Below are 144,179 nucleotides of genomic sequence, written 5' to 3' on the forward strand. Positions count from 1 at the left end.
TATGCTCACAACACCACTGCCTTTGTATGTATACATGATTCCCATCTCTCTTCTACTCCCCCCCACAACACAACAGCACTGCCTCTGTAAGTCTGTTTCACAGTATCAGCACCTCTCTATTTCTTTATCTATCACAACAACGCAACTGCCTCTGTTTAAACACTATCAGTATTTATCGGTCTGTCATTCCGTACTCTTGTGACACATCCGAGTACCTAGCTATTCCCTAGCCTTGCCCTAGATCAGTTTCTGCTGTCTTGCCAATGCATGACAATGAGAAAGGAGTCAAGACAGCACAAACTGATCTGGGATCAGGCTAGCTATTCCCCCACCTCTAACCACTGTTTACACACACTAGTGTAACCTACCTACCCATCTCCTTTCCCCACAACACCACCGACTCTGCTGTTAAGTAGGAGTGGATCTGTCCTTCACAATGGATCGAACGCTGCTCGTGGCCAACCTCACTGCAGCCAATATCACAACGCACAACTGTTTTTTCCCCGGCACTCTCACTTGTAATGGAATCAGATGCACAACCAGGATTTGGGGATAAAATAAATAACTGTTTTGATTATGTCAGATCATTGGACAAAGAGAATAACATTTAATAAAGAACCCTGTCTGTGTGTTTTTAAATGTTTCTTAACTGGGGGTGGGTCCACCATTAGGCTGAAAAGAAGATTGTGGTGGGACTTTAATAGCAGTATTTCATTGGGCCTGGGACTATAGCAGGTCACGTTACAAGAACAAATACAAAGTTCAGAAACCCTTTAAGGGTTATACTACAATTTATGTTTGGGGGGCGACGACTTATTTTTAGGTTCCACCTTGTAGGCTCCATGCCCTGAAGAATTGAGGCTGTTCTGAGGGCAAAACACAATATTAGGAAGGTGTTCTTATTGCTTTGTAAGCTCAGTGTGTACAATATATACAGTGTACATATATTATTGCAATATTTACCCCATAGTTTACTGTTTTTAAGTTACAATACGATGGATGAGTAAAACAAAAATTCGGATTAACCAAAATCGAGAGTTAAATTACCATGCTCTGGCAATGCTACCCCCATGGACAAGAGTTCAATGTGTGATCTTCTTGACACTTTCCAGCATTAGCATTACCATGACAGAGAAGAGCGGTACACTGTCACAAAACAGGAAATCCCAGCCCACTAACCACTAATGTGGTTAGTCTCTAGTCTGGTTGCTGATTCCAGTAAGCTGATTCCACCACAAACCCCATTTGTTGTATTTTTTTTACCAAGAATATAAGACTCATAAAACACGACGATTGAGCTATATATATGCCCTAACTAGACTTTTGACTGGTACTGTATATATAGCTCAATCGTCGTGTTTTATGCATCTTATATTCTTGGTTTAAAAAATAAAACAAATGGGGTTTGTGGTGTTGAGTTCAGTGTTGTGTGCACACGCAGTTTAGTGGAATCAGCGACCAGACCAGAGACTAGTGGGCTGGGATTTCCTGTTTTGTGACAGTGTACCGCTCTTCTCTGTCATGGTAATGATAATACCGGAAAGTGTCTGGAAGGTCACACATTGACCTTTTGTACATGGAGGTAGCATTGCCAGAGCATGGTAATTTAACTCTCAATTTTGGTTCCTCTGAATTTTTGTTTTGCTCATCCATCGTTTTGTAACTTAAAAGCAGTTAAATCTGGGGTAAATATTGCAATCATTTACTGCCAAGTGTTGGTGAGAATACTAGCTGATATTGGAATACATTACAAGGATAAAGATGGTGACAATTCTACTCTTTATGGCATTAGGTGAGTCTTTGTGTATTACAGTGATTAAGTTGTCATAAAGGAAGGTCTTTCAAGTGCCTTACATGAACAACAATCGATTATATATATATATAGACAGGTATCTGTTGTCTCTGTGCCTTCTGCTTTTTACAAATACAGGATGATATTGTCTCTGTCTAGCCTAGCCTTGTTTCAATAGGCTATTATTTATATATTGGATACATTAATGTCTGCAATGCAATTTTAACTGGCTAATTTGTGCATTTTGGTCTCCATGAACATCGCTCACGAGCGACTTGTTAGACAGTCACATAATCAAACTGACCTATAACAAAGGACTCATTTCCAGTTCTCATGTCTACTTTCTAGTCTCACACAACTGTGACTTCAAGGTTAAAAGTTGATGTGCTTTATGTACATATCTCGGAAAAGTTGAGCAATTTTGCAATTATTAACTTTGATAGAAAATGTAGCAAAACAGGATCTTGAAACTGCGGAGAGGATAACACCTGATTAATTCTCTAGTGATATTGCCGTTTACATATTTATTCATGGTCTAGAATCCTCTTTCAAGTCACGCGAGAAAAAAATGTCATTTTATTTGGAATGGCAAACCAGATAAAGTTAAAACGGGCATATTTATCTAACTAACATGATTCTGGAGGGTTTAAACCAGCGTTGGGGTCATATTCAATTATTGAATTCACTCATGAAGTGGAGGATTTACATTGTTTAAATTTTGAATTGAATTGGATCTTCAAATGTTGGAATTGAAATTGAACTGTTTGGAATGTTTTGAATTGCAATTAAATTAGAATTCAATATTTGTACATCTCCCTGTTAATGGAATGCATTTGGAAAGTATTCAGACCCCTTCCATTTTTCCACATTTTGTTACATTACAGCCTTATTCTAAAATTGATTAAATAGAAATCCTCATTAATCAACACAAATCTATTAAAACAAAAAAATAGATACCTTATTTACATAAGTATTCAGACCCTTTGCTATGAGACTCGAAATTGAGATCAGGTGCATCCTGTTTCCATTGATCATCTTTGAGATGTTTCTACAACTTGATTGGAGTCCACCTGTGGTAAATTCAATTGATTTGACATGATTTGGAAAGGCACATGCCTGTCTATATAAGGTTCCACAGTTGACAGTGCATGTCAGAGCAAAAACCAAGCCGTGAGGTCGAAGGAATTGTCTGTAGAGCTCCTAGACAGGATTGTATCGAGGCACAGATCTGGGGAAGGGTATCAAAATATTTATTCAGCATTGAAGGTCCCCAAGAACACAGTGACCTCCATCATTCTTAAATGGAAGAAGTTTGGAACCACCAAGACTCTTCCTAGAGCTGGCAGCCCGGCCAAACTGAGCAACTGGGGAGAAGGGCCTTGGTCAGGGAGGTGACCAAGAACCCGATGGTCACTCGGACAGAGCTCCAGAGTTTGTCTGTGGAGATGGGAGAACCTTCCAGAAGGACAACCATCTCTGTAGCACTCCACCAATCAGGCCTTTATGGTTGAGTGGCCAGACGGTAGCTAATCTTCAGTAAAAGGCACATGACAGCCCGCTTGCAGTTTGCCAAAAAGGCACCTAAAGGGCTCCCAGACCATGAGAAACAAGATTCTCTGGTCTGATGAAACCAAGATTTAACTCTTTGGCCTGAATGCCAATCGTCACGTCTGGAAGAAACTTGGCACCCTCCCTACGGTGAAGCATGGTGGTGGCAGCATCATGCTGTGTGGATGTTTTTCAGCTGCAGGGACTGGGGAGACTAGTCAGGATCGAGGGAGAGATCCTTGATGAAAACCTGCTCCAGAGCGCTCGACCTCAGAATGGGGTGAAGATTTACCTTCCAACACGACAAGGACCCTAAGTACACAGCCAAGACAACACAGGAGTTGCTTTGGGACAAGTCTCTGAATGTCCTTGAGTGGCCCAAACAGAGCCCGGACTTTAACCATATCGAACATCTCTGGAGAGACCTCAAAATAGCTGTGCAGCGATGCTGTCCAACCAACCTGACAGAGCTTGAGAGGATCTGCAGAGAAGAATGGGAGAAACTCCCCAAATACAGGTGTACCAAGCTTGTTGCGTCATACCCAAGAAGACTTGAGGCTGTAATCGCTGCCAAAGGTGCTGAGTAAAGGGTCTGAATTCTAACGTAAATGTGATATTTCCATTTGCAAACATTTCTAAAAACTTGTTTTTGCTTTGTCATTATGGGGTATTGTGTGTAGATTGATGAGGGGAAATACTATTCAATCCATTTTAGAATAAGGCTGTAATGTAACAAAATGTGAAAAAAGTCAAGAGGTCTGAAAACTTTCCGAATGCACTGTAGGGCTCTATTTAACAAACCTAACCCAATAGTAAATCTAAGTGCAGGTGGTAGCGCTATATGTTCAGGGCTGTGTCAGACATATTTGTGCTATTTTCACTATCACAATTATCGCACACTTGCTGGCTTTGGGGCGAAAGGGCTGGGTTCTGATACATAAACAAGTTGTGTGTGATGGAAGGAGTCAGGCGCAGGAGGGTAATCACTGAATACAGAGTTTATTCCTTCGTTACACAAAATACGCTGGAATAGCGACAAACGAAACAGGGACAGGGGAAACTATCTACCCTGGCAATACACTGTAACGGTATCTCCATACAATACATACGCACAGGGGAAATATCTACCCTGGCAACAAAATGGTATGAGTAGCTCCACCGAGCTACACTACTCTCACATTCAAACAATCACCCACAAGGACAAGGGGGCAGAGGGAACACTTATACACGGACTAATGAGGGGATTAGAACCATGTGTGTGTGATTGACAAGACAAGACAAATGTGATGATGATAATTGGGGCGGCAATGGTTAGCAAGCCGGTGACGACGAACTCCGAAGTTTGCCCGAACAAGGAGGGGAGGCAGCCTCGGCGGAAGCCGTGACAGTACCCCCCCCCCCCCTTGACGCGCAGCTCCAGCAGCTGGGGACGGCCAGGAGTACGCGGAGCAGGATGAGCCGGATGGCGACGGTGGAAATCCCGCAACAGGGAGGGATCGAGGATATCCCTCACCGGGACCCAGCACCGTTCCTCCGGACCATACCCCTCCGACTCCACGAGGTACTGAAGGCCCCCCACCCGACGCCTCGAATCCAGGATGGAATGGACAGAGTACGCCGGGGCCCCCTCGATGTCCAGAGGTGGAGGAACCTCCCGCACCTCAGACTCCTGGAGCGGACCAACCACCACTGGCCTGAGGAGAGACACATGAAACGAGGGGTTAATACGGTAATCAGGGGGAAGTAATAACCTATACGTGACCTCGTTGATTCTCCTCAGGACTTTGAACGGCCCCACAAACCGCGGGCTCAGCTTCCTGCAGGGCAAGCGGAGAGACAGATTCCGAGTCGAGAGCCAGACCCGATCCCACGGTACGAAGACCGGGGCCTCACTGCGGTGACGGTCAGCTTTGGCCTTCTGACAACGCACAGCGTGCTGGAGGTGAACGTGGGCAGCGTCCCACATCTCCTCCGCAAGCCGAAACCAGTCATCCACCGCAGGAGCCTCGGTCTGGCTTTGGTGCCACGGTGCCAGAACCGGTTGGTAACCTAAAACACATTGGAATGGTGTTAGGTTAGTAGAGGAGTGGCAGAGAGAGTTATGGGCATATTCTGCCCATGGCAAGAATACCGACCACTCCCCTGGCCGGTCCTGGTAGTGGGACCGCAGGAACCTACCCACATCCTGATTTACCCGTTCCACCTGCCCATTTGACTCGGGGTGGAACCCAGAGGTCAGGCTGACCGAGACCCCCAGACGTTCCATGAACGCCTTCCAGACCTTGGACGTGAACTGGGGATCTTGGTCGGACAGTATATCCTCAGGCACCCCGTAGTGCCGGAAGACGTGAGTAAACAGGGCCTCCGCAGTCTGCAGGGCCGTGGGGAGACCGGGCAGAGGAAGGAGGTGGCAGGACTTGGAAAAGCGGTCCATAATGACCAGGATGGTGGTGTTACCTTGGGAGAGGGGAAGATCAGTCAAAAAATCAATACTAAGGTGAGACCATGGTCGTTGTGGAGCTGGTAAAGATTGTAACTTACCTGCTGGGAGGTGCTTAGGTGCCTTACTCTGGGCGCACACCGAGCAGGAGGAGACGTACACCCTCACGTCCTTAGCCAAGGTAGGCCACCAGTACTTTCCGATCAAGCAGCGCACTGTATGACCGAAACCTGGGTGACCAGAGGAGGGTGACATGTGTGCCCAGAAGATCAGACAATCACGGATAAGAGCAGGCACGTACCGCAGCCCAGCTGGACACTGAGGTGGAGATGGATCTGTGCGTAATGCCTGCTCTATATCCGCGTCCATCGCCCATACTACCGGCGCCACAATGCAGGAGGCCGGGAGTATGGGGGTGTTGTCTCTGGGCCTCTCCTCTGTGTTATACAGCCGGGACAGTGCCTCTGCCTTCAAGTTCTTCGTACCCGGAATGTATGACAGTGTAAAATCAAACCGGGTGAAGAATAGGGCCCACCTGGCCTGGCGAGGTTTCAGCCTCCTCGCTGCCCGGATGTACTCCAGGTTACGGTGGTCCGTCCAGACGAGGAAAGGGTGTTTCGCCTCTTCGAGCCAATGCCTCCACACGGTCAAAGCTCGGACAACAGCCAACAGCTCCCGATCACCAACGTCGTAGTTCTGCTCCGCCGGGCTGAGCTTCTTAGAGAAGAAGGCACAGGGGCGGAGCTTGGATGGCGTGCCCGAGCATTGGGACAGGACAGCGCCTATCCCACCTCGGACGCATCCACCTCCACTACGAATGGTAGTGATGGATCGGGGTGGGCCAGTACCGGGGCTGAGGTGAACAGACCCCGCAGTCTCCTGATTGCCAGGTCAACCTCAGCAGACCAGCGGAGCCGGGACGGCCCACCCTTCAACAGGGATGTAATGGGAGCTGCGACCTTGCCAAAGCCCCGGATAAACCTCCGATAGTAGTTGGCAAAGCCAAGGAAGTGCTGCACCTCCTTAACCATGGTTGGAGTCGGCCAATTACCCACGGCTGAAATGTGATCTCCCTCCATCTCCACACCTGAGGTTGTAATGTGGTATCCGAGGAAGGAGACGGACTGTTGGAAAAGCATACACTTCTCTACCTTGGCATAAAGGTAATTTTCCAACAGTCGGGCCAGCACTTTGTGAACCAGGGACACATGCTCGGCACGCGTAGTGGAATACACCAGGATGTCATCGATGTAGACCACCACACCGCGACCAAGCATGTCCCGAAACACCTCATTCACAAAGGACTGGAAGACGGATGGAGCATTCATCAAACCGTAGGGCATCACCATGTATTCATAATGCCCCGTGGTTGTGCTGAATGCTGTCTTCCACTCATCCCCCTCCCAAACACGCACCAGGTTGTATGCACTCCTGAGATCTAGCTTAGTGAAGAAGCGTGCCCCATGCATTGACTCAATCACTCAAGGAATGAGGGGGAGAGGATAACTAAATCTAATCGTCTCCTTGTTCAGTGATCGATAATCAATGCACAGGCGCAGACCGCCGTCTTTCTTCTTCACAAAGAAGAAACTCGAGGAGGCTGGTGAAGTGGAGGGATGTATATACCCCTGGCCCAGGGACTCGGTGACGTATGTTTCCATAGCCTCCGTTTCAACCTGCGACAGGGGAAACACATGACTCCTGGGAGGTACAGCGTCTACCCGAAGGTTTATCGTGCAATCCCCCGCCCGATGAGGTGGCAATTTAGTCGTACGCGTCTTGGAAAACGCATGCGCCAAATCAAGGTATTCGGGGGGAATGCGCACGGTGGAGGTACCGTCTGGACTTTCTACCGTGGTTGCACCAACGGAAACACCTAGACACCTACCCTGACACTCTCCCGACCACCCCGTGAGAGCCCTCTGCGGCCATAAGAAGGTGGAGTTGTGGAGTGCTAGGCAAGGGATACCTAACACCACAGGGAAAGCAGGAGACTCAATAATCGAAAAAATTACCTTCTCACAATGTGTCTCCTGGGTGATCATGGTGACTGGTATAGTGACTTCCGTAACAAACAGGGACCCTAACGGTCGACTATCAAGTGCTCGGATGGGGAGTGGAATGGATAGGGGAATCAATGGAATGCCTTGACGGCGTGCAAATGCTCTGTCCATAAAGTTCCCAGCTGCGCCTGAATCGACTAGCGCCTTACACTGGGGAACTACCATGTGATCGGGAAAGTGGATAGGTAGGGTACAGTGTGCAGCAGAGGGCTCTGAACAAGTGTGGGTTACTGTCCCTTCGTGCCACCAGAGTAGCACTGTCGCGGACTTCCTCCGCTCTCTCGGACGGCGGTTCCACCCAGCTCCATCAGCTCGGGATCCGAGTCATCCGGGGTGGAAATGGGCAGACCCCTACCAGAAAGTCCTCTGGCTGCCAGCAGGTTGTCCAAACGAATGGCCATGCCCACCAGTTTCGTAAAGGACAACATGGTGTCCCGGTAGGCTAGCTCCCGTCGGACGTCCTCCCGCAGATGGCACCGGAAATGGTAGATCAGGGCCCGTTCGTTCCACCCGGACCCCGCTGCCAGAGTCCGAAAATCCAATGCGAAGTCCTGCGCGGTCCTCGTCCTCTGCCTCAGGTGGACCAGCCTCTCGCCCGCCTCTCGACCCTCGATCACCTGATCGAAGAGCGCCCGAAAAAGGCGAGCGAACTCCCCGTAGTCCTCCAATGCGGCTCCTCCCTCGTTCCACACTGCATTGGCCCACTCCAGGGCTTTCCCACAGAGGCAGGAAACAAGGACTGACACCTTCTCCCGCTCCGATGGCGCAAGCCTGATGCTGGAGAAGTAAAGCTCCAGTTGGAGGAGGAATCCTTGGCAGAGCGCCGCTGTCCCATCAAAAGCCCGTGGTCGGGATATCTGGATCCCTCCGGGTGCTGGGGTGTAGGTGGCTGGATCCGGTTGGCCAGCTGGTCTCGACAGATCGGGTCCTCTCCTCTCCAAGCATTGGACGACCTGAACAACCCGATCCATCGCTTCCCCCAAGCTGGCCAGCATCGTGGAATGCTCCTGGACTCGTGCCATGACTCCAGGCATGCGCTCTTCTCCAGCTGACTCCATAGCGGGTGGGTGATTCTGTGATAAGTGTGATGGAAGGAGTCAGGAGCAGGAGGGTAATCACCGAATACAGAGTTTATTCCTTAGTTACACAAAATACGCTGGAATAGCGACAAACGAAACAGGCACAGGGGAAACTATCTACCCTGGTAATACACTGTAACGGTATCTCCATACAATACATAGGCACAGGGGAAATATCTACCCTGGCAACAAAATGGTATGTGTAGCTCCACCGAGCTACACTACTCTCACATTCAAACGATCACCCACAAGGACAAGGGGGCAGAGGGAACACTTATACACAGACTAATGAGGGGATTAGAACCAGGTGTGTGTGATTGACAAGACAAGACAAATGTGATGATGATAATTGGGGCGGCAGTGGTTAGTAAGCCAGTGACGACGAACGCCGAAGCCTGCCCGAATAAGGAGGGGAGGCAGCCTCGGCGGAAGTCCTGACATTGTGGGTGTGTCGAGGCTAGGAGCCTCACTGGCCAATCAGAACGTGCTCCATGGCAAAATATGTGGTTGCTTGAAAGTTCAGTATTTACAGTCTTTTATGAATTGCCTTGGAGTCAACTCCAATTCCAATGTTAGTCCGTTATAGTTTGTTAAATGGCTTACAGAAACAAAATAACAAAATGTAGGTAACAACACATCTGCCACGCTGATCCTCAACACGGGGGCCCCTCAGGGGTGCGTGCTCTGTCCCCTCCTGTATTCCCTGTTCACCCATGACTGCAAGGCCAGGCACGACTCCAACTTAAAATCATTAAGTTTGCCGACGACACAACAGTGGAAGGCCTGATTACCGACAACGATGAGACAGCCTATAGGGAGGAGGTCAGAGACCTGGTCGTGTGGTGCCAGGATAACAACCTCTCCCTCAACGTGATCAAGACATCAAGACAAAGTATGTTGTGGCTTCTTGATTGTTCAGGCCGCATGGATGAGAACAAAGGAAGAAGGTGTGTCCTTTCTGGTTGAGTTGGGTGATTCCTCCTTTGTCAGGAGTTGGTGTCCTTATGCTTGTTGCTCTTCTCTGTTGGCTCCTTGCTTGAGTTGCAGAGGCTGTGCTCTAATAGTCATCTCCTTCTTTACTTGAAGAAGGAAACCTTAAATGTACCATTGAGGCTACAATAGCTCTTTAATGACTAAGTCTCCTTCTGAGACTGCTCTTCCGTCTCAATGTATGTACTGGATTACAGATGCTATTCCCTAAAAGGTACTTTCCCTAACTTATCAGTTCACCAGTTCTTGCCATTAAAGGCGAAGGTCCAGGACCTGTGGTCGGCCTACTGAGGATGGAGGTTCTTCTCCCTCCTCGAGAAAGGTCCAGTTTGAGAGGTCCAGCTTGAGAGGTCCAGCAGGATAAGCGGCTAACAGCTAAGAGAGTGAGGGGGAGACAGCAGAGTCCTTTTGTAGTCCTGTGAGGTCACATGGTATCAGACCTAGGAGTGAAGGGCCACTTTTATAAATCTTTGTCTTGGAGAGAGAGAAAAGGTCAACCAGTGAAAAACAAACACCATTGTAAATACAACCCATATTTATGTTGATTTATTTTCCCTTTTGTACACTAACTATTTGCACATCGTTACAACACTGTATATAGACATAATATGACCTTTGGAAATGTCTTTATTCTTTTGGAACTTTTGTGAGTGTAATATTTACTGTTAATTTTTTCTTGTTTATTTCACTTTTGTTTATTATCTATTTCACTGGCTTTGGCAATGTAAACATATGTTTCCCATGTCAATAAAGCCACTTAAATTGAAATTGAATTGAATGGAAATTGAAGGAGCTTGGAGGAACTCAGTGGTCCATAACAGTTCAGCATTATGGACAGACAGTAATAGGATGTTCAACAAATCAAATCAAATGTTATTTGTCACATGCGCCGAATACAACAGGTGTAGATCTTACCGTGAAATGCTTACTTACAAGCCCTTAACCAACAATGCAGTTTTAAGAAAATAGAGTTAAGAAATGATTTACAAAATTAACTAAAGTAAAGGGGGGTACCATTAAAGTGACACGTCGCTACATATATAGAGAATTTGTATGTTTTCCACCAAGTCCTCCAACTAGGGGAAAGGGGAAAAAAATTAAGCTTCCCCAACACTGCTGACATTTGATATATCGGAAATAACATAAGTCAACATTAAGTGGAAAAACAATTTCACAAAATAAAGTGTTGAGAGTCATTAATAACATTTTGCAGAAAGCAGGACTAGCCAATTTTAAACAACGGAAGGGTGCTATAATGTGTGAAACTGATAAAAAAATAAGTATGTTTCATCTGTATACTAAACAGTTGGTCTGTGATAATCTGGCTAATGTTAACCACAACAAGTGACAGACTGTGCATCTCTCACAGGGCAGTTTCACAAAGGAAATCCTTGAGCTCGAGATAGACCTAACTATCCAGCTTTACAAATGGTGTAAATAGCACAACAGCATATGCAAATACTGGTTGCTTGCTTGGTTTACATTTAAAGTTGTTTATAAATGTGTCAATAACTATCTACAGTGGGGAAAACAGTTTTTAGTCAGCCACCAATTTTGCAAGTTCTCCCACTTAAAAAGATGAGAGAGGCCTGTAATTTTTATCATAGGTACACGTCAACTATGACAGACAAATTGAGAACTTTTTTCTCCAGAAAATCACATTGTAGGATTTTTAATGAATTTATTTGCAAATCATGGTGGAAAATAAGTATTTGGTCACCTACAAACAAGCAAGATTTCTGGCTCTCACAGACCTGTAACTTCTTCTTTAAGAGGCTCCTCTGTCCTCCACTCGTTACCTGTATTAATGGCACCTGTTTGAACTTGTTATCAGTATAAAAGACAACTGTCCACAACCTCAAACAGTCACACACCAAACTCCACTATGGCCAAGACCAAAGAGCTGTCAAAGGACACCAGAAACAAAATTGTAGACCTGCACCAGGCTGGGAAGACTGAATCTGCAATAGGTAAGCAGCTTGGTTTGAAGAAATCAACTGTGGGAGCAATTATTAGGAAATGGAAGACATACAAGACCACTGATAATCTCCCTCGATCTGGGGCTCCACGCAAGAACTCACCCCGTGGGGTCAAAATGATCACAAGAACGGTGAGCAAAAATCCCAGAACCACACGGGGGGACCTAGTGAATGACCTGCAGAGAGCTGGGACCAAAGTAACAAAGCCTACCATCAGTAACACACTACGCCGCCAGGGACTCAAATCCTGCAGTGCCAGACGTGTCCCCCTGCTTAAGCCAGTACATGTCCAGGCCCGTCTGAAGTTTGCTAGAGTGCATTTGGATGATCCAGAAGAGGATTGGGAGAATGTCATATGGTCAGATGAAACCAAAATAGAACTTTTTGGTAAAAACTCAACTCGTCGCGTTTGGAGGACAAAGAATGCTGAGTAGCATCCAAAGACCACCATACCTACTGTGAAGCATGGGGGTGGAAACATCATTCTTTGGGGCTGTTTTTCTGCAAAGGGACCAGGACGACTGATCCGTGTAAAGGAAATAATGAATGGGGCCATGTATCGTGAGATTTTGAGTGAAAACCTCCTTCCATCAGCAAGGGCATTGAAAATGAAACGTGGCTGGGTCTTTCAGCATGACAATGATCCCAAACACACCGCCCGGGCAACGAAGGAGTGGCTTCGTAAGAAGCATTTCAAGGTCCTGGAGTGGCCTAGCCAGTCTCCAGATCTCAACCCCATAGAAAATCTTTGGAGGGGAGTTGAAAGTCTGTGTTGCCCAGCGACAGCCCCAAAACATCACTGCTCTAGAGGAGATCTGCATGGAGGAATGGGCCAAAATACCAGCAACAGTGTGTGAAAACCTTGTGAAGACTTACAGAAAACGTTTGACCTGTGTCATTGCCAACAAAGGGTATATAACAAAGTATTGAGAAACTTTTGTTATTGACCAAATACTTATTTTCCACCATAATTTGCAAATAAATTCATTAAAAATCCTACAATGTGATTTTCTCGATTTTTTTCCTGATTTTGTCTGTCATAGTTGACGTGTACCTATGATGAAAATTACAGGCCTCTCTCATCTTTTTAAGTGGGAGAACTTGCACAATTGGTGGCTGACTAAATACTTTTTTCCCCCACTGTATATATAGCTTACTAACATTTACAAATGTAACAATAACAATTCATAAATGGTGAGCAAACATATATTTAAAAAAAAATCTGATTTTTTTACTGGACATTATTATAAGGCGTTATCCATTTAGAAATGGCAACCTCAGCAAATGTGTGTTTAATTGTATTGTTTTGGTTGTCTGTGTTTCTCCCAAACAGCTCATCAAATGGTGTTATCTACATTGGCAGGTAAGTGTTCATTTACATGTGAACACAAGTCTCAAAAAATTTTTAAAATACTTTTAAAATGCTGTTAAAGGCCTCCTGAGTGGCGCAGCGGTCTAAGGCACTGCATCATAGTGCTAGAGGCGTCAGTACAGACCCCTGTTCTATCCCGGGCTGTATCGCAACCGGCCGTGATCGGGAGTCCCATAGGGCGGCGCACAATTGTCCCATCGACGTCCGGGTTAGGGTAGGGTTTGGCTGGGGGGGCTTTACTCCAGAGCGACTTACAGTTAGTGAGTGCATACATTTTTCAATGGTATTTCCTCCAACACATTGGTGCGGCTGGCTTCCGGGTTAAGCGAGCGTGTGTTAAGAAGCGCGGCTTGGCGGGTCATCTTTCGGAGGATGCATGACTCGGCCTTCGCCTCCCGAGCCGGTCGGGAGTTGCAGCGATGAGACAAGATTGAAATTGGGGAGAAAAAGGGGAACAAAAAAAAATGCTGTTAAAGTCCAAAAAGGTTAAGTAACACGTTTGTAACAACTTTTAATAGAACAGCTTTGACAATACTGGCTGTTTTTAATTGCTCATTAATCATTATTAATCATTTTTCCAATCATCTCATTTCCTCTTTGTGAGCTGGTGAAGAGATCAGGCTGGTCAATGGCACTAGTCTCTGCTCGGGGACAGTAGAGATTCTTTACAAGGGCCAGTGGGGAAGAGTGTGTGGTCAGAAGTGGGACGTAAACGATGCCAATGTGGTGTGTCGCCAGCTGGGCTGTGGAAGGACTGTGAGTGTCCAAGGTACTGCCCACGTAGGTCAGGGTAGTGGTGGCAGACCTACTTGGCTGGATGATGTTGGGTGTAACGGCAGTGAGAGCTCCCTCACAGAATGCTCACATGGAGGATTGAAACACCATGACTGTTTACAGTCTCAAGACGCCAGAGTTGTCTGCTCAGGTAAAAGTCCCTGGGTTGCTATTGTGGTTGATAAAAGTCAAATTACAGTTCATTATGCTTGTGTCAACTTGCCATTGATTTAGTTGAATGTGCTACTGAAATGCATTTATTTTCTCCTTAATTTTCTCCTTTTCTAATTTTCTTTCATTCTTAGTTAAACCTAACGTCAGACTGGTCAATGGGAGTGACCACTGCTCTGGGAGGGTGGAGGTCTATCAAATTGGTCACTGGCGAACCGTGTGTGATGACGTGTGGGACTTGAATGACACTGCTGTGGTGTGTAGACAGCTGGGCTGTGGGAGAGCTGATAGTGCCACAGAGAGGGCCTACTTTGGTCAGGGCAGTGGGTCCATTTGGCAGGATGATGTTGGCTGCTCTGGCAGTGAGTGCTCCATCACACAGTGCCCACACACAGGAGGAGGAACACATGACTGTAATCATGGTAACGACGCAGGTGTTATTTGTTCAGGTAAGGGAGTCTCTTTGCCTTGTCTAGACTAGAGTTTTATCAGGGTTTGGTTTGAATGGTTTGAATTGTGCAAAAAGGTCTCATCATAGAGAAAATCCTAAAAAGCATATTACTGCAGTATTATTGCCTGCTCTGCCACCTAGTGGAGAGTTGACCGTTGCAGAAAAAACCTTAACCCAAGCCAGACTTGGTGATATGTGACCAGATGGGGGCAGCCTAGAACAGAGCATGTGGCTAATACAGTATGAAGTCCAGCAGATAGGTTGTGATTACTGTTGCCTCACTAAACTACCTGTATTTGACCAACAGGTGTTGTCTTGCAGAAGCCTTCACTCTCCACAGACCCGGCCTATTCTGCCTTCTTGCATGGAGAGGAGGTCCATCTCACCTGCACTCTTCCATCCTGTATCCTCTGTAATGCTGTGGAATTCCTCTTCTATCTGAATAGAGACTCCATCATGTCCGTGACCGTTGGATCCTCACAGCCCAGGGCTACTTTAACAAAGTTTAAGATGGATGCTTCACACCAGGGCAGTTACCGCTGTCTCTACAGAACCCTCTCCAACGGCCAAGTCATCAGCTCCCCTTACAGCAACGTTACTAAAGGTGAGGTGGTAGTTGGGAAACAAGTGTTGCATAATCTACAGTGAGCTCCAAAAGTATTGGGAGAGTGACAAATGTTTTGTTTTGGCTCTGTACTACAGCACTTTAGATTTGAAAAGATACAATGACTGAGGTCAAAGTGCAGACTGTCAGCTTTAATTTGAGGGTATGTTCCTATATAGTGGGCAAACCGTTTAGAAATTAAATACCAAAAGTATTGGGACAAATTCACTTCTACAGTATGTTTATTAAAGTAGTCAAAAGTTTAGTAATTGGTCCCATATTCATAGCACGCAATGACTACATCAAACTTGTGACTCTACACATTTGTTGGATGCATTTGCTGTTTGCTTTGGTTGTGTTTCAGATTATTTTGTGGGGTATGATATTTTTGCGTCTAACTTTCTCACTCATCATTATTCACGATTTATTCAGGACTATCCGTAATCATGGTAGCACATTAATATAGAAATGTTTAGAAACATACTATATTCTTATTTACAATAAAAGTACATCCAAAATGACACAATACATTATTTACCATTCATTTCTATTGGGCACAAAATCATCTGAAACACAACCAAAGCAAATGCATCCAACAAATGTCTAGAGTCACAAGTTTGATGTAGTCATTGCGTGCTATGAATATAATAATAATAATATGCCATTTAGCAGACGCTTTTATCCAAAGCGACTTACAGTCATGCGTGCATACATTTTTTGTGTATGGGTGGTCCCGGGGATCGAACCCACTACCTTGGCGTTACAAGCGCCGTGCTCTACCAGCTGAGCTACAGAGGACCAAATACTAAACTCACTGTATTTCTTTATGATTCAGAGCCTTGATAGAGACAAGAGACTGACTACCTTGTCCATCGCACACACATTTCTCAGTTAGAAGGTATGAATATGGAATTACATTACTGTCAAATTGCTGTTTACTTTCTTTCCAGTGGTCCTGCTACAGCCCAACATCTCTCTCAGTCCTCCAAATGGAGGGATGTTTTGGGAACCTCAGGGGCCAGAGGTGATCAGGGGCCACAGCTTCTCCATCACCTGCTCCATTCAGCCACAGTATCCTGGAGGCCTCTTCTATCTGAACTTCTCTGGATCCAACAGAACTGAGACTACGCCAGCAGTCAACCACTCTGCCTCTTTCCACTTCCCTGTTGCAGAGTATAAAGACCAGGGGAAATACAGCTGCAGCTATGGAGTCAACGTCTCCACCCGGTTATTCAGGTCGGCTAATAGTGAACTAGCTGTCACCATTAGAGGTAAAATAACACATGCTTAAAAAAAAAAGCATTTAAAATAGCTTTTACGTGAGAGAAAAGTCATAGTATTGTAACATGACTTATCATCCTTCATATCACATTTTTGTTTGTTTTTATATTCTATTAATTTGCCATTTACAAGTCTTGATCTGTAGGTCTAAACCTTGAAATACCTACATTTTCTTCAGCATTCATGGTCCCCATCATTGTTTCTGGAGGGACTGGTGGGGTAGCACTGCTGTTTCTGCTTCTGCTTGTCATCTGTCTAGTCATCTTGAGGACAAGGAGGAGCAGAAAGCCATCTACAGAGACTGGCCAGAGAGAATGTAAGTGATATCACAATTATGTAAACTCAAAGGCTGAATCTGAACTTGATTTAGGCCTTGAGCTTGAAAAGTTAAGTTAAGCAGCATCTCAAAATACTTTTGTTGTAAATCTTTTCTATTCCCAGGAGTTTGCTGTTGGAAATATTAATGAGCTAATTGTTATACAACAGGTATTGACAACAGAGGGGAGGACCACGAAGAGGAAGAGGAAGAGGAAGAGGACTATGTGAATTTAGAAAACAACTGTTACGAGGGAGGTCTGGAAAGAGTGACGGGTGAAAAGAAGAATGGGAAGGAAAAAGGGCACAGCTATGGGAAATCAGAGGATGTCTATGACAACGAGCATGGAAACATTCAAAGAAAGAGTGTTTGTGGGGGGTCTCATGAGAAAATGAACAGTGAACACGATGAAGAAGATTACGTTAATATCTCCGCTCAGGACAATTCTGTAACACAGGCAGGGGCGTCAGTTGGGTATAGCTCAAGACCAGAAATGTAAAAGAAGGCTACAAAAAAAGTAGACTAAAATCATTCCAATCCCGAGTAAAATGCAACGGCTATTTAGAGAATTGATTTGCTGGCTTTAGGACCATGTAGAAATTTGCTCGTAGAGAAGCTGCCAGCCTGTGTTAATTTCTCTCAGCACTGAGCAGAGACATTGCAAGACAGTTTGCTTGAGGTCATATATTTAGGCAGTGCGCCGATTGCTTTGAATTTGATGTGGCATTTGAACTTGGCCCCCTTGTAAGCCTTGCAGCCAGCTGTTTAATGCACCGGCAACTTATACATTGATGTCAGCATAGGCAGCGCATCCAAAAGGCTAGGGGAAGATTAGCTTCCCCTAAAGTCAATTGAATGAAATTTGCCAAAATAAGCTATATAATTACTTCTGCCTCATACAGAAATATATAACATCATTACAAATACTACACCCCAGAGTATGATTTGACCACAGCGGTCATTAGCTTATTTGAAAAATGAGCTGTTGATTGTTTTAAGTGCTCAATTTGGGCAGCGCGCGTTAAATAGCCTACCAAATAGCTGATTGTTGAGTTGCATCAGTCACTGAAAAGCAATTTATAACATTTTTGACATGCGTTTTTCTGGATTTTTTTGTTGTTGTTCTGTCTCTCACTGTTCAAATAAACCTACCATTAAAATTATAGACTGATCATGTCTTTGTCAGTGGGCAAACATACAAAATCAGCAGGGGATCAAATACTTTTTTCCCTCACTGTAGCTACGTTCACATTGTTGAAGGATTATCTTCTCCGGCTAGCATGTGCTAACTAGCTAGGCTATTAGCCCAAGTGGCGAATGCTACCTACGTTTCACTTTGTTCTCGGATTAGCTGTTTTGTGGAGTCATGGAGCCTGCTACCCCTGCCCAAGGGGAACCGAGGACAAGGCTAGCTTTACAAACCGTAGCCCACGTGCTGGTTGCTAGCTACCTAACGCCTTCAATAGACTACCACGGCTATAGCATTTATACACAGTGCGTACTCCAGCTAGCCATTAGCCGTGAGTCACTTAATAAAATAGCTTACGCCTGTCAAGGCTAATTCCAGCAGGCACCCCTGGGTTAGCAGGCTTTTTCCACAAATTAGGGACGTAGGAAGAGTAACAGTGGCTTGACCACGGCCCAACCTTGACTCGAATTATGGCCAATGCTAAGGCAGGCACTCGAACCCCCTCGTTCTTTCTCTGGTTTTCCCACCTACCTGTTTAGTGTATCTAATGTTCACTTGTTTCGTTGGCTAAACTGACCTTTTACACCTCAATGCTACTCGCACGGATTTCTTCAGCTAACGCCTTGCTAACTATAGCTAGGTTATTAGCCCACTGGGTGAACACTAGCTGGCTAACACAAATCCTCACGACTAAGCTTCAACTAGCACACGCATAACCCGGTTAGCAATATTTTTCTCCCGGAGTTATAATGGGCCCCCATACCCCATGGGACACAAACATAGCTCTCGCCCGAGTCCAGCGAGTTTTGTATGGTTTTTACCAAGTACCGGCCCATGCTAGCTTAAGCTATGCTACTAACCATCACGGCAAACACTAGCTAGCTAATCACCATCTAGCTATTGCTAGCTTGACTCTCATTTTGTAGTTCGCATAGCATTAAGTTGGTTTGTGATACTAACCGAACCGGTCCCACCATACGGAGATCCGGTCCACAAGACAGCCTGTAACAGAATAGCTAACGCAGCAAGGATGGCTGTACCACTGCTAACCTATGCTGGGCGAAACCATCACAGGGCCTACCTCTGTCGTTTTTGTACTCATCAACTTTACCGGCCCCACCTACTAGGTTCTCCGGTCCAAGAGACTCAAAACCAGGTTAGCTACTGCATCAAGACTAGCCTTGCTAACACCTGCCAGGCAGACCCGGATATCATGGCAACCTCAAGGCTCTGCATGAGGGAGAGGGTCAGTTCGCTAGCGCCAGTGCTAACTGAGAGACCAGTGACACAGCAGGCTGCAAACCCACAGTTATAGTCTCATAAACTACCTTGAATTGCTGACAGTGTTTCTTGCTCTGAGACACTTTCAACCCTCCCTTCGGAATTGTCACGTCTTGATCAGAATGGACAATACAACTATGGTGGCTTACATCAAAGCCAGGGTGGTACTCGTACCCTGCGCTTACTTATTCTGTGGAGCAGAGCACACCTACTGTCACTACGTGCGACTAATTTCCAGGGTGTACTGAACATAGGAGTGGAATTATTTTCCAGATACTCCATCCCCAAGTGGTGAAACAGATCTGGGAGCGATGCGGTCAAGCATCCATAGATTTCTTTGCATCACACGAAAGCGTGCACTGGCCGCTTTTCTTCGCGCAAGTACGAGACTCACCCCTAGGGTGTACAAGCTGGCTGAGGGTGTTGACCGAGGGTGTTGCTTTATGCTTTTGTTCCCCTCATCCTCATACTCCCCACTCTAGCCAGTGAAGAAGGCGGCTCATCCCTCACCTTGGTATCCCCCCGATGGCCAGGCAAACTCTGGATAGTTTCTACAGAAGAAGTGCGGCTCCACCGTTTGTGTCCAGTACGAACATTGGGCATATACAGTACTTGGATAGCACGAGAGCTTTGTGCAAGAGCAACCAACTCTTTGTGTCCTGGGCACCTCCCTGCAAGGGGACGCTGCTCTCTCATCAACGGTTATCACATTGGATTGTCAAACCTATTATATTGGCCTATAATAGCAAGGGGCTATAGCCTCCAGAAGGCCTGAGGGCTCACTCCACCAGAGGTATGGCTACTTATTGGGCGCTGCTTAAGGGCATCTCCTTGAAGGAGATTTGCATTGCGGCTTGTTGGGCATCCCCTCATACGTTTATGAGGTTCTACCTACTAGACGTTACTGTGCATTCTTTGGCGCATACTGTTCTCAGTGTCGGGGCCTCTGAGGGTTAATACATTGAGACTACCTGGCTTCGGAGAGCATGTGAGAGACAGGAGTTGGCCATATCCCATTGTGAGAAATTAAAACGAATAATTGAAAGATAATTTAAGGTTCCTTGGGTAACCCTGGTTCTCTGATATTATGAGTGAGCTATCTCACCACATTCCCCTACTCGCAAGAATGTGATGAAGTTTGACATGCTTGAGAATGACCAGAAGGCGGGCGAGTGGCTCTTTAGTATGAAGGGAGGGGCTCACCTCATTCACCACTCAACCTGTCGATCTCCGACAGGCGTGTGTGATTGGTTCTTCGAGCTTCAAGAGATTTTGTGAATCCCTACTGTGAGATATCTCACTCATAATATCAGAGAACCGGGGTTACACAAGCAACCTTAAAATTCCATACTGTATATTAAATTATTGTATTGCTTAATGTTTTGCTTTTTGTAGCCAATAAAAAAGGTTAGGTTTTGATGCACTGGATCAAAGTCCAAACTGTCTCTTTCTGTGTCTTTGATCAGTTCCAGTGTTGTTGAGGAGCCAGCATTATGTGTCAAACTGTTGGGTGATTGCACTGAACTGAACTGCATCCTCATTGCATGTTTTGGAGTTCCAATTTTATGTCTCCACTTCTTCTTAGGAGAGGAGTAGGTGTTCACCCAACGTGAGACGAGGTGCAACCCAAAAATTATAATAACACTATTTTGAGCCTTTTCCTTCCTAATCCACTTACATATACCCCACTGGGAACACACTGGTTGAATCAACGTTGTTTCCACATAATTTCAATTAAATTACCAACATGTGGTCATCACACTTTTCACCAGAATGCTTGTCCCAGTTCTACTAGAGAAATTTCAGAGATGAAGAACAGAATATGAAGAAGTATCCTTCTCTATCTGACATTTGGTTACTTTAATTTTCAAAATATCCAAGCTACTTTAATTTCAGTCAGAAAATATAGAAAACAGTGAACAGTGCTTTGCTTGAAATTAATGTTTGTAAGTGATTTTGTATACAAGTACTCAGGGATAAATCCTATTTTAAGTTGAACAATGTGTATCAAATCATAATTAATTGATTTCAATGGTAGAGTAAAGATTTGTAAAGATTTGTCTCCCTGTTAGTAATGGGGAATAATTAATTGAGTGATTACTCCAAACAATACAGCACATCACCAGCCAATAGTCAAATGACCAATCAATGTTTGATAAAGGGGTTGATTTTCTCAATAGTATAATTGACTGAGAAGGAAATACTGACTTCTGCCAGATAATTGATATAGGCAATTGATAGTTGCATAGAATATTTATGAATACATTGAAATACAGTTTTAATTCTGAATCCAATATTCATTCAATTTAATTTCAAATAATGAAATACAAATACCTGTACATGTAACAAAAAATGCAATAATAATTAAATGTGTAATTCAATTTGTGCAATACAAATTCAAATTTTAAATGCATAAGTAAACAAATCTAAATGATTTAATTGAAATTCAATTTCTGTTAGCACTAATATCACTCCATACAGGGGTGTTAAAAAAACATGTTCTTAGAGAAGAGTGGTTGACAGGGTAAACGTGAAAGATGAACATTAGATTTGTGAAATAGTTACAACATTTAAAAAACAGACATTGCATCTCACATACTGAACTGTACATATTTCTAGAATCTGAAAATGTATAGAGAAGTAAAGGTCACATCTCTGACTGAGTTCAGAACAAGATGACCTCTCAAATAACATGCTTCTTGAATTGATGCATGTGATAGATTCATTTGGCTGCTGGCTCTTCTTCAGTTTTGTCTTGCTGTGGGCATCAAGTTGTTTCAGCTGTACATTTATGGGCAGCTATAATATTTTGAGTCATCAGCCCGTTTATACCTGCCAACATGGGTCCTTTGTCTGTGAGCACTAAAGGGCAAATCCACCACTTTCAACTTCATATTCATCATCTCCAGCATCTATCGCTAAAAAGATAAGAAGAAAGGTCCCAAAATAATGTGTCTCTGTGACATCACAGGATAGGATAAAAAAAGAAAAAAGGTATTTTCAAAACCTGCAACAAGTTTCTAGCCCATGGGAGTGTATTTTCTTGCTGATGATGTCATCAGGTAAAATATTTTTACAAAACTTAGAAATGTGCTTTTTTCACATATGTTGACCATGGTATTGTGCTGGAGATAATGACAATGAGGTTGAACAGTGGTGAAGTTGCCATTTATGTGGCTTTAGCTGTACCTTTAATATATGGGCATTTTCTTTTCTGACATTGATTACCACAAAAATCATTATTTTGTTTTTCGTCATTAGTTTATCTACTGAATGTGCCTTTATCTACTGGTAAGCAAATCTCCTATGCTTATGGTCATGGCAATTCCTTTTTTTCCCATTGAGTGAAAAACGTATACAGCATAATTTTGACATAAAAGTATGGTGAACTCACCAGATACATTCCTCGAGTCGTTAAAGGGCAACTCTGCCACCTTTCAACTCCATATTCATTATCTCCAGCGTCAAACCAGTGTCTACAGTGCATTCAGAAAGTATTCAGACCACTTACGTTTTTCCACATTTTGTTACGTTAAATTAAATTAAAAAAATTCCTCTGCAATCTACACACAATACCCCATAATGACAAAGTGAAATTGTAGGAAATGTATTAAAAATAAAACATAAATACCTTATTTACAAAAGTATTCAGACCCTTTGCTATGAGACTAGAAATTGAGTTCAGGTGCATCCTGTTTCCATTGATCATCCTTGTGATGTTTCTACAACTTGACTGGAGTCCACCTGTGGTAAATTAAATTGATTGGACATGATTTGGAAAGGCACACACCTGTCTATATAAGGTTCCACAGTTGACAGTGCATGTCAGTGCAAAAACCAAGCCATGAGGTCGAAGGAATTGCTGTAGAGCTCAGAGACAGGATTGTTGTGAAGGCTGATCTGGGGAAGGATACCAAAAAATGACTGCAGTATGGAAGGTCCCCAAGAACACAGTGGCCTCCGTCATTCTTAAATGGAAGAAGTTTGGAACCACCAAGACTCTTCCTAGACCTGGCGGCCCGGCCAAACTGAGCAATCAGGGGAGAAGGGCCTTGGTCAGGGAGGTGACCAAGAACCTGATGGTTACTCTGACAGAGCTCTAGACTTCCTCTGTGGAGATGGGAGAACCTTCCAGAAGGACAACCATCTCTGCAGCATCCCACCAATCAGGTCTTTATGGTAGAGTGGCCAGAGGTCACTCCTCATTAAAGGCACATGACAGCACGCTTGGATTTTGCCAAAAGGCACCTAAAGGACTCTCAGATCATGAGAAACAAGGTTCTCTGGTCTGGTGAAACCAAGATTGAACACTTTGGTCTGAATGCCAAGCGTTACTTCTGGAGGAAACCTGGCACCATCCCTACGGTGAAGTATGGTGGTTGCAGCATCATGCTGTGGGGATGTTTTTCAGCGGCAGGAACTGGGAGACTAGTCAGGATCGAGGGAAAGATGAACGGAGCAATGTACAGAGAGATCCTTGATGAAAACCTGCTCCAGAGCGCTCAGGACCTCAGACTGGGGCGAAGGTTCACCTTCCAACAGGACAATGACCCTAAGCACACAGCCAAGACAATGCAGGCGTGGCTTCGGGACAAGTCTCTGAATGTCCTTGATTGGCCCAGCCAGAGCCCGGACTTGAACCCGATTGAACATCTCTGGAGAGATTTGAAAATAGCTGTGCAGCAACACTCCCCATCCAACCTGACAGAGCTTGAGAGGATCTGCAGAGAAGAATGGGAGAAACTCCCCAAATACAGGTGTGCCAAGCTTGTAGCGTCATACCCAAGAAGACTCGAGGCTGTAATCACTGCCAAAGTTGCTTCAACAAAGTACTGAGTAAAGGGTCTGAATACTTATGTAAATGTCATATTTCTAAAAACCTGTGTTTGCTTTGTCATTATGGGGTATTGTGTGTAGATTGATGAGGGAAAAAATACAATTTAATCAATATCAGAATAAGGCTGTAGTGTATCAAAATGTGGAAAAGGTCAAGGGGTCTGAATACTTTCCGAATGCACTGTATGTCTATATCGTATGTCATGTATTTGAAGATAAATATTTAGGGTTTTACATACAACATTTTGCTGTAGTGGCAGAACCTTGTGGAACATAACACCCGTCTTGACCCTCTCTCTCTTCTTCTCCCTGCCTCCCTCTACTCCTCCAGGAGTGGAGTGAGTGATCACTCTCTGAAGATGGAGATCGCAGGCTCCATGCCCCCTCTCATCCAGGAGATGCGTAAGAACTCAGAGGGTCTGGAGGGCCAGGGGGCCGCTCCAGCAAAGGAGGGGCTCCACCAGGCAGCTGCTCAGCCTGTCCCCCAGCTCAGCCCGCAGCAGTCCGCCTGCACCCTCCCCTTAGACGGGGGTCCACTGCCACCCCCCAGGCAGAGACAGCCAGAAGGCATGACTACAGACGGAGCCAGCTAACTGACAGACTCCCAAACTGTGACAAACCAGGCCATAGTAGAGTGGGGTTAGGAAGAGGGCCAAGCCTGGGCCCAACCAGGACGGACTTTGACACTTTTAGGGCACATGCAGGCCTTAATGGACAGACAGCCGTCCCCCGTCCTCCCACTCCCCTTTTCTCAGCACCCGGACCGGGTGCCAAAAAGGGCCTAACCCCCCCCACAACACAACAGCACTGCCTCTGTAAGTCTGTTTCACAGTATCAGCACCTCTCTATTTCTTTATCTATCACAACAACGCAACTGCCTCTGTTTAAACACTATCAGTATTTATCGGTCTGTCATTCCGTACTCTTGTGACACATCCGAGTACCTAGCTATTCCCTAGCCTTGCCCTAGATCAGTTTCTGCTGTCTTGCCAATTCATGACAATGAAATAGGAGTTGTCAAGACAGCACAAACTGATCTGGGATCAGGCTAGCTATTCCACCACCTCTAACCAGACTAGTGTAACCTTCCTACCACAGGAGGTTGGTGGCACCTTAATTGGGGAGAATGGGCTCGTGGTATTGACTGGAGCGGAATCAGTGGTATGGTATCAAATACATCAAACAGATGGTTTCCAGGTGTTTGATGCCATTGCATTTGCACCGTTCCAGACATTATTATTAGCCGTTCTCTCCACAGCAGCCTCCTGTGCTACCTACCCATCTCCTTTCCAATGCGTCTACTGTTCAGTAGGAGTGGATCTGTCCTTCACAATGGATCGAACGCTGCTCGTGGCCAACCTCACTGCAGCCAGTATCACAACGCACAACTGTTTTTTTCCTGCACTCTCACTTGTAATGAAATCAGATGCACAACCACCATTTGAGGATAAAGTACATAAATAACTGTTTTGATTATGTCAGATCATTGGACGAAGAGAATAACATTTATTAAAGAACCCTGTTTGTGTGTGTTTTTAAATGTTTCTTAACTGGGGGTGGGTCCACCATTAGGCTGAAAAGAAGATTGTGGTGGGACTTTAAGAGCAGTATTTCATTGGGCCTGGGACTATAGCAGGTCACGTTACAAGAACAAATACAAAGTTCAGAGACCCTTTAAGGGTTATACTACAATTTATGTTTGGGGGGGGTTATTTTTTTAGGGTCTGTGCATTTATTATTGGCCCCTCAGTCTAGTTTAGAGCATATATGTAGCTCAATCGTCGTGTTTTATGGGTCTCATATTCTTGTTTAAAAAAAAAAATGTTAATGGTGTTTGTGGCATTGAGCTCAGTGTTGTGTGCAGGCGCAGTTTAGTGGAATTGGTGGCCAGACCAGAGACTAACCACATTAGTGGGCCAGGATTTCCTGTTTTGTGACAGTGTACCGCTCTTCTCTGTCATTGTAACTCTGGTACTGGAAAGTGTGTAGAAGATCACACATTGGTTTCTTGTACATGGAGGTAGCATTGCCAGAACATGGTAATTTAACTCTCAATTTTGCTTAATCAGAATTTTAGTTTTGCTCATCCATTGTATTGTAACTTTACCCCAGTTTAATCTGGGGTAAATATTACAATAATTTACTGGCAAGTGTTGGCGATAATCATATCTGATATTGGAGGGCATTACAAGGATCATGATGGGGACAATTCTACTCTCTATGGCATTAGGTGTTTCTTTGTGTATTACAGTAACTAAGTTTTCATAAAGGAAGGTCTTTCAAGTGCCTTACATGAACAACAATAGACTCCATATATAGATTGGTATCGGTTGTCTCTGTGACTCCTGCTTTATCCAAGTACAGTATGATATTGTCTCTGTCTAGTGTAGCCTTGTTTCAATTGGCTATGATTTATATATTGGATATACTAATGTCTGCAATGCAATTTTTACAGGCTAATTTGTGGATTCTGGTATCCATGAACGTTGCTAACAAATGACTTGTTACAGAGAGTCACAAAATCGAACTAACCTAGAACAAAGGACTCATTCCCATTCCCAGTTCTCATTACCACTTTCCAGTCTCACACAGTGGTGGAGAAAGTACCCAATTGTCATACTTGAGTATAAGTAAAGATACCTTAACAGAAAATGACTCAAGTAAAATTGGAAGTCACCCAGTAAAATACTACTTGAGTAAAAATATAAAAGCATTTTATTTTAAATATACTTAAGTATCAAAAGTAAACGTAATTTCAAAAAAATATTTTCAAATTCCTTATACAGTGCCTTCGGAAAGTATTCAGACACGTTGACTTTTTCCACATTTTGTTACATTACAACCTTATTCTAAAATTGATTAAATTGTTTTTTCCCCCTCATCAATCTACACACAATACCCCATAATGACAAAGCAAAAACAGGTTTTTAGAAATGTTTGAAAATGTATTAAAACTAAAAAACAGATATCACATTTACATAAGTATTCGGACCCTTTACTTAGTACTTTGTTGAAGAACCTTTGGCAGCGATTACAGTCTCTAGTCTTCTTGCGTATGTAGCTACAAGCTTGGCACACCTGTATTTGGGGAGTTTGTCCCATTCTTCTCTGCAGATCCTCTCAAGCTCTGTCAGGTTGGATGGGGAGCGTCGCTGCACAGCTATTTCCAGGTCTTCCCAGAGATGCTTGATCGGGTTCAAGTCCGGGCTCTGGCTGGGCCACTCAAGAACATTCTGAGACTTGTCCCGAAGCCACGCCTGCATTGTCTTGGCTGTGTGCTTAGGGTCAATGTCTTGTTGGAAGGTGAACCTTCACCCCAGTCTGAGGTCCTGAGCGCTCTGGAGCAGGTTTTCATCAATGATCTCTCTGTACTTTGCTCTGTATATCTTTCCCTCGATCCTGACTAGTCTCCCAGTCCCTGTCGCTGAAAAACATCCCCACAGCATGATGCTGCCACCACCATGCATCACCGTAGCGATGGTATTGGCCAGGTGACGATCGGTTCCTGGTTTCCTCCAGACGTGACGCTTGGCATTCAGGCGAAAGAGTTCGATCTTGGTTTCATCAGCCAGAGAATCTTGTTTCTCATGGTCTGAGAGTCCTTTAGGTGGCTTTTGGCAAACTCCTAGCGGGCTATAATGTGCCTTTTACTGAGGAGTGCCTTCCGACTGGCCACTCTACCATAAAGGCCTGATTGGTGGAGTGCTGCAGAGATGGTTGTCCTTCTGGAAGGTTCTCCCATCTCCACAGAGGAACTCTGGAGCTCTGTCAGAGTGACAATAAGGTTCTTGGTCCCCTCCCTGACCAAGGCCCTTCTCCCCCGATTGGTCAGTTTGGCCCGGCGACCATTTCTAGGAAGAGTCTTGGTGGTCCCAAACTTTTTGCATTTAAGAATGATGGAGGCTACTGTGTTCTTGGGGACCTTCAATGCTGCAGACATTTTTTGATACCCTTCCTAAGATCTGTTCCTCGACACAATCCTGTCTCGGAGCTCTATGGACAATTCCTTCGACCTCATGGCTTGGTTTTTGCTCTGACATGCACTGTCAACTGTGGGACCTTATATAGACAGGTGTGTGCCTTTCCAAATCATGTCCAATCAATTTAATTTACCACAGGTGGACTCCAGTCAAGTGGTAGAAACATCTCAAGGATGATCAATGGGAACAGGATGCACCTGAGCTTAATTTCAAGTCTCGTGGCAAAGGGTCTGAATATTTATATTTATTTAAAATAAATTAGCAAAAAATTCTAAAAACCTGTTTTCACTTTGTCATAATGGGATATTGTGTGTAGATTGATGAGGAAGACAATTTATTTAATCAATTTTAGAATAAGGCTGTAACGTAACAAAATGTGGAAAAAGTGAAGGTGTGTGAATATTTTCCGAATGCACTGTATTGTATACATAACCATCCAGCTTTACAAATAGTGTAAATACCACAACAGCATATGGAAATACTGGTTGCTTGCTTGGTTTACATTTAAAGTTGTTTATAAATGTGTCAATAACTATCTATATATAGCTTACTAACATTTACAAATGTAGCAATAACAATTCATAGATGGTGAGCAAACTTATATTTTAAAAAATGTCAGATTTGTTACTGGACATTATTATAAGGCGTTATCCATTTAGAAATGGCAACTTCAGTAAATATGTGTTTAATTGTAACTTTTTGGTTGTCTGTGTTTCTCTTCAACAGCTCATCAAATGGTGTTGTATTCATTGGCAGGTAAGTGTTCATTTACACTGAATGAAAATATAAATGCAACATTCAACAATTTCAAAGATTGTATTGAGTTACAGTTCATGTAAGGAAATCAGTTAATTGAAATACATTCATTAGGCCCTAATCTATGAATTTCACATGACTGGGAATACAAATATGCATCTGTTGGTCACAGATACCCTAAAAATAAAAGGTAGGGGCGTGGATCAGAAAACCAGTCAGTATCTGGTGTGACCACCACTTGCCTCATGCAGCGCGACACATCTCCTTCGCATAGAGTTGATCAGGCTGTTGATTGTGGCCTGTGGAATGTTGTCCCACGTTGACATGAGGAAACCGCTCGCCCACCCGACACCATATATGCTGTCTGTCATCTTCCTTGTACAGTTGAAACCGGGATTCATCTGTGCCAGTGGCCATGGAAGGTGAGCATTTGCCCACTGAAGTCGGTTACGACGCCGATCTGCAGTCAGGTCAAGACACAGATGAGCTTCCCTGTGACGGTTTCTGACAGTTTGTGCAGAAATTCTTTGGTTGTGCAAACCCAGTTTCATCAGCTGTCTGGATGGCTGGTCTCAGACGATCCTGCTGGTGAAGAAGCCGGATGTGGAGGTTCTGGGCTGGCATGGTTACACGTGGTCTACGGTTGTGAGGCCGGTTGGCCGTACTACCATATTCTCTAAAACGAAGTATGGTGAACATTCCTGCAGTCAGCATACCAATTGCACACTCCCTCGAAACTTGAGGCATCTGTGGTGTTGTGTTGTGTGACAAAACTGCACATTTTAGAGTGGCCTTTTATTGTCTCCAGCACAAGGTACACATGTGTAATGATCATGCTGTGAAATCAGCTTCTTGATATGCCACACCTGTCATGTGGATGGATTCTCTTGGTAAAGGAGAAATGCTCACTAACAAGGATGTAAACAAATGTGTGCAAAGCATTTGAGAGAAATAAGCTTTTTGTGCATATGGACAATTTCTGGGATCTTTTATTTCAGCTCATGAAACATGGGACCAACACATTAAATGTTGCTTTTATATTTTTGTTCAGTGTACATGTGAACACAAGTCCCAAAAAGGTTTTAAGTAGCATGTTTGAATATCATTTAAATACATTTAAAAGTACACAGAAAATAAGTCCAAAAAGGTTAAGTAACACGTTCGTAACAAAACTTTGAATTGAACAGCTTTGACCATAATTACAGTGTTAAATTGCTTATTTCATTATTGATTATTATTAATATTTTTTCTTATCATCTCTTTTCCTCTTTGTGAGCTGGTGAAGAGATCAGGCTGGTCAATGGCACTAGTCTCTGCTCGGGGACAGTAGAGATTCTTTACAAGGGCCAGTGGGGAAGAGTGTGTGGTCAGAAGTGGGACGTAAACAATGCCAATGTGGTGTGTGGCCAGCTGATTTGGCAGCTCATATTAGAGTGAGGAGATATAGATATTCCATGTGTGTCACGATTCAGACAGACGACCAGAGGACCACAATTGCGTCACACCAGAAAGTTTATTAAACTTAAGGGAAAAGGGAAGTAGGGGAGTGAATGAAGGCTCCAGGGATCCCGTCCCAAAGCGCTGGGTCTGTGCCCCCCCAGTGGCAGCGATGCGTCCTATGAAGCCGGTGGTGGGTGGTCCAGAAGTCCTGGGGGGAGACACAGACACAACAGGGCGGAATGAAACCAGGCAGCAGTACAGTTCAAGGGAATCCAAAATACGTAGTAGCAAGGCAGAAGGCTGGTCAGAGTTACCGGGATTGAAGAGTAGTCAGGAGTCGTAATGGCAGAAGCAGGTCTGGATCTCCTAAGGCAGAAGAGTATCCAATAAACAGGCAGGTCCGGGGGTCACAAAACCAGGGTGAGCCAGAAGCGCGAGCAAACAGGTTCGGGTGTGAGCTTTGCAGACGATCTGACACCGGAGAGCTGAAAGACAGGGCCTTAAATACTGGGAGAGGTTAGTGGGTAATGCAGCGCAGCTGGCAGAGTAATTAGAGCCGAGCAGAGCAGGGACAGGTGGAGCTAGTTAGGCTGAGTAGAGAGAGGGAGGTGAGCAGAGTGGAAGATAGTGGAAACCAATTAAGGTGGTAACCCGGTGGAGTGAGAGGGCTCATGACAGAACCCCCCCCAAGGGGACGGCCCCAGAAGTCCCAAGAGCAACACCACGCCGGGCGGGAGGAGGGGAGCCGGAGGAGGGCTAGAACTCCTCCGAACGGTCCGAGTGAACGTCCTCATCCTCGGAGGAAGCCGGAGGGCCGTGGTCGGGAGATGGGACAGGTCCCGAGACAGGATCAGGCACAGGACAGGAAGCCGAGCGGGCCGGACGGTTAGGGACCCCTCTGGGGCGGCCCCTACGGATTGCAGGTTGATCAGGATGCCGTTGGTGGAAAGCGGTGATGAGAGTCCTATCCACAATCCGACTAGCTGGCACCCAGGTCCTTTCCTCAGGTCCATAGCCCTCCCAGTCAATGAGGTACTGAGACCCCTACCCCTCCGTCTGGACCGAAGCAGGCGGCGGACGGTGTAAACCAGACCACCATCGACGAGCCGTGGAGGAGGAGGACCAGGCGCAGCAGGGACCAGCGGACTCTCATGGATGGGCTTAATCTTAGACACATGGAAAGTGGGGTGCACCCTCAGGGAATTAGGCAGTTGGAGCCGGACAGCAGTTGGGCTAATCACTCTTATGATAGGAAATGGGCCAATGAACCGAGGTGCCAGCTTCTGCGACTCCACCCTGAGTGGCAGGTTCTTCGATGACAACCACACCCTTTGACCAACATGGTAGGTGGGAGCAGGAATTCTCCGACGGTTGGCCCCGGTAGTGTAGCTGGCAACGGACCTGAGGAGTGTGGCTCGGGCTTGTGACCAGGTGCGGCGACATCGACGGGCAAAAGCAAGTGCAGATGGGCAAGTAACCTCCTCCTCCTGGCTGGCAAATAGAGGAGGCTGGTATCCATAAACACATTGGAAAGGGGACATACCGATGGCAGAGCAGGTCAGAGAATTGTGTGCGTACTCCACCCATGTCAATTGCTGCGACCAGGAGTGGGGGTTGCGTGAAGTCATGCATCGCAGTGCCTTCTCGAGCTCCTGATTAGCCCGCTCTGACTGCCCATTGGATTGGGGATGGAATCCGGAAGTCAGACTGACTGTGGCTCCCAGCAGGTGACAGAACTCCTTCCAAAAAGCGGAGGAGAATTGTGGACCACGGTCAGAAACAACATCCCTTGGCAGTCCGTGGATCCGGAAGACGTGTTCCAGGACCACCTGGGCGGTCTCCTTGGCGGTTGGGAGCTTGGGGAGGGGAATGAAGTGTGCCATCTTGCTGAAACGGTCAACGATGGTGAGAATGACGGTCATGCCACTTGAAGGGGGCAGCCCCGTGACAAAGTCAAGGGCGATGTGAGACCAGGGACGTCTGGGCACAGGCAGGGGCTGCAGCAATCCGGCTGGGGGGCTGGCAGGACGACTTGTGTTGGTTGCAGATGGGGCAGGCTTGGACGAATTCCCGTACATCCTTCCTCAGAGAGGGCCACCAGAACCTCTGGGCGAGCAGGTTGTAAGTGCGGGTGGAGCCAGGGTGACAAGCTAGGCGGGAGTCATGTCCCCACTGAATGACCTGGGACCTCAGGTCTTCGGGGACAAAAAGGCGGTCAGCTGGGCAAGTGCTGGGACCTGGCTGGTTACGGAGAGCCTCCAGCACCTGTTCCTCAACAGCCCAGGTCAGAGCTGCAACGATGCAGGGACTTGGCAGAATCGACACAGGGTCCTTGGAGGGTGTCATCCTTCTGGAATTGACGGGAGAGGGCGTCTGGCTTGGTGTTGCGTGATCCAGGCCGGTATGACAGAGTGAAATTAAACCTGGTGAAGAACAGGGCCCAGCGGGACTGCCTGGAGTTCAACCGTTTGGCCGTGCGGATGTACTCCAAGTTCTTATGATCGGTCCAAACGAGAAATGGAATGGTGGACCCCTCCAGCCAGTGACGCCACTCCTCCAAGGCAAGCTTCACAGCCAGCAGCTCACGGTTCCCTATGTCGTAATTGCACTCCAGAGGGGGACAAACCGACGTGAGAAAAAGGCACAGGGATGGAGCTTCCTATCCTCCGCAGCCCACTGAGAAATCACAGCACCAACTCCCACATCCGAGGCGTCCACCTCCACAATGAATTGCCGGTCCACATCAGGCATCTGGAGGATGGGAGCGGAGGTGAACCTCACCTTGAGGGTACTGAAGGCTTTGTCGGCTGCTGGGGTCCAGGTGAAGGGTTGCTTGGTGCTGGTTAGAGCAGTGAGAGGGGCAGCAACGGTACTGTAGTTCCGGATAAACTTCCTATAGAAGTTAGCAAACCCCAGAAACTGTTGCAGCTTCTTTCTGTTCTCCGGAACTGGCCACGAAGTGACTGCTGATACTTTGGCAGGATCCATTTGGATACTTCCTTCTGCCACTATGTACCCCAGGAAGGCCACTGTCTTGACGTGAAACTCACATTTCTCTGCCTTGGCGTAGAGGGAATTCTCCAGAAGACGATGAAGGACTTGCTGGACATGGCGGGTGTGTTCAGACAGGTTTCTGGAGTAAATTAAGATGTCATCCAGGTAAACGAAGACAAACTTGTTTAACATGTCCCGCAGTACATCATTCACTAGAGCCTGGAACACAGCAGGAGCATTGGTGAGGCCAAAAGGCATAACCAGATACTCGTAGTGGCCTGTTGGTGTATTGAATGCGGTTTTCCATTCATCTCCCTCCCGGATCCGCACTAGGTGGTAAGCGTTTCTGAGATCCAACTTGGTAAAAACAGTGGCTCCCTGGAGCAACTCAAAAGCAGAGGTGAGCAGAGGCAGAGGGTAACGGTTTTTCACTGTGATGTCGTTGAGTCCCCTGTAGTCGATGCAGGGGCGAAGAGATCCGTCCTTCTTCCCCACAAAGAAGAAGCCAGCACCAGCAGGAGATGAAGATGAACGGATTAATCCTGCGGACAGAGAGCCATTGATGTAGTCCTCCATGGACTTTCTTTCAGGAGCAGACAACGAATAAAGACGACCCCTAGGAGGAGCTGTTCCAGGGAGGAGGTCGATGGCACAGTCGTACGGTCGGTGAGGGGGCAGAGATGTGGCTCTTGCTTTGTTAAACACCTCTCTGAGACCATGGTAGCATTCTGGGACATTGGAGAGGTCCGGAGCGGAGTTAGTAGGTACTGGCCGAGGGGTAGTGCGGCAGCAAGCAGGCAGGTTCGGTGGCAGTCCTCTCCCCACTCCCTGATCACCCCGGTCACCCAGTCGAGCTGAGGGTTGTGCCGGGCGGAGCCATGGGTAACCCAGGATGAGGGGTTGGCCTGGAGAGGGGGAGCAGGTGAAACTGGATAGTTTCTTGATGGTTTCCGGACAGACCCATCGAGACCGGGGGCCGTGACATGAGTGACCGATCCGAGTAAGTGTCCGTCCAGTGCCCGGGCAGGAATAGGAGGTGTCAAACGGAGGTTCTCCAGTCCCAGTTGGCGTGCCAGCTTGACGTCCATTATGTTGGCTTCGGCGCCAGAATCCACCAGAGCAGCCAGGGTGTGAGTTGAGTCAGAGAGGCGGAGGTGAACTTGCAGCAGGGGTTTGCGGTCGGAGGACTGGATGGTCATTGAACTCGACCGGACTCCCCCTACGCCCGGTGAGCTTCGGCCCTTTAAAGGGCAGGTTACCACACGATGTCCATCACCTCCACAATAGAGGCAGAGGTTTGAGGTGAAGCGGCGCTGGCGCTCTGCAGGAGTGAGGGAGGCTCGCCCAATCTCCATAGGCTCAGACTGATCAAGCTGACCTGGGTGAGTGGCAGTAGATGACAGGAGCCCAGTCGGATCTCTCCGAATGCCGGTAGTAGGTGGACCTTGGCGCCCCCTCTCACGACGACGGGTCTGTATCCTTCTGTCGATCCTGACAGTCAGTGCGATGGCTTCATCAAGAGTGGAAGGCAGTTCATGGGAGACCAACTCGTCCTTGATATAGTCAGCCAAACTATGGAAGAACGCGTCCACCAACGGTGGTGTGTTCCAAGAACTTCGTCTAGCCAGGGTTCGGAAGTCGATGGAATGGTCTGCGACTGTACGTCTGCCTTGTCGAATACTGAACAGTTCACGAGACGCCTCTGCGGTGGGTGAATCCAGGTCAAACACCTTCAGCATCTCCTCAGCAAACAGGTCGAAGGTTGCACATGCGGGGGTTTGACGTTCGAACTCTGCTGTTCCCCAGAGTCGAGCTCGGCCCGTCAGGTGAGTGATGGCATACCCAACTTTAGTCCCCTCCGTGGCGAAGGTCCTTGGCTGCAAGGAGAACTGAAGTCGGCAGCTAGTCAGGAATGGCCGGACCTGGGTTGAATCGCCGTTGAACCGCTCGGGGTTTCCAATCTTGGGTTCGGAGCAGCGGCTGCAATGACCGGGGCAGGTAACTCGGGGGCTGGGCTGGTGGGCAGACTGGCTGGGGTAAGGTTGGTGAGGAGTTGAATGAGCATGGCGAGTTGTTGTTGCTGCTGCTGGAACTGCTGCTCATGCTCATCGGTTTCCATGTCGGGAAAGTGTGCGCTGAGTCCATAATGGTCAGATCGTACTGTCACGATTCAGACAGACGACCAGAGGACCACAATTGCGTCACACCAGAAAGTTTATTAAACTTAAGGGAAAAGGGGAAGTAGGGAGTGAATGAAGGCTCCAGGGGTAACAGGGATCCCGGCCCAAAGCGCTGGGTCTGTGCCCCCCAGTGGCAGCGATGCGTCCTATGAAGCCGGTGGTGGGTGGTCCAGAAGTCCTGGGGGGAGACACAGACACAACAGGGGCGGAATGAAACCAGGCAGCAGTACAGTTCAAGGGAATCCAAAATACGTAGTAGCAAGGCAGAAGGCTGGTCAGAGTTACCGGGATTGAAGAGTAGTCAGGAGTCGTAATGGCAGAAGCAGGTCTGGATCTCCTAAGGCAGAAGAGTATCCAATAAACAGGCAGGTCCGGGGTCACAAAACCAGGGTGAGCCAGAAGCGCGAGCAAACAGGTTCCGGGTGTGAGCTTTGCAGACGATCTGACACCGGAGAGCTGAAAGACAGGGCCTTAAATACTGGGAGAGGTTAGTGGGTAATGCAGCGCAGCTGGCAGAGTAATTAGAGCCGAGCAGAGCAGGGACAGGTGGAGCTAGTTAGGCTGAGTAGAGAGAGGGAGGTGAGCAGAGTGGAAGATAGTGGAAACCAATTAAGGTGGTAACCCGGTGGAGTGAGAGGGCTCATGACAATGTGGAGATATAGTGAGCTGCCAGAGGAGGATGGACAGAATGTAGAGAGATGGGGAAGGAAGGTAGAAGCGAAACAGAGGAAAGAGAGGGAGAGAGAGTGTGTGTGTGCCTGCTGGTGTGTGTTTGGGGTGTGTTCACACAAATGTGTGTCACATCCACTTGTTTGTGTGCTTGTGTTGATGCTGTTTGGAGGCAGAGAGTTACTCCCATCTCTCCAATGTCTACCTGTCTGTATTGTGCCAGATCAGCGGCACACAGATTCTCCTTCTTAAGCTCTTTTTACACTGTCATGTCAAAGCACTTCAGCTCTCTCCCCCTCTCTCTCTCCCACATACATTTCACTCACACTCTCTCCTCTCCTCTGCCATATTTCTCACATAACCTCTTTGAGGTTCCTGTCTATTGTTCCTCAGAACAGATTCTGACCTCTCTGTGCATCTCTCTCTCTCTATCTCTCTCTATCTCTCTCTGGTCTCTGTCTCTGTGCCAGGGTGAGGATGGAAAATGTAGTATATGGTTCCATCTAGTGGTGGACGTAGATATTCCCCCACCACACAATGTCCCAGTTCATCAGCATTTGGGTTTCCAGTAGTGTCTGGTCTCAGGGATAGCGCTCATCTTTCTGACTGTCTCTTTGTTGTCTCTTTGGTTGGAGATGGCATGCAATGTGAGGATTGTGAGGTTGACCTGGAGGCGTTAATGTTCACGCATCCCCAAAAATTGCCATTTGAGTCCAAAGGATAACTCTCTCTCTCTCTCTCTCTCTCTCTCTCTCTCTCTCTCTCTCTCTCTCTCTCTCTCTCTCTCTCTCTCTCTCTCTCTCTCCCTCTCTCTCTCTCCCTCCCTCCATTTCTTCATCTCCTTCTATCCATCTCTCAGCGGTGAGGAACGACAGGAACAAGAAGAAGAAGGAGGAGAAGAAGCCAGAGTGTTCGGAGATCTACGTGCTGAGTACCGAGACAGAGCAGATGATCGAATGCGTCCGCAAGGCCCATAAGGAGACGTTTCCCTCGCTCTGTCAGCTGGGCAAATACACCACGGTGAATTATACACACACCCGCATGCACACACACACACACACACTGACAAGTTACACAAACACGCACACAAACATTACCCTCACTCTGCCAACATGTTTGGGTATACCAAACACTGACAAACATACGCACTCCTTGCGCTCTCAACATATCAACCGATGTATTTGTAGAATCACAGACTAACCTATATGTATCTCCCTCTCTCTTCCTATAGAATAACAGTGCAGAGCACCGCGTGGCTCTAGATGTGAACCTGTGGGATAAGTTCAGTGAGCTGTCCACTAAGTGTATCATCAAGACGGTGGAGTTTGCCAAGCATCTGCCAGGCTTCACCACCCTCACTATCGCTGACCAGATCACCCTGCTCAAGGCTGCCTGTCTGGACATACTGGTGAGAACACACACACACACTAGGACATAGACACACACACACACTAGGACATACATACATGTATTATAAACAGTAAAACATCTACAGAAAGTGAACAACAGTATAAAATATATTTGTGCTCCCCCTCCCTTTCCAATCAACTCAGTGGCCTTGTGGTTAGTGTCCGTCCTGAGATTGGAAGGTTGGGAGTTCGATCCCCGGTCCGAGTCCTAAACAAAAAAATGGGACCCAATGCGTCTCTGCTTGGCACTCAGCATTAAGGAGATAGATTGGGGGTAAGGCCCTGTGATAGACTAGCATCCTGTCTTGGGGGTTTACTTGTCCATCAAGCTGCCTCACGCTACAGAAACAGGAGATCAGCTTCGATGAGCCATTTCGGCTCGCCCCACCCAAAGCTCATGCAAGACTTACTTACTTCCTTCCTCCTTTTCCCCCTCTCCCTCCTTCCCTCCTTCCCTCTCTCTACCTCTCAATCCCTCCATCTCAGATTCTGAGGATATGCACACGGTACACTCCAGACCAGGACACCATGACCTTCTCAGACGGGCTGACCCTGAACAGGACCCAGATGCACAACGCAGGCTTCGGCCCGCTCACAGACCTGGTGTTCGCCGCCCAAACACTCCTCCCCTCTGGAGATGGACGACGCAGAGACCGGCCTTCTCAGCGGCATCTGTCTGCTTTGTGGAGGTACTGCACCACTGCTCAGATTCAAATCCAGCATTGCACTCCTATCAGAGCCAGGAGTTGAGATCCCAAGAGGCCAATTGTCATTGTTTTAGAGTACAAGCAAGTCTCAGCTGTGGCATAGGAACTAGTGTGTTTGTCAGCTGTGTGTATTACTAGTGTGAAAATGGGAGTTTGCCTAATAAATACTTCATGTGAAGCTACTGTTACCATGCTGATGTGTGAATCATGCCACTGTTGGACGCGCTTTTTGAGCATAAAGATTGGGTATTAAGGATGTGTTTTTCATAGTTTTTTTCTCTGTGTGTGTGTGTGTGTGTAGACCGTCAGGATCTGGAGCAGGCAGACAAGGTGGATGTTCTCCAGGAGCCCCTACTGGAGGCTCTGAAGATCTACGTGAGGAAGAGGAGGCCTCATAAACCACACATGTTCCCCAAGATGCTGATGAAGATCACTGACCTCAGGAGCATCAGCGCCAAGGGTGAGAGAGCACGCCTATATACTGCGTTGTTTTTTTTATAGGGTAGCTTTAGTGTAGCTTAAACTTCTTCCAGTGTGAAGTCATTGGTAGCTTGGTAACCTGTACCTTCCCCAACACTAATATTTGGCGCGCATGCTGCCCAAATTGCGGCCTTCCCGACTGTAGACGTACCAGTAACTGCCAAAATAAAGGAAATGCTTGAGTACATGAGGGATACAAAGTATATGTTATGGTGTGCATGTTCCTGGCAGGGTTTAGGTCCACTTGTAGAATCTATGCCAAAGTGCATTGAAGAGGTTTCTGGCAGCTCGTGGTGGCCCAACACCCTTTTAAGACTCTTTATGTTGGTGTTTCCTTTGTTTTGGCAGTTACCTGTATGTGAAAGGGAAAGGGGGATACCTAGTCAGTTGTACAACTGAATGCATTCAACTGAAATGTGTCTTCCGAATTTAACCCAACCACTCTGCTTGTGACTTAATCGACAGTACATTTTTTTGAAACTATTGATAATCTGTGGCTAAATTATGCCCTCATTGAGAGTTGGCTCCTGTGGTTGTATATTTGTTTTAGTTTTTTGCCGCTTGGGCCCCCTACGGGCTTGGGCCCAGGGACTTCAGCCCCTGTAAACCCCTGCATTAATCCGGCCCTAGTCTCAGTGCAACAATACTGCCATTTATATCTATATCATGTGTCATTTATTTGAAGATAACTATTTAGGGTCTTACATACAACATTTTGCTGTAGTGGCAGAATCTTGTGGAACACATAACATATGACCCTCTCTCTCTGCCTCTCTCTTCTTCTCCCTCCCTCTCCTCTTCCAGGAGCGGAGCGAGTGATCACTCTGAAGATGGAGATCCCAGGCTCCATGCCCCCACTCATCCAGGAGATGCTGGAGAACTCAGAGGGTCTGGAGGGCCAGGGGGCCAGCGGGGGCCGCTCCAGCGGAGGAGGGGCCCCACCAGGCAGCTGCAGCCCCAGCCTGTCCCCCAGCTCAGCCCGCAGCAGCCCGCCTGCACCCTCCCCTTAGACGGGGGTCCACTGCCACCCCCCAGGCAGAGACAGCCAGAAGGCATGACTACAGACGGAGCCAGCAAGCTGACAGACTCCCACACTGTGACAAACCAGGGTTAGGAAAAGAGCCAGACCTGGGCCCAACCAGGACGGACTTTGACACTTTGAGGACACGCAGGCCTCAATGGACAGACAGCCGTCCCCCTATCTCAGCCCCAGTCCGAGCATTAAAACTGGGCCGAACCCGAACCCATACTTGACTGAACAATAGGGGGGTCCCATCTCACCTGGATGGCACTATCTCCATCACCCCCAACCCCCCCACCCTACAAACCACCATAGACATGCCTCAGAACCAGCAGCAGGGATCAGCAGCCGCCACACAAGGAGTTTAATCTGAGATGTTCTGTTTACTCTCCTCAGTGATGACTCTGCTCCTCCTCTCTCTCCCCCTCAAGACGTTGGACAGGAGTTCAGGCTCAGTGCCCGTCAGACTTGGAGTAATGGGGTAGACAAGACGCACGTATTTCTGCAGGAAACTAGTCAGACAGACTGACAGACAGACAGCTGGACATTGGGCACGAGTCATCCCTAAATGTTGGCAGGGACAGCTAACGGGGGTCTCGGATAGGGAGCCTGTCTCTCCTTCTCCTTTACAACTTTTTTTTTTTCTTACAAAAGATATATGGAAATATAAATATATATATTGAAAAAGTAATGATTGCAATTTGAATTGTCCTAAGTGGAATGATGCATAAAAGAAGAGTTGCTATCTTTTTTCCTGTTTTTTTCTCACTGTTCTTCGAACATAGATGCATTTGTGATTCCCCCCTAACCCCCACCTCCCCAGACCTAGTGTTTTATTATCTTGGTTTCACCCAGGAAAATCGGCACACTAAGTAGTCACAGTGGAAATGTGTGTTTTTCTATCAAATCAATAGAGAAGTAGAACAAAAATGATGACATGATTTCAGATGCAATTCACTTTATGCACTAGACCTCTTGCACTGTCACGTTCACAGGTTGGATCAAATTGACACACAAAACACAAATAGGACCAGGTTGGGTTGGCAACTCTGTTTTGTTCCGTTTACAGTATTTTATTTTTCATGGGAGAAAAATAAAATAAAACGTAGTGTTTCTATGATCTAGAGTCAAGTCGTTGTGGAGTAATGAAGATGATCTGTAAGAAAATACCAGCCATTACATAATGTACGTAAGATGTATTCCTTCTTTTTAAAGTACATGAAGTCTAGCCCTTTTGACATTGTCAAAGCCTTTTATGTTTTGCTTTTTGTTCTTGTTTTGGTATCTGAAGTGAAGGCATTGATCACTGATCAACTGTTTAGACCACTTAAGGAAGGGACTGACTTCTAGCAACACCATAGCCGTTGACAACCAGTAAAGAGAGTTGAATTTCTACTTCACCTGAAATAAAAAGGAAAGATTTATGACAATTTAGTGACCAACAACTCCGTGATCCCCTTCTCCCCCCTTTCCCAAGGTGGTCCCTCCCTCATTCCATGTCTGGATAGTGTATGTATTGCCCCCCAACAGCACTGCCTCTGTAACGCATTACCTATCTTCACAACACCACTGCCTCTGTACTGTAGTACATTGTCAATATCTATGCCCTCCCACTACCCCCCACCGTCAGTTACAAACTACCACGTTACCAGTATGCTCACAACACCACTGCCTATGTAGCACATTGTCAGTAGGGTGTATCTATCTATGTCCATGTAAACTCTGTGACACAATATCAGTATGCTCACAACACCACTGCCTTTGTATGTATACATGTTTCCTATCTCTCTTCTACTCCCCCCCACAACACAACAGCACTGCCTCTGTAAGTCTGTTTCACAGTATCAGCACCTCTCTATTTCTTTATCTATCACAACAACGCAACTGCCTCTGTTTAAACACTATCAGTATTTATCGGTCTGTCATTCCGTACTCTTGTGACACATCCGAGTACCTAGCTATTCCCTAGCCTTGCCCTAGATCAGTTTCTGCTGTCTTGCCAATGCATGACAATGAGAAAGGAGTCAAGACAGCACAAACTGATCTGGGATCAGGCTAGCTATTCCCCCCACCTCTAACCACTGTTTACACACACTAGTGTAACCTACCTACCCATCTCCTTTCCCCACAACACCACCGACTCTGCTGTTAAGTAGGAGTCGATCTGTCCTTCACAATGGATCGAACGCTGCTCGTGGCCAACCTCACTGCAGCCAATATCACAACGCACAACTGTTTTTTCCCCGGCACTCTCACTTGTAATGCAATCAGATGCACAACCAGGATTTGGGGATAAAATAAATAACTGTTTTGATTATGTCAGATCATTGGACAAAGAGAATAACATTTAATAAAGAACCCTGTCTGTGTGTTTTTAAATGTTTCTTAACTGGGGGTGGGTCCACCATTAGGCTGAAAAGAAGATTGTGGTGGGACTTTAAGAGCAGTATTTCATTGGGCCTGGGACTATAGCAGGTCACGTTACAAGAACAAATACAAAGTTCAGAAACCCTTTAAGGGTTATACTACAATTTATGTTTGGGGGGAGACTTATTTTTAGGTTCCTTATTGGCCCCTCAATTTAGTTTAGACAATACACTGAGTGTACAAACATAAGTAACACCTGCTCTTTCCATGACAGACTGACCAGGTGAATGAAGGTGAAAGTTATGATCCCTTACTGATTGTTAAATCCACTTCAATCTGTGTAGATGAAGGAGGAGACAGGTTAAAGAAGGATTTTTAAGCCTTGAGACAATTATGACATGACTGTTTGTTTGCGCCATTCAGACGGTGAATGACAAAGATTTAAGTGCCTTTGAATGGGGTAAGGTAGTGGGTGCCAAGTGTACCGGTTTGTGTCAAGAACGGCAACGCTGCTGGGTTTTTCATGCTCAGCAGATTCCCGTCTGTATCAAGAATGGTCCACCACCCAAAGGACATCCAGCCAACTTCACACAACTGTTGGGAGCATTCATGGGCCAGCATCTCTGTGGAACGCTTTTTACACCTTGTAGGCTCCATGCCCTGAAGAATTGAGGCTGTTCTGAGGGCAAAACACAATATTAGGAAGGTGTTCTTATTGCTTTGTAAGCTCAGTGTGTACAGTATATACAGTGTACATATATTATTGCAATATTTACCCCAGAGTTTACTGTTTTTAAGTTACAATACGATGGATGAGTAAAACAAAAATTTGGATTAACCAAAATCGAGAGTTAAATTACCATGCTCTGGCAATGCTACCCCCATGGACAAGAGTTCAATGTGTGATCTTCTTGACACTTTCCAGCATTAGCATTACCATGACAGAGAAGAGCGGTACACTGTCACAAAACAGGAATGCATCCAACCAACCTGCAGAGAAGAATGGGAGAAACTCCCCAAATACAGGTGTACCAAGCTTGTTGCGTCATACCCAAGAAGACTTGAGGCTGTAATCTATGCCAAAGGTGCTGAGTAAAGGGTCTGAATTCTAACGTAAATGTGATATTTCCATTTGCAAACATTTCTAAAAACTTGTTTTTGCTTTGTCATTATGGGGTATTGTGTGTAGATGGATGAGGGGAAATACTATTCAATCCATTTTAGAATAAGGCTGTAATGTAACAAAATGTGAAGAAAGTCAAGAGGTCTGAAAACTTTCCGAATGCACTGTAGGGCTCTATTTAACAAACCTAACCCAATAGTAAATCTAAGTGCATGTGGTAGCGCTATATGTTCAGGGCTGTGTCAGGCATATTTGTGCTATTTTCACTATCACAATTATCGCACACTTGCTGGCTTTGGGGCGAAAGGGCTGGGTTCTGATACATAAACAAGTTGTGTGTGATGAGTGTGATGGAAGGAGTCAGGCGCAGGAGGGTAATCACTGAATACAGAGTTTATTCCTTAGTTACACAAAATACGCTGGAATAGCGACAAACGAAACAGGCACAGGGGAAACTATCTACCCTGGTAATACACTGTAACGGTATCTCCATACAATACATAGGCACAGGGGAAATATCTACCCTGGCAACAAAATGGTATGAGTAGCTCCACCGAGCTACACTACTCTCACATTCAAACGATCACCCACAAGGACAAGGGGGCAGAGGGAACACTTATACACAGACTAATGAGGGGATTAGAACCAGGTGTGTGTGATTGACAAGACAAGACAAATGTGATGATGATAATTGGGGCGGCAGTGGTTAGTAAGCCAGTGACGACGAACGCCGAAGCCTGCCCGAATAAGGAGGGGAGGCAGCCTCGGCGGAAGTCGTGACATTGTGGGTGTGTCGAGGCTAGGCGCCTCACTGGCCAATCAGAACGTGCTCCATGGCAAAATATGTGGTTGCTTGAAAGTTCAGTATTTACGGTCTTTTATGAATTGCCTTGGAGTCAACTCCAATTCCAATGTTAGTCCGTTATAGTTTGTTAAATGGCTTACAGAAACGAAATAACAAAATGTAGGTAACAACACATCTGCCACGCTGATCCTCAACACGGGGGCCCCTCAGGGGTGCGTGCTCTGTCCCCTCCTGTATTCCCTGTTCACCCATGACTGCAAGCCCAGGCACAACTCCAACTTAAAATCATTAAGTTTGCCGACGACACAACAGTGGAAGGCCTGATTACCGACAACGATGAGACAGCCTATAGGGAGGAGGTCAGAGACCTGGTTGTGTGGTGCCAGGATAACAACCTCTCCCTCAACGTGATCAAGACAAAGTATGTTGTGGCTTCTTGATTGTTCAGGCCGCATGGATGAGAACAAAGGAAGAAGGTGTGTCCTTTCTGGTTGAGTTGGGTGATTCCTCCTTTGTCAGGAGTTGGTGTCCTTATGCTTGTTGCTCTTCTCTGTTGGCTCCTTGCTTGAGTTGCAGAGGCTGTGCTCTAATAGTCATCTCCTTCTTTACTTGAAGAAGGAAACCTTAAATGTACCATTGAGGCTACAATAGCTCTTTAATGACTAAGTCTCCTTCTGAGACTGTTTAGTGCATGGGCTCTTCTGTCCCAATGTATGTACTGGATTACAGATGCTATTCCCTAAAAGGTACTTTCCCTAACTTATCAGTTCACCAGTTCTTGCCATTAAAGGCGAAGGTCCAGGACCTGTGGCCGGCCTACTGAGGATGGAGGTTCTTCTCCCTCCTCGAGAAAGGTCCACTGTATATAGACATAATATGACATTTGGAAATGTCTTTATTCTTTTGGAACTTTTGTGAGTGTAATATTTACTGTTAATTTTTTCTTGTTTATTTCACTTTTGTTTATTATCTATTTCACTGGCTTTGGCAATGTAAACATATGTTTCCCATGTCAATAAAGCCACTTGAATTGAAATTGAATTGAATGGAAATTGAAGGAGTTTGGAGGAAGTCAGTGGTCCATAACAGTTCAGCATTATGGACAGACAGTAATAGGATGTTCAACAAATCAAATCAAATGTTATTTGTCACATGCGCCGAATACAACAGGTGTAGATCTTACCGTGAAATGCTTACTTACAAGCCCTTAACCAACAATGCAGTTTTAAGAAAATAGAGTTAAGAAATGATTTACAAAATTAACTAAAGTAAAGGGGGGTACCATTAAAGTGACACGTCGCTACACATATAGAGAATTTGTATGTTTTCCACCAAGTCCTCCAACTAGGGGAAAGGGGCAAAAAATTAAGCTTCCCCAACACTGCTGACATTTGATATATAGGAAATAACATAAGTCAACATTAAGTGGAAAAACAATTTCACAAAATAAAGTGTTGAGAGTCATTAATAACATTTTGCAGAAAGCAGGACTAGCCGATTTTAAACAAAGGAAGGGTGCTATAATGTGTGAAACTGATAAAAAAATAAGTATGTTTCATCTGTATACTAAACAGTTGGTCTGTGAGAATCTGGCTAATGTTAACCACAACAAGTGACATACTGTGCATCTCTCACAGGGCAGTTTCACAAAGGAAATCCTTGAGCTCGAGATAGACCTAACTATCCAGCTTTACAAATGGTGTAAATAGCACAACAGCATATGCAAATACTGGTTGCTTGCTTGGTTTACATTTAAAGTTGTTTATAAATGTGTCAATAACTATCTACAGTGGGGGAAAAAAGTATTTAGTCAGCCACCAATTGTGCAAGTTCTCCCACTTAAAAAGATGAGAGAGGCCTGTAATTTTCATCATAGGTACACGTCAACTATGACAGACAAATTGAGAACTTTTTTCTCCAGAAAGTCACATTGTAGGATTTTTAATGAATTTATTTGCAAATCATGGTGGAAAATAAGTATTTGGTCACCTACAAACAAGCAAGATTTCTGGCTCTCACAGACCTGTAACTTCTTCTTTAAGAGGCTCCTCTGTCCTCCACTCGTTACCTGTATTAATGGCACCTGTTTGAACTTGTTATCAGTATAAAAGACACCTGTCCACAACCTCAAACAGTCACACACCAAACTCCACTATGGCCAAGACCAAAGAGCTGTCAAAGGACACCAGAAACAAAATTGTAGACCTGCACCAGGCTGGGAAGACTGAATCTGCAATAGGTAAGCAGCTTGGTTTGAAGAAATCAACTGTGGGAGCAATTATTAGGAAATGGAAGACATACAAGACCACTGATAATCTCCCTCGATCTGGGGCTCCACGCAAGATCTCACCCCGTGGGGTCAAAATGATCACAAGAACGGTGAGCAAAAATCCCAGAACCACACGGGGGGACCTAGTGAATGACCTGCAGAGAGCTGGGACCAAAGTAACAAAGCCTACCATCAGTAACACACTACGCCGCCAGGGACTCAAATCCTGCAGTGCCAGACGTGTCCCCCTGCTTAAGCCAGTACATGTCCAGGCCCATCTGAAGTTTGCTAGAGTGCATTTGGATGATCCAGAAGAGGATTGGGAGAATGTCATATGGTCAGATGAAACCAAAATAGAACTTTTTGGTAAAAACTCAACTCGTCGTGTTTGGAGGACAAAGAATGCTGAGTAGCATCCAAAGACCACCATACCTACTGTGAAGCATGGGGTTGGAAACATCATTCTTTGGGGCTGTTTTTCTGCAAAGGGACCAGGACGACTGATCCGTGTAAAGGAAAGAATGAATGGGGCCATGTATCGTGAGATTTTGAGTGAAAACCTCCTTCCATCAGCAAGGGCATTGAAAATGAAACGTGGCTGGGTCTTTCAGCATGACAATGATCCCAAACACACCGCCCGGGCAACGAAGGAGTGGCTTCGTAAGAAGCATTTCAAGGTCCTGGAGTGGCCTAGCCAGTCTCCAGATCTCAACCCCATAGAAAATCTTTGGAGGGAGTTGAAAGTCTGTGTTGCCCAGCGACAGCCCCAAAACATCACTGCTCTAGAGGAGATCTGCATGGAGGAATGGGCCCAAATGCCAGCAACAGTGTGTGAAAACCTTGTGAAGACTTACAGAAAACGTTTGACCTGTGTCATTGCCAACAAAGGGTATATAACAAAGTATTGAGAAACTTTTGTTATTGACCAAATACTTATTTTCCACCATAATTTGCAAATAAATTCATTAAAAATCCTACAATGTGATTTTCTGGAATTTTTTTTCTCATTTTGTCTGTCATAGTTGACGTGTACCTATGATGAAAATTACAGGCCTCTCTCATCTTTTTAAGTGGGAGAACATGCACAATTGGTGGCTGACTAAATACTTTTTTCCCCCACTGTATATATAGCTTACTAACATTTACAAATGTAACAATAACAATTCATAAATGGTGAGCAAACATATATTTTAAAAAAAATCTGATTTTTTTACTGGACATTATTATAAGGCATTATCCATTTAGAAATGGCAACCTCAGCAAATGTGTGTTTAATTGTATTGTTTTGGTTGTCTGTGTTTCTCCCAAACAGCTCATCAAATGGTGTTATCTACATTGGCAGGTAAGTGTTCATTTACATGTGAACACAAGTCTCAAAAAAGTTTTAAAATACTTTTAAAATGCTGTTAAAGGCCTCCTGAGTGGCGCAGCGGTCTAAGGCACTGCGTCATAGTGCTAGAGGCGTCAGTACAGACCCCTGTTCTATCCCGGGCTGTATCGCAACCGGCCGTGATCGGGAGTCCCATAGGGCGGCGCACAATTGTCCCAGCGACGTCCGGGTTAGGGTAGGGTTTGGCTGGGGGGGCTTTACTCCAGAGCGACTTACAGTTAGTGAGTGCATACATTTTTCAATGGTATTTCCTCCAACACATTGGTGCGGCTGGCTTCCGGGTTAAGCGAGCGTGTGTTAAGAAGCGCGGCTTGGCGGGTCATCTTTCGGAGGATGCATGACTCGACCTTCGCCTCCCGAGCCGGTCGGGGAGTTGCAGCGATGAGACAAGATTGAAATTGGGGAGAAAAAGGGGAACAAAAAAAAAATGCTGTTAAAGTCCAAAAAGGTTAAGCAACACGTTTGTAACAACTTTTAATAGAACAGCTTTGACAATACTGGCTGTTTTTAATTGCTCATTAATCATTATTAATCATTTTTCCAATCATCTCATTTCCTCTTTGTGAGCTGGTGAAGAGATCAGGCTGGTCAATGGCACTAGTCTCTGCTCGGGGACAGTAGAGATTCTTTACAAGGGCCATTGGGGAAGAGTGTGTGGTCAGAAGTGGGACGTAAACGATGCCAATGTGGTGTGTGGCCAGCTGGGCTGTGGAAGGACTGTGAGTTTCCAAGGTACTGCCCACGTAGGTCAGGGTAGTGGTGGCAGACCTACTTGGCTGGATGATGTTGGGTGTAACGGCAGTGAGAGCTCCCTCACAGAATGCTCACATGGAGGATTGAAACACCATGACTGTTTACAGTCTCAAGACGCCGGAGTTGTCTGCTCAGGTAAAAGTCCCTGGGTTGCTATTGTGGTTGATAAAAGTCAAATTACAGTTCATTATGCTTGTGTCAACTTGCCATTGATTTAGTTGAATGTGCTACTGAAATGCATTTATTTTCTCCTTAATTTTCTACTTTTCTACTTTTCTTTCATTCCTAGTTAAACCTAACGTCAGACTGGTCAATGGGAGTGACCTCTGCTCTGGGAGGGTGGAGGTCTATCAAATTGGTCACTGGCGAACCGTGTGTGATGACGTGTGGGACTTGAATGACACTGCTGTGGTGTGTAGACAGCTGGGCTGTGGGAGAGCTGATAGTGCCACAGAGAGGGCCTACTTTGGTCAGGGCAGTGGGTCCATTTGGCAGGATGATGTTGGCTGCTCTGGCAGTGAGTGCTCCATCACACAGTGCCCACACACAGGAGGAGGAACACATGACTGTAATCATGGTAACGACGCAGGTGTTATTTGTTCAGGTAAGGGAGTCTCTTTGCCTTGTCTAGACTAGAGTTTTATCAGGGTTTGGTTTGAATTGTGCAAAAAGGTCTCATCATAGAGAAAATCCTAAAAAGCATATTACTGCAGTATTATTGCCTGCTCTGCCACCTAGTGGAGAGTTGACCGTTGCAGAAATAATTTTAACCCAATCCAGACTTGGTGATATGTGACCAGATGGGGGCAGCCTAGAACAGAGCATGTGGCTAATACAGTATGAAGACCAGCAGATAGGTTGTGATTACTGTTGCCTCACTAAACTACCTGTATTTGACCAACAGGTGTTGTCTTGCAGAAGCCTTCACTCTCCACAGACCCGGCCTATTCTGCCTTCTTGCATGGAGAGGAGGTCCATCTCACCTGCACTCTTCCATCCTGTATCCTCTGTAATGCTGTGGAATTCCTCTTCTATCTGAATAGAGACTCCATCATGTCCGTGACCGTTGGATCCTCACAGCCCAGGGCTACTTTAACAAAGTTTAAGATGGATGCTTCACACCAGGGCAGTTACCGCTGTCTCTACAGAACCCTCTCCAACGGCCAAGTCATCAGCTCCCCTTACAGCAACGTTACTAAAGGTGAGGTGGTAGTTGGGAAACAAGTGTTGCATAATCTACAGTGAGCTCCAAAAGTATTGGGAGAGTGACAAATGTTTTGTTTTGGCTCTGTACTACAGCACTTTAGATTAGAAAATATACAATGACTGAGGTCAAAGTGCAGACTGTCAGCTTTAATTTGAGGGTATGTTCCTACAGTGGGGAGAACAAGTATTTGATACACTGCCGATTTTGCAGGTTTTCCTACATACAAAGCATGTAGAGGTCTGTAATTTTTATCATAGGTACACATCAACTGTGAGAGACGGAATCTAAAACAAAGATCCAGAAAATCACATTGTATGATTTTTAAGTAATTAATTTGCATTTTATTGCATGACATAAGTATTTGATCACCTACCAACCAGTAAGAATTCCGGCTCTCACAGACCTGTTAGTTTTTCTTTAAGAAGCCATTCTGTTCTCCACTCATTACCTGTATTAACTGCACCTGTTTGAACTCGTTTCCTGTATAAAAGACACCTGTCCACACACTCAATCAAACAGACTCCAACCTCTCCACAATGGCCAAGACCAGAGAGCTGTGTAAGGACATCAGGGATAAAATTGTAGACCTGCACAAGGCTGGGATGGGCTACAGGACAATAGGCAAGCAGCTTGGTGAGAAGGCAACAACTGTTGGCGCAATTATTAGAAAATGGAAGAAGTTCAAGATGACGGTCAATCACCCTCGGTCTGGGGCTCCATGCATGATCTCACCTCATGGGGCATCAATGATCATGAGGAAGGTGAGGGATCAGCCCAGAACTCCACGGCAGGACCTGGTCAATGACCTGAAGAGAGCTGGGACCACAGTCTCAAAGAAAACCATTAGTAACACACTACGCCGTCATGGATTAAAATCCTGCAGCGCACGCAAGGTTCCCCTGCTCAAGCCAGCGCATGTCCAGGCCCATCTGAAGTTTGCCAATGACCATCTGGATGATCCAGAGGAAGAATGGGAGAAGGTCATGTGGTCTGATGAGACAAAAATTGAGCTTTTTGGTCTAAACTCCACTCGCCGTGTTTGGAGGAAGAAGAAGGATGAGTACAACCCCAAGAACACCATCCCAACCATGAAGCATGGAGGTGCAAACATCATTCTTTGGGGATGCTTTTCTGCAAAGGGGACAGGACGACTGCACCGTATTGAGGGGAGGATGGATGGGGCCATGTATCGCGAGATCTTGGCCAACAACCTCCTTCCCTCGGTAAGAGCATTGAAGATGGGTCGTGGCTGGGTCTTCCAGCATGACAACGACCGAAAACACACAGCCAGGGAAACTAAGGAGTGGCTCCGTAAGAAGCATCTCAAGGTCCTGGAGTGGCCTAGCCAGTGTCCAGACCTGAACCCAATAGAAAATCTCTGGAGGGAGCTGAAAGTCCGTATTGCCCAGCGATAGCCCCGAAACCTGAAGGATCTGGAGAAGGTCTGTATGGAGGAGTGGGCCAAAATCCCTGCTGCAGTGTGTGCAAACCTGGTCAAGACCTACAGGAAACATATGATCTCTGTAATTGCAAACAAAGGTTTCTGTACCAAATATTATGTTCTGCTTTTCTGATGTATCAAATACTTATGTCATGCAATAAAATGCAAATTAATTACTTAAAAATCATACAATGTGATTTTCTGGATTTTTGTTTTAGATTCCGTCTCTCACAGTTGAAGTGTACCTATGATAAAAATTACAGACCTCTACATGCTTTGTAAGTAGGAAAACCTGCAAAATCGGCAGTGTATCAAATACTTGTTCTCCCCACTGTATATAGTGGGCAAACCGTTTAGAAATTAAATACCAAAAGTATTGGGACAAATTCACTTATACAGTATGTTTATTAAAGTAGTCAAAAGTTTAGTAATTGGTCCCATATTCATAGCACGCAATGACTACATCAAACTTGTGACTCTACACATTTGTTGGATGCATTTGCTGTTTGCTTTGGTTGTGTTTCAGATTATTTTGTGGGGTATGATATTTTTGCGTCTAACTTTCTCACTCATCATTATTCACGATTTATTCAGGACTATCCGTAATCATGGTAGCACATTAATATAGAAATGTTTAGAAACATACTATATTCTTATTTACAATAAAAGTACATCCAAAATGACACAATACATTATTTACCATTCATTTCTATTGGGCACAAAATCATCTGAAACACAACCAAAGCAAATGCATCCAACAAATGTCTAGAGTCACAAGTTTGATGTAGTCATTGCGTGCTATGAATATGGGACCAAATACTAAACTCACTGTATTTTTTTATGATTCAGAGCCTTGATAGAGACAAGAGACTGACTACCTTGTCCATCGCACACACATTTCTCAGTTAGAAGGTATGAATATGGAATTACATTACTGTCAAATTGCTGTTTACTTTCTTTCCAGTGGTCCTGCTACAGCCCAACATCTCTCTCAGTCCTCCAAATGGAGGGATGTTTTGGGAACCTCAGGGGCCAGAGGTGATCAGGGGCCACAGCTTCTCCATCACCTGCTCCATTCAGCCACAGTATCCTGGAGGCCTCTTCTATCTGAACTTCTCTGGATCCAACAGAACTGAGACTACGCCAGCAGTCAACCACTCTGCCTCTTTCCACTTCCCTGTTGCAGAGTATAAAGACCAGGGGAAATACAGCTGCAGCTATGGAGTCAACGTCTCCACCCGGTTATTCAGGTCGGCTAATAGTGAACTAGCTGTCACCATTAGAGGTAAAATAACACATGTTTAAAAAAAAAAAGTATTTAAAATAGCTTTTTTTACGTGAGAGAAAAGTAATAGTATTGTAACATGACTTATCATCCTTCATATCACATTTTTGTTTGTTTTTATATTCTATTAATTTGCCATTTACAAGTCTTGATCTGTAGGTCTAAACCTTGAAATACCTACATTTTCTTCAGCATTCATGGTCCCCATCATTGTTTCTGGAGGGACTGGTGGGGTAGCACTGCTGTTTCTGCTTCTGCTTGTCATCTGTCTAGTCATCTTGAGGACAAGGAGGAGCAGAAAGCCATCTACAGAGACTGGCCAGAGAGAATGTAAGTGATATCACAATTATGTAAACTCAAAGGCTGAATCTGAACTTGATTTAGGCCTTGAGCTTGAAAAGTTAAGTTAAGCAGCATCTCAAAATACTTTTGTTGATATCATTTTGTTTGTAAATCTTTTCTATTCCCAGGAGTTTGCTGTTGGAAATATTAATGAGCAAATTGTTATACAACAGGTATTGACAACAGAGGGGAGGACCACGAAGAGGAAGAGGAAGAGGACTATGTGAATTTAGAAAACGACTGTTACAAGGGAGGTCTGGAAAGAGTGACGGGTGAAAAGAAGAATGGGAAGGAAAAAGGGCACAGCTATGGGAAATCAGAGGATGTCTATGACAACGAGGAGGGAAACATTCAAAGAAAGGGTGTTTGTGGGGGGTCTCATGAGAAAATGAATAGTGAAGACGATGATGAAGATTACGTTAATGTCTCTGTCTATGATAATGCTGTAGCACATGATATGAATGAAGACATTTATCAAAACTTTTAGGAAAAGTAACTGTATGCAACCTGTCAATAAAGTAACTCATTGGCATCAACACATTGATTTGGTCCTTCGTGACATGTAAATGTATTTAAATAATACTCATTCAGATGCAATAGTGACAACTACGGTTGCTATAGTTGACACTTAACCTCAAACATATACAAGTAGACACATGAAATAATTGTATTGCTTTATTTTATTTTGCTTTTGTAACCAATCGAAATGTTCAGCATATTTGATGCATTGGGTCAAAGTCCAAACTGTAATTTTTGTATGCATTGGTGGGGTTTCACTTTCTGTGTCTTTGATCAGTTCCAGTGTTGTTGAGGAGCTAGCATTATGTGTGAAACTGTTGGGTGATTGCACTAAACTGAACTGGATCCTCATTGCATGTTTTTGAATTTCACTTTTATTTCTCCACTTCTTCTTAGAAGAGGAGTAGAAGGTGTTCAACCAAGTGATATGAGGTCCAACCATTAAAATAATATGAGCATTGGGAAGAAAAAGGTGCGACTCTCGACTCACTACTTTGGGCCTTTGCCTTCCTAATCCACTTCCTTAGGTCAAGACCATCAAGCTATGCTCTTGCTTTTGATTCTCCCTGGTTTGTCTATCAATCATACAGGGTACATGGGCTTCACTGGCAACAAAATTGTCTACCCTAGATACAACAGCACAAATTAGGAAGTGACAGAGGAGCTGTGCACAGGAAATGCGTCCTCATATACAGTAACATCTTACATTCACCAGACAGTCCGCGACAGAGACTGGTCATCACACTTTTCACCAGAAAGCTTGTTCAGTTCTACAAGAGAAAATACCTTTCTTTATTTCTGACATGAAGATAAAAATATTGAGAAGTCTCCTCTATCTGACAATGGGTGAGTTTAACTTCCAAAATCTCCAATTTAATTTCATATCTGTCAGCAAAGGGAGAACACTACTTTGCTTGAAATTAATATGTTATTAACGGCTGCATATTGAATACAAGTACTCAGGGATGAATCCTACATTCAGTTGAGAGAAATGTGTATCAAATGTTCATGTCAATCTAAATCAATGTCAACGGGAGATTTGCTTGAACCTTTAAAGTTTCAAAACTTTGAATCTCAAGTAAAGATTTGAGTCTCTGTCAGTAATGGGGAAGAATGAATAGAGTAATCTGTCCAGACTATCATACATTTCCAGCCAATAGTCAAATGACCTATCAATGTTTAGTAAAGGGGTTGATTTTCTCAAGCATATCATTGACTAAGAAGGAAAGACTGACTTCTGCCAGATAATTGATACAGGCAATTAATGTAATATTGATTTTATATACAAACACATTTTAGAATATGTTTTAATACGTTTAAATTCTGAATCCAATATCCATCCAATTAAATTTCAAATAATGAAATCTAATGTGGTCAGTAATTAGCGGTCAAATAAATGAAGCATAGATTGGTAATTTTTTTGAGATACATTTGCACACAGAAACTAGAGGCCATGAGTAAGTTGATCAAAAATAATGGCATCGATGGCACCGATTGCCCTATGGGGACGCTGTTATAAGCAGTCTCAATTAAACCCTAACATCCGTCACCCCATTTGATCTAGAGACTTGAAACTGTATGTAGGTGTCTTTCCTCATGTTGAACAAATTTGCCTCAAGGACCCATAAGGTCCATCAGGATAGATTTTCCTCCACCTTGAAAAACATATTCTCATGAACCATAAGTCCAAATAACACAGAATAGCACCATGGTATGTCTCTTAACATAGTTTTAGAAAAGCTAAGGAATTGGTTAAGAGATGGCTGAGTTACTGATCAATCACGAAATCCATTTAAATCCTTGGTAAAACCACTCCACAATGGCCTATGATGGCCCCACAATGGCCACTCCACGAACCTACAGCACTAGACTAAACATCACTTGCGTCATCCTTGTAGTATTGAAAGATTAAACATGGTTAAGCATTCACGATTGCACATAAGGGAAGTGCTTGCTTTGTTATCCAACTGATCTTGTGTTCTTTCTGTCATCCTGTGAACACCGTTCAATGCTGCTCGCAGCTATATTTCAATTTGTAATTCAATTTGTGCAATTCAAATTCAAAACTATTGTTTTCAAGAATTGGTCTGAGAATGTTCTACAGTGCATTCGGAAAGTATTCAGACCCCTTGACTTTTTCCACATTTTCCTACGTTACAGCCTTATTCTAAATATCACATTTACATTGCTTTGTTGAAGCAAATTTGGCAGCGATTACAGCCTGGAGTCTTCTTGGGTACGACACTACAAGCTTGGCACACCTGAATTTGGGGAGTTTCTCCCATTCTTCTCTGCAGATCCTCTCAAGTTCTGTCAGGTTGGATGGGGAGCTTCTCTGCACAGCTATTTTCAGGTCTCTCCAGACATGTTGTATTGGGTTCAAGTCCAGGCTCTGGCTGGGCCACTCAAGGACATTCAGAGACTTATCCCGAAGCAACACCTGCATTGTCTTGGCTGTGTGCTTAGGGTCGTTGTCCTGTTGGAAGGTGAACCTTCACCCCAGTCTGAGGTCCTGAGCGCCCTGGAGCAGGTTTTCATCAAGGATCTCTCTGCACTTTGTTCTGTTCATCTTTCCCTCAATCCTGACTAACCTCCCAGTCCCTGCAGCTGAAAAAAATCCCCACAGCATGATGCTGCCACCACCACACTTCATCGTAGGGATGGTGCCAGGTTTCCTCCAGACGTGACGCTTGGCATTCAGGACCAAATAGTTCAATCATGGTTTCATCAGACCAGAGAATCTTGTTTCTCATGGTCTGAGAGTCCTTTAGGTGCCTTTTGGCAAACTCCTAGCGTGCTGTCTTGTGCCTTTTACTGAGGAGTGGCTTACGTCTGGCCACTCTACCATAAAGGTGGGCCAGCACTAGGAAGAGTCTTGGTGGTTCCAAACTTCTTCCATTTAAGAATGATGGAGGCCACTGTGTTCTTGGGGACCTTCAATGTTGCAGACATTTTTTGTTACCCTTCCCCAGATCTGTGCCTCGACACAATCCTGTCTCTGAGCTCTACGGACAATTTCTTCGACGTCATGGCTTGTTTTTTGCTCTGACACGCACTGTCAACTCTGGGACCTTATATAGACAGTTGTGTGCCTTTCCAAATCATGTCCAATCAATTGAATTTACCACAGGTGGACTCCAATCAAGTTGTAGAAACATCACAAGGATGATCAATGGAAACAGGATGCACCTGAGCTCAATTTAGAGACTCATAGTCTGAATACTTATGTAAATTAGGTATTTCTGTTTTTATTTTTTAATACATGTGAAAACATTTCTTTAAATCTGTTTTCGCCTTGTCATTATGGGGTATTGTGTTGATTGATGAGGATTTTTATTTATTTAATCCATTTCAGGATAAGGCTGTAATGTAACAAAATGTGGAAAAGGTCAAGGGGTCTGAATACTTTCCAAATGCACTGTATATCAAAGGCATATATTTAATTAACATTGTACAATGAATGGATTCACATAAAATGCATAAACATTAAGTTACAATCACTAACAAGCATTACAAAGCATACTTCTAGGCATATAGATCCTAAAGTTAACTTAGAAGACAAAGCATGAACAAAGAGATGCCAACTAGGCCAGAGGCCTAGAAGCCAAGGAAATGATAATTGATCATACAACCTTCCTCCATGGACTGGATACAGGATAAGAGAGAGAACATACAACCTTCCTCCATGGACTGGATACAGGATAAGAGAGAGAACATACAACCTTCCTCCATGGACTGGATACAGGATAAGAGAGAGAACATACAACCTTCCTCCATGGACTGGATACAGGATAAGCAGGAGAACAAAGGCATTTAATTACATTCATAACATCTTTAGGTGTAACCTTCTCAACCCAAAACCAACCACCATTGACCAATCAAATGATACCAAGTTTACAGTAACCTAAACACTCCCAGGCCCAATCTCCACAGGGTGTCACAGCATTTAAAGGCGTGTGTGTGGGGGATGAGACCAACGTAAGTAAGACAGAATTCCTGAGAAGACAATAAAACATAATAATTCAGAGTTCACACTGTACAGATACAAGTTACCACAGAGCTCATACATCCATATAGATAGCATCAGAGTTATCCTCAGTGAACAAGTTTCAGATTGATAACAGACATGGATACTATAGTATTATTCTATCACCCATTCAATAGTCAGTCCTCTGAATACTGTAACAGAGAGATACATATTGGCCCCTCAGATGGGGAAGGGCTGACTAGTCCTTGGGCATTGTCCTTTGTGCTTTCCTTGTGTCCCTGGACCATTTGCCATGCAGCTCCAGGTGACAGAGAGCACATACGTTAGGGCCGAGCCTACAACATTACAGAGTATCTGTATGAATGGGAGGTATTAAGTTCAGGGGAAGGGTGGGAGTTACCACACATACTGAAGTTTTATTTATATTTTTATTTCACCTTTATTTAACTAGGCAAGTCAGTTAAGAAAAAATTCTTATTTACATTGACGGCCTACAGCGGCCAAACCCGGACGACGCTGGGCCAATTGTGCGCTGCCCTATGGGACTCCCAATCACGGCCGGTTGTGATACAGTCTGGAATCGAACCAGGGGGTCTGTAGTGACACCTCAAGCACTGAGATGCAGTACCTTAGACCGCTGTGCCACTCGGGAGCTAATATAGGCTATTTTCTGTGTTATTTCTCACTTAATTTTCATGTGAAAAAAAAACATTTGTCACACAGAAGATAGTGAAAAAATAACAAATGAAAGTAGGTCACTTCTTAAGTAGTTGCAGTGGCCGGTTAGAAACACAGTAATAGTTTAAGGCAAAAAAACAACAACCTTGAGGTAAATGTGAGGGAGGTATAACATGAAATCCAATCAAGGTCACATAGTGGCCATCACTTTATTCTAGGTATCCAAATCTAACACACAAACTAAATGGTTATATGAGCCGCTTATAAGCAGTTAATAGTTCATCATTATAGCATAGCGCATCATTCAGGTTCAACTGAATTCAGTTTCTGCTAACTTGAGATTCTTACTATCCATCATGCTTCCCCTTTATGGAGGCAGGGGTGTTAAAAAAACATGTTCTCTGAGGAGAGTGGTTGACAGGGTTAACTTGAAAGAGGAACATTGGGTTTGTGAGATATTTTTCAAACAGACATTTGATCTCACATATTGAACTAATTTCTTGAGTCTGAAGAATGAAAAAAAATACACATGAAAGTACAATACCGTTCAAAAGTTTGGGGTCACTTAGAAATGTCCTTGTTTTCCATGAAACATACATGGAATTAGTTTGAATAGGAAATATAGCAAAATGAATAGGAAATGTAGTCATTGACAAGGTTAGAAATAATGATTTTTAATTGAAATAAAAATTGTGTCCTTCAAACTTTGCTTCCGTCAAAGAAACCTCCATTTGCAGCAATTACAGCCTTGCTGTCACGATCGTTGACACATGATGAAGCGGACCAAGGCGCAGCGTTGAATGTGAACATATTATTTATTAGAATGATCACCCAATCAAAACAACAAAACAACGACGTGACAGTCAATGGTCAATACACAACCAAACACGAACAAGAAACCACAAAGAATGAAAGCCTACCGGCTACCTAAGTATGACTCCCAATCAGAGACAACGAGCTACAGCCGTCTCTGATTGGGAGCCACCCTGGCCAACATAGAAATGCAAAACATAGAAACTAACACCCTGGCTCAACATACGAGAATCCCCCGAGCCAGGGCGTGACAGTACCCCCCCCTAAAGGCGCGGACTCCGACCGCGCCAACCAAACACAACAGGGGAGGGACCGGGTGGGCACTCCGCCTAGGCGGCGGATCCGGCTCCGGACATGACCCCCACTCCTTCTCTAACCCCCCAAAGTACCCCTGGTCCGGTCTGGCCCTGCTGACCAGAGCTGAACTGAACACTGGTGGAGCGGATTGCTCTAGCTCCGGCGTGACGCAGCACCTGACCGGTGCCGGACCCGCCACCGGTGGAACAGGCACGGGCCGTGCCGGACTGACGACGCACACCACTGGCTTGGTGTGGGGAGCAGGAGCGGACCGAGCCGGGCTGACGAAACGCACCACTGACTTGGTGCGGGGAGCTTGGATGGGCCGGACTGGGCTGGCGACGCGCACCACTGACTTGGTGCGGGGAGCTTGGATGGGCCGGACTGGGCTGGCGACGCGCACCACAGACTTGGTGCGGAGAGCAGGAACGGGCCGAGCCGGGCTGACGAAACGCACCACTGACTTGGTGCGGGGAGCAGGAATGGGCCGGACCGGGCTGACGACGCGCACCACTGACTTGGTGCGGGGAGCAGGAATGGGCCGGACCGGGCTGACGACGCGCACCACTGACTTGGCGCGGGGAGCAGGAATGGGCCGGACCGGGCTGACGACGCGCACCACTGACTTGGTGCGGGGAGCAGGAATGGGCCGGACCGGGCTGACGACGCGCACCACTGACTTGGTGCGAGTGGCAGGAACAGGCCGGACCGTACTGGGAACACACACCACTGGCCCTACGTGGGGATCAGGAACAGGCCGGACCGGACTGGCAACACACGCCAGTACCTCTCGCCGTGCCTCTACAACCTCCTTCCCCCTGGTGACCAGTGACTCCCGTAACCTGGCGTCCTCCTCTGCCAATCCGCTGGGCCGCTCTGCCGCGGTCTCCTGCTGGCCCGTCGTCCACGGCGTTAGCCCCCCCCTAAAAATTTTCTGGCCGTCTCCCCTACCCGTGGACCAGGTCTCCATGTCCCTCGCCAGCCTTTCGCCCTTCTGCCACAAGGTCAAGCCCTTCTCCTCCTCACTCAGCTTGACCCAGTCGAGGAGGCGAAGGAGATCTGTTAGGGATCTCCCTGGCGATGGCTCCTGGACACGCTGCTTGGTCACATCTTGGTGGTCTGTTCAGTGTGAGGGGCTATGTCTGGGTGTTTCCATAGGGGCGACCTCGGTGGAGAGTCCAAATCAAATGCCCGCACTGCATATTCCCCCCGAGTATGAGGATTTGACACTGGTGTTTAGTAAGACAAGGGCGGCGCAGCTGCCGCCTCATAGACAGGGGGATTGTGCGATAGATCTCCAGTTAGGAGCAGCACTCCCGCGGAGCCATGTGTATCCCTTGTCTCAAGAGGAGAGGAAGGCGATGGAAACTTACATCGCTGAGTCTCTGAGACAGGGATACATACGGGCCTCCACTTCACCCGCTTCCTCGAGCTTCTTTTTTGTGAAGAAAAAAGATGGAGGTTTGCGCCCGTGTATTGATTACCGCGGTCTCAACCAGATTACGGTGAAGTACAGTTATCCACTTCCTCTGATTGCGACTATGACGGAGTCATTACACGGTGCGCAGTTCTTCACAAAATTGGATCTCAGGAGCGCATATAACTTGGTGCGCATTAGAGAGGGCGATGAATGGAAGACAGCATTTAGCACGACCTCCGGTCATTACGAGTATCTCGTCATGCCACATGGGTTAATGAATGCTCCCTCAGTCTTCCAATCCTTTGTAGATGAGATTTTCCGGGACATGCAGGGGCAGGGAGTAGTCGTGTACATAGACGATATTCTGGTGTACAGTTCTACCCGAGCTGAGCATTTAGCCCTGGTGCGCCGAGTGTTGAGGAGACTGTTGGAGCATGACCTATATGTCAAGGCAGAGAAATGTCTGTTCTTTCAGAAGTCGGTCTCCTTTTTGGGTTATCAGTTGTCTGCGTCAGGGGTGAAGATGGAGGTTGACCGGGTGTCAGCTGTGCGTAATTGGCAAACCCCAACCACTGTGAAAGAGGTGCAACAGTTCTTGGGTTTTGCAAATTATTACCGGAGGTTTATCCGGGGTTTTGGACAGGTGGCAGCTCCCATAACGTCTCTGTTGAAGGTGGGATCTTCTGTCACGATCGTTGACACATGATGAAGCGGACCAAGGCGCAGCGTTGAATGTGAACATATTATTTATTAAAATGATCACCCAATCAAAACAACAAAACAACGACGTGACAGTCAATGGTCAATACACAACCAAACACGAACAAGAAACCACAAAGAATGAAAGCCTACCGGCTACCTAAGTATGACTCCCAATCAGAGACAACGAGCTACAGCCGTCTCTGATTGGGAGCCACCCTGGCCAACATAGAAATGCAAAACATAGAAACTAACACCCTGGCTCAACATACGAGAGTCCCCCGAGCCAGGGCGTGACACTTGCAGACCTTTGGCATTCTAGTTGTCAATTTGTTGAGGTAATCTGAAGACATTTCACCCCATGCTTCCTGTAGCACCTCCCACAAGTTGTATTGGCTTGATGGGCACATCTTACGGTCAAGCTGCTCTCACAACAGCTCAATAGGGTTGAGATCCGGTGACTGTGCTGGCCACTCCATTATAGACAGAATACCAGCTGACTGCTTCTTCCCTAAATAGTTATTGCATAGTTTGGAGCTGTGCTTTGGGTCATTGTCCTGTTGTAGGAGGAAATCGGCTCCAATCAAGCGCAGTCCACAGGGTATGGCATGGCGTTGCAAAATGGAGTGATAGCCTTTCTTCTTCAATATCCCTTTTACCCTGTACAAATCTCCCACTTTACCAACACCAAAGCACCCCCAGACCATCATATTGCCTCCACCATGCTCGACAGATGGCATCAAGCACTCCTCCAGCATCTTTTCATTTGGTCTGCATCTCACAAATGTTCTTCTTTGTGATCCGAAAACCTAAAACTTCGATTTGTCTGTCCATAACACTTTTTTCCAATCTTCCTCTGTCCAGTGTCTGTGTTCTTTTGCCCATCTTAATCTTTTATTTTTATTGGCCAGTCTGAGATATGGCTTTTTCTTTGCAACTCTGCCTAGAAGGTCAGCATCCCGGAGTCGCCTCTTCACTGTTGACGTTGAAACTGGTGTTTTGCACGTAGTATTTAATGAAGCTGCCAGTTGAGGACCTGTGAGGTGTCTGTTTCTCAAACTAGACAGTCTAATGTATTTGTCCTCTTGCTCAGTTGTGCACCGGGGCCTCCCACTCCTCTTTCTATTCTGGTTAGAGACAGTTTGCGCTGTTCTGTGAAGGGAGTAGTACACAGCGTTGTACGAGATCTTAAGTTTTTGGCAATTTCTCGCATGGAATAGCCTTAATTTCTCAGTACAAGAATATAGTTTCAGAAGAAAGTTATTTGTTTCTGGCCATTTTGAGCCTGTAATCGACCCCACAATTGCTGATGCTCCAGATACTCAACTAGTCTCAAGAAGGACAGTTTTGTTGCTTCTTTAATCAGCACAACAGTTTTCAGCTGTGCTAACGTAATTGCAAAATGCTTTTCTAATGATCAATTTGCCTTTTAAAATGATAAACTTGGATTAGCAAACACAACGTGCCATTGGAACACAGGACTGATGGTTGCTGATAATGGGCCTCTGTACGCCTATGTAGATTTTCCATACAAAATCAGCAGTTTCCAGCTACAATAGCCATTTACAACATTAACAATGTCTACACTGTATTTCTGATCAATTTAAAAAAAAAATGCTTCTCTTTCGAAAAAGAGGACATTTCTAAGTGACCCAAAACTTTTGAACGGTTGTGTAGGTCACTTCTTAAGTAGTTGCAGTGGCTGGTTAGAAACACAACCTTGAGGTAAATGTGAGGGAGGTGTAACATGAAATCCAACCAAGGTCACATAGTGGCCATCTCTTTATTCTAGGTGTAAAAATTTAACACACAAACTAAATGGTTATATGAGCCGCTTATAAGCAGTTAATAGTTCATAATCATAGCATAGCGCATCATTCAGGTTCAACTGAATTCAGTTTATGCTAACTTGAGATTCTTACTATCCATCATGCTTCCCCTTTATGGAGGCAGGGGTGTTAAAAAAACATGTTCTCTGAGGAGAGTGGTTGACAGGGTTAACTTGAAAGAGGAACATTGGGATTGTGAGATATTTTTCAAACAGACATTTGATCTCACATACTGAACTAATTTCTTGAGTCTGAAGATGTATAGATAAGTAGGGAGGTGTAACGAAGCCTATAACTAGCCTACGGATGTTGTTGCCCTCGCTTTGTCTAGGGGTCTTGAGTCTGTAACCTGAATGAATGTATGCATTTATGTGAAAAATCTGTGTATGCACCTAGGTCAGGAGCAGGCAACCCTGTTCCTGGAGAGCCGCAGGGTATGCAGGATTTTGCTTTAACTGACCTGAAAGACCAGTTGTGTTGAATTTAGTAAATCACTGAACTGACCACCTGAGCTAATTGATTAGTTCAGTGATTGACTAAATTCAACATACCTGGTCTTCCAGGTCAATTAAAGCAAATTCCTTTATACCCTGCGTTTCTCCAGGAACAGGGTTGACTACCCCTGGCCTAGGTGTTGAATGTAGGGAGACAACAACCTTACCTTGGTCCAGTGCCAGCGCTGTCTCTCTTGACCTCTTATTCGGCCAGTCCAAGCAGATTATTGCTGGTTCAGATTGTGAAGAAATCTAAATATGTACAAGAAGGAAAAATACACAAGGCATGCCCGAACTAAAGACTAAAAAACAAATGAAAAGCCTAATGGCCAATGTTCCCTCAAATGTTTTTCGCCACTGAACAAATGTTAGGTCTGCTGAGCGCAATGTTGAACGTTGTGAAAATTCTGTGCAACTTCTGGTGCATGTTTACTGTGAACACTGAGGCTGTACCTGTTAAAGTTAGCTTTAACAGTGGCCAAGTATGCTACTGTGGCTATTTGTTCATAATGTATGCCTACAAAAGTGGCCTACCATCAAAAACAATGGAGAAAATTTTACCCATAACATTTTAACATGGAAATAACTATTGAAATAGCTCTTCTATGATACAGCCGACAGCAGCAGCCAATGTGTGGCGTTCAATGTAGGCCTACATTCCATGAGACTTTTGAAAACATGCAGGGCTTGACATTAATCTGTTTAGCCACTTGTCCTTCAGACAAGGATGTGACTGAAAATGTTGTATTGTGTTGTTTGATGTTTAATGCAAAATAAAATGCATTATTATTCCCATAACATTATTATTATTACAGCAAATCAGACAAAAGTGTATGCTACCCTCTGCCTATTGGCTACTTTGCTTATTCAAGCCTATCTCAAAATACAACACTGCCCCTTTAAGACATAAAAAAAGCTATTTAGCTGACTCGCTTTTCAAAGATGGCTAGAAATATAAACGTTTTGTGCTCTTGTGGGAAGCAATCACTCCCCCCTTGCTGACCAGAAATTAGCTATAACTGGGCTAATAACTCACTAATTAGCAAAGAATATGAACAAATGTGCACATGCGGCTACATGCAGTTCTTCACTTTGATCTCAACACAAGCACATCTACTCGTGATCGCTTGTGCCTGCATAGTGTCAAAGTTGCGTCAATTCAAATCTGGTATTAGGAACAAAAGAGGTCAACACGACTTCTAAGATATACTAGTTATTTTAATTAATGCAAAAACCTTCAATGGTAAATATGATGTTTCGTATATACGGGCTCTTTGAAATACCTCGCAGGGCACTTCAGAGAACTAATCCATTGTTCTAGGTTCTTGCTCAAATACTCTGACAGAGAGAGTTTCCCACCTCTCTGCTGGCCAATTAGAGTAGAGACTTGAGCGTGGTTTAGACTTACTCAGCCTATCCGTTGGCGCACAGGCTAGTCCCCCGCCTCTTAGCGCATCCCTGTTTCCAGGCATACGTTCATCATAACAACCTGTCATAGTGAGAAGAGCCAGCTCCCTTAGACACCATTCCTACGTCCAAGGAAGGTTCACAGATCACAAAGAACCAGTATATTCCAGTATCTGGAGACACAAATCCTTATCTCATTTTACCCCCTAAAACAGCTCTTCACATCAATCACAGCTTGCCAGGTGTCACAACCTACATTAGCACAGTCCAGAATGCATTCTTTCTAAGTTAGTCATCCCATCAATTATGAAAATAATAAATCCCCAATAATAGTTTGTTTTGTTTCGGTATGTTGCATTGAAGCGGGCTAATATTGTGTTGATTCGATCACAATTCCCACAGTAGAGGGAAACATTGATTGTGTAAACTAACGGGGCGTAACTCTAGTAAAGTTGAATGAAGTTCCATCTCGTGTGTTTCTGCGCGGGTTGATATTTCTTCTGCGCAGCAGTCTGGAGGGAGCTGCGCGCCCGCACGCAGCTTAAAGAGAACATTGCTCATGGCCACCAAACAAAACCAGCCACCTCACGACTTGCAAGCTGGGACACTCACTAATGATCCCCTTAATTGGCAGCACCTGATGTGGACAAGGTTGCTGCTGCCCCTGGGGGAATGGAGTATGGAAGTGGTAGTGAGCTGTAGTGTGCTGTCTAAACTACCTGACCTATTCCCTAACAAGAGGTCACACCTCTGACTGAGGTCAGAACAACATGATCTCTCACACAACATGCTTCTTGAGCATGTGGATTGATGCTTGTGACAGTTCATATGGTGAACCATAGAAAACTGCCTGCTGGCTCGTCTTCAGTTTGATTTTGCTGACAGTATCAAGCGGTTTCAGTTGTACATTTACTGTATGCATATAATTTGAGACGCTGCCTACCACTAATTTCATCACTTTGTTTTTCTCTATTAGTTTATCTACTAAATGTGTTACCTGCTGGTAAGTGAATCTCCTGATAGTCATGGCAATTACATTTTTCCCATTGAGGGAAGAAAAGTCTATAGAGTATTGTTTTTACAAAAATCGTAGTATGATGCACAAATCAGATACATTCACTGAGTTGTTAAATACGTTTATAAAAAAGATGGTAAATTAACCAAAGCTCTGAATTTTGATGAATGACTTCCCATGTCTTTTTACCTGACAGTCACTTCCCAGATCAGGCTGGTCAATGGTACTGGTCGCTGCTCAGGAAGAGTGGAAATCTATTACAGTGGCCAGTGGGGAACAGTGTGTGATGATGACTGGGATATGAATGATGCTGCGGTGGTGTGTGGACAGCTGGGTTGTGGGAGTACTGTAGGTGCCCCACTTGCTGCCCATTTTGGTCAGGGTAGTGAACCAACCTGGCTGGATGATGTGAAATGCTCTGGAAGTGAAGGCTACCTCTCAGAGTGCTCACACGGAGGATTTGGAGTTGAAAACTGCAATCATGGTGAAGATGCTGGTGTTTTCTGCCTCTCAGGTAGGGAGTGGTTTTATCGTGTTGTAGACATCTTGTGACATGAGTGCACAAACAGCTCAGAGAGATAAAAGCAAAAACATGAAAAACAAAGCCTGGGGTCGACACTTACGACAACATTTATTTGAATTACTGCTGCTTGTGATTTTAATGTATGTATGGTCAGTTATGTGCAACGCTTACTTTAGATTAAAATAAAGTGAACAGGACAGAAAGTGGAATGGAGTCCTACTTGTGTCTGTGTCTTGTAACTAATACACACAACTTTTGTACAGGTTTAACCCTGAAGAGACCTACCCTCTCTAAAACGCCTTCCCATTCAGCTTTTTCACCTGGTGAAACGGTTCAGTTCATCTGCTCTGTCTCACAGCGAATTGCCATCACTGCAAACTTTGACTTATATAGGGGAGGATCTCCAATAATGACCCAGGCAGTTGCATCCACTCAGACCACTGAGACTTTCACATTGTCCAGTCTGCAATCTTCACACCAGGGAAGGTACAGTTGTCTACAACAGATAACCCAGAATGGTCAGAAAATGATCAGCTCTTCTTCCAGCAACTCCATGGACATTACTATTGGTGAGTGACTGCGAACACACCTACAGTTGAGGGCACTAAAACATTTTCAAAAAATGTGTTTTGCAGTACAGGTTTTTGTAACAAACTATCACTAGTAGACGCTAGAGCAACTTGTTGCACACGCACTGCAGAAATTATTCTGCCAAAAACTGTTCAATGCCCACTTCTGTAAGGTTATTACAGTGCCTTCAGAATATATTCACACCCCTTGACTTTTTCCACATTTTGTTGTGTTACAAAGTAGGATTCAAATGGATTTCATTTAAATTTTTTCGTCAATGATCTACACAAAATACTCTGTAATGTCAAAGTGGAAAAAAATGATATCATTTCTTTATGGACACAGTCAATTTTACAATAATTATATTTTGTTTGTTTTTACTCCTGAACTTCCTCTACCCTCAACCTCTCCGATCATTTTCATGATCCATCCGGTTTGCTTCTATATGCCGTATCTTTCTAACTGTGCTCTTTCACAAAAGTTCTCAACCTATAACCTATATACTTATTATGGACACAGTATGCTTTACATTAGTTATCTTGTTGTTATTAGTTGCTGTTAGTTGTTATTAGTCCCATCCTTCAACTCCATTCAACACCTCCCATCTATCTCTTAACACCATCCATATTGGATTTCTATTTGCCATATATTTTTCAACCGTACTGTGATGTTTTACAAAAGTTCTGAACCATTCTATTCTCATTGTTTATACAGATTGTAAATTGAAAATAAACATTTTTGCTAAAAGTATTATTATATTATTGATCGATTGACCATGACTTTTCAGATTATCCAGTAGTGCTATCTGCAGGGTTAGCTCCAGGTAAATATTGCAATCCTTTAGCCATTGGGTTGTAAAGCTACAAATGGACAGTACCAAAACAAATGATCTAATGATTCTGTCTCTTCGCAGCAAAATCTGCAGAGCTGGGAAGATTGTATCCCCCATATAAATAACATTATATTGGTAGCAATAATTTTATATAATAATTTAAATTGAAAAATTCAAAGTTTTGAATCCGGCGTTGTTTTGCGTATTTGTTCATAAACACTATAACATGGAATCGGTATGTCAAAAATCTCCTCCCAACTATTTTGCAATCTATATGGGACGGCTGTCAATCCTTTGGTCCTTAAATGAAACTGGTATACTTCTTTATTCATCACAATTTTCTTTAACCAATTATGTTCTTAAATGCAGGGCCGACAGACAAATTCCTTACTTTTTCCCCCTTCCACTTTCCTCTTCCATTTTGCGGTAATGCTGAAATTATTTGGTTGTAATTTTGGGTAGAGCAGACATTTCCATATGTTTTTGTTAGCTGCATGTGCCACATAACTCCACCAGTCCTACCTATGATATCATTTACGAAGATTATACCTTTTTTAAACATTTTGTCGAAATAAAATGTTTTTTTATCAATTAGTATATTTGAGTTTAACCACAATATTTGTTGCGTTATTTGTTTCTGGAGGATTAAATTGAAATTGCAACCAACTTTCTATGGCTTGTTTTAGAAATAGTGATATTTGGGAGATTATTTCCTTTTCAAATAACTGAAAGTGAGAGGTTGTAATCTGAATAAAGGGAAAAAGGCCATTCTTGAACATTGGGTGAGACAATCTTACTAATTTGCTAGAGAACCAGTTTGGATTTAAGTATAACTTTTGTATGACTGAAGCTTTTAGTAATAGGTCTAATGCTTTAATATTTAATCATTTCTGTCCTCCGAATTCATATTAATTATATAAATAGGCCCGTTTAATTTTGTCTGGCTTGCCGTTCCAAATAAAATTGAATATTTTTTCCTATATAATTTTAAAAACTATTCGCTAGGCGTAGGCAAGACCATAAGCAAATAGGTAAACTGGGATAATACTAAAGAGTTAATCAGGGTGATTTTTCCACAAATTGACAGGTATTTACCTTTCCATGGTAGCAAGATCATGTCTATTTTTGCTAACTTTCTATTAAAATGTATTGGAGTGAGATCATTTATTTCTTTTGGGATATGTATTCCGAGTATCCACATCACCATCAGACCATTTTATTGGTAAACTACATGGTAATGTAAAAATTGTATTTTTTAGTGATCCAATACGTAACATTTATCATAATTTGGTTGTAATCCAGAGAGGTTAGAAAATGTATCTAGATCCTCTATGAGGCTGTGGAGGGATTCAAGTTGTGGATTTAAAAGAAAACATGAATCATCAGCGTACAATGACACCTTTGTTTTTAAGCCCTGGATTTCTAATCCCTTGATATTATTATTGGATCTGATTTTAATAGCTAACATTTCGATGGCCATAATAAATAGATATGCCGATAGTGGACAACCTTGTTTCACTCCTCTTGACAGTTTAAAACCTTCGGAGAAATATACATTATTTACTATTTTACACCTAGGGTTACTATACATGATTTTAACCCATTATATAAGAGATTCTCCAAAATTGAAATACTCCAGGCATTTATATATAAACCCCAGTCGTACTTTATCAAATGCCTTTTCAAAGTCTGCTATGAATAGCAGGCCTGGTTTCCCAGATTTTTCATAGTGTTCTATTGGTTCCAGTAGTTGCCTTATATTATCTCCAATGTATCGTCCATGTAAAAAGCCTGTCTGATTAGAATGAATAATGTCCGACAATACCTTTTTAATTCTATGCGCTATACATTTTGCTAGAATTTTGCATCACAACACTGAAGTGTAAGGGGCCTCCAATTCTTTCAATGGACTGGATCTTTATATTTTCCACTTGAATCCTGTTTCAGTAATAATGAAATCAGACCTTCTTCTTGAGTGTCTGATAATCTACCATTTACATAGGAGTGGTTAAAACATGCTAAAAACGGTCCTCTGAGTATATCAAAAGGTTTGGTATACCTCGACTGGTATGCCATCCAACCCTGGAGTATTCCTGGACTTAAAATCTTTAATTGCATCCAGAAGTTCCTCCTCTGTAATTTCACTTTCACATGAGTCTTTCTGTATGGCTGTTAATTTTACATTATCAATAGAAAAAAACATCTCTACAATTAGCTTCAGTTGGAGGAGATGGAGGCGACTGAAACGAAAACATATACTTAAAGTACTTTGTTTCCTCGTTTTTTGGTGACTCCATCATTTGTAACAGTTTCAGTAAATTATTTTTGGTAGCATTTCTATGTTGAAGGTTTAAAAATATTTTGGTGCATTTTTCCCCATATTCCATCCAGTTTGCTTTATTTTAATAACATATTACACTTGATCTTTCTTGAATAAGTTTCTCAATTTCTTTTTGTTTTTCCTCTAATTTATTCTGAGCCTCTATGTTACAGTTTTTATTGCTATCTATCTGTTCTGTTAGACCTTCTATTTCCTTTGTTAGTATGGACTCTTTTGACCTAAATTGCTTTGTTTTCGAGATGAGGACTGAATTGCATGGCCTCTAAAAGCACATTTAAAAGTGTCCCATACAATAAGGGAATTTGCTGTACCTATGTTATGTCGGAAAAAAATCAGTTATAAATTCCTCTGTCCTAGTTAAAAACAAGTTATCATCCAATAGCCTTTGATTCAATTTCCAATATCCTCGCCCACGTGGAAATTCAGTAAGTGCAATGTATATGCCAATGATATGATGATTAGATAAGTATTCAACACCCTGAATCAATACATGTTAGAATAACCTTTTTTGCTGAGGAGATCTTAGTTGAGCAATTTTACATCTAACTAAGATGTTTGGTGCAGTATTTCTCAAGTTGAATGACAACAAACACTTCATTGAAGAATCCCTACTGTTGACCAATCACCGACGAAGGGGCGTAAACTTCGGCCACTGACTTTCGGCTTGCCTCAAGAAAAAATGTTGTGTGCACGAACAGCCAGAAAAACCCTTGCAGAAGACGAAAACGAACCAAAACATCACAAAATGTCATAATATATGCACAAACTGTTCTTTAGTGTTTCAGATGGGAGGCATGCAGACGTCTTAACTCTCAACAGTAAGTTGAGACCCCGACTGAGTTCCCCCCCCAAATTTTTATTTATTTATTTTTAAATAAAAAAGTGTTTTTTAATTTTGGAGGGGCCCTAGCAGTCTGGGGCCCTAAGTGACTGCTTATGTCGGTTATGCCTAGAGCCGGACCTGTAGGTAGGGATAAAGTGACTAGGCAACAGGATAGATAATAAACAGTAACGGCAGTGTAAGTGATGAGTCAAAAGTGTTAGTGTAAAAACAGTCAATGCAGATAGTCCGGTTAGTTTCTGGTTAACTATTTAGTAGTTATGGCTTGGGGGTAGAAGCTGTTCAGGGTCCTGTTGGTTCCAGATATGATGCATCAGTACCGACTTGCCGTGGGGTAGCACAGAGGACAGTCTATGACTTGGGTGGCTGAAGTCTTTGACAATTTTTATGGCCTTCCTATGACACCGCCTGGTATAGAGGTCCTGGATGGCAGGGAGCTCGGCCCCAGTGATGTACTGGGCCATACATTACCCTCTGTAGCGTCATGTGGTCGGATGCCAAGCAGTTGCCATACCAGAAGTTATTATTACGTGACTTGTTATGTGACTTATTATGTGACTTAATAAGCACATTTTTACTCCGGAACTTATTTAGTGCATCAGTACCACTTGCCGTGTGGTAGCAGAGAGAACAGTCTATGACTTGGGTGGCTGGAGTCTTTGACAATTTAGAAAAACATTATTCCACTTTGACATTATGGGGTATAGTCTATGGGCCAGTAACACAAAATCTCAATTGAATCTAAATTCAGTCTGTATCACAACAAAATGTGGAAAAAGTCAAGCGGTGTGAATACTTTCTGAAGGCTCTGTAGGTCAATAGTTCACCACATACACAACTGCCATCTCTTGTTTAGAGTTAAGAGGACTTTTTGAAAATGTCCTGATAGCTGACAAGATTGTTTCCCAGTTCAGGCAGCAAAGGCAAAAAGAGAAAGCCTGAAGCTAACAAAATAAACCCCAAGTTTATGCTTTAGTCTACATGAAGACTGAGGTTTCCAAGTTTTTAAAGTCAATATTTTGCAGGAGCAGCTTAAAATATTACATTTAGTGGTTTTAAATTGAGTAATCCAACATACGTATGCGGTCAAATATACGGAGCAGAATGTTTTGTTTTTTCTTTTAAAAACTTGTTGAATGGCTGTTTTTACCTATAGGCACCTGCAACTTACCACAGGTGAGATAATTTACACATTAACGATAATCATTGCATCCAAACAAAATAATTTGAGGTAATTCCAGGTCATTTCTTTAAACTTTGAAGTGGAAAATCTAAATTTCAGTTTAGATTTTTTTGGGGGGGGTTCTATGCAGTTGTAAATCAAACTTATACATTGTAAACACCAAACGTTTTATCAATTTCAACTTATTTTAGAAAAATAGTGAATCGTGCAAGAGTGTCAATACGTTTGACCGCGTCTGTACATTCATCGCAACTTCAGGCTCATTCAGAATGGACAAAACCACAAGTAGCAACTCTGTCACTTTCAACATTCCTAAAGTGGACTTTAACTACGAGGGGTCATACCGATGTCAGTATCAGACAAGGGTATCCAGTCGAGACTTCAGCTCCACTCAAAGTTACTCTGTTTAATTTTCGGTTATACAGTGGGGAGAACAAGTATTTGATACACTGCCGATTTTGCAGGGTTTCCTACTTACAAAGCATGTAGAGGTCTGTACTTTTTATCATAGGTACACTTCAACTGTGAGAGACGGAATCTAAAACAAAAATCCAGAAAATCCCATTGTATGATTTTTAAGTAATTAATGTGCATTTTATTGCATGACATACGTATTTGATCACCTACCAACCAGTAAGAATTCCGGCTCTCACAGACCTGTTAGTTTTTCTTTAAGAAGCCCTCCTGTTCTCCACTCATTACCTGTATTAACTGCACCTGTTTGAACTCATTACCTGTATAAAAGACACCTGTCCACACACTCAATCAAACAGACGCCAACCTCTCCACAATGGCCAAGACCAGAGAGCTGTGTAAGGACATCAGGGATAAAATTGTAGACCTGCACAAGGCTGGGATGGGCTACAGGACAATAGGCAAGCAGCTTGGTGAGAAGGCAACAACTGTTGGCGCAATTATTAGAAAATGGAAGAAGTTCAAGATGACGGTCAATCACCCTCGGTCTGGGGCTCCATGCAAGATCTCACCTCGTGGGGCATCAATGATCATGAGGAAGGTGAGGGATCAGCCCAGAACTACACGGCAGGACCTGGTCAAAGACCTGAAGAGAGCTGGGACCACAGTCTCAAAGAAAACCATTAGTAACACACTACGCCGTCATGGATTAAAATCCTGCAGCGCACGCAAGGTCCCCCTACTCAAGCCAGCGCATGTCCAGGCCCGTCTGAAGTTTGCCAATGACCATCTGGATGATCCAGAGGAGGAATGGGAGAAGGTCATGTGGTCTGATGAGACAAAAATATAGCTTTTTGGTCTAAACTCCACTCGCCGTGTTTGGAGGAAGAAGAAGGATGAGTACAACCCCAAGAACACCATCCCAACCGTGAAGCATGGAGGTGGAAACATCATTCTTTGGGGATGCTTTTCTGCAAAGGGGACAGGACGACTGCACCGTATTGAGGGGAGGATGGATGGGGCCATGTATCGCAAGATCTTGGCCAACAACCTCCTTCCCTCAGTAAGAGCATTGAAGATGGGTCGTGGCTGGGTCTTCCAGCATGACAACGACCCGAAACACACAGCCAGGGCAACTAAGGAGTGGCTCTGTAAGAAGCATCTCAAGGTCCTGGAGTGGCCTAGCCAGTCTCCAGACCTGAACCCAATAGAAAATCTTTGGAGGGAGCTGAAAGTCCGTATTGCCCAGCAACAGGCCCCGAAACCTGAAGGATCTGGAGAAGGTCTGTATGGAGGAGTGGGCCAAAATCCCTGCTGCAGTGTGTGCAAACCTGGTCAAGACCTACAGGAAACGTATGTTCTCTGTAATTGCAAACAAAGGTTTCTGTACCAAATATTAAGTTCTGCTTTTCTGATGTATCAAATACTTATGTCATGCAATAAAATGCAAATTAATTACTTAAAAATCATACAATGTGATTTTCTGGATTTTCTAGATTCCGTCTCTCGCAGTTGAAGTGTATCTATGATAAAAATTACAGACCTCTACATGCTTTGTAAGTAGGAAAACCTTCAAAATCGGCAGTGTATCAAATACTTGTTCTCCCCACTGTAGGTGAGCAACTCAACATTAATGCAAGAGGAACACTGGGTTCCGAGATTATACGTTATTTAATGCAAGAGTTCTCTTCATAATGTATTCTAGCATAGTGTTTTCTTGGCAAGAAAAATGATTGTTATGCTGCAGTCACAGTGCACACGTTAACAACCTGCTCTTGTCTTTTCCTAGTCGTCTTGCTACAGCCCAACATCTCTCTCAGTGCTCCAAATGGATCGATGGTCTGGGGACTTCAGGGGCCAGAGGTGACCAGGGGCCACAGCTTCTTCATCACCTGCTCCATTCAGCCACAGTATCCTGGAGGCCTCTTCTATCTGGACTTCTCTGGGTCCAACAGAACTGAGACTAAGCCAGCAGTCAACCACTCTGCCTCCTTCCACTTCCCTGTTGCAGTGTATAAAGACCAGGGGAACTACAGTTGTGTTTATGAAGTTAATGTCTCCACCCTGTCATTCCATTCTACCAAGACAGAGATGCTGACAGTCAGCATTCAAGGTACAATAAGTTTGTTTCATGTTTCTCAAATGCATTACCATGAAGGCCATATTTAAGGATTGTGAATAGAAAAAAATATAGATATTATCAGTCCTATCAGTCATGCAATATTTTTTAAAGACCAATGTTTTACATTGCAGAAGAATTTGATAGCTATACAAATTCTGAAATGTAGTCTTCTGAAAGATGGTATATATGGTGTTGTTTCTCTCCATAGCATCTATAGTCCCCATTATTGCCGCTGGCGCAATAGGTGGGCTCCTCCTCCTCCTTCTGCTGCTAATTCCTTGTCTAGTCTGGAGGAAGAGAAACAGCAGAGAGCAGTCTATTATGATAAACCCAAGAGAAAGTAAGTTCTACTTCCTCTAATTAGGATTTTGATTAGGGTTGCAAAATTCTCCGTTTTTTTCAAGAACTCCCAGTTCGAAGATTCCTGAAATCAGGAAGGATTAATCAGGAAATTTGGAATCCTCCAACCAGGATCTTTAGAAAACATGGACATTTTGATAACCAGAATTTTTCAACCCTAATTTTGTATATGGTTTTGTACTGTTTATGATATCTATTCCTGCTTACATTAACTGATGTCATTTATATGAATGTAACTGATTAATCCCTGAGCTTCCATTAACATGAACGCATATGGAAACACTGGAGGTGCAGCGAGTGAAGAGGATTATGAAGAGGATTACGTCAACGCAGAAACCTTTGTCAACAAGAGCAAAGATGAAGACTTGAAAAAAGGATGCCATGCAGGAATGTATGTGAAAAGGGATTCGCTTACCACTAAAAATAATGATTTAAAAAATGTCTGCAGTTAAGAAGGGATAACGTGTGCCAAGATCCTGACTTGAAGTCCAGGCATGTAACTCAAATGTTTGTGTTCGTTCTCAGGAATGCTCCAGGAGCCATCAACAAGTGTGGAAACAACCAAGGTGAAGGGCCAGAGGCAGGTGAGGAAGATGAGGAAGACTATGAAAATCAAAATACCTTCACAGAGACGGATTTAGCTGAAGATATGTATGATGAAGACAATGAGTCTTTAGACCGTGAGTTGAATTATAAGGGCTTAAAAAAAAAAATAATCATCAAAACGTTCAGTTAGTAGATAAGAGTAAATGCTTGTGAATTAGAATGTCAGTGTATACTGAACAAAAATATGAATGCAACAAGCAACAATTTCATAGATTTTAATCAGTTACAGTTCATATCAGGAAATCAGTCAATTTAAATAAATTCATTAGGTCCTAATCTATGGATTTCACATCACTGGGAATACAGATATCCTTAAAAGAAAATGGCCGCACAATGGGCCTCAGGATCTCGTCACAGTATTTTTGTGCTTTCAAATGACCATAGATAAAATGCAATTGTGTTCGATGTCCATAGCTTATGCCTGCCCATACCATAACCCCACCGCCACCATTGGGAACTCTTTTCACAACATTGATATCAGCAAACCTCTCGCCCACACGATGCCATACACATGGTCTGCAGTTGTGACGCCAGTTGGATGTACTGCCAAACTCTCTAAAACAACATTGGAGGCAGCTAATGGTAGAGAAATGAACCTAACATTCTCTGGCAACAGCTCTGGTGGACATTCCTGCAGTCAGCATGCCAATTGCATGCCCCCTCAAAACTTGAGACATCTGTGGCATTGTGTTGTGTGACAAAACTGCACATTTTAGAGTGGCCTATTATTGTCCCCAGCAGAAGGTGCACCTGTGTAATGATCATGCTGTTTAATCAGCTTCTTGATATTCCACAACTGTCAGGTGGATGGATTATCTTGGCCAAGGAGAAATTCTCACAAATTTGTGCAAAAATCTGAGATAAATACGCTTTTGTGCGTATGTAACATTTCAGGGAACTTTTATTTCAGCTCATGAAAAATGGGACCAACACTTTACATGTTGCGTTTATATTTTTGTTCAGTGTATGATTTCTAGTTGGGGTACTCTTTATGATAGCTATTCCTTCTTACATTCACTGATGTAATTTATATGAATTAAAATGAATTAATCCCTCAGCTGCAATGAGCATGAACAAGTACGGAAACACTGTGGGTGCAGCGAGTGAGGAAGTTGACGAAGAGGATTACGTCAACGCAGAAATCTTTGTCAATAAGAGCAAAGATGAAGACATGAAAAAGGATGCCATGCAAGCATGTATGTGAAAAGGGAGAAACTTACCACGAAAAGTTATGATTTTGAAAATGTCAGCAGTTATGAATGGATACCCTGTGCTAAGATCCTGACTTGACATCCAGGCATGTAACTCAAATGTTTGTATTCATCCTCAGGAATCCTCCAGGAGCCATCAACAAGTGTGGAAACAACCAAGGTGAAGGGCCAGAGGCAGGTGAGGAAGATGAGGAAGACTATGAAAATCCAAATACCTTAACAGAGACGGATTTAGCTGAAGATATGTATGATGAAGACAATGAGTCTTTAGACCGTGGGTTGAATTATAAGGGCTTAAAAAAAAAAAAAATCATCAAAACGTTCAGTTAGTAGATAAGAGTAAATGCTTGTGAATTAGAATGTCAGTGTATACTGAACAAAAATATGAATGCAACAAGCAACAATTTCATAGATTTTAATCAGTTACAGTTCATATCAGGAAATCAGTCAATTTAAATAAATTCATTAGGTCCTAATCTATGGATTTCACATCACTGGGAATACAGATATCCTTAAAAGAAAATGGCCGCACAATGGGCCTCAGGATCTCGTCACAGTATTTTTGTGCTTTCAAATTACCATAGATAAAATGCAATTGTGTTCGATGTCCATAGCTTATGCCTGCCCATACCATAACCCCACCGCCACCATTGGGAACTCTTTTCACAACATTGATATCAGCAAACCTCTCGCCCACACGATGCCATACACATGGTCTGCAGTTGTGACGCCGGTTGGATGTACTGCCAAACTCTCTAAAACAACATTGGAGGCAGCTAATGGTAGAGAAATGAACCTAACATTCTCTGGCAACAGCTCTGGTGGACATTCCTGCAGTCAGCATGCCAATTGCATGCCCCCTCAAAACTTGAGACATCTGTGGCATTGTGTTGTGTGACAAAACTGCACATTTTAGAGTGGCCTATTATTGTCCCCAGCAGAAGGTGCACCTGTGTAATGATCATGCTGTTTAATCAGCTTCTTGATATTCCACAACTGTCAGGTGGATGGATTATCTTGGCCAAGGAGAAATTCTCACAAATTTCTGCAAAAATCTGAGATAAATACGCTTTTGTGCGTATGTAACATTTCAGGGAACTTTTATTTCAGCTCATGAAAAATGGGACCAACACTTTACATGTTGCGTTTATATTTTTGTTCAGTGTATGATTTCTAGTTGGGGTACTCTTTATGATAGCTATTCCTTCTTACATTCACTGATGTAATTTATATGAATTAAAATGAATTAATCCCTCAGCTGCAATGAGCATGAACAAGTACGGAAACACTGTGGGTGCAGCGAGTGAGGAAGTTGATGAAGAGGATTACGTCAACGCAGAAATCTTTGTCAATAAGAGCAAAGATGAAGACATGAAAAAAGGATGCCATGCAAGCATGTATGTGAAAAGGGAGAAACTTACCACGAAAAGTTATGATTTTGAAAATGTCAGCAGTTATGAATGGATACCCTGTGCTAAGATCCTGACTTGACATCCAGGCATGTAACTCAAATGTTTGTATTCATCCTCAGGAATCCTCCAGGAGCCATCAACAAGTGTGGAAACAACCAAGGTGAAGGGCCAGAGGCAGGTGAGGAAGATGAGGAAGACTATGAAAATCCAAATACCTTCACAGAGACGGATTTAGCTGAAGATATGTATGATGAAGACAATGAGTCTTTAGACCGTGAGTTGAATTATAAGGGCTTAAAAAATAATAATAATCATCAAAACGTTCAGTTAGTAGATAAGAGTAAATGCTTGTGAATTAGAATGTCAGTGTATACTGAACAAAAATATGAATGCAACAAGCAACAATTTCATAGATTTTAATCAGTTACAGTTCATATCAGGAAATCAGTCAATTTAAATAAATTCATTAGGTCCTAATCTATGGATTTCACATCACTGGGAATACAGATATCCTTAAAAGAAAATGGCCGCACAATGGGCCTCAGGATCTCGTCACAGTATTTTTGTGCTTTCAAATTACCATAGATAAAATGCAATTGTGTTCGATGTCCATAGCTTATGCCTGCCCATACCATAACCCCACCGCCACCATTGGGAACTCTTTTCACAACATTGATATCAGCAAACCTCTCGCCCACACGATGCCATACACATGGTCTGCAGTTGTGACGCCGGTTGGATGTACTGCCAAACTCTCTAAAACAACATTGGAGGCAGCTAATGGTAGAGAAATGAACCTAACATTCTCTGGCAACAGCTCTGGTGGACATTCCTGCAGTCAGCATGCCAATTGCATGCCCCCTCAAAACTTGAGACATCTGTGGCATTGTGTTGTGTGACAAAACTGCACATTTTAGAGTGGCCTATTATTGTCCCCAGCAGAAGGTGCACCTGTGTAATGATCATGCTGTTTAATCAGCTTCTTGATATTCCACAACTGTCAGGTGGATGGATTATCTTGGCCAAGGAGAAATTCTCACAAATTTGTGCAAAAATCTGAGATAAATACGCTTTTGTGCGTATGTAACATTTCAGGGAACTTTTATTTCAGCTCATGAAAAATGGGACCAACACTTTACATGTTGCGTTTATATTTTTGTTCAGTGTATGATTTCTAGTTGGGGTACTCTTTATGATAGCTATTCCTTCTTACATTCACTGATGTAATTTATATGAATTAAAATGAATTAATCCCTCAGCTGCAATGAGCATGAACAAGTACGGAAACACTGTGGGTGCAGCGAGTGAGGAAGTTGATGAAGAGGATTACGTCAACGCAGAAATCTTTGTCAATAAGAGCAAAGATGAAGACATGAAAAAAGGATGCCATGCAAGCATGTATGTGAAAAGGGAGAAACTTACCACGAAAAGTTATGATTTTGAAAATGTCAGCAGTTATGAATGGATACCCTGTGCTAAGATCCTGACTTGACATCCAGGCATGTAACTCAAATGTTTGTATTCATCCTCAGGAATGCTCCAGGAGCCATGAACAAGTGTGGAAACAACCAAGGTGAAGGAGGCAGGTGAGGAAGATGAGGACATCTATGAAAATCCAGATACCTTCACAGGGATGGATGATGCTGAAGACATGTATGATGAAGACAATGAGTCTTTAGACCTGGAGCAGCTCACTTAATGTAAAGCTGGAGGGGAGAATGACTATGAAGAATATGACAACATATACTCAAACTATGAGTGAAGGCCTTGTACTAGGCATGTTGATGCAGAGATATTGATACCAGGAGAGGCTTGAAAGGTTAGCTTGGTGAGTTGAATTATAAATCTTTTCATCAAAATGTTCAGTTAGTAGATAAGAGTACATGCTTTGTTTGAATGTGAATTAGAATTTCAATGTACATTTGTTGGGTGTATGATTTCTAGTTGTATTCTTGCTGGTTAATTGTATGAGTTTTCTGCCTTGACTAACACATGTAGCTCTATTTATCTTTTTTATTATTCATTAAATAAAAATATATATACACAACCGGTCAAAAGTTTTAGAACACCTACTCATTCAAAGGTTATTCTTTATTTTTACTATTTTCTACATTGTAGAATAATAGTGAAGACATCAAAACTATGAATTAACACATACAGTGGGGAGAACAAGTATTTGATACACTGCCGATTTTGCAGGTTTTCCTACTTACAAAGCATGTAGAGGTCTGTAATTTTTATCATAGGTACACTTCAACTGTGAGAGACGGAATCTAAAACAAAAATCCAGAAAATCACATTGTATGATTTTTAAGTAATTATTTTGCATTTTATTGCATGACATAAGTATTTGATCACCTACCAACCAGTAAGAATTCTGGCTCTCACAGACCTGTTAGTTTTTCTTTAAGAAGCCCTCCTGTTACCTGTATAAAAGACACCTTTCCACACACTCAATCAAACAGACTTCAACCTCTCCACAATGGCCAAGACCAGAGAGCTGTGTAAGGACATCAGGGATAAAATTGTAGACCTGCACAAGGCTGGGATGGGCTACAGGACAATAGGCAAGCAGCTTGGTGAGAAGGCAACAACTGTTGGCGCAATTATTAGAAAATGGATGAAGTTCAAGATGACGGTCAATCACCCTCGGTCTGGGGCTCCATGCAAGATCTCACCTCGTGGGGCATCAATGATCATGAGGAAGGTGAGGGATCAGCCCAGAACTACACGGCAGGACCTGGTCAATGACCTGAAGAGAGCTGGGACCACAGTAACACACTATGCCGTCATGAATTAAAATCCTGCAGCGCACGCAAGGTCCCCCTGCTCAAGCCAGCGCATGTCCAGGCCCGTCTGAAGTTTGGCAATGACCATCTGGATGATCCAGAGGAGGAATGGGAGAAGGTCATGTGGTCTGATGAGACAAAAATAGAGCTTTTTGGTCTAAACTCCACTCGCCGTGTTTGGAGGAAGAAGAAGGATGAGTACAACCCCAAGAACACCATCCCAACCGTGAAGCATGGTGGTGGAAACATCATTCTTTGGGGATGCTTTTCTGCGAAGGGGACAGGACGACTGCACCGTATTGAGGGGAGGATGGATGGGGCCATGTATCGCGAGATCTTGGCCAACAACCTCCTTCCCTCAGTAAGAGCATTGAAGATGGGTCGTGGCTGGGTCTTCCAGCATGACAACGACCCGAAACACAGAGCCAGGGCAACTAAGGAGTGGCTCCGTAAGAAGCATCTCAAGGTCCTGGAGTGGCCTAGCTAGTATCCAGACCTGAACCTAATAGAACATCTTTGGAAGGAGCTGAAAGTCCGTATTGCCCAGCGACAGCCCCGAAACCTGAAGGATCTGGAGAAAGTCTGTATGGAGGAGTGGGCCAAAATCCCTGCTGCAGTATGTGCAAACCTGGTCAAGACCTACAGAAAACGTATGATCTCTGTAATTGCAAACAAAGGTTTCTGTACCATATATTAAGTTCTGCTTTTCTGATGTATCAAGTACTTATGTCATGCAATAAAATGCAAAATAATTACTTAAAAATCATACAATGTGATTTTCTGCATTTTTGTTTTAGATTCCGTCTCTCACAGTTGAAGTGTACCTATGATAAAAATTACAGACCTCTACATGCTTTGTAAGTAGGAAAACCTGCAAAATCGGCAGTGTATCAAATACTTGTTCTCCCCACTGTATGGAATCATCTAGTAACCCAAAAAAGTGTTAAACAAATCAAAATTTATTTTATATTTGAGATTCTTCAAATAGCCACCCTTTGGCTTGATGACAGCTTTGCACACTCTTGGTATTCTCTCAACCAGCTTCACCTGGAATGCTTTTCCAACAGTCTTGAAGGAGTTCCCACATATGCTGAGCACTTGTTGGCTGCTTTTCCTCAACTCTGCGGTCAGACTCATCCCAAACCATCTCAATTGGGTTGAGGTCGGGGGATTGTGGAGGCCAGGTCATCTGATGCAGCAGTCCATCACTCTCCTTCTTGGTAAAATAGCCCTTACTCAGCCTGGAGGTGTGTTGGGTCAGTGTCCTGTTGAAAATTAAATGACAGTCCCACTAAGCCCAAACCAGATGGGATGGCGTATCACCGCAGAATGCTGTGGTAGCCATACTGGTTAAGTGTGCCTTGAATTCTAAATAAATCACAGACAGTGTCACCAGCAAAGAATCCCCCACACCATAACGCCACCTCCTCCATGTTTTACGGTGAGAAATACACATGCGTAGAACATCCGTTCACCCACACTGCGTCTCACAAAGACATGATAGCAAGTTTCATCATAGCGCTTGATGGTTTTTGCGACTGTACTTGAAGAAACATTCAAAGTTCTTGACATTTTCCGGATTGACTGACCTTCATGTCTTAAAGCAATGATGGACTGTCGTTTCTCTTTGCTTATTTGAGCTGTTCTTGCCATAATATGGACTTGGTATTTTACCAAATAGGGCTATCTTCTGTATACCCCCCCCTACCTTGTCACAAAACAACTGATTGACTCAAACGCATTAAGAAGGAAAGAAATTCCAAAAATTAACTTTTAAGAAGGCACACCTATTAATTGAAATGCATTCCAGGTGACTACCTCATGAAGCTGGTTGAGAGAATGCCAAAAGTGTGCAAAGCTGTCATCAAGGCAAAGGGTGGCTATTTGAAGAATCTCAAATATAAAATATATTTTGATTTGTTTAACACTTTTTTGGTTACTACATGATTCCATATGTGTTATTTTATAGTTTTGATGTCTTCGCAATTATTCTATAATGTAGAAAATAATAAAAAATAAAGAAAAACCCTTGAATGAGTAGTTGTTCTAAAACTTTGACCGTTAGTGTATATTATTTACTTGAGATTCAAAAGAGTGATTGTCTTGATGCATTAGCTGAACCCATTGAACATAATGTTATTTTTTTTAAATGTTCCACATAAAAAAATATATTAATATTTTAGACTAATTCTCTTCTATAATATTTTGTGTGCTGTCAAACAGTTGTGCTGTCAAAGAATGATCCGTAGCAATGACTGTTTGTGATATGCTAAACTTCAGATCTTCCCTCTTAGAAAAAGGGTTCCAAAAGGTTTTTTCTGCTGTCCCCATAGGAGAACCCTTTTTGGTTCCAGGTAAAACCCTTTTTGGTTCCAGGTAGAACCGTCTGTGTAAAGGGTTCTACCTGGAACCAAAAAGGGTTCTTCAAAGTGTTCTCCTATGGGGACAGCCGAATAACTCTTTTAGGTTCTAGATAGCACCTTTTTTTCTAAGTGTACAGTAAGTGTTAATACATTTGTACTGCGTGTATAAAATCTAACAATAATTTGATTTCAGTGTACATTTTCAATTGTTGTGTGTGTGGCTTTAAAGAACATGAAATCCATGAAACCTGATTACTTTTTACAAAAGCTTAAAAAGTTACATTGTTGTTGTTGATGTGAGACTTCACAAGATGAACAGAAATGTCTTGAAAATATGTGGAGATTTAAATACTGTACAACTATATGGTCAACATTTAGAAATAGATCTCTGGACGCAGGAGGCCAAAATCGACTCTGACCAACAACTTTCATTTTGAAGAAACCTGTAAAGCGGAGGACGTGATAATGCAGGTCTTATTATTTCCACTAGGGAGAAATTGTGTCACATCGTTTATTATGTCAAACACACTACACACTGTGCAATCTCTCTCTCTCTCTCTCTCTCTCTCTCTCTCTCTCTCTCTCTCTCTCTCTCTCTCTCTCTCTCTCTCTCTCTCTCTCTCTCTCACACACACACACACAGGGGTCTCCCAAATTAGCAACCAAGTCATCGGTGCAGTGGCCGACATGCAGCGGCGAGACAGCCTCCGAGGGAAACCCACTCTTGACTGGTGTTCACATTTATTCATTTATTGAGGCTTTGCTTCTCCAGCCTGGCTGACACACACTGTCTGGAGCACAAGCTGCATTACTAGGTCGAGAGACAACAGCAGACATGAAGAAAAGAAGGCTGCCTAATGACAAGGAGGGCGGATCCCAACTGGAGCCACTACAGAGAGACAACTATATTGCTCTTCCATACTGTTTGCCAGGGACAAGAATTCGGCCTTGGCATTTTATCCACACCAGCCCCGACAACTACTTGTGCCGCCAACTCACCCCGGAATGGTGCCCAAACCCTATCAGCCACAAGCCCATCAGCCACTGCCCAGACCCTATCAGCCACTGCCCATACCCTATCACAGACCTACATCTACACCAGGCTTGAGCCTTCTGTCTGACATTCAGCATCCACTCTAGATGTAGACACAGGCAGTAGTGCTGACACATAACAGTACAGCGTTTCTCAACCATTTCTGTACCAGTGACTGACGAGACAGTCCTCTTTTTTTAACCAGCTCATATTTAAAACAAATACAATATGTAAAAGCACCACTGGAGACACAACTCACCACTATAACTGTGCCTCTGCTCTAGCTATTTTGTTTGCCTCCCTGTTGTGCTGTCTGTCTGTCTGTCTGTCTCAGCATCTTCTCTGCTGTCACTCTGTGCTTTTTCTTGTTCTCTGTCAGTCTGTCTGCCTGTCTGTTGTTATACGTTATAAAAGCCAAGCTAATGATTTAGAGCTCTATTCAATCAGATCTGCTTTAGCCAACACCCGCATAGCTGTTGTTTTGGCAGTGTTTGGGGGTGGAACAGTGTTAGAGCTGTCAAATTCACAAGCGGCTCCTGGCATTATACCTAAAGCGGACATTGCCATTGGCTGCCATTAGCATTAAGAGAAATCCCATGCAGCGTTGATTACAATTTCGAACACTGGAATCTGAAATGTTAATCTACACCTCGATTAGGCTGATACATTATTTTGAATCATGATTTTTAATTTGAGCGTCATTATTTCTACACTTTCTCGTTCTGAACGTCAAACGTGAGTGGGAGGGGTGTGGCTTTGTGACAATAATCAAGAGCAGCTGCTCCCCAATTTGACAGCTACAACGTAGTTACAACTCCGACACCGCCAAAACATCAGCTATCTAGCCTAATGCTATATTGCAAATGAGTGCCTTTCATATGTGTTCCCCTGAATCAACACCTATCCTAAGTGTTAATCACTATTACAGGCCTCCAGATGATCATTTTCCACTGGTGTCACTGTTGCCACTTACTGTTACAGTTTGTGGCACCAGCCCATGATTTGGTCGAACCCAAATCACGAGTAATTATCTTATAAAGTCATTCATAGTGCTTTATTAAGAAGTATAATAAATAGACTACTGAGGTATTCAAGAAATAAGTTGTTTCATCTAACATATCCAAGCAGGAATGCATGTTTCAAGATATTTTGATGTGCAACATAATCCAGTGATTGCCATGTATTTTGGGTTCACAAGTAGACAATAGTTGCTATATTTTACTGTCAGAATAGGACTCCAGAATTTCCTGATTTATTTTTGTTCAATAGAGATGAATTACTTAAATCTTATTTATGTAGTTTAGCAGGGCTCCCGAGTGGCGCAGCGGTCTAAGGCACTGCATCTCAGTGCTTGAGGCGTCACTACAGACCCCCTGGTTCGATTCCAGGCTGTATCATAACTGGCCGTGACTGGGAGTCCCATAGGGCGGCGCACAACTGGCCCAGCGTTTTCCAGGTTTGGCCGGTGTAGGCCGTCATTGTAAATAAGAATTTGTTCTTAACTGACTTGCCTAGTTAAATAAAGGTAAAAAAAAAAAAAAAATACCACTGTGCTTACCTATGAAGCTAAGGAGGGTTGGGCCTGGTCAGTCCTTGGATGGGAGACCAGATGCTGCTAGAAGTGTTGTTGGAGGGCCAGTAGGAAGCACTCTTTCCTCTCTTCTAAAATAAAAATATCCCAAAACCCCAGGGAAGTGATTGGGACATTGCCCTGTGTAGGCTGCTGTCTTTCAGATGGGACGTTAAGCAGGTGTCCAGATTCTCTGTGGTCATAAAAAATCCAATGGCACTTATTGTAAGAGTAGGGGTGTTAACTACAGTGTCCTGGCTAGATTCCTAATCGGGCCCTCATACTGTCATGGCCACCTAATCATCCCCAGCTTCCAATTGGTTGATTCATCCCCTGTCCTCTTCCCTAGGTTGTTGTTGTAAATGAGAATGTTCTCAGTCAACTTACCTGGTTAAATAAAAAAAAGATTATGTGCACTAAATAATATCATAGGCTAATTAATTTGGGTTTCAACACCTGAAGAACTGGAAACTAAAAACACATGAACTTCATTGCTATCTCTAAATATAATACCCACTCCTAGTAACCAACAGTAAATGTAATGTCCTAAAAAAAATTGTGGTTGTAGGCTACTACCCATGGTCTCCATATGTCAAAGCTATATCAAATATCTTGGTTGTAAAATAGTTGCTATTGAGGTGAATGTTGAGAAATACATGACTATATATACAGAAAGCTGAGACCCTCCTCTCTTCGACAAGGAAACAAAGCTTGTTGTACATTTAGAATGCATTTTTTTCTCGAGCGCATGGGGGAGAGGAGAGGTGGCTCGCTCAATGCAGCAGCAGGCCACAATGAGGGCACAGGCACATGGGGAGGGCAGACACTTTCATTACAGGAATCATGAGGATAATGCACTTTACTGTTTGACCAAATCATGGTTTTAGCCGCCCAAAACATAGGAAGTTTTGAGTGAGGTGACAATGTAGAATGTGCTCTTTCTACATTTATGGACACCCTTTCCATTTTTTTCAACCCATGATCTTGGCCGTCTAACTGATGACAGAGTCAGAGCAGGTCTCTTTGCTGATGTAGCATTTGACTTTGAATGTGAGTTTGCGTGACCTCAGCCTATCAGAAAACCCGGCTTGCCCATCTTGGTAGGGGGGGCCGGCCATTGCCTACTTGATCATCCAAAGGATCATTATAGATTAGTATAACAGAGAAATTGCGCAAAAATCTTTACAAAATACATCTTCACAGGCCCATGAGCCGCCGGCCATGTCACCTTTTTCGTTGTTTTATTTTTATATTTAAAAAACAAAAATTGTCCAGCCCCACTGCTTTTTGCCAGAATTGCCAGAAGGCCAATCTGCCCCTGCTGTCTGCTGCTCATATCAATAGGTGATTGCATACATTTCTAGATACATTATTTCTAGTGAATGTGACCCCTAGTGACAGCTGTTGTATGGACAGAATTAATTTCTAATCAACCAACTGTAGTTCTGAGTGATTACTGTGACTTTCATATCTACAACCACCTCTGTAATCCCACAGTCAATTCGTGAAGAAAATACATAATTGTGTGTGTGTGGGTCACATGAATGAAGCAAATGTTAATGACAAATTAATTCTGAATAATGAATAAGCTAAATCATGCAAATATTACTTTCTGTGTAAGTATATAAGAGAACTAACGGGACTGCCCGTGTGAGCTCCTGATCGACATGTGTACTTGGTGCATTGAGTTGGTTGGAACCTCTCCAGCGCACCGATAATAAAATATGATTAATTTAATATTGACTTTGTGTGTCCCTGTGTAGAATTTCCACGACAATTTGGCGTCACGAAAATAATGATTGATTCTGCCTGCGGAGCTTTCCAGTGGGGGTCTGTGAGGAAAACCGGTGGCGCATTTTATGAATGCCCGTCCAGACCAAACCCTTACTGTGAGCTGCCCAGGAGGAGACACATCATCCGCAAACAATTGAGGGACGGCAACTGACTTCAGTAAGTCAATTTAAAAGAATTAGAATTTTTAAAAATATTATTATAATAAAACCAATAAAACTAAACATAAAAATGGAGGAGGGTACCACTAGTCTTAAGTCAAGTAATAGCACGAAGTGAATGTGGATGTGAGTTGTGCGTGAAGTGAATGTAGATGTGAAAGTTGTGTGAATGTGTAGTTACTGAGTGAATGTGTGAAAGTGCATGTGTGCGGCAAGACTATACAATCTATAGGGACCATAGCATTTATGACTACATAAACTACTGAGACTACAGACACTGAGAGACTATAGATACGCGAGACTACATATACTATAGAGTATAGATACTGTAGAGACTATAGACGAACCGCGGCAGTGATACATATGGAAGAAGACTAGAGCTAGTCTTAGAGAGAAGACTAGAGCGAGGGCAAGTAATTGTACCATGCCCCGCTGACAGCTGTCTGTAGGCATTTATAAGAGAAGTGTCTACATGGTCTGCAGCCACAGTAGAGAATAGCACATGGTGCACTCTGTGCTATTTTACATGTATAGTGAAGATACATATGGTGTATAGGAAGGAACGACAGAGACAATCGTTGAAGATGCACAGAGGGTAATAAGGGAGATTACCAAGTGTGTTTGGGAATAGTGGATGTGGATGTGAAAATGTGGATAATAAGTGGATTGAAATTATTACTATTAAGATTAGAATTTGGATAATAAGATTGATTGAAATGTGGATATTAAGCTGATTTAAATTTGGTTAACAAGAGATTGAAATTTAGATATAATGTATTGAGTGAATGAGAGCTGTCAGGACTAACTCCAGTGTGAATGTGGAGTGAATGTGAGCTGAGTTTTCCAGTTCTGTGTGAGCTGAGTTTTCCAGTTCTGTGTGAGAGAGTTTTTCCATTTATAACGTTATTGATATAGAAATTAAATATATACAGGTTAAAAAGTAATTACTAAATGTTCCACCCTTAAATAGAGTTGTGAAATCTTCTTGTTTTAATTATGATGTACTAGTTAACCAATATTGGATAATGTGTTAAAGCAAATGCTTTTCATTATAGGCTTAGACTGTTGTCTCCAGATAGTGGGTAAACAGGTTAGGTACCATTGCTAAAGAGCAACGGTTGCGGTTTCAATCATGAGGTTAGAACATAACTGTTGTGGGGAATGGGGAAGTCTAGTCTGATAAATCAGAATAGCTTCTGAAAGAGGATGGAGAGCGAAATTGTTGTTGTTGTGTTATAATATTGTGAAACCAAGTCAGGGAGTGTCTTTCGGGACAAAGAATGTGTGTGTATATAAGGTTGTTCCTCATTGTGAGGGGCAGAATTCTCAATGAATAAAGAACTCTGACTATGCAGACCGGGACTCTGGCCATTTCTTGATCCAAAAGACTTACAACCTTTTGGGAGATGTACAGAGACACTGAAATACTTGAGTATAACCATTGAGAGTAAATAATTCTCATAACAGTTATCTAGGGGTTCCATCCACCACCGCCCATAGTAGTTTGGGACTACTAATAATAGCATGAGTGTTATTGAACACGGGGTGTTGTTTTATATGTATAGGAAGTAGCAGTATATAGGCATTTCTGGGAATTTTCTATGTGGTCTCTGGGAGGCTAGAGAACAGTTGAAGATACATATGGTGCATAGATGCACATGGAGTGGTGTGGATGTGAATACCTAAGTATCGTCATATAGGGAAAATAATGAATACCCCAACCAGTTGAGTGTGAGCTGAGTTTTTAGATCTATAATGTTATCTAGGGGTTCTGTCCACCACCGCCCATCGATCTACAGGTAGTGAGCACTGACAGGAGAAGCCATTGAAAAATGTGAGAGGGTAACAGCCCCCGGACACTGATTTCCTCAAAATGAAAGATATGTGTCCCTCTCGGGCCGCTGCGCTGTGATCGTTGCTGCGGTGTGGACGTGAATAACTAAAGATGAATAACATTATATAGGGATTCTGTATGGATATATGAAAGAAGAGTGTATTATTTCAGAATATGCTGTTAAATAGAACACTAGAGTGAATATTTAAACCCCTGTATGAATAGAACACTGGTGTAGAGGAGGAATTTGTGATGTAACACAAATGTATAATTGGTTACTAGAGATAAAGTAACATAATATTGAGTATAATGGGTTACTAGAGATCTGATGAGGTAACAATAGAAACAATTATTATAATATACAACTTGCACACCCACACGTAGACGTATGTTAGTGGTGTAAAAGGTGAAAAATGTTCAGAGTGGTCCCTTTGTGGATCGTTTGATAAAGATAAGGTTAAACCATTGTACGGGACTTGACTTACCCATAACCAATAAAACTATAAACGCTTATGAGATTTTGTGCTAGGTAGAGATTTATGATGGACAGAGAACGCCATCTACAGGGGACTGATAGACAGTGCCAGCACAGCTAATACATATTGATCCCTCCAAAGCATTACAAATGAATCTTAAAATAATAGACATTTAATAAGTGTGAAGTAGAAAGTGAAAATCCAACAGAAATTGGTAATAAATGCAGTACCAGTCAAATGTTTGGACACACCTGCTCATTCAAGGGTTTTTCTTTATTTTTACAATTTTCTACATTGTAGAATAAACTATGAAATAACACATATGGAATCATGTAGTAAACACAAAAGTGTTAAACAAATCCAAATATATTTTATATTTGAGATTCTTCAAAGTAGCCACCCTTTGCCTTGATGACAGCTTTGCACACTATTGGCATTCTCTCAACCAGCTTCACCTGGAATGCTTTTCCTACAGTCTTGAAGGAGTTCCCACATATGCTGAGCACTTGTTGGCTGCTTTTCCTTCACTCTGCCGTCCAACTCATCCCAAGCCATCTCAATTGGGTTGAGGTCGGGGGATTGTGGAGGCCAGGTCATCTGATGCAGCAGTCCATCACTCTCCTTCTTGGTAAAATAGCCCTTACTCAGCCTGGAGGTGTGTTGGGTCAGTGTCCTGTTGAAAATTAAATGACAGTCCCACTAAGCCCAAACCAGATGGGATGGCGTATCACCGCAGAATGCTGTGGTAGCCATACTGGTTAAGTGTGCCTTGAATTCTAAATAAATCACAGACAGTGTCACCAGCAAAGCATCCCCCACACCATAACGCCACCTCCTCCATGTTTCACGGTGAGAAATACACATGCGTAGAACATCCGTTCACCCACACTGCGTCTCACAAAGACATGATAGCAAGTTTCATCATAGCGCTTGATGGTTTTTGCGACTGTACTTGAAGAAACATTCAAAGTTCTTGACATTTTCCGGATTGACTGACCTTCATGTCTTAAAGCAATGATGGACTGTCGTTTCTCTTTGCTTATTTGAGCTGTTCTTGCCATAATATGGACTTGGTATTTTACCAAATAGGGCTATCTTCTGTATACCCCCCCCTACCTTGTCACAACACAACTGATTGACTCAAACGCATTAAGAAGGAAAGAAATTCCACAAATTAACTTTTAAGAAGGCACACCTGTTAATTGAAATGCATTCCAGGTGACTACCTCATGAAGCTGGTTGAGAGAATGCCAAAAGTGTGCAAAGCTGTCATCAAGTTAAAGGGTGGCTATTTGAAGAATCTCAAATATAAAATATATTTTGATTTGTTTAACACTTTTTTGGTTACTACATGATTCCATATGTGTTATTTTATAGTTTTGATGTCTTCGCAATTATTCTATAATGTAGAAAATAATAAAAAATAAAGAAAAACCCTTGAATGAGTAGTTGTTCTAAAACTCTGACCGTTAGTGTATATTATTTACTTGAGATTCAAAAGAGTGATTGTCTTGATGCATTAGCTGAACCCATTGAACATAATGTTATTTTTTTTAAATGTTCCACATAAAAAAAATATATTAATATTTTAGACTAATTCTCTTCTATAATATTTTGTGTGCTGTCAAACAGTTGTGCTGTCAAAGAATGATCCGTAGCAATGACTGTTTGTGATATGCTAAACTTCAGATCTTCCCTCTTAGAAAAAGGGTTCCAAAAGGTTTTTTCTGCTGTCCCCATAGGAGAACCCTTTTTGGTTCCAGGTAAAACCCTTTTTGGTTCCAGGTAGAACCGTCTGTGTAAAGGGTTCTACCTGGAACCAAAAAGGGTTCTTCAAAGTGTTCTCCTATGGGGACAGCCGAATAACTCTTTTAGGTTCTAGATAGCACCTTTTTTCTAAGTGTACAGTAAGTGTTAATACATTTGTACTGCGTGTATAAAATCTAACAATAATTTGATTTCAGTGTACATTTTCAATTGTTGTGTGTGTGGCTTTAAAGAACATGAAATCCATGAAACCTGATTACTTTTACAAAAGCTTAAAAGTTACATTGTTGTTGTTGATGTGAGACTTCACAAGATGAACAGAAATGTCTTGAAAATATGTGGAGATTTAAATACTGTACAACTATATGGTCAACATTTAGAAATAGATCTCTGGACGCAGGAGGCCAAAATCGACTCTGACCAACAACTTTCATTTTGAAGAAACCTGTAAAGCGGAGGACGTGATAATGCAGGTTCCCCTCTTATTATTTCCACTAGGGAGAAATTGTGTCACATCGTTTATTATGTCAAACACACTACACACTGTGCAATCTCTCTCTCTCTCTCTCTCTCTCTCTCTCTCTCTCTCTCTCTCTCTCTCTCTCTCTCTCTCTCTCTCTTTCACACACACACACAGGGGTCTCCCAAATTAGCAACCAAGTCATCGGTGCAGTGGCCGACATGCAGCGGCGAGACAGCCTCCGAGGAAACCCACTCTTGACTGGTGTTCACATTTATTCATTTATTGAGGCTTTGCTTCTCCAGCCTGGCTGACACACACTGTCTGGAGCACAAGCTGCATTACTAGGTCGAGAGACAACAGCAGACATGAAGAAAAGAAGGCTGCCTAATGACAAGGAGGGCGGATCCCAACTGGAGCCACTACAGAGAGACAACTATATTGCTCTTCCATACTGTTTGCCAGGGACAAGAATTCGGCCTTGGCATTTTATCCACACCAGCCCCGACAACTACTTGTGCCGCCAACTCACCCCGGAATGGTGCCCAAACCCTATCAGCCACAAGCCCATCAGCCACTGCCTAGACCCTATCAGCCACTGCTCATACCCTATCACAGACCTACATCTACACCAGGCTTGAGCCTTCTGTCTGACATTCAGCATCCACTCTAGATGTAGACACAGGCAGTAGTGCTGACACATAACAGTACAGCGTTTCTCAACCATTTCTGTACCAGTGACTGACGAGACAGTCCTCTTTTTTTAACCAGCTCATATTTAAAACAAATACAATATGTAAAAGCACCACTGGAGACACAACTCACCACTATAACTGTGCCTCTGCTCTAGCTATTTTGTTTGCCTCCCTGTTGTGCTGTCTGTCTGTCTGTCTGTCTTCAGCATCTTCTCTGCTGTCACTCTGTGCTTTTTCTTGTTCTCTGTCAGTCTGTCTGCCTGTCTGTTGTTATACGTTATAAAAGCCAAGCTAATGATTTAGAGCTCTATTCAATCAGATCTGCTTTAGCCAACACCCGCATAGCTGTTGTTTTGGCAGTGTTTGGGGGTGGAACAGTGTTAGAGCTGTCAAATTCACAAGCGGCTCCTGGCATTATACCTAAAGCGGACATTGCCATTGGCTGCCATTAGCATTAAGAGAAATCCCATGCAGCGTTGATTACAATTTCGAACACTGGAATCTGAAATGTTAATCTACACCTCGATTAGGCTGATACATTATTTTGAATCATGATTTTTAATTTGAGCGTCATTATTTCTACACTTTCTCGTTCTGAACGTCAAACGTGAGTGGGAGGGGTGTGGCTTTGTGACAATAATCAAGAGCAGCTGCTCCCCAATTTGACAGCTACAACGTAGTTACAACTCCGACACCGCCAAAACATCAGCTATCTAGCCTAATGCTATATTGCAAATGTGTGCCTTTCATATGTGTTCCCTGAATCAACACCTATCCTAAGTGTTAATCACTATTACAGGCCTCCAGATGATCATTTTCCACTGGTGTCACTGTTGCCACTTACTGTTACAGTTTGTGGCACCAGCCCATGATTTGGTCGAACCCAAATCACGAGTAATTATCTTATAAAGTCATTCATAGTGCTTTATTAAGAAGTATAATAAATAGACTACTGAGGTATTCAAGAAATAAGTTGTTTCATCTAACATATCCAAGCAGGAATGCATGTTTCAAGATATTTTGATGTGCAACATAATCCAGTGATTGCCATGTATTTTGGGTTCACAAGTAGACAATAGTTGCTATATTTTACTGTCAGAATAGGACTCCAGAATTTCCTGATTTATTTTTGTTCAATAGAGATGAATTACTTAAATCTTATTTATGTAGTTTAGCAGGGCTCCCGAGTGGCGCAGCGGTCTAAGGCACTGCATCTCAGTGCTTGAGGCGTCACTACAGACCCCCTGGTTCGATTCCAGGCTGTATCATAACCGGCCGTGATTGGGAGTCCCATAGGGCGGCGCACAACTGGCCCAGCGTTTTCCAGGTTTGGCCGGTGTAGGCCGTCATTGTAAATAAGAATTTGTTCTTAACTGACTTGCCTAGTTAAATAAAGGTTAAAAAAAATAAAAATACCACTGTGCTTACCTATGAAGCTAAGGAGGGTTGGGCCTGGTCAGTCCTTGGATGGGAGACCAGATGCTGCTAGAAGTGGTGTTGGAGGGCCAGTAGGAAGCACTCTTTCCTCTCTTCTAAAATAAAAATATCCCAAAACCCCAGGGAAGTGATTGGGACATTGCCCTGTGTAGGCTGCTGTCTTTCAGATGGGACGTTAAGCAGGTGTCCAGATTCTCTGTGGTCATAAAAAATCCAATGGCACTTATTGTAAGAGTAGGGGTGTTAACTACAGTGTCCTGGCTAGATTCCTAATCGGGCCCTCATACTGTCATGGCCACCTAATCATCCCCCAGCTTCCAATTGGTTGATTCATCCCCTGTCCTCTTCCCTAGGTTGTTGTTGTAAATGAGAATGTTCTCAGTCAACTTACCTGGTTAAATAAAAAAAGATTATGTGCACTAAATAATATCATAGGCTAATTAATTTGGGTTTCAACACCTGAAGAACTGGAAACTAAAAACACATGAACTTCATTGCTATCTCTAAATATAATACCCACTCCTAGTAACCAACAGTAAATGTAATGTCCTAAAAAAATTGTGGTTGTAGGCTACTACCCATGGTCTCCATATGTCAAAGCTATATCAAATATCTTGGTTGTAAAATAGTTGCTATTGAGGTGAATGTTGAGAAATACATGACTATATATACAGAAAGCTGAGACCCTCCTCTCTCTTCGACAAGGAAACAAAGCTTGTTGTACATTTAGAATGCATTTTTTCTCTCGAGCGCATGGGGGAGAGGAGAGTGGCTCGCTCAATGCAGCAGCAGGCCACAATGAGGGCACAGGCACATGGGGAGGGCAGACACTTTCATTACAGGAATCATGAGGATAATGCACTTTACTGTTTGACCAAATCATGGTTTTAGCCGCCCAAAACATAGGAAGTTTTGAGTGAGGTGACAATGTAGAATGTGCTCTTTCTACATTTATGGACACCCTTTCCATTTTTTTCAACCCATGATCTTGGCCGTCTAACTGATGACAGAGTCAGAGCAGGTCTCTTTGCTGATGTAGCATTTGACTTTGAATGTGAGTTTGCGTGACCTCAGCCTATCAGAAAACCCGGCTTGCCCATCTTGGTAGGGGGGGCCGGCCATTGCCTACTTGATCATCCAAAGGATCATTATAGATTAGTGTAACAGAGAAATTGCGCAAAAATCTTTACAAAATACATCTTCACAGGCCCATGAGCCGCCGGCCATGTCACCTTTTTCGTTGTTTTATTTTTATATTTAAAAAACAAAAATTGTCCAGCCCCACTGCTTTTTGCCAGAATCGCCAGAAGGCCAATCTGCCCCTGCTGTCTGCTGCTCATATCAATAGGTGATTGCATACATTTCTAGATACATTATTTCTAGTGAATGTGACCACTAGTGACAGCTGTTGTATGGACAGAATTAATTTATAATCAACCAACTGTAGTTCTGAGTGATTACTGTGACTTTCATATCTACAACCACCTCTGTAATCCCACAGTCAATTCGTGAAGAAAAATACATAATTGTGTGTGTGTGGGTCACATGAATGAAGCAAATGTTAATGACGAATTAATTCTGAATAATGAATAAGCTAAATCATGCAAATATTACTTTCTGTGTAAGTATATAAGAGAACTAACGGGACTGCCCCGTGTGAGCTCCTGATCGACATGTGTACTTGGTGCATTGAGTTGGTTGGAACCTCTCCAGCGCACCGATAATAAAATATGATTAATTTAATATTGACTTTGTGTGTCCCTGTGTAGAATTTCCACGACAATTTGAGCGTCACGAAAATAATGATTGATTCTGCCTGCAGAGCTTTCCAGTGGGGGTCTGTGAGGAAAACCGGTGGCGCATTTTATGAATGCCCGTCCAGACCAAACCCTTACTGTGAGCTGCCCAGGAGGAGACACATCATCCGCAAAACAATTGAGGGACGGCAACTGACTTCAGTAAGTCAATTTAAAAGAATTTGAATTTTAAAAAATATTATTATAATAAAACCAATAAAACTAAACATAAAATGGAGGAGGGTACCACTAGTCTTAAGTCAAGTAATAGCACGAAGTGAATGTGGATGTGAGTTGTGCGTGAAGTGAATGTAGATGTGAAAGTTGTGTGAATGTGTAGTTACTGAGTGAATGTGTGAAAGTGCATGTGTGCGGCAAGACTATACAATCTATAGGGACCATAGCATTTATGACTACATAAACTACTGAGACTACAGACACTGAGAGACTATAGATACGCGAGACTACATATACTATAGAGTATAGATACTGTAGAGACTATAGACGAACCGCGGCAGTGATACATATGGAAGAAGACTAGAGCTAGTCTTAGAGAGAAGACTAGAGCGAGGGCAAGTAATTGTACCATGCCCCGTTGACAGCTGTCTGTAGGCATTTATAAGAGAAGTGTCTACATGGTCTGCAGCCACAGTAGAGAATAGCACATGGTGCACTCTGTGCTATTTTACATGTATAGTGAAGATACATATGGTGTATAGGAAGGAACGACAGAGACAATCGTTGAAGATGCACAGAGGGTAATAAGGAGATTACCAAGTGTGTTTAGGAATAGTGGATGTGGATGTGAAAATGTGGATAATAAGTGGATTGAAATTATTACTTTAAGATTAGAATTTGGATAATAAGATTGATTGAAATGTGGATATTAAGCTGATTTAAATTTGGTTAACAAGAGATTGAAATTTCGATATAATGTATTGAGTGAATGAGAGCTGTCAGGGACTAACTCCAGTGTGAATGTGGAGTGAATGTGAGCTGAGTTTTCCAGTTCTGTGTGAGCTGAGTTTTCCAGTTCTGTGTGAGAGAGTTTTTCCATTTATAACGTTATTGATATAGAAATTAAATATATACAGGTTAAAAAGTAATTACTAAATGTTCCACCCTTAAATAGAGTTGTGAAATCTTCTTGTTTTAATTATGATGTACTAGTTAACCAATATTGGATAATGTGTTAAAGCAAATGCTTTTCATTATAGGCTTAGACTGTTGTCTCCAGATAGTGGGTAAACAGGTTAGGTACCATTGCTAAAGAGCAACGGTTGCGGTTTCAATCATGAGGTTAGAACATAACTGTTGTGGGGGAATGGGGAAGTCTAGTCTGATAAATCAGAATAGCTTCTGAAAGAGGATGGAGAGCGAAATTGTTGTTGTTGTGTTATAATATTGTGAAACCAAGTCAGGGAGTGTCTTTCGGGACAAAGAATGTGTGTGTATATAAGGTTGTTCCTCATTGTGAGGGGCAGAATTCTCAATGAATAAAGAACTCTGACTATGCAGACCGGGACTCTGGCCATTTCTTGATCCAAAAGACTTACAACCTTTTGGGAGATGTACAGAGACACTGAAATACTTGAGTATAACCATTGAGAGTAAATAATTCTCATAACAGTTATCTAGGGGTTCCATCCACCACCGCCCATAGTAGTTTGGGACTACTAATAATAGCATGAGTGTTATTGAACACGGGGTGTTGTTTTATATGTATAGGAAGTAGCAGTATATAGGCATTTCTGGGAATTTTCTATGTGGTCTCTGGGAGGCTAGAGAACAGTTGAAGATACATATGGTGCATAGATGCACATGGAGTGGTGTGGATGTGAATACCTAAGTATCGTCATATAGGGAAAATAATGAATACCCCAACCAGTTGAGTGTGAGCTGAGTTTTTAGATCTATAATGTTATCTAGGGGTTCTGTCCACCACCGCCCATCGATCTACAGGTAGTGAGCACTGACAGGAGAAGCCATTGAAAAATGTGAGAGGGTAACAGCCCCCGGACACTGATTTCCTCAAAATGAAAGATATGTGTCCCTCTCGGGCCGCTGCGCTGTGATCGTTGCTGCGGTGTGGACGTGAATAACTAAAGATGAATAACATTATATAGGGATTCTGTATGGATATATGAAAGAAGAGTGTATTATTTCAGAATATGCTGTTAAATAGAACACTAGAGTGAATATTTAAACCCCTGTATGAATAGAACACTGGTGTAGAGGAGGAATTTGTGATGTAACACAAATGTATAATTGGTTACTAGAGATAAAGTAACATAATATTGAGTATAATGGGTTACTAGAGATCTGATGAGGTAACAATAGAAACAATTATTATAATATACAACTTGCACACCCACACGTAGACGTATGTTAGTGGTGTAAAAGGTGAAAAATGTTCAGAGTGGTCCCTTTGTGGATCGTTTGATAAAGATAAGGTTAAACCATTGTACGGGACTTGACTTACCCATAACCAATAAAACTATAAACGCTTATGAGATTTTGTGCTAGGTAGAGATTTATGATGGACAGAGATCGCCATCTACAGGGGACTGATAGACAGTGCCAGCACAGCTAATACATATTGATCCCTCCAAAGCATTACAAATGAATCTTAAAATAATAGACATTTAATAAGTGTGAAGTAGAAAGTGAAAATCCAACAGAAATTGGTAATAAATGCAGTACCAGTCAAATGTTTGGACACACCTGCTCATTCAAGGGTTTTTTCTTTATTTTTACAATTTTCTACATTGTAGAATAAACTATGAAATAACACATATGGAATCATGTAGTAAACACAAAAGTGTTAAACAAATCCAAATATATTTTATATTTGAGATTCTTCAAAGTAGCCACCCTTTGCCTTGATGACAGCTTTGCACACTATTGGCATTCTCTCAACCAGCTTCACCTGGAATGCTTTTCCTACAGTCTTGAAGGAGTTCCCACATATGCTGAGCACTTGTTGGCTGCTTTTCCTTCACTCTGCCGTCCAACTCATCCCAAGCCATCTCAATTGGGTTGAGGTCGGGGGATTGTGGAGGCCAGGTCATCTGATGCAGCAGTCCATCACTCTCCTTCTTGGTAAAATAGCCCTTACTCAGCCTGGAGGTGTGTTGGGTCAGTGTCCTGTTGAAAATTAAATGACAGTCCCACTAAGCCCAAACCAGATGGGATGGCGTATCACCGCAGAATGCTGTGGTAGCCATACTGGTTAAGTGTGCCTTGAATTCTAAATAAATCACAGACAGTGTCACCAGCAAAGCATCCCCCACACCATAACGCCACCTCCTCCATGTTTTACGGTGAGAAATACACATGCGTAGAACATCCGTTCACCCACACTGCGTCTCACAAAGACATGATAGCAAGTTTCATCATAGCGCTTGATGGTTTTTTGCGACTGTACTTGAAGAAACATTCAAAGTTCTTGACATTTTCCGGATTGACTGACCTTCATGTCTTAAAGCAATGATGGACTGTCGTTTCTCTTTGCTTATTTGAGCTGTTCTTGCCATAATATGGACTTGGTATTTTACCAAATAGGGCTATCTTCTGTATACCCCCCCCCCTACCTTGTCACAACACAACTGATTGACTCAAACGCATTAAGAAGGAAAGAAATTCCACAAATTAACTTTTAAGAAGGCACACCTGTTAATTGAAATGCATTCCAGGTGACTACCTCATGAAGCTGGTTGAGAGAATGCCAAAAGTGTGCAAAGCTGTCATCAAGGCAAAGGGTGGCTATTTGAAGAATCTCAAATATAAAATATATTTTGATTTGTTTAACACTTTTTTGGTTACTACATGATTCCATATGTGTTATTTTATAGTTTTGATGTCTTCGCAATTATTCTATAATGTAGAAAATAATAAAAAATAAAGAAAAACCCTTGAATGAGTAGTTGTTCTAAAACTTTGACCGTTAGTGTATATTATTTACTTGAGATTCAAAAGAGTGATTGTCTTGATGCATTAGCTGAACCCATTGAACATAATGTTATTTTTTTTAAATGTTCCACATAAAAAATATATTAATATTTTAGACTAATTCTCTTCTATAATATTTTGTGTGCTGTCAAACAGTTGTGCTGTCAAAGAATGATCCGTAGCAATGACTGTTTGTGATATGCTAAACTTCAGATCTTCCCTCTTAGAAAAAGGGTTCCAAAAGGTTTTTTCTGCTGTCCCCATAGGAGAACCCTTTTTGGTTCCAGGTAAAACCCTTTTTGGTTCCAGGTAGAACCGTCTGTGTAAAGGGTTCTACCTGGAATCAAAAAGGGTTCTTCAAAGTGTTCTCCTATGGGGACAGCCGAATAACTCTTTTAGGTTCTAGATAGCACCTTTTTTTCTAAGTGTACAGTAAGTGTTAATACATTTGTACTGCGTGTATAAAATCTAACAATAATTTGATTTCAGTGTACATTTTCAATTGTTGTGTGTGTGGCTTTAAAGAACATGAAATCCATGAAACCTGATTACTTTTTACAAAAGCTTAAAAGTTACATTGTTGTTGTTGATGTGAGACTTCACAAGATGAACAGAAATGTCTTGAAAATATGTGGAGATTTAAATACTGTACAACTATATGGTCAACATTTAGAAATAGATCTCTGGACGCAGGAGGCCAAAATCGACTCTGACCAACAACTTTCATTTTGAAGAAACCTTTTTTTTTTTTTATTTTTTTTTTTCACCTTTATTTAACCAGGTAAGCCAGTTGAGAACAGGTTCTCATTTACAACTGCGACCTGGCCAAGATAAAGCAAAGTAGTGCAATAAAAACAACAGAGTTACATATGGGGTAAAAAAAAAACATAAAGTCAGAAATACAACAGAAAATATATATACAGTGTGTGCAAATGTAGCAAGTTATGGAGGTAAGGCAATAAATAGGCTATAGTGCAGAATAATTACAATAGTATTAACACTGGAATGCTAGATGTGCAAGAGATTATGTGCAAATAGAGATACTGGGGTGCAAAAGAGCAAAATAAATAACAATATAGGGATGAGGTAGTTGGGTGGGCTAATTTCGGATGGGCTGTGTACAGGTGCAGTGATCGGTAAGGTGCTCTGACAACTGATGCTTAAAGTTATTGAGGGAGATAAGAGTCTCCAGCTTCAGAGATTTTTGCAATTCGTTCCAGTCATTGGCAGCAGAGAACTGGAAGGAATGGCGGCCAAAGGAGGTGTTGGCTTTGGGAATGACCAGTGAGATATACCTGCTGGAGCGCAGACTACGGGTGGGTGCTGCTATGGTGACCAATGAGCTAAGATAAGGCGGGGATTTGCCTAGCAGTGATTTATAGATGGCCTGGAGCCAGTGGGTTTGACGACGAACATGTAGTGAGGACCAGCCAACAAGAGCGTACAGGTCACAGTGGTGGGTAGTGTATGGGGCTTTGGAGACAAAACGGATGGCACTGTGATAGACTACATCCAATTTGCTGAGTAGAGTGTTGGAGGCTATTTTGTAAATGACATCGCCGAAGTCAAGGATCGGTAGGATAGTCAGTTTTACGAGGGCATGTTTGGCAGCATGAGTGAAGGAGGCTTTGTTGCGAAATAGGAAGCCGATTCTAGATTTAACTTTGGATTGGAGATTCTTTATGTGAGTCTGGAAGTTGAGTTTACAGTCTAACCAGACACCTAGATATTTGTAGTTGTCCACATACTCTAGGTCAGACCCGTCGAGAGTGGTGATTCTAGTCGGGTGGGCGGGTGCTAGCAGCGTTCGATTGAAAAGCATGCATTTAGTTTTACTAGTGTTTAAGAGCAGTTGAAGGCTACTGAAGGATTGTTGTATGGCATTGAAGCTCGTTTGGAGGTTTGTTAACACAGTGTCCAATGAAGGGCCAGATGTATACAAAATGGTGTCGTCTGCGTAGAGGTGGATCTGAGAGTCACCAGCAGCAAGAGCGACATCATTGATATACACGGAGAAAAGTGTCGGCCCAAGAATTGAACCCTGTGGCACCCCCATAGAGACTGCCATAGGTCCAGACAACAGGCCCTCCGATTTGACACACTGAACTCTATCTGAGAAGTAGTTGGTGAACCAGGCGAGGCAGTCATTTGAGAAACCAAGGCTATTTAGTCTGCCAATAAGAATGCGGTGGTTGACAGAGTCGAAAGCCTTGGCCAGGTCGATGAAGACGGCTGCACAGTACTGTCTATTATCAATCGTGGTTATAATATCGTTTAGGACCTTGAGCGTGGCTGAAGTGCACCCGTGACCAGCTCGGAAACCGGATTGCATAGCGGAGAAGGTACGGTGGTATTCGAAATGGTCGATGATCTGTTTGTTAACTTGGCTTTCGAATACTTTCGAAAGGCAGGGCAGGATGGATATAGGTCTGTAGCAGTTTGGATCTAGAGTGTCACCCCCTTTGAAGAGGGGGATGACCGCGGCAGCTTTCCAATCTCTGGGGATCTCAGACGTTATGAAAGAGAGGTTGAACAGACTAGTAATAGGGGTTGCGACAATTTCGCGGCTAGTTTTAGAAAGAAAGGGTCCAGATTGTCTAGCCCAGCTGATTTGTAGGGGTCCAGATTTTGCAGCGCTTTCAAAACATCAGCTGTCTGAATTTGTGTGAAGGAGAAGCGGGGGGGGCATGGGCAAGTTGCAGCAGAGGGTGCAGAGTTGGTGGCTGGGTTAGTGGTAGCCAGATGGAAAGCATGGCCAGCTGTAGCAAAATGCTTGTTGAAATTCTCGATTATTGTAGATTTATCGGTGGTGATAGTGTTTCCTAGCCTCAGTGCAGTGGGCAGCTGGGAGGAAGTGCTCTTATTCTCCATGGACTTTACAGTGTCCCAAAACTTTTTGGAGTTAGTGCTACAGGATGCAAATTTCTGTTTGAAAAAAGTTAGCCTTTGCTTTCCTGACTGCTTGTGTATATTGGTTCCTAACTTCCCTGAAAAGTTGCATATCGCGGGGCTATTTGATGCTAATGCTGTACGCCACAGGATGTTTTTGTGCTGGTTAAGGGCAGTCAAGTCTGAGGAGAACCAGGGGCTATATCGGTTCTTAGTTCTGTATTTTTGAATGGGACATGTTTATTTAAGATTGAGAGGAAATTATTTTTAAGGAACAACCAGGCATCCTCTACTGACGGAATGAGATCTATATCCATCCAGGATACCTGGGCCAGGTCAATTAGGAAGGCCTCCTCGCTAAAGTGTTTTAGGGAGCGTTTGACAGTGATGAGGGGGTGGTCGTTTGACCGCGGACCCATTACGGACGCAGGCAATAAGGCAGTGATCGCTGAGATCCTGGTTGAAGACAGCTGAGGTGTATTTAGAGGGTATGTTAGTCAGGATGATATCTATGAGGGTACCCATGTTTAAGGATTTAGGGTTGTACCTGGTAGGTTCGTTGATAATTTGCGTGAGGTTGAGGGCATCTAGCTTGGATTGTAGGATGGCTGGGGTATTAAGCATATCCCAATTTAGGTCACCAAGCAGTACAAACTCAGAGGATAAATGGGGGCAATCAATTCACATATGGTGTCCAGGGCACAGCTGGGGGCTGAGGGGGTCTGTAGCAAGCGACAACAGTGAGAGACTTATTTCTGGAAAGGTGGATTTTTAGAAGTAGAAGCTCAAACTGTTTGGGCACAGACCTGGATAGTATGATAGAGCTCTGCAGGCTATCTCTACAGTAGATTGCAACTCCACCCCCTTTGGCAGTTCTATCTAGACGGAAAATGTTATAGTTGGGGATGGAAATTTCAGAATTTTTGGTGGCCTTCCTGAGCCAGGATTCAGACACTGCTAGAACATCAGGGTTGGCAGAGTGTGCTAACGCAGTGAATAACTCAAACTTAGGAAGTAGACTTCTGATATTTATGTGCAAGAAACCAAGACTTTTGCGATTACAGAAGTCATCAAATGATAGCTCCTGGGGAGTAGGAGTGATACTGGGGGCTACAGGGCCTGGGTTAGCCTCTACATCACCAGAGGAACAGAGGAGGACTAGAATAAGGATACGGCTAAAGGCTTTAAGAACTGGTCTTCTAGTGCGTTGGGTACATAGAATAAAGGGGGCAGATTTCCGGGTGTTATAGAAAAGATTCAGGGCATTATGTACAGACAAGGATATGGAAGGATATGAGTAAAGTGGAGGTAAACCTAAGCGTTGGGTAACAATGAAAGAGATAGTATCTCTAGAGGCATCAATTGAGTTGGTCTCTGAGTGTATGGGGGGAGGAACAAAGGAGCTAACTAAGGCAGGTTTAGCTAGGCTGGGGGGTCTACAGTGATATAGTACAATTAGAAATAACCGAAACAACAATAAACTAACCATGTTTGGGCTGAGGCTAAACATAAACAGGATGTAGTACCGTAAAAAGGAACAGTCCAGCAGATATCAGCTGTATAGCTGAGTTATCATAAGGTCCGGTGGTAAGAGGCCACGGCTAGCGTGTGCTACGTCCGTTTTGTTGTAGCCAGCTGGTAGCGATGAATCCGGAGTTAAAGGTCCAGTGATTCAGTGATTCCGGCGGAAAAACTTATATGTTCTGGGTCGATAACGCGCTGTACAGACTGGCCGAATATCCGGTGATCAATGTCCAGTGATTAAAAATTAATCCCGCGGAAAAAAATCCAATATTCTGGGTGAAACACCGCTAGCTGTGGCTAATAGCAAGTAGCTAGTTCAGTAGCTAGTTCAGTTTAGTGAGTAAGAGGCCACGGATAACGTGTGCTAACGGGCCAGGGCTAGCAGATGGATGGAATCTTCGTGGTTAACGTCGTAACCACATCAGACGATTTCGTCGGCAGACCAGTCGTGTAGGATCGGCGGGGCTCCGTGTCAACACTAGGTGGTCCCGTCCGGTTGATAGAGAGGTAGATAGCCGGGAGATGGGCCTAGCTCGGGATGATTAGCCAGACCACAGCGTCCGTTTTGTTGTAGCCAGCTGGTAGCGATGAATCCGGAGTTAAAGGTCCAGTGAATCAGTGATTCCGGCGGAAAAACTGATATGTTCTGGGTCGATAACGCGCTGTGCAGACTGGCCGAATATCCGGTGATCAATGTCCAGTGATTAAAATTAATCCCGCGGAAAAAAATCCAATGATCTGGGTGAAATACCGCTAGCTGTGGCTAATAGCAAGTAGCTAGTTAGCTGGCTAGCTAGTTTCAACTGGAGATTCTAGATTCTAGATAAAAGGTAAGTCAATAATAGAATCCGTTCCACATTGAGTGAGGCGGGTTGCAGGAAAGTATATTTTGTAGAAGGATGAAAAGTCTGATAGGGAAATATGTACGAAAAATACAAAAAAACAGGGTATTTACAGGCTATTTACAGACACACGACAGAAACAGGACTGCACTACTTCGCCATCTTGGAACTATATGTAGTCTCGCGTATCTATAGTCTCTCAGTGTCTGTAGTCTCAGTAGTTTATGTAGTCATAAATGCTATGGTCCCTATAGATTGTATAGTCTTGCCGCACACATGCACTTTCACACATTCACTCAGTAACTACACATTCACACAACTTTCACATCTACATTCACTTCACGCACAACTCACATCCACATTCACTTCGTGCTATTACTTGACTTAAGACTAGTGGTACCCTCCTCCATTTTTATGTTTAGTTTTATTGGTTTTATTATAATAATATTTTTTAAAAATTCAAATTCTTTTAAATTGACTTACTGAAGTCAGTTGCCGTCCCTCAATTGTTTGCGGATGATGTGTCTCCTCCTGGGCAGCTCACAGTAAGGGTTTGGTCTGGACGGGCATTCATAAAATGCGCCACCGGTTTTCCTCACAGACCCCCACTGGAAAGCTCCGCAGGCAGAATCAATCATTATTTTCGTGACGCCAAATTGTCGTGGAAATTCTACACAGGGACACACAAAGTCAATATTAAATTAATCATATTTTATTATCGGTGCGCTGGAGAGGTTCCAACCAACTCAATGCACCAAGTACACATGTCGATCAGGAGCTCACACGGGGCAGTCCCGTTAGTTCTCTTATATACTTACACAGAAAGTAATATTTGCATGATTTAGCTTATTCATTATTCAGAATTAATTCGTCATTAACATTTGCTTCATTCATGTGACCCACACACACACAATTATGTATTTTTCTTCATGAATTGACTGTGGGATTACAGAGGTGGTTGTAGATATGAAAGTCACAGTAATCACTCAGAACTACAGTTGGTTGATTAGAAATTAATTCTGTCCATACAACAGCTGTCACTAGGGGTCACATTCACTAGAAATAATGTATCTAGAAATGTATGCAATCACCTATTGATATGAGCAGCAGACAGCAGGGGCAGATTGGCCTTCTGGCAATTCTGGCAAAAAGCAGTGGGGCTGGACAATTTTTGTTTTTTAAATATAAAAATAAAACAACGAAAAAGGTGACATGGCCGGCTCATGGGCCTGTGAAGATGTATTTTGTAAAGATTTTTGCGCAATTTCTCTGTTATACTAATCTATAATGATCCTTTGGATGATCAAGTAGGCAATGGCCGGCCCCCCCTACCAAGATGGGCAAGCCGGGTTTTCTGATAGGCTGAGGTCACGCAAACTCACATTCAAAGTCAAATGCTACATCAGCAAAGAGACCTGCTCTGACTCTGTCATCAGTTAGACGGCCAAGATCATGGGTTGAAAAAAATGGAAAGGGTGTCCATAAATGTAGAAAGAGCACATTCTACATTGTCACCTCACTCAACACTTCCTATGTTTTGGGCGGCTAAAACCATGATTTGGTCAAACAGTAAAGTGCATTATCCTCATGATTCCTGTAATGAAAGTGTCTGCCCTCCCCATGTGCCTGTGCCCTCATTGTGGCCTGCTGCTGCATTGAGCGAGCCACTCTCCTCTCCCCCATGCGCTCGAGAGAAAAAATGCATTCTAAATGTACAACAAGCTTTGTTTCCTTGTCGAAGAGAGGAGGGTCTCAGCTTTCTGTATATATAGTCATGTATTTCTCAACATTCACCTCAATAGCAACTATTTTACAACCAAGATATTTGATATAGCTTTGACATATGGAGACCATGGGTAGTAGCCTACAACCACAATTTTTTTTAGGACATTACATTTACTGTTGGTTACTAGGAGTGGGTATTATATTTAGAGATAGCAATGAAGTTCATGTGTTTTTAGTTTCCAGTTCTTCAGGTGTTGAAACCCAAATTAATTAGCCTATGATATTATTTAGTGCACATAATCTTTTTTTTATTTAACCAGGTAAGTTGACTGAGAACATTCTCATTTACAACAACAACCTAGGGAAGAGGACAGGGGATGAATCAACCAATTGGAAGCTGGGGGTGATTAGGTGGCCATGACAGTATGAGGGCCCGATTAGGAATCTAGCCAGGACACTGTAGTTAACACCCCTACTCTTACAATAAGTGCCATTGGATTTTTTATGACCACAGAGAATCTGGACACCTGCTTAACGTCCCATCTGAAAGACAGCAGCCTACACAGGGCAATGTCCCAATCACTTCCCTGGGGTTTTGGGATATTTTTATTTTAGAAGAGAGGAAAGAGTGCTTCCTACTGGCCCTCCAACACCACTTCTAGCAGCATCTGGTCTCCCATCCAAGGACTGACCAGGCCCAACCCTCCTTAGCTTCATAGGTAAGCACAGTGGTATATATATATTTTTTTACCTTTATTTAACTAGGCAAGTCAGTTAAGAACAAATTCTTATTTACAATGACGGCCTACACCGGCCAAACCTGGAAAACGCTGGGCCAGTTGTGCGCCGCCCTATGGGACTCCCAATCACGGCCGGTTATGATACAGCCTGGAATCGAACCAGGGGGTCTGTAGTGACGCCTCAAGCACTGAGATGCAGTGCCTTAGACCGCTGCGCCACTCGGGAGCCCTGCTAAACTACATAAATAAGATTTAAGTAATTCATCTCTATTGAACAAAAATAAATCAGGAAATTCTGGAGTCCTATTCTGACAGTAAAATATAGCAACTATTGTCTACTTGTGAACCCAAAATACATGGCAATCACTGGATTATGTTGCACATCAAAATATCTTGAAACATGCATTCCTGCTTGGATATGTTAGATGAAACAACTTATTTCTTGAATACCTCAGTAGTCTATTTATTATACTTCTTAATAAAGCACTATGAATGACTTTATAAGATAATTACTCGTGATTTGGGTTCGACCAAATCATGGGCTGGTGCCACAAACTGTAACAGTAAGTGGCAACAGTGACACCAGTGGAAAATGATCATCTGGAGGCCTGTAATAGTGATTAACACTTAGGATAGGTGTTGATTCAGGGGAACACATATGAAAGGCACTCATTTGCAATATAGCATTAGGCTAGATAGCTGATGTTTTGGCGGTGTCGGAGTTGTAACTACGTTGTAGCTGTCAAATTGGGGAGCAGCTGCTCTTGATTATTGTCACAAAGCCACACCCCTCCCACTCACGTTTGACGTTCAGAACGAAAAAGTGTAGAAATAATGACGCTCAAATTAAAAATCATGATTCAAAATAATGTATCAGCCTAATCGAGGTGTAGATTAACATTTCAGATTCCAGTGTTCGAAATTGTAATCAACGCTGCATGGGATTTCTCTTAATGCTAATGGCAGCCAATGGCAATGTCCGCTTTATGTATAATGCCAGGAGCCGCTTGTGAATTTGACAGCTCTAACACTGTTCCACCCCCAAACACTGCCAAAACAACAGCTATGCGGGTGTTGGCTAAAGCAGATCTGATTGAATAGAGCTCTAAATCATTAGCTTGGCTTTTATAACGTATAACAACAGACAGGCAGACAGACTGACAGAGAACAAGAAAAAGCACAGAGTGACAGCAGAGAAGATGCTGAGACAGACAGACAGACAGACAGACAGCACAACAGGGAGGCAAACAAAATAGCTAGAGCAGAGGCACAGTTATAGTGGTGAGTTGTGTCTCCAGTGGTGCTTTTACATATTGTATTTGTTTTAAATATGAGCTGGTTAAAAAAAGAGGACTGTCTCGTCAGTCACTGGTACAGAAATGGTTGAGAAACGCTGTACTGTTATGTGTCAGCACTACTGCCTGTGTCTACATCTAGAGTGGATGCTGAATGTCAGACAGAAGGCTCAAGCCTGGTGTAGATGTAGGTCTGTGATAGGGTATGGGCAGTGGCTGATAGGGTCTGGGCAGTGGCTGATGGGCTTGTGGCTGATAGGGTTTGGGCACCATTCCGGGGTGAGTTGGCGGCACAAGTAGTTGTCGGGGCTGGTGTGGATAAAATGCCAAGGCCGAATTCTTGTCCCTGGCAAACAGTATGGAAGAGCAATATAGTTGTCTCTCTGTAGTGGCTCCAGTTGGGATCCGCCCTCCTTGTCATTAGGCAGCCTTCTTTCTTCATGTCTGCTGTTGTCTCTCGACCTAGTAATGCAGCTTGTGCTCCAGACAGTGTGTGTCAGCCAGGCTGGAGAAGCAAAGCCTCAATAAATGAATAAATGTGAACACCAGTCAAGAGTGGGTTTCCCCTCGGAGGCTGTCTCGCCGCTGCATGTCGGCCACTGCACCGATGACTTGGTTGCTAATTTGGGAGACCCCTGTGTGTGTGTGTGTGAGAGAGAGAGAGAGAGAGAGAGAGAGAGAGAGAGAGAGAGAGAGAGAGAGAGAGAGAGAGAGAGAGAGAGAGAGAGAGAGAGAGAGAGAGAGAGAGAGAGAGAGAGAGAGAGAGAGAGAGATTGCACAGTGTGTAGTGTGTTTGACATAATAAACGATGTGACACAATTTCTCCCTAGTGGAAATAATAAGACATGCATTATCACGTCCTCCGCTTTACAGGTTTCTTCACGAATTGCAAAAAAATTTTTTTGCACTACTTTGCTTTATCTTGGCCAGGTCGCAGTTGTAAATGAGAACCTGTTCTCAACTGGCTTACCTGGTTAAATAAAGGTGAAATAAATAAAATAAAAAAATATACTATAGAGTATAGATACTGTAGAGACTATAGACGAACCGCGGCAGTGATACATATGGAAGAAGACTAGAGCTAGTCTTAGAGAGAAGACTAGAGCGAGGGCAAGTAATTGTACCATGCCCCGCTGACAGCTGTCTGTAGGCATTTATAAGAGAAGTGTCTACATGGTCTGCAGCCACAGTAGAGAATAGCACATGGTGCACTCTGTGCTATTTTACATGTATAGTGAAGATACATATGGTGTATAGGAAGGAACGACAGAGACAATCGTTGAAGATGCACAGAGGGTAATAAGGGAGATTACCAAGTGTGTTTGGGAATAGTGGATGTGGATGTGAAAATGTGGATAATAAGTGGATTGAAATTATTACTATTAAGATTAGAATTTGGATAATAAGATTGATTGAAATGTGGATATTAAGCTGATTTAAATTTGGTTAACAAGAGATTGAAATTTAGATATAATGTATTGAGTGAATGAGAGCTGTCAGGGACTAACTCCAGTGTGAATGTGGAGTGAATGTGAGCTGAGTTTTCCAGTTCTGTGTGAGCTGAGTTTTCCAGTTCTGTGTGAGAGAGTTTTTCCATTTATAACGTTATTGATATAGAAATTAAATATATACAGGTTAAAAAGTAATTACTAAATGTTCCACCCTTAAATAGAGTTGTGAAATCTTCTTGTTTTAATTATGATGTACTAGTTAACCAATATTGGATAATGTGTTAAAGCAAATGCTTTTCATTATAGGCTTAGACTGTTGTCTCCAGATAGTGGGTAAACAGGTTAGGTACCATTGCTAAAGAGCAACGGTTGCGGTTTCAATCATGAGGTTAGAACATAACTGTTGTGGGGAATGGGGAAGTCTAGTCTGAGAAATCAGAATAGCTTCTGAAAGAGGATGGAGAGCGAAATTGTTGTTGTTGTGTTATAATATTGTGAAACCAAGTCAGGGAGTGTCTTTCGGGACAAAGAATGTGTGTGTATATAAGGTTGTTCCTCATTGTGAGGGGCAGAATTCTCAATGAATAAAGAACTCTGACTATGCAGACCGGGACTCTGGACATTTCTTGATCCAAAAGACTTACAACCTTTTGGGAGATGTACAGAGACACTGAAATACTTGAGTATAACCATTGAGAGTAAATAATTCTCATAACAGTTATCTAGGGGTTCCATCCACCACCGCCCATAGTAGTTTGGGACTACTAATAATAGCATGAGTGTTATTGAACACGGGGTGTTGTTTTATATGTATAGGAAGTAGCAGTATATAGGCATTTCTGGGAATTTTCTATGTGGTCTCTGGGAGGCTAGAGAACAGTTGAAGATACATATGGTGCATAGATGCACATGGAGTGGTGTGGATGTGAATACCTAAGTATCGTCATATAGGAAAATAATGAATACCCCAACCAGTTGAGTGTGAGCTGAGTTTTTAGATCTATAATGTTATCTAGGGTTCTGTCCACCACCGCCCATCGATCTACAGGTAGTGAGCACTGACAGGAGAAGCCATTGAAAAATGTGAGAGGGTAACAGCCCCCGGACACTGATTTCCTCAAAATGAAAGATATGTGTCCTCTCTCGGAGCCGCTGCGCTGTGATCGTTGCTGCGGTGTGGACGTGAATAACTAAAGATGAATAACATTATATAGGGATTCTGTATGGATATATGAAAGAAGAGTGTATTATTTCAGAATATGCTGTTAAATAGAACACTAAAGTGAATATTTAAACCCCTGTATGAATAGAACACTGGTGTAGAGGAGGAATTTGTGATGTAACACAAATGTATAATTGGTTACTAGAGATAAAGTAACATAATATTGAGTATAATGGGTTACTAGAGATCTGATGAGGTAACAATAGAAACAATTATTATAATATACAACTTGCACACCCACACGTAGACGTATGTTAGTGGTGTAAAAGGTGAAAAATGTTCAGAGTGGTCCCTTTGTGGATCGCTTTGATAAAGATAAGGTTAAACCATTGTACGGGACTTGACTTACCCATAACCAATAAAACTATAAACGCTTATGAGATTTTGTGCTAGGTAGAGATTTATGATGGACAGAGAACGCCATCTACAGGGGACTGATAGACAGTGCCAGCACAGCTAATACATATTGATCCCTCCAAAGCATTACAAATGAATCTTAAAATAATAGACATTTAATAAGTGTGAAGTAGAAAGTGAAAATCCAACAGAAATTGGTAATAAATGCAGTACCAGTCAAATGTTTGGACACACCTGCTCATTCAAGGGTTTTTCTTTATTTTTTACAATTTTCTACATTGTAGAATAAACTATGAAATAACACATATGGAATCATGTAGTAAACACAAAAGTGTTAAACAAATCCAAATATATTTTATATTTGAGATTCTTCAAAGTAGCCACCCTTTGCCTTGATGACAGCTTTGCACACTATTGGCATTCTCTCAACCAGCTTCACCTGGAATGCTTTTCCTACAGTCTTGAAGGAGTTCCCACATATGCTGAGCACTTGTTGGCTGCTTTTCCTTCACTCTGCCGTCCAACTCATCCCAAGCCATCTCAATTGGGTTGAGGTCGGGGGATTGTGGAGGCCAGGTCATCTGATGCAGCAGTCCATCACTCTCCTTCTTGGTAAAATAGCCCTTACTCAGCCTGGAGGTGTGTTGGGTCAGTGTCCTGTTGAAAATTAAATGACAGTCCCACTAAGCCCAAACCAGATGGGATGGCGTATCACCGCAGAATGCTGTGGTAGCCATACTGGTTAAGTGTGCCTTGAATTCTAAATAAATCACAGACAGTGTCACCAGCAAAGCATCCCCCACACCATAACGCCACCTCCTCCATGTTTTACGGTGAGAAATACACATGCGTAGAACATCCGTTCACCCACACTGCGTCTCACAAAGACATGATAGCAAGTTTCATCATAGCGCTTGATGGTTTTTGCGACTGTACTTGAAGAAACATTCAAAGTTCTTGACATTTTCCGGATTGACTGACCTTCATGTCTTAAAGCAATGATGGACTGTCGTTTCTCTTTGCTTATTTGAGCTGTTCTTGCCATAATATGGACTTGGTATTTTACCAAATAGGGCTATCTTCTGTATACCCCCCCCCCCCTACCTTGTCACAACACAACTGATTGACTCAAACGCATTAAGAAGGAAAGAAATTCCACAAATTAACTTTTAAGAAGGCACACCTGTTAATTGAAATGCATTCCAGGTGACTACCTCATGAAGCTGGTTGAGAGAATGCCAAAAGTGTGCAACGCTGTCATCAAGGCAAAGGGTGGCTATTTGAAGAATCTCAAATATAAAATATATTTTGATTTGTTTAACACTTTTTTTGGTTACTACATGATTCCATATGTGTTATTTTATAGTTTTGATGTCTTCGCAATTATTCTATAATGTAGAAAATAATAAAAAATAAAGAAAAACCCTTGAATGAGTAGTTGTTCTAAAACTTTGACCGTTAGTGTATATTATTTACTTGAGATTCAAAAGAGTGATTGTCTTGATGCATTAGCTGAACCCATTGAACATAATGTTATTTTTTTTAAATGTTCCACATAAAAAAATATATTAATATTTTAGACTAATTCTCTTCTATAATATTTTGTGTGCTGTCAAACAGTTGTGCTGTCAAAGAATGATCCGTAGCAATGACTGTTTGTGATATGCTAAACTTCAGATCTTCCCTCCTAGAAAAAGGGTTCCAAAAGGTTTTTTCTGCTGTCCCCATAGGAGAACCCTTTTTGGTTCCAGGTAAAACCCTTTTTGGTTCCAGGTAGAACCGTCTGTGTAAAGGGTTCTACCTGGAACCAAAAAGGGTTCTTCAAAGTGTTCTCCTATGGGGACAGCCGAATAACTCTTTTAGGTTCTAGATAGCACCTTTTTTTCTAAGTGTACAGTAAGTGTTAATACATTTGTACTGCGTGTATAAAATCTAACAATAATTTGATTTCAGTGTACATTTTCAATTGTTGTGTGTGTGGCTTTAAAGAACATGAAATCCATGAAACCTGATTACTTTTTACAAAAGCTTAAAAGTTACATTGTTGTTGTTGATGTGAGACTTCACAAGATGAACAGAAATGTCTTGAAAATATGTGGAGATTTAAATACTGTACAACTATATGGTCAACATTTAGAAATAGATCTCTGGACGCAGGAGGCCAAAATCGACTCTGACCAACAACTTTCATTTAGAAGAAACCTGTAAAGCGGAGGACGTGATAATGCAGGTCTTATTATTTCCACTAGGGAGAAATTGTGTCACATCGTTTATTATGTCAAACACACTACACACTGTGCAATCTCTCTCTCTCTCTCTCTCTCTCTCTCTCTCTCTCTCTCTCTCTCTCTCTCTCTCACACACACACACACAGGGGTCTCCCAAATTAGCAACCAAGTCATCGGTGCAGTGGCCGACATGCAGCGGCGAGACAGCCTCCGAGGGAAACCCACTCTTGACTGGTGTTCACATTTATTCATTTATTGAGGCTTTGCTTCTCCAGCCTGGCTGACACACACTGTCTGGAGCACAAGCTGCATTACTAGGTCGAGAGACAACAGCAGACATGAAGAAAAGAAGGCTGCCTAATGACAAGGAGGGCGGATCCCAACTGGAGCCACTACAGAGAGACAACTATATTGCTCTTCCATACTGTTTGCCAGGGACAAGAATTCGGCCTTGGCATTTTATCCACACCAGCCCCGACAACTACTTGTGCCGCCAACTCACCCCGGAATGGTGCCCAAACCCTATCAGCCACAAGCCCATCAGCCACTGCCCAGACCCTATCAGCCACTGCCCATACCCTATCACAGACCTACATCTACACCAGGCTTGAGCCTTCTGTCTGACATTCAGCATCCATTCTAGATGTAGACACAGGCAGTAGTGCTGACACATAACAGTACAGCGTTTCTCAACCATTTCTGTACCAGTGACTGACGAGACAGTCCTCTTTTTTTAACCAGCTCATATTTAAAACAAATACAATATGTAAAAGCACCACTGGAGACACAACTCACCACTATAACTGTGCCTCTGCTCTAGCTATTTTGTTTGCCTCCCTGTTGTGCTGTCTGTCTGTCTGTCTGTCTCAGCATCTTCTCTGCTGTCACTCTGTGCTTTTTCTTGTTCTCTGTCAGTCTGTCTGCCTGTCTGTTGTTATACGTTATAAAAGCCAAGCTAATGATTTAGAGCTCTATTCAATCAGATCTGCTTTAGCCAACACCCGCATAGCTGTTGTTTTGGCAGTGTTTGGGGTGGAACAGTGTTAGAGCTGTCAAATTCACAAGCGGCTCCTGGCATTATACCTAAAGCAGACATTGCCATTGGCTGCCATTAGCATTAAGAGAAATCCCATGCAGCGTTGATTACAATTTCGAACACTGGAATCTGAAATGTTAATCTACACCTCGATTAGGCTGATACATTATTTTGAATCATGATTTTTAATTTGAGCGTCATTATTTCTACACTTTCTCGTTCTGAACGTCAAACGTGAGTGGGAGGGGTGTGGCTTTGTGACAATAATCAAATAATTAAAATAATAAAATAATTGGTCATTTAGCAGACGCTCTTATCCAGAGCGACTTACAGGAGCAATTAGGGTTAAGTGCCTTGCTCAAGGGCACATCGACATATTTTTCACCTAGTCGGCTCGGGGATTAGAACCAGCGACCTTTCGGTTACTGGCACAACGCTCTTAACCACTAAGCTACCTGCCGCCCCAGAGCAGCTGCTCCCCAATTTGACAGCTACAACGTAGTTACAACTCCGACACCGCCAAAACATCAGCTATCTAGCCTAATGCTATATTGCAAATGAGTGCCTTTCATATGTGTTCCCCTGAATCAACACCTATCCTAAGTGTTAATCACTATTACAGGCCTCCAGATGATCATTTTCCACTGGTGTCACTGTTGCCACTTACTGTTACAGTTTGTGGCACCAGCCCATGATTTGGTCGAACCCAAATCACGAGTAATTATCTTATAAAGTCATTCATAGTGCTTTATTAAGAAGTATAATAAAATAGACTACTGAGGTATTCAAGAAATAAGTTGTTTCATCTAACATATCCAAGCAGGAATGCATGTTTCAAGATATTTTGATGTGCAACATAATCCAGTGATTGCCATGTATTTTGGGTTCACAAGTAGACAATAGTTGCTATATTTTACTGTCAGAATAGGACTCCAGAATTTCCTGATTTATTTTTGTTCAATAGAGATGAATTACTTAAATCTTATTTATGTAGTTTAGCAGGGCTCCCGAGTGGCGCAGCGGTCTAAGGCACTGCATCTCAGTGCTTGAGGCGTCACTACAGACCCCCTGGTTCGATTCCAGGCTGTATCATAACCGGCCGTGATTGGGAGTCCCATAGGGCGGCGCACAACTGGCCCAGCGTTTTCCAGGTTTGGCCGGTGTAGGCCGTCATTGTAAATAAGAATTTGTTCTTAACTGACTTGCCTAGTTAAATAAAGGTAAAAAAATATAAAAAATACCACTGTGCTTACCTATGAAGCTAAGGAGGGTTGGGCCTGGTCAGTCCTTGGATGGGAGACCAGATGCTGCTAGAAGTGGTGTTGGAGGGCCAGTAGGAAGCACTCTTTCCTCTCTTCTAAAATAAAAATATCCCAAAACCCCAGGGAAGTGATTGGGACATTGCCCTGTGTAGGCTGCTGTCTTTCAGATGGGACGTTAAGCAGGTGTCCAGATTCTCTGTGGTCATAAAAAATCCAATGGCACTTATTGTAAGAGTAGGGGTGTTAACTACAGTGTCCTGGCTAGATTCCTAATCGGGCCCTCATACTGTCATGGCCACCTAATCATCTCCAGCTTCCAATTGGTTGATTCATCCCCTGTCCTCTTCCCTAGGTTGTTGTTGTAAATGAGAATGTTCTCAGTCAACTTACCTGGTTAAATAAAAAAAAGATTATGTGCACTAAATAATATCATAGGCTAATTAATTTGGGTTTCAACACCTGAAGAACTGGAAACTAAAAACACATGAACTTCATTGCTATCTCTAAATACAGTGGGGAAAAAAAGTATTTAGTCAGCCACCAATTGTGCAAGTTATCCCACTTAAAAAGTTGAGAGAGGCCTGTAATTTTCATCGTAGGTACACGTCAACTATGACAAACAAAATGAGAAAGAAAAATCCAGAAAATCACATAGTAGGATTTTTAATGAATTTATTTGCAAATTATGGTGGAAAATAAGTATTTGGTCAATAACAAAAGTTTCTCAATACTTTGTTATATATCCTTTGTTGGTAATGACACAGGTCAAACATTTTTTGTAAGTCTTCACAAGGTTTTCACACACTGTTGCTGGTATTTTGGCCCATTCCTCCATGCAGATCTCCTCTAGAGCAGTGATGTTTTGGGGCTGTCGCTGGGCAAAACGGACTTTCAACTCCCTCCAAAGATTTTCTATGGGGTTGAGATCTGGAGACTGGCTAGGCCACTCCAGGACCTTGAAATGCTTCTTACGAAGCCACTCCTTCGTTGCCCGGGCGGTGTGTTTGGGATCATTGTCATGCTGAAAGACCCAGCCACGTTTCATCTTCAATGCCCTTGCTGATGGAAGGAGGTTTTCACTCAAAATCTCACGATACATGGCCCCATTCATTCTTTCCTTTACACAGATCAGTTGTCCTGGTCCCTTTGCAGAAAAACAGCCCCAAAGCATGACGTTTCCACCCCAATGCTTCACAGTAGGTATGGTGTTCTTTGGATGCAACTCAGCATTCTTTGTCCTCCAAACACGACGAGTTGAGTTTTTACCAAAAAGTTCTATTTTGGTTTCATCTGACCATATGACATTCTCCCAATCCTCTTCTGGATCATCCCAATGCACTCTAGCAAACTTCAGATGGGCCTGGACATGTACTGGCTTAAGCAGGGGGACACGTCTGGCACTGCAGGATTTGAGTCCCTGGCGGCGTAGTGTGTTACTGATGGTAGGCTTTGTTACTTTGGTCCCAGCTCTCTGCAGGTCATTCACTAGGTCCCCCGTGTGGTTCTGGGGATTTTTGCTCACCGTTCTTGTGATCATTTTGAACCAACGGGGTGAGATCTTGCGTGGAGCCCCAGATCGAGGGAGATTATCAGTGGTCTTGTATGTCTTCCATTTCCGAATAATTGCTTCCACAGTTGATTTCTTCAAACCAAGCTGCTTACCTATTGCAGATTCAGTCTTCCCAGCCTGGTGCAGGTCTACAATTTTGTTTCTGGTGTCCTTTGACAGCTCTTTGGTCTTGGCCATAGTGTAGTTTGGAGTGTGACTGTTTGAGGTTGTGGACAGGTGTCTTTTATACTGATAACAAGTTCAAACAAGTGCCATTAATACAGGTAACGAGTGGAGGACAGAGGAGCCCCTTAAAGAAGAAGTTACAGGTCTGTGAGAGCCAGAAATCTTGCTTGTTTGTAGGTGACCAAATACTTATTTTCCACCATAATCTGCAAATATATTCATAAAAAATCCTACAATGTGATTTTCTGGAAAAAAAATCTCAATTTGTCTGTCATAGTTGACGTGTACCTATGATGAAAATCACAGGCCTCTCTCTATCTTTTTTAAGTGGGAGAACTTGCACAATTGGTGGCTGACTAAATACTTTTTTTCCCCACTGTATAATAATAATAAGCCATTTAGCAGACGCTTTTATCCAAAGCGACTTACAGTCATGCGTGCATACATTTTTGTGTATGGGTGGTCCCGGGGATCGAACCCACTACCTTGGCGTTACAAGCGCCGTGCTCTACCAGCTGAGCTACAGAGGACCACATGTATAATACCCACTCCTAGTAACCAACAGTAAATGTAATGTCCTAAAAAAAATTGTGGTTGTAGGCTACTACCCATGGTCTCCATATGTCAAAGCTATATCAAATATCTTGGTTGTAAAATAGTTGCTATTGAGGTGAATGTTGAGAAATACATGACTATATATACAGAAAGCTGAGACCCTCCTCTCTTCGACAAGGAAACAAAGCTTGTTGTACATTTAGAATGCATTTTTTCTCTCGAGCGCATGGGGGAGAGGAGAGTGGCTCGCTCAATGCAGCAGCAGGCCACAATGAGGGCACAGGCACATGGGGAGGGCAGACACTTTCATTACAGCAATCATGAGGATAATGCACTTTACTGTTTGACCAAATCATGGTTTTAGCCGCCCAAAACATAGGAAGTTTTGAGTGAGGTGACAATGTAGAATGTGCTCTTTCTACATTTATGGACACCCTTTCCATTTTTTTCAACCCATGATCTTGGCCGTCTAACTGATGACAGAGTCAGAGCAGGTCTCTTTGCTGATGTAGCATTTGACTTTGAATGTGAGTTTGCGTGACCTCAGCCTATCAGAAAACCCGGCTTGCCCATCTTGGTAGGGGGGGCCGGCCATTGCCTACTTGATCATCCAAAGGATCATTATGGATTAGTGTAACAGAGAAATTGCGCAAAAATCTTTACAAAATACATCTTCACAGGCCCATGAGCCGCCGGCCATGTCACCTTTTTCGTTGTTTTATTTTTATATTTAAAAAACAAAAATTGTCCAGCCCCACTGCTTTTTGCCAGAATTGCCAGAAGGCCAATCTGCCCCTGCTGTCTGCTGCTCATATCAATAGGTGATTGCATACATTTCTAGATACATTATTTCTAGTGAATGTGACCCCTAGTGACAGCTGTTGTATGGACAGAATTAATTTCTAATCAACCAACTGTAGTTCTGAGTGATTACTGTGACTTTCATATCTACAACCACCTCTGTAATCCCACAGTCAATTCGTGAAGAAAAATACATAATTGTGTGTGTGTGGGTCACATGAATGAAGCAAATGTTAATGACGAATTAATTCTGAATAATGAATAAGCTAAATCATGCAAATATTACTTTCTGTGTAAGTATATAAGAGAACTAACGGGACTGCCCCGTGTGAGCTCCTGATCGACATGTGTACTTGGTGCATTGAGTTGGTTGGAACCTCTCCAGCGCACCGATAATAAAATATGATTAATTTAATATTGACTTTGTGTGTCCCTGTGTAGAATTTCCACGACAATTTGGCGTCACGAAAATAATGATTGATTCTGCCTGCGGAGCTTTCCAGTGGGGGTCTGTGAGGAAAACCGGTGGCGCATTTTATGAATGCCCGTCCAGACCAAACCCTTACTGTGAGCTGCCCAGGAGGAGACACATCATCCGCAAACAATTGAGGGACGGCAACTGACTTCAGTAAGTCAATTTAAAAGAATTTGAATTTTAAAAAATATTATTATAATAAAACCAATAAAACTAAACATAAAAATGGAGGAGGGTACCACTAGTCTTAAGTCAAGTAATAGCACGAAGTGAATGTGGATGTGAGTTGTGCGTGAAGTGAATGTAGATGTGAAAGTTGTGTGAATGTGTAGTTACTGAGTGAATGTGTGAAAGTGCATGTGTGCGGCAAGACTATACAATCTATAGGGACCATAGCATTTATGACTATATAAACTACTGAGACTACAGACACTGAGAGACTATAGATACGCGAGACTACATATACTATAGAGTATAGATACTGTAGAGACTATAGACGAACCGCGGCAGTGATACATATGGAAGAAGACTAGAGCTAGTCTTAGAGAGAAGACTAGAGCGAGGGCAAGTAATTGTACCATGCCCCGCTGACAGCTGTCTGTAGGCATTTATAAGAGAAGTGTCTACATGGTCTGCAGCCACAGTAGAGAATAGCACATGGTGCACTCTGTGCTATTTTACATGTATAGTGAAGATACATATGGTGTATAGGAAGGAACGACAGAGACAATCGTTGAAGATGCACAGAGGGTAATAAGGGGAGATTACCAAGTGTGTTTGGGAATAGTGGATGTGGATGTGAAAATGTGGATAATAAGTGGATTGAAATTATTACTATTAAGATTAGAATTTGGATAATAAGATTGATTGAAATGTGGATATTAAGCTGATTTAAATTTGGTTAACAAGAGATTGAAATTTAGATATAATGTATTGAGTGAATGAGAGCTGTCAGGGACTAACTCCAGTGTGAATGTGGAGTGAATGTGAGCTGAGTTTTCCAGTTCTGTGTGAGCTGAGTTTTCCAGTTCTGTGTGAGAGAGTTTTTCCATTTATAACGTTATTGATATAGAAATTAAATATATACAGGTTAAAAAGTAATTACTAAATGTTCCACCCTTAAATAGAGTTGTGAAATCTTCTTGTTTTAATTGTGATGTACTAGTTAACCAATATTGGATAATGTGTTAAAGCAAATGCTTTTCATTATAGGCTTAGACTGTTGTCTCCAGATAGTGGGTAAACAGGTTAGGTACCATTGCTAAAGAGCAACGGTTGCGGTTTCAATCATGAGGTTAGAACATAACTGTTGTGGGGAATGGGGAAGTCTAGTCTGAGAAATCAGAATAGCTTCTGAAAGAGGATGGAGAGCGAAATTGTTGTTGTTGTGTTATAATATTGTGAAACCAAGTCAGGGAGTGTCTTTCGGGACAAAGAATGTGTGTGTATATAAGGTTGTTCCTCATTGTGAGGGGCAGAATTCTCAATTAATAAAGAACTCTGACTATGCAGACCGGGACTCTGGCCATTTCTTGATCCAAAAGACTTACAACCTTTTGGGAGATGTACAGAGACACTGAAATACTTGAGTATAACCATTGAGAGTAAATAATTCTCATAACAGTTATCTAGGGGTTCCATCCACCACCGCCCATAGTAGTTTGGGACTACTAATAATAGCATGAGTGTTATTGAACACGGGGTGTTGTTTTATATGTATAGGAAGTAGCAGTATATAGGCATTTCTGGGAATTTTCTATGTGGTCTCTGGGAGGCTAGAGAACAGTTGAAGATACATATGGTGCATAGATGCACATGGAGTGGTGTGGATGTGAATACCTAAGTATCGTCATATAGGGAAAATAATGAATACCCCAACCAGTTGAGTGTGAGCTGAGTTTTTAGATCTATAATGTTATCTAGGGGTTCTGTCCACCACCGCCCATCGATCTACAGGTAGTGAGCACTGACAGGAGAAGCCATTGAAAAATGTGAGAGGGTAACAGCCCCCGGACACTGATTTCCTCAAAATGAAAGATATGTGTCCCTCTCGGGCCGCTGCGCTGTGATCGTTGCTGCGGTGTGGACGTGAATAACTAAAGATGAATAACATTATATAGGGATTCTGTATGGATATATGAAAGAAGAGTGTATTATTTCAGAATATGCTGTTAAATAGAACACTAGAGTGAATATTTAAACCCCTGTATGAATAGAACACTGGTGTAGAGGAGGAATTTGTGATGTAACACAAATGTATAATTGGTTACTAGAGATAAAGTAACATAATATTGAGTATAATGGGTTACTAGAGATCTGATGAGGTAACAATAGAAACAATTATTATAATATACAACTTGCACACCCACACGTAGACGTATGTTAGTGGTGTAAAAGGTGAAAAATGTTCAGAGTGGTCCCTTTGTGGATCGTTTGATAAAGATAAGGTTAAACCATTGTACGGGACTTGACTTACCCATAACCAATAAAACTATAAACGCTTATGAGATTTTGTGCTAGGTAGAGAACGCCATCTACAGGGGACTGATAGACAGTGCCAGCACAGCTAATACATATTGATCCCTCCAAAGCATTACAAATGAATCTTAAAATAATAGACATTTAATAAGTGTGAAGTAGAAAGTGAAAATCCAACAGAAATTGGTAATAAATGCAGTACCAGTCAAATGTTTGGACACACCTGCTCATTCAAGGGTTTTTCTTTATTTTTACAATTTTCTACATTGTAGAATAAACTATGAAATAACACATATGGAATCATGTAGTAAACACAAAAGTGTTAAACAAATCCAAATATATTTTATATTTGAGATTCTTCAAAGTAGCCACCCTTTGCCTTGATGACAGCTTTGCACACTATTGGCATTCTCTCAACCAGCTTCACCTGGAATGCTTTTCCTACAGTCTTGAAGGAGTTCCCACATATGCTGAGCACTTGTTGGCTGCTTGTCCTTCACTCTGCCGTCCAACTCATCCCAAGCCATCTCAATTGGGTTGAGGTTGGGTGATTGTGGAGGCCAGGTCTTCTGATGCAGCACTCCATCACTCTCCTTCTTGGGCAAATAGCCCTTACAAAGCCTGGGGGTGTGTTGGGTCATTGTCCTGTTGAAAAACAAATGATAGTCCCACTTAGCGCAAACCAGATGGGATGGTGTATCGCTGCAGAATACTGTGGTAGCCATGCTGGTTAAGTGTCCCTTGAATTCTAAATAAATCACAGACGTGTCACCAGCAAAGCACCCCCACACCATCACACCTCCTCCTTCGTCCTTCAGGGTGGCAACCACACATGCGGAGATCATCCGTTCACCTACTCTGTGTCTCACAAAGACATGGCGGTTCGAAACAAAAATCTCAAATTTGGACTCATCAGACCATAGGACAGATTTCCACCGGTCTAATGTCCATTGCTCGTGTTTCTTGGCCCAAGCAAGTCCCTTCTTCTTATTGGTGTCCTTTAGTAGTGGTTTCTTTGCAGCAATTCGACCATGAAGGCCTGATTCACACAGTCTCCTCTGAACAGTTTATGTTGAGATGTGTCTGTTACTTGAACTCTGTGAACCATTTATTTGGGCTGCAATCTGAGGTGCAGTTAATTGCCGATTTCTGAGGCTGGTAACTCTAATGAACTTATCCTCTGCAGCAGAGGTAACTCTGGGTCTTCCTTTCCTGTGGCGGTCCTCATGAGAGCAGTTTCATCATAGCACCTGATGGTTTATGCGACTGTTCTAGAAATAACTTTCAAAGTTCTTGAAATTTTCCGGATTGACTGACCTTCGTGTCTTAAAGTATTGATGGACTGTCGTTTCTCTTTGCTTATTTGAGCTGTTCTTGCCATAATATGGATTTGGTCTTTTACCAAATAGGGCTATCTTCTGTATATCGCCCCTATCTTGTCACAACACCACTGATTGGCTGAAACGCATTAAGAAGGAAAGAAATTCCACAAATTAACTTTTAACGAGGCACACCTGTTAATTGAAATGCATTCCAGGTGACTACCTCATGAAGCTGGTTGAGAGAATGCCAAGAGTGTGCAAAGCTGTCATGTAGGCAAAAGGTGGCTGCTTTGAAGAATCTCAAATATAAAATATATTTTGATTTGATTAACACTTTCTTGGTTACTACATGATTCCATATCTGTTATTTCATAGTTTTGATGTCTTCACTATTATTCTACAATGTAGAAAATAGTAAAAATAAAGAAAAACCCTGGAATGAGTTGGTGTGTTCAAACTTTTGACTGGTAATGTATATAGAGTAACATTGTTAGGGTAGACAAAAATTAAAACAATGCCTTCCAATATGTAGAAAGTTATCATGTTTTTTTTTTGTTTTTTTTTTACCTTGCAATAGGGGTAAAAGCAGAACGTTGTTTAAGAGTGATCTGTGTGTATTAGTAGTAGTATATTGAGAAGGTATTCTTATTGGGAAGAAGGGAGTCCTAGTTGAAGGAAACAGATATGGAGACTAATGAAAGTAACAAAGTGAATGGTAATTGGCTTTCAGATAGCACTCTAATAATGCAATATCTTAGTAATTTGAAGAAATAAATGTTTCAATACAAGGTCACATGACGAACAAATGTATGAAGCCGCCACTGGTGTTTGTGTTAGAGATAAGCTTCCTGTGGAAAAATAGATAGCCGCCAGTACCCACTGAACTCAAACAGGCTGTGGAGAAATTTGGGACAGAGGTATGAATAATTGAATCAGACAAGTTTTTGACAATTTATTACTCAATTCTATAGTTTGGGTAGCACCAGTGATTTAACTAAGAAGGTAACGTCATCTAAAGCAATAATCTGTTCCCATTACATGGAACTGTGTCCAGAATGAAGTAGATCCAAGTAAATGTTTTTAGTACCGAATATTGAGCTGATAAGCCAGCACCAACTTTTTGAAGGTCCTAGCAGATTTGTTAAACAACAGGTTTCGTATTTTGACTAGTTTATGTCCCAGGGACAGTTTGTATAGAACTTTATGTCAATGCAACAGGTCAAAATGACAATGATTACAAGAGAGGGGCTTTGGGATTGTTTGCTTTAGAAGGTGCCTATTCAGCTTGACGGGACACTGTATCATCTGATGTGTCTAAAGATTTTAACAACACACACGCCAGCACCCACACACAACCCACCTGTTATGAAAATTTATTGGTGGTGTTAATACTCTGTTTGATTTATGGGGTCTTTTTATTTTGGTTTTAGTGGGTTTTTCACGGGTTAGTAATGATGCACCTTAAAGGGTACACAAATACAATTTTCTGAAAGTTTTGGTTGCACACATGTAAATTATCTTGATAAGAAATGTACTGAAAACCCCAATGTAAACCTGATACAGAAAATGTTTGAAATGTTTGAAATATCTTTAAATTATGTCTGACGTACAGGGAAACAAACACTCACTTAATAGTGCTGACTGACCTCTGACCTCTGTTCTGACTTTCTGGTGAGTCCTTATCGCCTCACTAGAAAGACTAGAGACATTGGGTAAGATTTAAATGGGCTATGTAACCTCTAATAATTAGAAGAGGTTTATAATTTATCAATAGTCCTCTGTGTGATTCGGACCACGAGAAGGACAGAGTGGGGGCTCGTCCGGGATACATAAAAATATCCATCACATTACAATTAGTGTTAGTGTTACAATTACGGTTAGCGGTTAGGTTTAGGACTAAGGTTAGGATTAGGTTAAAGGTTGTAGGGTTAGAGGTTTGGGAAATCAATTGGGAATCAATTGTTTGGTCCCCATAAGGATAGTAAAACAAATGTGTGTGTGTGTACGTGCTTTCTCCTGAGTGTCGTTGATTATACCTGAGTGTGTGTATGTGTGAGCCTGGCTACAGGTGTGTGGGACCTTTATGTGTGAGGGCACCTGTCACCCAGCAGCACCCAGTAAAACTAGCTGTGCCTGGCTCAGAGGCTAACAACAGCTGACAGGGGACGGGGGGCCAAGCATCAGGGCTGGAGACACACACCAGGGATGGAGACACCATGCAGCTTTAATGAGCTGCCTTTAAAAACCATCACACTCATCCTGCAGTCAGAGGCCTGACGAGGCATACTGAACACTGACTTGACACACACTAGTCAGGGAAAGTTGGGCAGAGATAGAAAAATGTAAACTGTAGCCTGGTCTGGTGTCTATATAGATAGACATGTACACCTCAGCCAAAATATAACAAACTTCACTTCAGAACATTTTCTCTTATTGCCTTGAACTCTCCTTTCCCAAGCATAAAAAATACATACAATTATTGAATACTGCATTCCATGCTGGCACTCTAGCACAATGAACAGTAAATTACAAGAGGGATTACTTGCTGGCAATCTAGGACAATGACAGAAAGAAATGTACTGCTTTTGAGGAGGGTTGTGAGGACAATCAGAGAGCTGTGACAATGTGTTGTTGAGGGGTGAGAGAGAGCATCTGTGTCCTCTCCATCACCAGCCCTGAGGCAAAGCAAACTTCCACCCTGACAACCTTTGTGACACCAGTTTCTCTTTACCTCTCTTAAGGCTCCGTATTGCAGCTGCAAACCCTGGCTGTGTCTGAAAATGTTACTAACTATCATATCCTTGCATTGGAGAAGATGATTTAAGGTCCCTACCCCGGGCCTCCTCCTCCAATGAGCTTTGAGAGGAATTGAGGAAACAAGGATTGGAAAATGTTACTAGCTATCATATCCTTGCATTGGAGAAGAGGATTTAAGGTCCCTCCCCGGACCTCCTCCTCCAATGGGCTTTGAGAGGAATTGAGGTAACAAGGATGGAGGAAGCAAGTAAGAATTTGACAGCTCTCTCCATCCCCCCTCCCCTCTCTCTTGTCCTGGTTTGGCCTTTAGTCTGTCAGGATGGCCTCAAATAAACAGCCTTTCCATTTTCCTCAACACGCTCATCTCTCCCTCTTTCTCTTCCTCCCCCCTCTCTCCCTCCTTCCCTGCCTTTCACACCCTCTCTTCTGAGGTTGTTTTCAACCCCTTTAAATTATATTTTCTCACTACTCTGCACTCCTTCTTATTTCATTGAGTTATATTGTCCCTAACCTTCCTTTAGTCACGCTTCTATCTCTTTTCTCAGTAGATAAGCAGAGCTATATTAAATAGTTTTTTTCTGTTTAATGAGAAAGGTGAAAGTGTCTTCTCTCTCTGTCCATCTCTCTTCTCCACTCTACTTAATGGATATCCTCCATAATCACATTTTCAATTTTTCTACATTTTGGAGATACCTCCTTCTATTTCAGCCATATCAGATATCAAGCAGGGGGCTCTTTCCTAGAGATGATAGCCTTTGATAACTGAGTCTTTACTTAGCCTACAATTGGACTCATTAGGCATATTTTACGATGGCTGACAGACAGTGTAGCTGAAGGTCAACTTATACTCATGGCCGTAACTCCATGGCCGTAACTCTGGGTCTCTCAAATTACTGTTGAGAGTAAGAATAGTAGAATACACAAGTTGCAATTTCAAAACTTAGTTGTGCATCACCAGTTTTCCTCTTGTTATACTGTATGTCACTCACTGACAGTCACTCAATCAGCCCATGCCAGTTAACATTTTTAAGATGGGTAAATGAGTCTAGTTAGTCTAGCCAGCTATCTCAACTTAATATTACAATCATATTAACATGGCATAAATTATGCCAGAATATGTAGAATTGCAGGAAATTAGCTGTAAAAAAATATTTGTTTACTTTTTGTTAATAAAATAATTTTTCCGCTAACAGATCCCTCTGTACATATTACATTATAATATAATTTGTAATCCCGATTTTGGCAGATATCCATAGACTTCCAGTCATTGTGCTTAATGCCAGTTAGCATTGGCTCGCAAATCTACCTTTAATTTCCAGCATACTGGAAACAGGGACATAAAAATGGTATCTACAAGTTAATCTGACTCTGGGAAAGTAGATAAAGGGCTGTTATGTGGGCAGCTTGTCTCTCCCTTTTCTGTTTCCCTTCCTCCTTGTTTTGTCCCCTCTTTGTCTGTTGTATCTGTATGTGTGTTTGTCCCCATTTTGTGGGTGTGTCTGGAGTGGATCGGGGGGCGTGCTCAGGATCTGCCTTTCCTGTGCAGCTGCGGGTTGTTTCCAGTGATTCCTGCCTACGCAGCTGCATCCTATTCTCTCATCAACCTGCACTACTAATTCCTGGGCATGGCTCTCCACCGGCGCCAGATCGTTGTTCTTACTAGAGCGGTAACTTGGCTCACCAGTAAAGTTATATTGTCTTTGTCTTCAGCCTGGCTTTTTACTCTCCTTAACCTGTCATTTGTTTTGTCTTCAGTTCAGACATACCTCCCAACCTGCCTGCCTGCCTGCCTTCCTGCCTGCCTGCCTGCCTGCCTGCCTGCCTGCCTGCCTCAGCCTCTCCTTCCTCTGGAGCCGACTAGCCCACTCTGTTCCTTTTCTTCAGTTGTTTTTTGGACTAAGACAAATTGAACTTTTATTAAAATAATTTTTGTTTCTTCCACTCCCTTAGTCGTGTTTTGTTTCTCTGAGTGCTGGGTTTAACCATAGCGTAACAAGGGCCTCATTGCCAAAATCTCGAAGTATCCCTATAATGTGTAGCGGCTAATTATATAGCTAATAGGCTCTGTGTTTGTAGATCGACTGAGGTGAATGAAGCTACAGGAACCAATGTGATAATGGCTGGGGTAATTTTTGCTTGTTTTTGCTGTTCTCCAAATATCATTTTAGAATTATATAGAAAAACAGTAAATGAGGAGGAAATTTCACCTTGTCAGCATCACGGCTCTCCCCCTCCTTTACTATTAGCAAGTGTGCAAAATGTCATTCACCTATTAACTTCAGCCTATGAGTATCAAGGCTCAGGATAAGACCAAGATACAGACAGTTCGAAATAGCAAAAGTTTATTTACAAAAACAGGGGCAGGCAAACGACAGGTCAAGGGCAGACAGAGGTCAGTATTCCAGAGCAGAGTCCGAAAGGTACAGAAACGGCTGGCAGGCTCAGGGTCGGGGCAGGCAGAATGGTCAAAACTGGGAAAAACTGGAAAACAGGGACTAGAGCAAAACAGGAGTACGGGAAAAACGTGGGTAAGGTTGACGAGACGAGACGAACTGACAACAGACAAACAGAAAACACTGGTATAAATACAAAGGGGATAATGGGGACAAATGGGAGACACCTGGTGGGAGGTGGAGAAAAGCACAAGACAGGTGAAATCGATCAGGGTGTGACAGTACCGCCCCTCTAGGGATGCCACCTGGCGTCCTACCTGGGCGCATACCTGGTTGACCGGGGTGCCGGCGGTGGAACTCAGCGATGAGGCCTGGGTCCAGGATGTCCCTAGCGGGGACCAAGCACCTCTCCTCGGGGCCATAACCCTCCCAGTCAACCAGGTACAGGAATCCCCTGCCCCACGGTTGAACCTTCAGGAGGCGCCTCACCATGTACACCGGTTGGCCATCGATGAGACGGGGGAGAGGGGTGGGCCTGGAAACAGGAGACAAAGGGCTGTGAGACATAGGTTTAATCCTAGACACATGAAAAGTGGGATGTATACGGAGGGTACGGGGCAACAGAAGACGAACAGCAGAGGGGCTACTGATCTTGGTGATGGGGAAAGGGCCGATAAAACGGGGGGAAAGTTTGCGGGACTCCACCCAGAGGGGCAGATCCCGAGTGGACAGCTATACCCTCTGCCCGAGATACCGGGGAGCCGGGGTCCGGTGGCGGTCCGCCTGTCATCGATACCTGGAGGTGGTCTTAAGAAGAGCCGACCGGGCTCTCTTCCAGGTGCGTCGACAGCGGCGGACTAACATCTGTGCCGAGGGTATGCCGACCTTTTCCTCTTGCTCCGGGAAGAGCGGGGGCTGATATCCCAGGGAACACTCAAAAGGCAAGAGACCAGTGGCAGAGCAGGGAAGGGCGTTGCGGGCATACTCAACCCACACGAGTTGCTGGCTCCAGGTGGTGGGGTTGGTGGAGACAAGGCAGCGAAGAGTCGTCTCCAGGTCCTGATTGGCTCGCTCCGACTGGCCATTAGACTGGGGGTGTAACCCAGAGGACAGGCTGGCCGATGACCCAATGAGCGTGCAGAATACCTTCCAGAACCGCGACGAGAACTGAGGACCCCGGTTGGACACCATGTCCACCGGGAGTCCATGGATCTGGAAGACATGCTGCACCATGAGCTGGCCATCTCTTTGGCAGAGGGTAGTTTGGGGAGAGGAATGAAATGGGCGGCTTTGGATGACGGTCCACCACAGTAAGGATGACGGTGATGCCATCAGACGGGGGGAGATCAGTGACGAAGTCCAGGGATATGTGTGACCAGGGACGGTGAGGGACAGGAAGGAGTTGAAGGAGACCAGCCGGAGCTTGCCGAGGAGTCTTATTCTGCGCACAGATCGTGCAGGTGGCAACAGGGACCATGGTAGGCCACCAAAAGCGTTGTCGCACAAAGGCCAGGGTCCGGCGGGAACCCGGGTGGCACGTAGCCTGGAGGAGTGGGCCCACTCCAGGACCGAGGGGCGGACAGCGTCAGGAACAAACATCCGGTTATCAGGGCCCCCACCCCGGGAGTTCGGCTGGGAACGCTGCGCCTCACGGTCCTGTTTCTCAATCGCCCAACTGAGAGCCGCCGCCAGACATGAGGTGGGGAGGATGGTCTTGGGGTCTGATGGGGTAGCGCATCCGGCTTGATATTCTTGGAACACGGGCGGTAGTAGAGGGAGAAGTTAAACCGGGTGAAAAGCAGGGCCCACCTAGCTTGCCTGGAATTGAGATGCTTGGCGGTGCAGAGATAGTCCTTGATTCTTATGATCCGTCCACACAATGAAAGGATGTCCCGCCCCCTCCAACAAGTGACTCCACTCCTCCAACACCATCTTCACCGCGAGAAGCTAAGACGATGTGAGAAGAAGGCGCAGGAATGCAGCTTGAGGTCCAGGGCAGAACGCTGGGACAGGACAGCCCCGACTCCGACATCCGAAGCGTCTGCCTCCACCACGAACTGACGGGACGGGTCAGGATGACCTAATATGGGAGCTGTGGTGAAGCAGTGTTCGAGGTCCCGGAACGCCCGGTCCGCAGCTGGGGACCACGTGAACGGAACCTTGGGAGAGGTGAGTGCAGACAGGGGAGAAGCCAGGGTGCTGTAACCCCGGATAAAGCGGCAATAAAAATGGGAAAATCCCAGGATGCGTTGCAGCTGCACTCTGGACTAGGTTGGGACCAATCCATCACCACTCTCACCTTTCCGGGATCCATCTGTACATTCCCCGCAGCGATGATGTGACCAAGGAAGGGGATGGAAGAGCGATGGAATTAGCATTTTTCCACTTACACAAAAAGCTGGTTCTCCAGGAGGCGCTGGTGGACCTGTCGGACGTGGAGCACGCGTTCTTGGTCTGAGCGGGAGAAAACGAGGATGTCATCGAGGTAGACGAAGACAAACCGGTTCAACATGTCGCGGAGAACTTCATAAACCAGGGCCTGGAACACAGCTGGAGCATTGGTAAGACCAAATGGCATGACCAGATATTCGTAGTGACCGCTGGCCTTGTTGAAGGCAGTCTTCCACTCGTCCCTTCCTGTATCCGCACCAGGTGGTAGGCGTTCCGCAGGTCCAACTAGGAGAAAAAGGTGGCCCTCTGGAGCGGCTCGAAGTCCGAGAAGATGAGTGGTAGCGGGTAGCTGTTCTTAACCGTGATGTCATTGAGGCCCCGTTAGTCGATGCACGGTGATGTGGTTATTTCCAGTTAAGCATAGTAAGCATAGTTAATTACATCATGACAAGGTAACAATGTATGGTTAAATAGTTAATCACAACATGACAAGAAGAGGCCTGAAACAGAGTAAGGAAATAGCTCAGGGAATTGTGAAACAGAGCCAGGAAATGGCAATTTTAATTTTTAACCATATGATGAGGATTTTTCAGTGGACTGTGGGATAGACATGGTTAATGAACAAACACGGAGCCAGGGTTAAACACTGATACATCTCTGTTGCTAGGCAAGAACGTAATTGGTTTCTCTCACCGGGTTTATGTGTTTGTTCTCTGGTCATCTGACTTGTCTTCGGTTGTCTTATCTTATCAGTGAATGAAACCAGACTGAACCCTTTATCTCTCCTTGAGCGTCTTCCTGATTCAATTACAGCGTGACGGGGTGGGACAGAGGGGTTAGGCTTGGGTATGTTTGAGAGATTGATTGTGGGCCTGCCATGTCCACAATCAATTTCCAGGTCAAGTCAGGGTGAGCCAGGGTTGAACAAAGTTCAAACTGAACATTATTATTTTTACATGACAGGGCTGTTATTTGTGCATGACAAAGCTTGATTGGTCACACCACCATTGTTTCCAAACTCAATAGAAGTCAGATTTCGCCACTATCATAAACTAAGGAAGTGGGCGGAGTGGTCAAGAGGTGGAAACTGGAGACAGTGGTGGTGGAACCAAAGAGGGGGGGGGGGGTTAAGCTAAAATGTATGTAAAATGACTATATAAACAGAGCTGGGAGGTGGAAAAGGTTTGCAAACCACCTCGGCTTTGTCTGTTGTAATAAAGTGTATCTTAATTCTACAAAAACTCTGGAAATGCTTTGGTTCTTTGATCAGTATAAGGACGAATTTGCCACATCAACGGGCGCATGGTTTTGTCCTTCTCCACAAAGAAGAACCCTGCGCCGGCGGGGGAGGCAGAAGGCCGGATACACCCTACAGCCAGGGAGTCGTCGATGTACAGTGCCAGTCAAAAGTTTGGACACACCTACTCATTCAAGGGTTTTTCTTTATTTTTACTATTTTCTACATTGTAGAATAATAGTGAAGACATCAAAACTATGAAATAACACATATGGAATCATGTAGTAACCAAAAAAGTGTTAAACAAATCAAAAGTGTTAAACCCTTTGCCTTTTTGACAGCTTTGCCTAGTTGCATCAGCTCGGGAAGAGGCGAATAGGTGGACTCGGGATTCTCTCTGAAACGGAGACGTCGGGGACTTCCGGGATGCCTCGGAGGCAAGGTGGAATCCTTGGGCAGGCGAGTGGACTCGGACCTCCTCTCCTTCCTACGTTCCCGCAGCCGCCCATCGATCTGGATAGTCAAGGCGATAAGCGAGTCGAGATCCGTAGGTATTTCCCGGGCTGCTAGCTCATCCTTAACTTCCTCCGATAACCCAGGAACGTGTCGAACAGCAATTCTGGGTTACATGCACTCTCAGCCGCCAACGTGCGGAAATCCACAACATAGTCTGCCACACTGCAGGAGTCTTGCCGAAACTGGAGTAACTTCCGGGCAGCCTCTCTCCCGGACAATGGAGAATCGAAAACCTTCTTCACCTCGTCCCCGAACTCCTCCAGACTGAAGCACACGACAGAATGTTGTTCCCACACTACCGTAGCCCAGGCGAGAGCCCTCCCGGACATCAGCGTGATGAGGCACGCTATCTTCGAGTGGTCCGAGGGGAAGGAGGAGGGCTGCAGCTCAAAGATGAGGGAACACTGAGCGAGAAACGCCCAACAGGTTCCCAACTCTCCAGCGAAGCGTTCCGGTGGAGGTAAGCGGGGTTCTCGGGAAGCCGGGGTGGCCGGGAGAGACGCGTTGCTGAAGGCCGGGTTACTGAGGGGCTGGGAGGTTACCGTCGTGGTAGGCTGCCTAACAGACAACCCGCAGAATTGCTCCAGCAATGTATTCAACGCGCAGTCATGGCGTTCAGCCAAGGTCTGGAAACCCTCCATAAGGCCATGCAGCAAATCCTCGTGCCTCCCAATGGTGTCTCCTTGGTCCGAATCTGCTGGGTCCGTCATTACCAGTTCGTACTATCAAGGCTCAGGATAAGACCCAAATGCAGACAGTTCGAAATAGCAAAAGTTTATTTACAAAAACAGGGGCAGGCAAACGACAGGTCAAGGGCAGGCAGAGGTCAGTAATCCAGAGCAGAGTCCAAAAGGTACAGAAACGGCAGGCAGGCTCAGGGTCGGGGCAGGCAGAGGTCTCTTCATATGTCAAGGATTAAAAAGGATTTGCCAGTAGATTGTCGACTTGATTCATGATGATGACTGCTAGTTAAGATTTTGAAAGTATGATGTTGACATGATCAGTCCAATCAAAGCTACTGTAGAAATAACGTGAAATGACATCATTTTATCTGTGGCCAATGACCTTGAGCCTTCTTGGATGAGCACTTCTAATGTAACTCTATGGCAGCACCCAAGGGGCTTCAATTTTCGAGCTCTACCCCTAGACTTGGCAGTGACTAGTGTCCCCAAGAGTGACAAAACACTGAGCCAATCACGGTGCAACTAGAGAACATTACTAACACCTACACTCCCTATTTTCAGCTGGCTGCCCCACCACCACAGAAAGCACTGAGCTAGGCTGAAACACCTGCATTTTGGAGCTGCCTTACTCAATAAAGCAAAAAAGAGAGCATGTTTTTTTTGTTTTTTTTTCACATTGTTTGCAAAATGATATGTGACACGTATTAATGCCAAAATAACATGAAAACAGGCATTTTTAGCTAAAAATGTGGGGCTCAAAACAGGTGGGGCTTGGATAATTGTTAGGAAAACGTAATTCTGCGCAGGACATTTTAGCTTTCTCAGCCTTTACACACAGCAATTCCCTTGAAGGCCTTTACACACAGCAATTCCCTTGAAGGCTACGCATGTCATTAATCATGGAAAGGTTTCCCGCTTCAAAGAAGTCACGATGTGGGTTCACGCGCACAGCGGAGCGCACAGCGCAGCAGAAACACATAGCTAACTACTGTAGCAGGTGGTGTATGTGTGGTGAGGACATTATATGCTTCGACGCTCATGTGCCTGACGCACATATTACAATTTTAAGCCGACAAGAATAGGTTACGGTTTGGTAAGGGACCAATTCCCCTGTTTACCTTCTATATATTTACAGTCGTGTTAATTTCTTCAACAACTAAATAGCGGGGAGCAGAGAGGAAACAACCACCGGTATTGAATGCTGGTAAACAGGCTCCGCTGTAACGCGGATTCTCGGGCTGCGCTGCACTGCACGCGGGTATTGTAGTCTCAGCTGAGATATGGACACTGTTCTGTGAAGCATGCTGTACTGACAAATGTTCTCCTCCCAGACAACAAAAGCTGAAGTGGTAAGAAAGCTCTTATGTTTGCCAGCCTTACATTTACATCTGACTATGAATGAATACATACAGTATGTCCTTTATTCATAAGAAGAAAAAGTTTAATGGAGGAGTAACATTATATTGCATTGATAAATATTGAATCTTGTTGTCTGAAACATTGTATTGCATTACTGTGGGGGAGCTTTTCATTTTCATTGTCATGATGGAATATTGATGTGTAGCTTACAAAAGTGTATCTCAGGGGGATATGATATGCTTTTGTAAACTACACCTCAATATTCCATCATTAATCAGTTATGTAGGGTATCCCTAAAACAACTCCAATTTAGATCAGTAGCCAAATGAATTCATAATAGCCTACTACTGTATGTGCCGAATGTTCATTCCTTGCAGAGTACTGTTGACATCCTGTACTTTGCAGAATGCATCAATTTAGCCTGAATGTTGTGCAGTTGGAGAGTAATGGCATATTAATGTAGGCCTACCTTTGTGTACATTCATATTTGATTATGTACATTCATATTTGCCAAAGCAATATTTGATTTATTAAGTACCCACATTTTGAATACTTGAATGTATTAGAACTGTTTCTGCAGGGGTTGTTGTGTGATGTCTGGCAGTCCTGCTGAAAGGAATTGCAAATAAGAAAGCATTCAGAGAAACTCATTCACATGCAAAACAAAAGATTAGAGTTACTTTAGCCAAAGTTGGTAACTACACAGCTATAATAACCCTAATTTGAGTAGAGGGTCCATGCATCGTGTGCTAGGAACAAGCTGAATTAAAATGTTCCCAGTATTTATACAATAACACTTCTAGGCTGTGTCCACTGTGGAAAAGGGTTTTCTGTCTGTGTAAGCCCTGCTCGCAGGCAAGCCTCGTGAGACAGACTCTTCTATTGCATGAAAGCTCAGTGGCACAAAGGTTAATGATGTGAACGTCAAACCAATGACTAGAGAATATCCATCACTGCACTGAGGAGGAGGAGGGAGGAATCAATAAAGGATAACAGCATGAGGCCTTCCTTCGCTCGGTAATTGGCAGTTCCCCCATATCACTTACTGGGAGGATAGTCTAATCTAATGTATTCAAATGTTATTCTTGTAGTCAGACAGTGAGTGCACACTGTACCCCACGCCCTATGGTTCGGCTGTGATTTTACTATACTTTATACAGTGGTACATCAGTAGCTTATTGCAGGACTTATAAGTAAATGAGAGAGTGAGTCAATTGGGACCAGTACATTGGTGGCATGGCACTGCTGCAACATTTATATTCAATACTATCTTGGCCTATATCGTTAGGGAAAAAAACGGATGTAAATGAAATACTGAGCCTACTCTCGCTCACACACATACACACAGTCGCACACTGTAGTACACACACTATAGGAAAGTCACACACTATATCAATCCATTCCACTTAGATAATGGGGTTCTGTATCATTTGGAATTAGTGGTTGTCCAGTTAATAATGCTATGTTTAGCCTCTCGTCATTTCCTTTTATTAGATTGTACCCCTCTTCTCCTTACGCATTCAGCAGAACCCCAATAAACCAGACTTCTTCTGATCAACTCAGACAGGGACACTTTCTGTATCACGATGGCATGCTGTGACAGGTTACCACTAATGCGGTTGTTATATGGTCTACTCAGGCCTCTCAGACACTCGGCCATCCCTCACCCTGGCTCTGAGGAGACGGTGTGCGAGACGCAATTCTTCTTATTGAGCCGTGCTGCCTTCGTAATGTGACTTTAAGAGCCACTCTGAGATTATGTCATTGGTTAACCAGCCTAAGTGGAGTCTGTCTGGTCAGATAGAGCTAATTTTTCCAGAAGCTGAACGAAGAACCAGATAGAGTACAGTTGCAGTACATTATGCCTGTATACAACAGGCAGATCTGATGGGATGGGAGCCATGTTGGATATAAAGATGCCACTTACTGTTTTCTTTCTTTTCAGTTATCATTATTTTCTTTGACTCAGCCGGTTTTGTAGATTGGTGAATACTTTAGGAAGAATTTATGTTTACATTTTTATGTGCACGATTTACAATTATGAAGAAGCATGAATCCATAAAACCAACCTAGCCTACAACCAAAAAAGCTCTCATAAGGTTCTTAGACCTTTAGGCCAGGGTTTTCCAAACTGGTGTCTTTATATCCAACATGGCTCCCATCCCATCAGATCTGCCTGTTGCATACAGGGCATAATGTACTGTAACTGTACTCATCAAGCTTAGATTTTTTGAATCAGCTGTGTAGTGCTAGCTCAAAAACCCAGGGGCTCCTCAGGACCGAGTTTGGGAAACCCTGCTCTAGGCTACAGTTATATTGCGGTGAAACTGAGCGTCCCGTCCAACCCATACACATTCTCTGGGGTTTTGTGTCAGTGGCCTTTAGACAGTGGTGTAAAGTACTTAAGTAAAAATACTTTAAAGTACTACTTAAGTAGTTTTTTGGGGTATCTGTACTTTACTTTACTATTTATATTTTTGACTACTTTTACTTTTACTTCACTACATTCCTAAAAAAAATATGTACTTTTTACTACATACATTTTTCCTGACACGGAAAAGTACTCGTTACATTTTTATGATTAGCAGGACAGGAAAATGGTCCAATTCACGCACTAATCAAGAGAACATCCCTGGGTATCCCTACTGCCTCTGATCTGGCGGACTCACGGACTCACGAAGCACAAATTATTTGTTTGTAAATGATGTCTTAGTGTTGGAGTGTGCCCCTGGCTATCCGTAAATTAAAAAGATTAGCTTAATATAAAGAATTTGAAACGATTTATACTTTTACTTTTGATACTTAAGTATATTTTAGCAATTACATTTACTTTTGATACTTAAGTATATTTAAAACCCAAATACTTTTAGACTTTTACTCAAGTAGTATTTTACTGGGTGACTTTCACTTTTACTTGAGTCATTTTCTATTAAGGTATCTTTACTTTTACTCCAGTATGACAATTGGGTACTTTCTCCACCACTGCCTTTAGATGATTAGTAATACTGTGGCATTTACTGCGCCTCAGCCTGCCTCAGACAGCGCTGCTCAAGAGTCTGTTACCTGAGTCGGGTCTCAGTGAAAAGTGGTGTTACAGTACTGATGGGCCCGGAAACATTACTTTGATTGACCCAAAATGTACTTACACTAAATGGCCCAAAGATTACCTACTTACCACTGCAGACATAGCATACATCCAAACAGACTTAGGCCTAGATTCAATTAGTTCCAGCATTAGGGCTCTATTAGAGCATGATTTAAATGTTCCCATGTTAGCGGAGACTGCATTCATGGTAAATGACCTTTACTTTTCTATCGCACAATCGCTAACGGTTCAACGATACAGATTGAATAGAGCCCTTAACCTGCGATAACCGACAACTGCATAGCTGTATTATTGCTTTTATTTCGGCGATGTTGGAGGTGTAACTGTGTTGGGGCTGTCAAATCAGTGAGCGAATGCTCGTCGTCATTGTCACGAAACCACACCCGTCCTTAAATCCCACCCGTGTTAGAAGTTCAGAATGAGAAAGTGTAGGCTATATAGAAATAATGACTCTCAAGTTTAAAATCATTCAATTAAATAATAACGATTGATATTAGCCTAACCGAGTTGTAGATCACCCACATTCCAGTGTTCGAACTTGTAGCAAGGCTGCATAGGATTTATACTAATGCGATTCAGTGTATCCAATGGCAATGTCCGCTATAACGCCTGGAGCCGCTTGCTGATTTGGCAGCTCCAATGCAGTTACACCTCTGACATCTACTTACACCTACTTTCCCATCTGAAATACCCATGCCCAAATATATTTTAAGCATCAATATCACTAGTTCCACTGAATCCGAGCAGGATTATAGTAATACCAAGTGACTCCACGGCAATGCTGAAGTGGGACAGGAGAGCAGAAACATGCCAATCAATGAGAGGTCCATCTTCCATCCCAGCACTGGCAGGAAGCACCTTATCTGTAATCTGTATGCACGGATGACGCCGTCGCTGATCTCTATCCCACTCCTCCTCTGCACTACAGCTGTGTTTTGTCATTTTCTGTTCGTCAAGACACAAGTGCAAATTCATTACAATTAGCCCAGTCAGGATCAAAGTGGGCTAAATAAAACACCTGGCACTTGTATGGCTGTTAGGATTACTCACAGAGATGGTTCTGTGTTGCTTCTGCCACACTGATATTAGTTTCTTTTGCAATCACTTGTTGTCCTCGTTCCTTTTCTCCATTATTTTCTCTCTGATGTTTTTCCTCATTGTCTCTCAGGCCAGCTGGTTGGTGAAGCTGTGACCTATGCAGGGTTGTCTTGGCTAATGGTCCAGGGGCTGTGTCCTTCCAGGAGGGTATGCCTGTATCCCACCATGCCGCTGCTGGCAGAATGGCTGCTGTGCCACTCCTTGGTGGCATGCCTGCTGCTGCACAGCCTGGCGCTCAGCTCCACCACTGCGGGCCTCCACGGGGCGACCACCGGCTGCTCCGAGAGCTGCTACTGCTCCGAGACGGCCAACGGCGGGAGGGTGGTGCGCTGCAGCAACATGCGCCTGGCGGAGGTGCCACATGACCTGCCTAACGACACCCGCCGACTTTACCTGGATGGTAACCTCCTCACCACCATCCCCGCCGACGCCTTTGCGGGGCTTCCTTTACTCAATGAGCTGGACCTCTCCCACAATGAGCTAACTCAGATGGAGCCAGGGGCCTTCCGGGGTCTGGTCCCCTCTCTCAGGAGCCTGGACCTGTCCTCTAACAGACTGACCACCCTGGAGCCAGAGGTCCTGGGGGGACTGAGGGCTCAGGCCAACCTCACCCACAACCCCTGGCACTGTGACTGCCGCCTCCAGGTGGCTATGCCCCGGCTGGACCTGGACCCGGCCTCACTGGCCGGCGTGGTGTGCCACACTTCAGAGCCCAAGGACGTCGGCGTAGATACAGGAGTGCCCTTCGTCATGGTGGCGGCCGACCTGGACCTGTGCGCAGGGCTCAAGAGGACCACGGATGTGGCCATGCTGGTGACCATGTTTGGCTGGTTCACCATGGTCATTTCCTACCTGGTGTATTACGTCAGGCACAACCAGGAGGACGCACGGAGACACCTGGAGTACCTCAAGTCCCTTCCCAGCAAACTGGACAGGCCAGAGGAGTCCTCTACACTCAGCACAGTGGTGTGAGAAGTAAAATACCAGCCCTGGGTCAAATGTACTTTCAAATACTTGAGGTGTGCTTGATATAGCTTGATTGGTGTGCAAGGAGGTAGAGTTTACATGTTTTATAGTAGGTAAGCTAAATCAAGCGCACCTGTAGAATTTTAAAGTATTTGACATATATTTACCTAGGTCAGGTAGAGACACAGGAAATAACAGCCAAACACCTCAAAAGGATCAAAAAAGGAAGTGCCCAAACTTGGAAAAAGACCAGGATACTACTGTACTGTACACGTTTTCAAACTGTTCATCACCAGTATTCCATTGGAAACACAACACCTCACGGTAACATTTCATCCAAATAAATTCACATTTTTTGATTAATTAATGATATTTTGAAAAAAAATTCACATAGCAGTTTGTTATACAAATTAAGGAATTATTTTACACATACATTTGTGAATATTCTAAATGTATTTGCAAATCAGTCCCATTATTTATGTAAGATACTCTGTATTTGAAAATGTTTTAATTCCAACAAGGTATTGTAAGATTGTCAAATGCATAACTATTTCACCATGGACTGCCCAAGGGCACCGTTTTATTATTATTCAGGGATGCATGATGTCATAAAATGTCCCCATATTAGTCATAATACTGTACTTGACAGTATAACAGAGACTGCATTGTTCTTCCAGCAGCTGCACTCGTTGAATGTTGGATCTTTATTTTCTGGATGAGAACCCCATGTAACCATCAAACATTTTACCAGAAAGAATAAAATCATGAAATGCTCTTCATTTTTATTTTAGCCACAATACCATATTTATTCACAGTTGTATTGCATGTAATATTTCATTTCACACAAAGTCTACCTGAATATATCACCTTTTTATTTATTTTAAATGAACAATGTGTTCATTATATTGAGTTCTGATATTTGACATACCATAGTGCACGATGGCAAAACTAATTTAGAAATATGAATTGCGCAACTTCAATCAGTGGGTCCAACGAGTAATTCTTTGCCAAAAAAAATAAGAGTTTAAAAGAGTTCACTGTCTGAAGTCTTATTTCAATTTCCTCCAAGCCTCATGAATTTCTTTGATCTCACTAACAGGTATGTCTTTTAGGAACAGACTACACACATACACAACTAACAGCCACAATGCACAAAGTAAAACTCCACACCCTCAGGCTGAAATACAAATGATAGATTTTACCCTTGCTCAACGTTTGGAAACTGGGCCTGCCAATGGGATCACCCCTGGCCTCCCCCATCATGACGCAGGATGGGAATAAATACAGAATGGTGTTTTCCTGTCCTACTGACACCTACAGCACCCGATGTCACAGGAAGGCCAAAAATATCATCAAGGACATCAACCACCCGAGCCACTGCCTGTTCACCCCGCTATCATCCAGAAGGCGAGGTCAGTACAGGTGCATCAAAGCTGGGACCGAGAGAATGAAAAACAGCTTCTATCTCAAGGCCATCAGACTGTTAAATAGCCATCACTAGCACATAAGAGGCTGCTGCTGCCTATTGAAATCACTGGCCACTTTAAGAAATGGAACACTAGTCACTTTAATAATGTTTACATATCTTGCACTACTCATCTCATATGTATATACTGTATTCTATTCTATAATATTCTACTGTATCTTAGTCCATGCCGCTCTGTCATTGCTTGTCCATATATGTATATATTCTTAAATTCCATTCCTTACTAGATTTGTGTGTATTGGGTATATGTTTTGAAATTGTTATATATTACTTGTTAGATATTACTGCACTGTCGGAGCTAGAAGCTCAAGCATTTTGCTACACCCGGAATAACATCTGCTAAACACGTGCATGTGACAAATACAATTTGATTTGATTTGGAACTATTAAAACCCTGCCCCTTGACCGTGGTACAGTATCTAGCCACAGTCTGTCTGCTTTTTGTCTGTCTTAAGCGCTCATTCGTGGAAGATGGGAATAACCTCTCTCTTTCTCTCATTTATTTATCATCGTGGAAGTTAGTGGAGCTCTAATGGCCATGGCTACATACACACCACCAATCAGATGCTGAACCGTGAAGGTCACTCACACACACGCACATGCATACACACACACACATAAATATAGTTTACATACTAATTATACAGTATAGCCTGTTCAATCTTAAAAATGTAAATCTTAAAAATGTCAGTCATGAGCCGTACCAGACACGGCTACATTACCCTCATTAGCATGTGTTTATTTGCATGGACAAATGCACTCACTCACATTACCATACACACTGTAATAGGAGAATGTCTGTACAGTCGTGGTCAAAAGTTTTGAGAATGACACAAGTATTGGTCTTCACAAAGTTCGCTGCTTCAGTGTTTTTAGATATTTTTGTCAGATGTTACTATGGTATACTGAGGTATAATTACAAGCATTCCATAAGTGTCAAAGGCTTTTATTGACAATTACATTAAGTTTATGCAAAGAGTCAATATTTGCAGTGTTGACCCTTTTTTTCAAGACCTCTGCAATCCGCCCTGGCATGCTGTCAATTAACTTCTGGGCCACATCCTGACTGATGGCAGCCCATTCAAGAAAATGACTTGAATCAGTCTGTCCCTGATGTTTGTCCTGGAGATAAGTGGCTTCCTCGCTGCCCTTCTTGACACCAGGCCATCCTCCAAAAGTCTTCGCCTCACTGTGCGTGCAGATGCATTCACACCTGCCTGCCTGCTGCCATTCCTGAGCAAGCTCTGCACTGGTGGTGCCCCGATCCCGCAGCTGAATCAACTTTAGGAGACGGTCCTGGCGCTTGCTGGACTTTCTTGGGCGCCCTGAAGCCTTCTTCACAACAGTTAAACCTCTCTCCTTGAAGTTCTTGATGATCCGATAAATGGTTGATTTAGGTGCAATCTTACTAACAGCAATATCCTTGCCTGTGAAGCCCTTTTTGTGCAAAGCAATGATGACGGCACGTGTTTCCTTGCAGGTAACCATGGTTAACAGAGGAAGAACAATGATTTCAAGCACCACCCTCCTTTTTAAAGCTTCCAGTCTGTTATTCTAACTCAATCAGCATGACAGAGTGATCTCCAGCCTTGTCCTCGTCAACACTCTCACCTGTTTTAACGAGTGAATCACTGACATGATGTCAGCTGGTCCTTTTCTGGCAGGGCTGAAATGCAGTGGAAATGTTTTTTTGGGGATTAAGTTCATTTTCATGGCAAAGAGGGACTTTGCAATTAATTGCAATTCATCTGATCACTCTTCATAACATT

At 43.2% G+C, this 144,179-nt stretch overlaps 2 protein-coding genes across 2 annotated transcripts; both read left to right on the forward strand.

Annotated features, from left to right (window-relative positions):
- Window positions 1-1,396: 1,396 nt before the first annotated feature.
- Window positions 1,397-78,237, forward strand: LOC121551731. Its single transcript, XM_045211149.1, has 33 exons — window positions 1,397-1,792; window positions 13,225-13,254; window positions 13,868-14,188; window positions 14,343-14,657; window positions 14,967-15,263; window positions 16,214-16,534; window positions 16,723-16,860; window positions 17,031-17,355; window positions 24,498-24,733; window positions 30,179-30,282; window positions 36,656-36,671; window positions 37,045-37,205; window positions 37,417-37,593; window positions 38,081-38,240; window positions 38,603-38,761; window positions 39,586-39,768; window positions 48,324-48,644; window positions 48,799-49,113; window positions 49,414-49,710; window positions 52,122-52,442; window positions 52,635-52,772; window positions 52,958-53,264; window positions 54,019-54,149; window positions 65,905-65,931; window positions 66,140-66,457; window positions 66,730-67,035; window positions 74,437-74,760; window positions 74,978-75,109; window positions 75,382-75,520; window positions 75,655-75,713; window positions 76,794-76,931; window positions 77,066-77,124; window positions 78,205-78,237. Coding segments are annotated over exons 1-32 (6,249 nt in total). The 5' UTR covers window positions 1,397-1,761; the 3' UTR covers window positions 77,068-77,124; window positions 78,205-78,237.
- Window positions 78,238-135,247: 57,010 nt separating this feature from the next.
- On the forward strand, window positions 135,248-141,698 carry LOC121550718 (leucine-rich repeat-containing protein 3B). Its single transcript, XM_041863074.2, has 2 exons — window positions 135,248-135,744; window positions 140,029-141,698. Exon 2 carries the CDS (start codon window positions 140,076-140,078, stop codon window positions 140,928-140,930), a length of 855 nt encoding a protein of 284 aa, XP_041719008.1. The 5' UTR covers window positions 135,248-135,744; window positions 140,029-140,075; the 3' UTR covers window positions 140,931-141,698.
- The last annotated feature ends 2,481 nt before the right edge of the window (window positions 141,699-144,179 follow it).

Source organism: Coregonus clupeaformis, chromosome 35 (assembly GCF_020615455.1).
Source record: "Coregonus clupeaformis isolate EN_2021a chromosome 35, ASM2061545v1, whole genome shotgun sequence".
Classification (NCBI taxonomy): Eukaryota; Metazoa; Chordata; class Actinopteri; order Salmoniformes; family Salmonidae; genus Coregonus; species Coregonus clupeaformis.

Excerpts from the sequence above, each read along its gene's own strand:
- LOC121551731 (XM_045211149.1), top strand. The coding sequence starts at position 1,762 with ATGGTGACAATTCTACTCTTTATGGCATTAG. Across the intron at positions 1,793-13,224 it reads TCTACTCTTTATGGCATTAG|CTCATCAAATGGTGTTATCT; the intron begins GTGAGTCTTTGT and ends TCTCCCAAACAG. Across the intron at positions 38,241-38,602 it reads CCCCTCTGGAGATGGACGAC|ACCGTCAGGATCTGGAGCAG; the intron begins GCAGAGACCGGC and ends GTGTGTGTGTAG.
- LOC121550718 (XM_041863074.2), top strand. The coding sequence starts at position 140,076 with ATGGTCCAGGGGCTGTGTCCTTCCAGGAGGGTATGCCTGTATCCCACC.